The following is a 125,264-nucleotide window of genomic DNA, read 5'->3' as shown; positions in this document are numbered from 1 at the left end:
GGATTTTATCACTATTCAGTTTCGTTTCTAAGCAATTTATGTTCGGGTTTTTGAATAAGAAAACTACTATAAATTTATTCAACTTGAATAATTTTATTTTTCCAACAAATGTATAATTTGACAAATAGAAAGTATTGTGGGGAGTGAGAACTGTTCTCTTCTTCCGAACTGATTTATGTGTGGAGCAGCTTATCACCATTAGAAGTTCCGAACTGAAAGAGAGTGTTTGAATGCTAAAAAATGTCTATTACTGCTTGAGAGCCCAAAAATCTCTGATCCCCTCAAAGACTCTCCCCCTTACATATTTATACAGACCAATTAATTACCCAATTAATACGTAATTAATTTTACATGATTCTCGCGTCCTAATTAATCCACTTGAATGCTGGAATCTTTGACCGAGCTCGAGCTGCGAGCTGACTAATATGACGCCTCTTTGTTCTCTCTTCCTCTCTCTGGGCCTGATGGGCCGACCAGTGCTACACCCTTGGCCCGTTTAGCGTTCCCGGCCCAGGCCCTCTGCCTGTTATCCGAGATGACGAATCGTGGGTACAACAGTTGCCCCCCAAGTCTTTCGAGCTGAGCAGTTCGGGGGATTTTTGATCTCCAAGCGATCGATTTTGGGAAACTGAATATTCCCCATATCCCTATGATTTGATCGTGGTGATGATGAGATTTGCCTTCCCGAACAAGCCTTGTGGCCCACCGGGTAGCATGTAAGCTATAAGAGAGAGGAAAAGCGGTCCGAGACCTTTCGCTTCCCCAGGTAATCATTACTCGCTAGTTCCGGGTATAAAGGTAAACTCACCAAACTTCTCCCTCCTACTCTTAATTCTCAGTTTGCTTTCGTTTTGTCCTGCTTTTCTCTCTTTTCTTCTGTTAGTTTCTTTGTTTTCGCCGGAAAGTTCTTCGACCCCCCTATATTTCTCACTACTTTTACCCGGAAAACATGTCTCCTCCGAAATCCTCATCGGGTAAAACCGTGAAACCTTTGATTCCGGGCGTTTATGGTCCCCATCAACCGTCAATTCTCTCTGCAGAGAATATACTGAGTTTAGAGGATCCACCGGAATTCCGCCTGAGATCGAGATCAGGTTCCTGGAAGCTCATGAGTCCCCGTAGAATCCTCCTCCGGGCTACTATTGCGCGTTCGAGATATTTTTCTCCGCGTGCGGACTATCGTTCCCCCTTCCCAAACTCATCGTAAAGATGATGTTTGAACTGGGCTTCGCTCTCCCCCAGATGTGCCCGAACTTCGTTCGAATCATAATGTGTCTCTAGACTCTGGGGGAGGAGTTCGATTACAAGCTATCCCTGGCCGACTTTCTTCAGGTTTACACGGTGAAAACAGGTCGTACCAAGGGCACGCTTTACGTAAGTCCGCTCTCCGGGCTGAAGGTTTTTGATGACCTTCCCGAAAAGGACAAGAAATGGCGGAAGTCTTACTTCTTTTTCCCGGTTAACGAACTCACCTTTGGTCACCTCTCGAGTTCGCACGTGTCGAAGTGGACTTCGAAAATTGGTAGATTGGTGTTCCTTGTTAGGTACAACCTCAATATATATATATTTTTTGCTTCTTACCCTTTATTGTTTCTATCTTAGATTACTTCGAGCGTGGGTTGATTTGCCCTACATTTTGCGAGATTTTCTCGAGGTTCTGCAGCCAGGGCCAGATCGCGTGGGATTCCTTTTCGTGTGAAAGGATTAGGGAAGAACTTTAGAGATGAACTATAGAGAAGAAAGGGATTCCATTTGCTCCGACCCCATAAGCACTTCGGAGATGAACTATAGAGAAGAAAGGGCTTGCCGACTTGCTGAGGAGGAGGCGAAGCTAAACATGGCGGCGGCTCTTGCCGAGGGCAAAGCTCGCCTTCCTACCAAGAAGTCCAGCTCTTCCAACCCTGAGGTAGGCGGGACTCCCGCGTCCCCTGCTGGCCCTTCCGAGCTCCTCGCAGGTGCCTTCGGACCTTCGATCGATCCGTCCGAACCCCCTGTGATTGTCATAGCTGATTCTAGTGACGAGCTACGGGAGATCGCAGCTCCCCCCCCCCCCCCGTCAGCAAGGAAGCCTTCTGGTGAAGTCAGCTCCCAGCGAACTGACTCATCCAAAAAGAGGAAGGAACCCGAGACTTCCTCATCTTTCCGCGAGAAGAGCCGAGCCCGGACTAGTTCGTCGGGGGACGACCGGATTAGGTCCGGCTTGAAAGATAGGGGTCCCTCCTTGGAGAGGAGATCTAGGGAAGTGCCCCCTTCAAAAGAATCTGGAGGCTCCTCCGGGAGGTTACCTTTGAAGGAACTGCGTTCTTCCCCCCGAGGTAACGATAGCCTGAAGTGTTTCAATTTTGTTTTTCAGATGGGTACTGAGTAATATAACATCGCTCAAATATTTCAGTTCCCCCTGCGTCCCCAGCTGACCTGATGAGGAGCTATACTCGGCCTGGAGTTCGGATTCCGGTGTTTGCCGACATGTCCGAACTAAACCGCGCAAACTTCCTCCGCTTCGCGGACAAAATTGGCGAGGTTAGTGATGCATATACCCTTTCGTTTTTTTTTTTACTTTACCACCTTCTCCGCTTAACAAGCTGTGATTTTCCCAGTTGATGATCGAGTTTAACTCCTCGGTGGCATCTTTAGAGGATCAACTGTTCGCTTCCCCCTCATCTTCCGAGGTGAGCCTTCTTAAAGAGAGAATCGCCGACCTGGAAGCCCAGGTGGCAGAATACTCCAAGCTGGAAGCCGAAAATGCTGACACCGTGGCGAAGGCCGAACAGATCCGGGCTCGGATGAAGAGAGCTGAGGTAGAGGTGCTTGACCTCAGGGTTGCCAATGAGGGCCTCCGGGACAAATTGAAGAAGGCGGGGGACCTTTACTTTGAGGCTGCCAAAGATGCGAAGGCGGCGAAGAACAGGCTGCACGAAATCGAGCTCTGTAATCAACTTCTGGAGGCTAGCAACAGCTGCGAAATTGAAAGGGTACGGAGGGAGGAGAGACAGACAATGAGGCGAGCTCTTCGCCCCCTGGTTGAGGAAGTGAGGATCACTTTCGAGGAGAGGGAGAAGCTAGCTCCGGCCAATATCCGAGCCGCTGAGATAAGGGCTAACCGGATGCTGGTCGAGGATATCTCTAGGGGAGAGATCCAAGATATGGAAGCTGAGCTCAGACTTCTGAGAGCTGATGAGGAGGAGGCTGACAGAAAGGTCTCGCAGGTAACTCCCCGTGACCTCGACCTTTTTGCATTTTCAGACCTTTTGACGGATACACCCGAGCTTTTGTGCGACGAACATCCTTTGAGCGTCACAATCGACGAGTCCGGCACTAATCTCGGACAAATGTCGAAGCAAGGGATGGACGATTTCTTGGCGAATACCAGGTCGGAGGCAGAGCTTGCAGAGATGGGCTTGGTCCTTTCTGAAGCGGCATCGGATCCTCCTCACCCTACTCAATAGTTTTTATCCCGGGGTTTTTTTGGCACAAGTTGCCCCCCATTTGTTGTTTTTCTTTTTGAATTTATTTCGGAGTTTATTGGTCGTGGTGACCACTCCATACTCGCGTATTTTGGGTCAAAGAATTTTTACCTTCTGCAAACTTTGGTTTTAACGAATACGAGCAAAATAAGTACGAAGTGAGGACTTAGGTTTTGATTAGAGTTCGTGAAATTTAACCTCAGTTTCTAATGATAAATAAAACTAAGTACGAAGTGTGAACTTCGGTTCTAATTAGAATTCACGAAATCAAACCTCAACTTTAAAACTGAGTACGAAATGAATACTTCGGTTTAGGCTTGAGGTCGCGAAATTAAACCTTAGCTTTAATTTGATAAGTAAAGCTGGGTACGAAGTGTGAGTACTTCGGTTTAGACTAGAGTTCGCGAAATTAAACCTCAACTTTAATTTGATAAGTAAAGCTGGGTACGAAGTGTGAGTACTTCGGTTTAGACTAGAGTTCGCGAAATTAAACCTCAGCTTTAATTTGATAACTAAAGCTGAATACTTCGGTTCGGAATTCGCGAAGTTGAACCTCGGCTTTAATCGATTTCGATTTGCGAAGTCAGACCTCGACTTTTTTTTTTTTTTTTTTGTGAACCATTGTTCATAAAAAGTTTCGGAAACTTTAGATTTTATTAATATGGACAACAGGACCCGAAGCGGACTGCCTATGTACCCTTACCGGGATCAAGCTAAACGTAGTTCGATACAATGAAATTAACTGTAAAAGAGTTTAAGATGTAAAGAGTTCCAGGATCTCGGAACTGGTTTTCCCTTCGAATCCTCGAGCTGATAAACTCCATTTCGGACTTCGCGAGTAATTTTGTACGGTCCTTCCCAGTTGATTCCCAGCTTCCCTGCATTGAGCTCCTCGATGTTCTCGTAGACCTTTCGAAGGACTAGGTCGCCAACCGCCAAGGGCCTGCCTCGGATTTTGGAATTATAATACTGGGCTACTGCGTTCTGGAAGTTCTAGATCCAAACTGAGGCCTGATCCCGACGCTCATTGATTGTATCGAGGGTATCCTGTAAAAATTCCTCATTCTCCTCCGCTCGGGGTGGGTTTAGCGAGGTACGGACTCCAGGAACCTCTATGTCGGTTGGGACTACGGCATCGACTCCATAAACGAGAGAAAAAGATGTTTCATTAGTTGCCCAGCGGGGTGTTGTTCGGATTGCCCAAAGAACGCCCTGCAGCTCGTCCGGCCAGCGCTCTTTGCGAGAATCGAGCCGTTTCTTCAAGTTAGCTAGTATGACCTTATTCATCGCCTCGGCTTGTCCATTACCTGGCGGGTAACGAGGAGTTGACTTATTGAGTCGAATCTTCCATTTCGCGCAAAACCCTTCGAACCATTGTCGGTGACAATTTCGTGAGGGACGCCGTAGCGATAGATTATACTTTTTAGCACGAACTGCTCTACTTCTTCACTCGTTACTTTCTCGTAGGCTGCTGCTTCTACCCACTTAGAGAAATAGTCAGTAAGAGCGAACACGTACTGAACTCCTCCTGGTCCCCGATGTAAAGGGCCAATGATGTCCATGGACCACCTCATGAACGGGTAAGGTGCGGACACCGACGATAGGAGCTCGGTAGGTTGATGGATTGACGGGGCATGCTTTTAACATTTCTCACAAGTTCGAGAATAGTTTTCGCAGTCTGTAACCATAATAGGCCAGAAATAGCCTTGCCTTTTGATTTTGAAGGCCATAGTCCGTCCTCCGGAGTGATTCCCATTGGGACCGTCGTGAACAGCTCGCATCAGCATCGCGGGCTCTTTACCAGCAACACATGTTAGATAGGGACCAGCTACACTTCGGCGTAGGAGTACTCCGTTCTGGATGCAATACCATGCACTGACAATTTTGAGTTTCCTGGCTGGGAGTTCCCCTTTTTCCAAGTAAGCCCAGATCGGGCTCCGCCAGTCTCCTGCCCCCCCAATTGTTAGTGCTCGTACTGCTCAAAGTGGAGTGCGGGATAACATCTTGGTCGTCGACTGGTGAGCTCGATGATCCCGGAGTTTTATTTGCTTCTTGCTCGACCGGAGGCATGACGGGAGCTGAGTCCTTCTGTGGCAAAGAATCTGAAACTGTCTTGCGATCTGCCTCCTCAGCAGCCAATTGTTTTTTTGTTGCCCGGGTGACTACGTTCGAGCTCTCTAGTCGAATACTAGGAAACACGATGACTTCGACGGGGATAATTTTTGTCATTGCAGGAGCCGAAGTTGACGCCAGAGCTGCTAAGGCGTCCGCAGCAGAATTTTCACTTTGTGGGATCTTAGTGATTTCAAAATCCTCGAACTTAGTTACTAATTCCCGAGCTGTGGACAAATAAGCCTCCTACGCCCATCCTTAGTCTCGTACGCTCCTAGGAACTGGTTGGTGACCAGCTGCGAATCGCAAAAAGCCAGCGAGGCGTAAGCCAGCGAGGAAGGACTCATATTCGGCTTCATTGTTTGATGCACTGAAAGCCAAGCGAAATGACTGCTCCATTACTTCTCCAGTAGGAGAAGTGAGACGGACCCCAATTCCTGCTCCCAATCTGGAAGATGCTCCATCTACATGCAATGTCCATGGGACCTCGATATTGTCATTAATCGTAGAGGCTAGTGGGAGTTCCATCAGGAAGTCTGCCAGCACTTGCGCCTTAGCACAGGTTTGAGTCCTGAACTCGATGTCATATTCACTCAGCTCGACAGACCATTTAGCTAATCTCCCAGACTGGCTTGGACTATGCAACACCGTCCGAAGTGGTTGCGTCGTTAGGATTATGATTGTATGGGACTGAAAGTAAGGTCGCAGTTTTCTTGCCGAAGTAACTACTGCTAAGGCCAATTTTTCCATCATATGATACCTGGACACTGCCCCAGTAAATGACTTACTGACATAGAAACTTGGTCGCTGCTCCCCCCTTTCTTCCCGAACCAAGACTCCACTTACTGCACTGTCCGAAACAGCTACGTAAAGGAAAAGTGGCTCTCCTAATTCAGGTTTAGCCAAGACCGGAGGTTCAGACAGGTAAGCTTTCAGCTGAGAGAATGCTTCTTCGCACTTCGTATCCCATAAGAAGTTCTTCCCCCCCTTTCCTCAACAACTAGTAGAACGGGAGGCACTTGTCTGTAGACCGGGATATGAAGCGGTTGAGGGCGGCGATCCGTCCGTTAAGACGTTGCACTTCGCGTAAAGTCCTAGGAGAACTCATTGACAAGAAAGCGTTAATTTGCCTCGGGTTTACTTCAATTCCTCGTTCTGTAACGATGTATCCCAGAAACTCTCCTGATGGGACTGCAAAGGTGCACTTCGTGGGGTTAAGCTTCATCCCGAACTGGTTCAAGATGTCGAAGCAAACTTTCAAATCTGCGAGATGCGAGCTAACTTCCATAGACTTTACCAACATGTCGTCAATGTAGACTTCCATGGTTTTTCCGAGCTGGTGCTTGAACATTTGGTTTACTAGCCTCTGGTAGGTTGCTCTGGCGTTCTTTAACCCAAAAGGCATCACCTTGTAACAGTAAATCCCACGGTCCGTAATGAATGCGGTCTTTTCCTGGTCATCCGGATTCATAAGGATTTGATTGTAACCGGAGAAGGCATCTATTAAAGACATCAGCTCGTGGCCTGAAGTGGACTCGACTAGCCTGTCGATATGCGGAAGGGGAAAGCTGTCCTTAGGGCACGCCTTATTCAAGTCGGTAAAATCGACGCAAACTCATGATTTTCCATTCTTCTTCTTGACTACCACTGTGTTCGCGAGCCATTCAGGATACTTTACTTCGCGTATCTGCCTCGCTTTTAGTAAATGTTCAACCTCCTTGTTAACGATTTCAGCTCGCTCAGGACCCAGTTTTCTTCGCTTCTGCTTTATAGGTCTGAATGTCGGGTCAACAGTTAGCTCGTGCGAGATTACCTCCGGACTGATACCGAGCATTTCATCTACGGACCACGCAAAGGTGGCCATATTTTCTTTCAGAAAGGTTATTCAACTGGCGCGGAGCTCGTCATCCAACCCAGCTCCGATCTTGATTTCCTGATCTGGAAACTTATCATTGATGAAAATGGGCTCAGTGAGGTCGCCTTTTAATTGCTTCCGAACTGGGTTCTTCGGGACCTCGAGATGTGGTTGCTATTGAACCAGGAGCTTGTGACTCGCGAGGTAGCAGCTCCTTGCCGTCCTTTGGCTCCCTAGAATCTCTCGAACTCCTTGCGGGGTTGGAAATTTGACGCACTGATGGTACGTCGAGGCTATTGCCTTCATCTGATAGAGCCAAGGTGTTCCCATAATAATGTTATAGGCCGCAGGTCGGTCAAAGACCGTTAATTCCACCATTTTTACCACTCCTTGAGTGGACACCGGTAGTGTTATTGTGTCCAATGACATCAATGTCTCGCTCGTGAACGAAACCAAAGGTGAGGGTGGTCCCACGATGTGCTCTCCCCCGATACCCATTCTAGCAAGCGTCTCATGGAATATCAAATTTACCGAACTCCCAGTATCTATTAGGATCCGGCACACTTCGTGGTTCGCCACGTCTAGTGATATGACGAGTGCATCGTCGTGCGGAGTGTCTAGTTCCTCGGTTTCCTTCTCGGAGAAAGTGACTTCAAGTAGGTCACTTGTTGTGACCTTAGCTCACTTCGGCTGAGGGCTAGTGAGCTTCCGCTGATGGTCTTTGATTGCAGTGATGGAGTTTCGAAAAAGGCGCAACCCCCCCCATTATGATGTCTATTCTTTTCTTGGGGGCTTCGCTCCCATCTGATTGTTTTGGTTTCTTCGAAGGTGGAGCGTCTTCGTCCACCTCGGGGGTTGTCATCTGCTCCAACTCCTCGATTGTTACATTCGGCATCTCTCCTGCCACGTACTTTTCTGCGAGAAAGTGCATCAGTTTCTTGCAGTCACGAGTGGAGTGGCTATTGGTTTTGTGACCTCACAGTATGTGTCCTCATCTCGGACCCATTTGTTACTTAGGAGTACTCCACTTTTGGAACGTGGTGAAAACGGAGGTTTGGATGGCGAGCTTTTTGGAGAATTCTTCTTGGGAGATTGATTGACTGCGAATGTGCCAGGTCCGGACTTCGGAGTCGTAGGTGGAGTCTTTTTAGCGGGTGCTTCAAATCGAGGTTTGCCTGCAGGTGGAACTTTATGTTTCAGTGCGGCGGCGGCCTTGTCTTCCTCTGCAATTATCCAGTTCAAAGCCCTGTGTAAGGCGTCCTGAATGGTTGGGAACCAATTTACGGTTAGCTCTTCGCAGAAACGAGATTCGTGCCAGAGGCCATTTTTTAGCGCAGACAGAGCAGTCGAGTCCGAGAGTCCTGGGATCTGAACTTAGATTTCCTTGAACTTTGTTATATAAGACCGGAGAGACTCTCCGGCATTTTGGCGCAAGTTCCAAAGCTGATCGTCTGTTACCGCGGTTTCGATTAAGCTAGAATACTGCTTAATGGAAGAGGTCGACAGCTCCGTGAAGTTGTTTATGGAGCCGGCTGATAGAGATGCGAACCAAAGTAAAGCCGGCCCGCAAAACATCTCTGCGAACAACTTGTAGTACCCATCGTCTGCTTCGTGAGGTTTGAGGTCTATGCGGCTAGCTGTTAACAAGAAAGTCTTAATATGACTGGTCGGATCTCCCTTTCCCTCGTAGCTCGAGAACTTAATTTTGCCAGTATCTTTGATGCGGACTCGGGCTACTTGGTCGGAGAAAGGAGTTCGCTTTGACTCCTCGATCACTCGGAAAATATCCGGAGCTGAAGTGGTTGCACTGTGCATCACAGACCGCATGTCCCGGATTTCGCTCTGCATGCAAAAGATCTCGGGATTGGTGACGTAACCAGGAGTCGAAGTGTTTCCGCCCACAGGGGGAGGGAGACGAACTGGGACTTTGGAGGATCCAACAATATCGAGCTGAACCGGAGTGTGGCTATCGCCGACCAGCGGTGGCGCTGCTTGAGTACTTAGCTGGGGTGGGAAAGTATTTCCCGGAGTGGAGTTTGCTGCTGCAGGCTGCATGGTGAGAGGCGGAATGACGCCAGTGAAGTCCAGAGCACATCAGCGAGGGTTTTGATCGGAAGACAAGAGATCGACCCGATCGGCGTATGCGCGGTGAGAGGCTGAGAGGTCGGCTACTGACGTAGTGATTGCCTCCAAACGGGTGGAGACCTGTCTCTCCAAGCTGTCAAAACGCTCGGTGAGAGCAGCCGAGGCTGCTTGCTGGCGGTCGGACTTCTCAGACAAGTCCTGCAAAAGTTTCTGGATAGCCTCCAGAGTTACCTGATTGGAAGAGTCGGTAGCCATAGCGGTGTTTGGATGAAGTGGGTTCGGATATGAGGTCGGAACTAGTAAGAGTATAGGTGATAACTCCCCTCCTTCTAGCGCTAAATGTGGGGAGTGAGAAGTGTTCTCTCCTTCCGAACTGATTTATGTGTGGAGGAGCTTATCACCGTTAGGAGTTCCGAACTGAAAGGGAGTGTTTGAATGCTAAAAAATGTCTATTACTGCTTGAGAGCCCAAAAATCTATGATCCCCTCAAAGACTCCCCCCCTTACATATTTATACAGACCAATTAATTACCCAATTAATACGTAATTAATTTTACACGATTCTCGCGTCCTAATTAATCCACTTGAATGCTGGAATCTTTGACCAAGCTCAAACTGCGAGCTAACTAATATGACACCTCTCCGTTCTCTCTTCCTCTCTCTGGGCCTGATGGGCCGACGAGTGCTACACCCTTGGCCTGTTTAGCGTTCCCGGCCCAGGTTCTTTGCCTGGTATCCGAGATGACGAATCGTGGGTACAACAAGTATGATATTAAATGTGTAAACAAAGTTACAAAACTTTATTACCTAAGAAGCTAAGACTTTTAATTTTGTTTATAATAAGTCACCAAAAATAATCAGGGTAAAATACCAAAAATCAATATCCTAAGCAATCAGATTAAATTGATTTAGGAGTTTTTGTTGTTTAGTAAATCTCAGCATTCAATTCTCACAGCTCCACTCTCGGAGGAAATGAATTTTGGTTTCCTAATGACTGGCTCCATGCACTGAATCACATCGCCGACTCTAAAATCATTCCACTCTCCCATCACAAGCCCACACTCGTTCCCTTTCCCAACCTGTTCCACGTCTTGTTTCTCCCGTTTCAGCGACGCGCACGGCCCTTCAAACACCACTTCTCCGCTCCGTAACAGCCTCATCAGTCCGCTTCTACATACCCGACCATCCATCACTTTGCAACCCGCGATGCTCACTCCATCTTCTTCTGTTCTTCTCTTTCCCAAGATCTTGAATATGCTAAGCACCTCCGCTTCACCAGCCACCTCCATCTCCGATACTCCCGGTGCTTTCTCCACGATCAAGTTCCCGACGTCTTCAAGCAAATGGTATATCACACGGTGATGGAATACCTAAAGAGTTTACCATTGGTTACAATGCTAAATGTGAAAGGAAACGTAGAAGTTGGCATTGGAAATTATTAAAACGATGATTTGGAACAGAACGGGGTACCTTGACGCTGGCTTGAGCCGCAGAAAGATTAGCACAACTTCCACCCTTAACGTTAAACCCAACGATACACGCACCACAAGCTTGTGCCAAGTCCAAATCAGAGTGAGAAATAGCTCCCACTCCACTATGAACAATGTTCACAAATACCTAGCCAATATAAACCAATAGGCAAATTCACAAAAAAAAGAAAGCCAATAAGGCACAATCACCTTTATATCAACATTTTTGTTTCACGCACCTGTGGGCTATTTAATGTTTTTAACGCATCAGCAACAGCTTGTGCAGTTCCTTGCACGTCTGATTTCACTACTATAGGTAATTCAACCCGAACAAAACCTTCCTCAGACTCTGTTTCAGTTCTAGCTGCTTCCTCTGTTCTGGCTTCTTCTGCTTTCAACAACCGATCTTTTTCATATTTCCTTTTACGCCCTTCACTCAACATCCTTGCACGTTCCTCTGTTTCCACCACAATGACATCGTCACCAGCCATTGGAAGACCTTTAAGCCCTTCAATCTCGACGGGCATCGCTGGTGTTGCTCGGTCAGTTGTCTTACCAATCATGTCCCGAATAGCCCTGAGTCTTCCCCACTGAGACCCGATGACTACGTGCTGACCTCTCACCAAAGTTCCGGCTTTTACAATAATGGTGGCTAATGGTCCACGGCCTTTGTCAAGCCGAGCTTCTACCACATATGCTTGAGCTGGTCCATCCACACGTGCTTTAAGGTCCATATCCACAGCTTGGAGAAGCAGAGCTTCTTCTAATTTGTCTAGCCCTGTACTCTTCATTGCAGATACCTCAACAGCCTGAAACAACAAGTCAATTCAATTCACCATGGTTAAAGTAACCATCATGGATAAAACTCAAAACTCAAAACAAAACAAAAAAAAAGCTGAATCCAGGATGCGTCACTGGACTAAAAACCAAACCAATGACCAAATAAACCAAATAAAACTCTCAAGTCTCACCTGAACATTTCCTCCAATATCCTCAAGCTCTATCCCCTCAGACGTGAGCTGGTACTTAACTTTCTCCGGATTAGCTCCCGGTTTATCGCATTTATTGATAGCAACCACAATCGGAACATTCGCTGATCTAGCGTGCTTAATAGCCTCAAGTGTCTGCGGCATTACCCCATCATCAGCAGCAACCACCAAAACGACTATATCAGTCACAGCGGCTCCCCGAGCTCGCATCTCACTGAAAGCAGCATGGCCAGGTGTGTCGAGGAATGTGATTGAAGTGCCTGAATCAGGCATGCCAACCACGAAAGCACCAACGTGCTGAGTGATTCCACCAGCTTCTCTAGCAGCAACAGAGGTGTTTCTTAAAGCATCCAACAACGAGGTTTTCCCATGGTCGACATGGCCCATTACGGTTACAACTGGAGGGCGTGGACGAATGTCAGATCCTTCTGTTGAATGTTGCCTCCTTACATTGATCCCAATTTCCTGCAAAGGATGAGAAAACACAAACAGAATTATACTAATATAAGGTTATGTTCTTCCAGTATCTGATAAACTGAAACCAAACCTTAACACCTTTGAAATTAAAGATATATATCCAATTAAAAACCAAGTTACTGGAACTAGACTTAAAAATCACCTTACCATTGCAAGAAGCTCGGCGACATCAACACTGATTGTGTCGAATTCTGAACTAACAGTTTCACCAACATTGATGAGAATGCTCTGCAAAACCCCCACTGACTCACCAGTACGCCTTGAGAGCTCAAGTAGTGACATCCCTTCGAATATATCGACCGTTTTCTCAGGTAATCCTTTTGCCAATCTTTTCAGCCTAGGAGGCACATAAGGAGCTTCAACAGGTGGCTTATCCGGTTTTTTCTCCCGTTTTGAAAACTTGCCTTTTGTTTTCACAGTCTGTTTCTTGCGTTCACGATGACTCAGCAGCCGATCGGCATCCTCTTTTCTTTTCGCCAATGTTTCTCGGCTCGCGTGAAAATACCTGTTCAAATAGATACTCCAGTACTCTGAGGAGCATATCTAAGAGAGAATTGACAACAACAAAAAAAAGCCTAGGTGAACGGTTTACCTTATGGATGATTCGGTAGGGAAAGTTTCATGACTACGAGACCAATTTGATAGCGTACTAAAACCAAACCCTAAACATGAATAAAAGGGTGAGATACTCATTATTCAAATTCACTTTCTAACAAGGTATAAGAAAGATGATAATCGCCTGTCAGTGAACACTCTTTTAACACTTACCATTTAGGTACCGAGCGAATGAAAAAGAGACACTTTCAGAAGCTCTTTTAAAAGCCGTAGAGGAAATCTGCCTCTCTGTAGATGCTACTACTCGTGGAAGAACCAAACCTATTCTAAAAGAGGCTTGAATACCCTGAAAATATGTACAAAGTTACTTGAGACATGAGACATCCATAAACATATGTGAAATGCTTATAAAAATGAGACTGAAATGCTGGTATAGATATGCAAAGCAATTTGAACATTGAGTAACTTACTCATCAAACCAAACTAACGATTCATAATAATTCACTTCATTTCCATCCTAGAGTTCGAAAGACGACTGAAATGCTGATAACTGATAAGTATGCAAAACAATCCAAAAAAAATGTGCAACTACTAACCAAACCAAACAAACTGGACAAAATTGTAGACTTAAACATGCCGAAACGAATGCTTTATAATATACATTTATACTCAACAATTTAAAATACGACTAGCTTAGACAACGAAGTGATAAACACATATTCGTACGTCTAGTCAAATTCATGCATATGCAGATTTGCTTCCCTAATAAAATGACAGATAGACTCTGAAATCCAAGCTAAAGGCCTAGAACCAAGAATCGAACATTTAATAATTATCCATATAACTTCTAACCAAACAAACAAACATAACTGCAATATTTCCCAAGGAGAAAACAAGAACTTCCACTAAAGGTAATGCAAATATTGGGAAAATGCACGGAATTAGTATAAAATGGAAGCTAAAACTAAAAGCTTTTTACTCGAATTCATCAGGAAAGTACGAAAAAGGTACCTTCTTGCCCAAGTGCCTGGACGCCATTCATATGTCAAATCAGTCTCTGCATCAAAACCAAAAACCCTCAAGTTGATAAGCATCAAACTGAAAACTGAAAAACTGAGAAAAAAAAAATCAAAACTTGAGAGAATAAAACGCATGTCCTAAATGATTCTTATCAAACCCAAAACCCTAAAGAGAAGCTTCTAGTCACTGCACATTGGATTCTGCGTATTCTCCACACATTCACAAAATTATTTGAACAAGGAGTAAAATCAAACAGATCCCATGGTTCAGAGCCGGATTGCACCAGAGATTAAGTTACAAAAGCTAGAGTAGATGAATGACAAGCATAACGAAATCAAAATATACAAAATTAGGTAGCAACTTGGTCAAGACAAATGAACAAACACCTTGCGGGCATACAAAAAGAACACAAATCAGATTAGGCGCAAGTACATCTATCTAACCTTGAAATGGTATGGAAAGTATTATCGAACGGTGAATCTCTCCGGTCTTGTGAACTCTTGTCTTGTCTTCAGACAATCGTGGGAGATTAGTCTGAAGAAAATCTTGTAAAGGGAAGGATGAAGATTAAAACCGCAAAAACCTCATTTTTTTACTTCCATGTTTTTTTTTATACCTAAAAATGTATTTGGGCTCAAACCCAAGTCCATAGCATTCTTAGCCCATACAAAAAGAAGATATTTGAGTTAATTTGTATTTGGTTTAATTTTTAATCTTACCAATCTTGAGAGGGTTTAGAGTTTGATTTACGAATAAACATGGGTTAAAAGTCGAAAGCTTGTGACAAAGATTCAAGACTCTATTGAGAGGGTGATACTATTTGAGGAATGTTATAGAAGTACATGTTAAGAACGAAAAAAATGTCTTTCATTTTATTTATCTTTTATAGCCATGATAATAACACACTCGAGAAGGAGGAAAAAAAAAAGAAATGCAAAAACGAAGAGTTCGATGGGTTTGGCATCAACGTAAAAGTTTGTAAGATACAAAGAATCACAACAAAGAGAAATCTCTCCCAAAATGGGTAATAACCAAACACAAACCGGTTTGTATCATCATCTCTCTCAATCTCCCTTTTCTTTCATTAGGCCGTAACTTGGCCGAACAACGACTTACGGATCTGCGAAAGAATAAAGTGAATCAGAGAACCAAAGTGAAACAAGACAACGGACCTATGATGAATCACAGAACGCAATCTATGCGGGCAAAGAATTTGTTTTCATACCACTGGGAGTTTCATGCGGAATGCCACATCAAGACGTGCATCAAGAGTGTTCTCGCACACGATTTTACCATCACGAGAAGCTAGCACAACACCTCCAGAGCTATAACAAGTTCCACATACATATAGCTATATCAAAGCAGGATCTAAACACCGATATTGGCCTTTTCTACAAATCTAAGATAATTACTACAGTATTGCAATGTAAAGTAATGATGAGAAACATGAATTTTACCAGTGGAGACCATGAGGGTCACTAGATTTAGGAGGAGGGGGAAGGAATATTTTTGTGTCCACAGCAACCTCTGGGGCATGAACCTTTGCTTTACCAGCATATGTCTCCTTTGCATTTTCAAGCACAGCTTCAACTAAACCCAAGTCCTCTTCACGACAACGCAACAACACAGAAGGTTCTTTCAACCGAAGCAAACACTGCAACATTAACAAAGCAGAAGGGGTCAGATCACAAAAGAATAGATTGCCATCCGACGAAAAGAAAGCAATTACATAATCAATCAGATGCTTAAAAATTAAGCCACTAGGATATCCAAAACAAAGTTCCAATATCAAATATAATCTGAATGTATCACGTATGAATGAGGGAGTACCTGAACAATCAGATCCTTGAGAAGCATTTTGTAGGCACTCTCATCGGCACTCACGTTGAGAAGATCCTTAGCTGCTTGATCTTTCATGGCATTGACAATATCGTCCTGCGCTTGAAGAACTTTGATCCTTGATGCATTTAGCTGCATAGAGTAATCACTGAAAAAAATGACATAGTTAGTTTCTGTCAAAGTAATACACACTTACACAGTCATGAGTTCCTCACATTGTTACTATACATGAACAAGTATAACCACAGTTTTCACAGAGAATTAAAAAATCTCAGTCTCTTCCAAAACTAGATCAACCTAGTAAATCATACATTTCTAAGTTCCAGAACAAAACGCGATCCAACTATCGATCAAATCAAGATGATTCCAAATTAGTGCAATCAAATTGAAATCGAACTTACATCTTCTTACGGACGTCAGCTTGCTTCTCCTTCTTCTCATAATCTTGCCTGATCTTCTTCTTCTCCGCCTCAACTAGTTGAAGTTTCTCAATGTTGAATTCCTACACACAAAAAATATCCAGATCGAAACGCTAATCAGAAAAAAAAAACGATTACGAGATTGAATCGAGAAACAGAAAATTGAATTCTAGAATTCAAAATCAGAAAGATCTGGGAAATGGAAAGAGAAAACAGTAAAGAAGATCAATTACTTCTTCAGCAGAAACTGAGATCTCGTTGGCCTTCTCCTCGGCTTCTTGGCGGATGAATCTCACCATCTGCTGGATCTGCCTAGATACATCTCCATCGTTCATCTTTTACCGGGAAAATCGGCGGTCGCCGTTAACGATCGGAGATTTTTTTTTTGGTAAATCGAGGATTCTGTGGCGTAGAGAGATTGGAGAGAGAGAGAGAGACGTAGATCGGGGGGTGTTGGCAAACGTGGTGATGAGTAATTTGAAGTTGTCTGTTTGTATGACTACGAAACAAAAAAAAAAAACGGGATACAGTGTTTTAGATGATAAGAGAAACGACAAGGCGTCTAAAATAAGAACGAGTTTGTTTCTGGGCTACTTCATGGGCCTTAAAATACCCATTGCATAAATATATTGTGTTACTTTTTTAGGGATAATATACGAAGGGAGCCATTTTGGTTTTTGTATGTGTTTGTAGATGCATTACTTGGTATTCAAGACCTTTCTTTAAAAACTCATCCAGCAGAGCTACACTCAAATAAAAATAATATCATGTAGAGTATTGCAAAATGTATTAACGATGGTGATAAGCAAGTGAGAAAAGATTTTATAACCTATGTAAAACTCCGATCTATTCATTTGACTGAATCTATGTTCCAAGTATTATTTGCTTCAATGTTGGTAATCACTTATGTCTTAGGACTTAACTGTTAAGAGAGCCTGTTCGTTTTGTAGCCACAAGTACCTACGGCAGTCGCATGTATCGTTGTTCGTTTGGTTGTCGCAGGTGTCTGCGGCAAGATGCTGCGGCGAACGCTGTTTCTGATTTTGGACGTCGATTAGATGCGGCTAGGCTCGGCCCATAGCACAGGTGGACTAAGCCTGGGCTTAGGGCCACCGATTTTTTTGAGTTTTCAAGGCCACATATTATTTTTTTAATTGGATAATTAAGACCATATAATTTATTTGTAGTGTTATTTAATTAGAAAATACATACATTCTTTTTAAAATAGTACTATTATTTATTTAATTTTTTTTTTATGACCACATATTTTTATTTTATTTTAGTTGTATATTTGTATTTTAGGTTTTTTTGTTACTTGTTTTTTCTTTTTTTGTTACTTGTTTCTTTCACTCATTTGTTTATAAAATGTAGAATATTATTTTTTTTTAAAATATAGAAAAAATATTACTACAACAAATAATAAAAAAAAGCCACATTATTTTTTTTTCCGCTTCGGACCACCAATTTTATTGGACCGGCCATGGATGCGGCGATCAAAAAGGTTGCGTTTGCGGCAGCCACCTGAGTAGCAAATTGATCTCTTAATCTCCTCGTGGCACGTTCTTATCACAATCAAGATGAAGAAGAAAAAGAAAATTAGTCTTCACATATAATTTACAATAGTTTGGTTGTCATTGTTAAGTCTTACATACCAAAAAAAAAAAACTAATGTAAAAAGGGAAAAAAAAAACAAATTGCATACTAAAATCTTTAATCTCTCCCTTTGCAACCATCTTGTCGATGCGACAATGCCACCAACAATGTAAATGGATTGTTTGGGAGGATCGCCATACTTATACCATCGAGCAAACCATGAAACAAACATTTTCGTAGAAGCTGTTTTAATGCTGGCTCATTATAAATTAGAATTAAAGTGGTCAAGAATTATAATGAAGGATCACAAAAACTTAGAACTGTATGATTACATTTTGTCCAAATGATCACATCATTTTTACAGTAGAAAGGATGTTTATATTGTAACCAATATCAATTGTACACATTCTTTTATCAAGTAAATAACTTATGGCGAACAAAAAAGAGTAAATAATTAGCGTAAAATATTTCGTACTGGTGATAATCAAAGTTTGCCGACAAATGAAATCAGAATCAGTATTTAATTAAAAGGGTCAATTATAAAAGCTGAGAGGATTTGATATGCAAGAAAAAAAATTTATACGAGCCACTACGACCCATACCTTCATCTTCTTTTATCATAGTTGTAAGTTTTGTAGTACTAACGTTAACTTTTTAGAAAGTATATTAAAATACAAAGACATTTCAGTTTTAAAATAAACTATTGCCACAAGTATATTTTTCAAACATTGTTTGGGTTAAATTAAAATTAAATTAGGATCTTAACTACAACTTTATACAGTATCATGCACGTGTAAACCAAAAGTGGTGTGTATTATTCAATCGAATTATAAGAAATCAACCGGCAATAAGGTCGTGAGAAAGTGTTGGAAAGGACCCTAAAATTAAGCATCCCCTAATTAACTTTTAAAAATGGGTACTTAATGAGATTTGTCTAGATATATAATATATCAGTACAAGACAACGAGTGAAAATCACCTGCTGGCTCACCATCCCACACGTCCACCCCACTTTAAAAATTACTAACCCAAATGGAATAAATCATAACTGCTATCAAATTTTTATTCTATACTATAATACTACGTACGTACAAGGGTCAAGGGACCATGACTTTTATTTTATATCTCCGGTGCTTACGATCGAGTAGATAAATGTGGTTTGATACTAGTTTTGTTGTATGCATTAATGTCAATATGTCATGAATCATGATAGCAGTATTCAACATCTAACTATATATTTTCCTTTTTTTCTATTCACATCAAAGTATGATAAATTCCCTTTTAGTCTAGACTCTGGTCAATTGTATATTTGTTATAAAAATATGTAAACAATCAAATGTTTACATAGACTACTAATCCGACTTCATCTATGAAGCCGAGGGAAAAAAAAATGTTAGCTTTATATTTAAAAAGAAAAAATCTTAGCAAAATGTGGAATGTATTATCTAAATCAGATATCTTAGCTAAGGGTCATATATGTTTTATGTTTAAAAGATAACATATAGTGTCATATTTTAAGGGTAATGTCGTAAACTAATATTTAATAGCAAAAGCATAACTCGTGAGTGTACGAGCACCATATAGGTTTCGTTCTTTGGTGTGGCCCTTGTCGGGTCGCCACATAGATATGATTAAAACCTTTCAAGTTAAAAGTCGAATTATTCAGGGGTCAAATATACGAACTTGAAATCAATGATTTCATAATCATTAGCTTTTATTAATTAGTAGTAATATTCTTTCTTACGATCTTCATCTATCTAATCATATATGCTCTGTTTAACATAAACTCATTTTCAGTAGGCCCTATATTATGTGGGTTGCATTTGCATGTTCCCAAAAAAGCAGAAAAACATGTTAAAATTATCGACGGGTACCTTATTCACTTAACTTAGCACCGTGCCCATATAATTTTATTCAAACATCTTAACCCGAAAATAGTCAAAATTGTAGCTCAACCAGTTATACAAGTGTTACTTATTTTCATTTCAAAAATGAAAACATGACTAATATTATATAGGAGTATAAAGGATATTATTGCTTTCTCAATTTCATTGTGAGCATTCTAATATTTTTAATATATGAATTAGAAAAGCAAACCATTTTGGCAGACCAAGAAAATAATATATACCATAACATAAGTTCCCTGACCATGCCCATATTTTCAGCGTGGTTGAAGCACTTTTCAAGTACACCATTGCTAGATTATAATTGGCCATTTGGCCTAATTGGTTTCATTATTGGAATCGCTTTGGTCTATCGATATTTTATTATATACTTTCGTTCACTTTGTTGAAAAGAAAACAAAGGCCTCGTTATGTTTCTTCTAATAATTAAAATAAAGAAAAATCACAGGGTAGCAAGTGCACATGTAAAAAACAAGTTATTGATGAATATAATATATATATATATATTAATTATAGTAGCTAGCTACATTAATATAACTCCGAACCGGTGAATGAGAAATTCCTAATATTTTTGTTATTAAAAAGGGTTGAACGTTTTATTATATAAAGTTTAGTTCTCAAAGTTAGTAACTCACCAGATCGTGGCACATATTAATTTTAATAATCATAGATCAAAGTTAAAAATTCATTATATCGTAACGTGTGTGAGTTTTAACGAATAAATATTCAAGTTAGTAACTCATCAAATCTTGACACGTATCAGTTTTAACGATCAGAAATTATATATCAAAGTTAGTAACTTATTAGATCATGACACCTATCAATTTTAACGATCAGAAATCATAGTTTTTAAGTTTGGTAAAACGATGCATAAGATAATTGTAATGTTATTATATTCAAAAAAACTTTGTTAATTCTAAAAATAAAAAGATTGTAAATATATCCCTCTCTATAGCCAGAGCGAGCCTCTTAACTAATCAACTTCGCGAGGATTGAGATTGCCTAAGGCCCAAACTTGTCAGCTATGTCTATCAGCCACCAAGGCCTTTTCCGTGCCGAACGCTCCATCCCTTCATCCGTGAGAGTAGTATCATCATACAAAATAGCTTTACCATTCTCCTGCAGAATCAAGGAGGATAAAATGATATTTTTCATCATACTTCTCAATTTTGAATTGTCTCGTACCATATAACCTAAAAATAAAACTATTGATCAAACCAATTAAAACCAAAAAAGTTTTCGAAGTAAAAATTGAAACCAAATTAATTTATGATAGACTAAATTAAAAATATAGAATATGTTGTAATATATTTAAAATCATATTGTATTCAATAATCATATATATTGTATCAAAGAAAAAACTCAAATAAATTTAATTTTGTATTTAATATTCTATAAGTTACAGTTTGACTTTCATTAAAACATATGTACTAAAAGAAAAGAAAAATGACATAATGGTATCATAAATAATTGCTAAATCATCCCATGAAATAACAGAAAATAATAGTTTTAAAAATAATTTAATGGTAATTATACTATTTATTTTAAAATGATCAGAAAAGAGATCATATATCAAATATAAAAATTAAAAAAAAAAAAAAAAAAAAAAAAAAAAAAAAAAAAAATTCAGACTTTGTATGTCAATGCGACACTTGGTGCTCTATATTTGTGACAAACCTTTCTTATTAATCTTAAATTAAACATTTTTTATATACTCAATTTTATTTATATCTTATACGGTGTATAATTTGCTTTTATGAAAAAAATTTACATTGTTACAAAAATATATTTTGTCCAACTTTTAGTTTAACATATAATATATGTCCTAATGAAACCATATTCCATGTAGCCTAAAAATAAAACTATTGATCAAACCAATCAAACCAATTAAAATATAAAGTACAAATTTGAAACCAAATTAATTTATGAAAGACTAATTTAAACATATGTCTTAATATAGTTAAAAATCACATTTTACTCAATAATCATATATATTGTACTAAAGACAAAACTCAGATAAATCATAATGCTATGGTACTTTACAATCAATGCAAAAGAGTCCCGAACATTTGGCACATGATGCGTCATTCGATTGATCAGATCGAGAAATCGCTGTTTTGGAATCCGCTTTCATCTTTTGTTTCCACATCTGAATCACCTTAGGTTTCAAAATCTTGCTACAGTATTTAAGACTCAGCTCTAACTTGCATTCATTATCAAGACATGTGTGCACAGTTCTGTTTTGCAGTTTCAGTTCCACAAACTGATTAACACAAGGAAAACAATAACGGTGAAGGCACTTACCAAAAAAGAACATGTGATCGACCGTGGTTTCTTCTAGACAAATGACACAAACTTCTCCCTTAACAAATATAAAAACATTAAATTTGACACACTTTTCTTTTTATAAATTTTATTCAAATTTAATGTGAGATATATTATAAGATATTTCATAAGTTTTTACGACATGCACCATATTTTAGTATGCATTATTCCAAAAAGAAATTATTAAGGGTGATTACGAGATTAGAGAGTAAACTCTAGAGGATATGATAATTCGGGAATACACTTATTAATTATTCAAGATAATCATTGGTGATTCCTTTGTTACGTTGTAAAACATATTGTCTAGATTCATAATCTCATTAGTATAATACAAGATTCAGGTTTCATAAGTTTAGTTTATTGATTGGATGAATTTGAGTCGATCTGATTTCTTTCTTCTCAGATATCATATTTTAAAATCATGAAAATCATCAAAATCTGATGGAAAAATCAACATATAGATATAATAATTTCAAATATAGTTAATTAAAAAATACTATTAATTTAGTTGTAAGTTAAAATAAATTAAAATGTAGTTATGTCAGAAAATTGATTTGAATGTATTTATTGTTGATATCAATTTTCTGATTTTGTCTTCCCTTCCATCTACACCAATTGACATGTTGGAAAGTTTTTTTTTTTTTATAATTGAAAGTACATAATGAATAAGAATAGACACAAGGATCGAGAAACAACCAATCATCAATAGAAGTATAACACATGTAAGCATTACATAGAGTTTCTAATTCACAAGAAATTTGTTAGAAGACTAATTGAAGAAAATCAAATCATAGCAACATATCGCGGAGTCAAGAAGAAAATCAAATATTAAGATTGAGTTAAAGATTACATAAAGTTGTAAAACCACTCGCAGAAAGATATTTCTCAAATATATTTTTTTTATGATTGAGACTGAAATGTAATTTTTATTTATTTATTTCATAGTTACTGAGTTTTGATAATAGTTTTTTGGTTATAGAGATATAGCGGATCATCATATATGTCTTGATCTCATCCATATATTAAAGCTTTGGAAAAGATATAGGGAAAGATGAGATTTATCGGGTAATATTTGTAAACTGTTTTCAATATTCAATTTTCATTTTGAATGCTGATATATGGTCTCTACACAAACCTTCCGTGTGCTAAAACTATCTCCAATATATATTCTATCTTTTACTCTAAAACAATGCATAGTTTTTTTATTTTAATGTATCACTCTATTTTTTATTCTAAATTAGATTTAGTGTAAAAAATAAAGTTGAAGATAGAGTAAAATATTAAGTAGGGTTAGAGCAAATATTACTCTATAAATTATAGACTATAATAGGGTACTGATTTTAAAATAGAGTGGGACTGAAAATGATATAAGAACCTAACAATTTATCAAAAAAACAATAAAATCCAAAAAAAGAAAACTTTGAATGATTTAATTACTTTGATTAAAAATAAATCTGATATGTTTTGTTTATTTTATTTTGCGTCAAAACATTAAGAACTATATGTATAAAAGACCATATATTAAATATTTTTTAAAAAAACATTTCATATTAACAAAAACCATTTAATAAATATAATCCTAAATTTAAGATATATCATAATTCATAAAAATAGAATTAAATATATCTCGAGCCTATTTCTAATTCTAGTATATGATAAATAAAAATGAATCTGAATTTTTAATAATTTTTAGTGTTTGTTTCGTCTTCGGGATAATTCAATTAAAAATATATATATACGAGAATAGACCTTTATCATCAACGTCATCGACCGCCTTAAACAAATAAACACCACCTTATTATTTTCGTTTTTCATTTTCCTAAGCACCTGAATCAATGTACTGTACACAATAACTAATGAAGATGTCACTTTCCTAGGTCCAACTCTTATTGATATTTCTGAATTTTCATATCATATTTGGAAAGAATGTTTAAGCTCTATATATTAGTTTCATGGCATAACCGTTGTTTCAAACATAAATACATAATATTATTAGTAGTTCCATCACATACTTTTTATGTTTTTATATCGATATATATATAATATATTACATTCACGGTTGTATAAACTACTATAACATAGCTTAGTTACGTAAAAAGGCTCATTTCTGGTATCCGGTTCATGAACTCTGTGGTCAATCAAAAAACAAAAAGAACTTCATCTTTGGAGTTACATGAACATGCTGCCAAAAGAGATGTAATTAAGCAGACAAATGGGTAACACGCGAAAGAGAAGAGTCAAGAGTTTTGCCTCGAGACGACGAAGTCACATACTTGAAAGTTGAAACAATCAAGTGGGATGATGGCTCGAAACGAGAGAACGGCGCCGTTTGCGGGACTAAAACGGTGCGAGCGGTGAGTGGGCTCGCTTCCTACTTTGCTACCGTCCAAGTCTTGTCCTTTAGTCCTTATTTTCTTCGACATTTATCCGTACGGTCTCTCTTTATTTTACTTAAAACTTTCACTAAACACCCAACTACGTCCCAAGTCCCAATGAGTCTATTTGGTTAGGGATATGAAATTATTAGTATGTGAAAGTTCACGTATGCTAATTTTACCACACTCTAGTCTCTATCATTGTGTTATGATGATATTACATTAACCAAGATTCATCATTACTTTCAATGTTTCATATACTAGTAAATATTCTTATAAACGAAGTTTAATTTGTTTGAGAAAAAACTTCTTGAAACTATTTTTATTGGATTCATAAGTGATTACGTGGCTCAACATGTTTTTATGTACAGTGTGTAGGTCTGATGTTTATTTAACTTGTCTTCCACAGTTTTCACTATTATTATTGATTTAAAATGTTGTAGAGATTGTAGAAATATATAAAGATTACCGCGCACCTGTTTAATTAATGCCAAAACATTTTTAATATCATTTTAATTGATCACTAGATTTTAACATGCATATAATTTTTATTATTATTTATATTTATATTGTATTTTTTTGTTAAATATTTGATGTTTGCAAATAGAGGAATAACTAAACTTTTCGACCGTTTGTTTAGCTAAAGATTTATATTCATTTTTAATCCGTAATATATTTCATGACTATTTGTTTGTTATATTTAGTTTGTTTTGTTAGTGTGAGACTTTATTTTGTTTTTTAATTCTTATAACAAAAAAATAAGGGATCTAAATACATAATAAGTCATTTATACGCTATGATTAAGTCACATTATTCATAATGATTTAATTATTTTACACAATCTTAGTTAAATAAACTTAATTTTATATGTCAAATATTCTAGTTATAATATTGTTGACAAATAAGAAAATAAGAATTTAACCCGTGTTAGCACAAATTTAATGATAGTTTATTAATTCCAACATGTCGTCTTTATAACCCATCTATTATATAGTATTTTGAACTTTTTAATTTTACATATTCGTAATATTTTAAAATTTTATTAAGTTTATATATATTAATTATAATATTTAAATAAATGTGAATCGAAGTTCTCCTTACGTTAAGAATCAAAACTCACAGGTTTTTTAAAACAAAATAGGAATCAAATTATTATTTTCTTGGTTTGCAAAAGATTCATAGATAGAATATTTTCAATACACAATAGAAGTTGTAGTTAAATATATCATATTTTGTGTTTCCATATTGATTTTGCTGTAATATTTTAGTTGAGATGGAATGTAAAATATTTAGGAAAGAAAATCTGAAGTAATGTTATTTTTGGAAACTTTTGAAGGGTTAATGTTGTAAATAAACATTTAAATAAGAAAAACTAAAAAGGCATAACACAAAATGTACTTCAAAAATGTTAATATAGATTTTGTGTATATATATATATATATATATATTTGTGTGTGTGTGTGTGTCAAATGAAGCATTTTGTAATCATCCAAATATTTTCCAAATTTCTCTTTTTAACCACCAGGGTTCGATTTGGGTGAGGCTATCAGGCTAACTTAACAACTTTTCTTTCTAGAGAAAAATAGTACTAAAATTGTATTCTATGTATTGGATTTACGAGGAATCGGTCCATGAAAATAGGGCCAAAATCTATAAGACTGCATAATATAATATCAATATGTTATATGAATAACTAGGTATGGTCGCATGGGCAAAATACCCAAATCCGAAAATCCGACCCGAACTCGTATCCGAAATTTTAAAATATCCGAATGGGTCTAGAATTTATTGAGATCGGATATTCGAATTAACCCGAGCATGTATAAACATAGTGCTAAATAGTTACTAGTGATATTCAAACCTATCACCTAAAACATTTAATGGGTGCAATTTAGCCATTTTAATATCTTTGACTAAATTTAAAACTTCCTGTATTTATATATTACTATGTACAATTTTCATTTTGTTTAAAAAGAATCTAGATATGAGAGATATTATTTATTTTGTAGAGACTTAATTGCATTTTTTACTCTATATTCATGAACTCTAGATACCAAAATATTATTTTTACATATGAAAAAACACAAAGAAGAAGATATACTTCCTGAAACAGATATCAGATCATTCATTACAATTTACAAGTTTAGAACCAAAGCAATTTAAAATGGTATTTATTTTCTAGTATGTTGGAGACTTAGAGGGTTGTTTTGTTTTTTCATACTGATTATAAATTTGTATGCTAAACATGTGAATATGTAACTAATATTTCCATCGCGTCACACTACCTAGTAACTACCAACCAAATTGAACAGAAAAAAGAGTTCATCTAGTCGAGATACTAACTAATGTTTAGAAAAAGCAAAACACACATGTTTATATTAAAACATAAGTGAATAAGTGCTACATGTGCATATCGGTGATTCAAGGTTTTACGTGAATTAGCAGATTTGTGTGTACCTCGTGAAGGTGGAGAGAATAACAAAGATTAGCTTTTGCCGCTCAACTCAACATCGTTGTAATAATTTTATACTGTATTAAATCATTTTCCAGGGCTTTTGACAACATAAAGAAGTAAATTAGAAATAAAGAAAAAATTACAAAAAAAAAGTAAAAACATAAAGAAGTAAATTAGAAATAAAGAAAAAATTACAAAAAAAAGTAAATTTTTGTTTTCTCAATCAGCAATGAATAATAGAACTTGTGATGTAGAACAAAATAAACAATATTTTTTTTGGCCAACTGTCAACAAATGGCATGAATAAAGTGTATCACCCAATGTCAACAATAGTTTAAAATTTTCATTGGTTTAACAATTTCATAAAAGGAATGAGACGTCATATCTGTAGACCAACCATAATCCAACAAAACACAATAAATTTTAAACAAGTTCTGATTAGTAACATTTTTTTTAGCTAACTATGAGCTACATCCATACCTCTTTACATCAATCATAACACATTTTACCAATCCCACCACCCAAAGCAGTCTCTAAATACTCTTCATTCTCATAAAACAAGCACTCCTAATAAAAAGGAGACAACTTAGTGTATATATATATATATTGTTACTCCACTAATTTCTATATTACAGTTTTTGATTTGATTAGAGATTATTAAATCACGGTATATTTGCAAATAAATCACAGTTTTTTTTTCCAATTAAATAGTGGGCAGGATTTTTACTTTATTTTATACTATAGTAACTTTGCTTCTGAACGATATTGGTGGCTTGTCGGATTCACAATTTCGTTTCATATAAAGATACATTTTGAATCTATGTTTTTCAGCATTATATTTTGTTTGTAGAGAAAATGTAATCACAGTTTTATTTTTTCTTGAAAAAAGCCAAACACTCTCCACGTTAAAAGAACCAAAAAAAATTAAAGGCACTTTGTTTTTCTCTGGTTTAACACTCACGTGAAAATATGCAGCGAAAAAAGAGAGTTTTTTTTTTCTATAATAAATGTTTTAAAAAGGACAAATATAAACTTTAATAATAAAGAAATTTTTTTAAAATTAATGTCCATGTCGAAAACAAGAGAAATTCAATTAATACCATGATACAACAAAACAAAAACAAAAGGTGAAAAAAAGACACACAAGTCGAATGGGAGATTATGTTTTTGTTTTTTTTGACGTAACATCATCCTATGTTGTCGTCTCTCTGCCACGTCAGGACCCTGCTGTAGAAAAAGACTTGAGACTGCTACAGTCTACACACCGCAACGGTCTAATATTTGATTAGCAAATGACCAAAAGACCATTTTGAGGAAGGTTTTAAGAAATTTTTAATTTACAGCAATTAACAACCCCTTAATTAGTGCTAAGCTAATAAATTTTGAGTAACACAACTACTGATATTGAATTGTTAAGGTCAAAGATAAGACTAGAAACCGTCTTTTCCCGTGTTCTTTAATGTTTTTAATTTTTTTTCAACTTTTTAAAACAATTTTTTTTCTCACTAATGACGAAAAAAAAAAAAAAAAAAAAAACAGGATAGTAAAACGCCGCAACCGCCGTTTCAAGATCCTATAAAAGACTCTGTTCTCTTCAGAGTCTTTCTCTCTTTTCTCACTTGTTACATGTGCTCTGCTTCTTCTTCCTCTTCTTCATCTTTTGTCACTCGCTCTCCATAAAACTTTTTCTTTTCTCTGCATAAATTTTTTCCCAGGAATATTTCTTTACAAAAAAAAAAAACATTCATCCCTAAACAAGAAAAAAGCATCTCCCTCTTTTGCTTAAATCACCAAACTCTGATTCCATAAGCATATCTCCAAAACAAAAAAAAGCTCTCTTCTTTTTCAACTTTCCCGGGAAAATTTTCTTGTGTTTACAAAGCATCAATCTCTTTCTTTATTCCTTTTTTTGTTTTCTCTTTACTTTTCCTGAATTGTATTTTTATATATAAATAAGCACACGAACAAAGAAACACCTAAGTTAATACAATACTCTTATTACAAGAAAGAGAGAAAGAGAGTGAGTTTTTAAAAATGGAGACAGAGAAGAAACTCAAGAACATCGTAACACAACCGAGAATCTTACGTATCTCTGTAACTGATCCTTACGCTACAGACTCATCAAGCGACGAAGACGAAGAACAAGGTTTTCAAGCGAAACGGCGTCGTGTCAAGAAGTACGTGAACGAAGTGGTTCTTGAATCTGCTTCTTCTGATGATAAAGACAAGCTGATGACGACGAAGAAGAAGAGAAAGAGGACAGTTGCTACTGCTACTCCGGCGGTGGTTGTTACTCCGGCGGCGAGAAAGTTTCGTGGAGTGAGACAAAGACCGTGGGGGAAATGGGCGGCGGAGATTAGAGATCCGAGTCGACGTGTTCGGGTTTGGTTAGGTACTTTCAACACCGCGGAGGAAGCCGCCGTTGTGTACGATAACGCAGCTATTCAGCTACGTGGTCCTGACGCGCTTCTCAACTTCCCTCCTCCTCCTCCTGTTCCGGTGATGGAGAACACTGAAGAAGCTTCGACGGTGGCTGAAGAAACGTCGGGTTCTATCAGTGGCGACGGAGGAGAATGTCTTGATTCTCCGGTTTCTGTTTTACGGTCTCCGTTCTCCGGCGAGTCTACGGCGGTTAAGAAAGAGTTTTCCGGTGTATCGGCGACGGTTGGGGTGAAAGAAGAACCGTCGGGTGCTCTTTTTACGGATTTATCGGAATCTTTATTTTCAAACGACGACGTTTTTGGTTTTCCGATGTCGATGACTGATTGTTACGGCGGAGATTTATTCGGAGGTGATCTTTTCGCGGATATGAGTTTCGGTTTCGGGTTTGGATCCGGTTCAGGGTATGGGTCTGGGTCTGGATTCTCTAGCTGGCACGTGGAGGACCATTTTCAAGATATTGGGGATTTATTCGGGTCGGATCCTCTCTTAGCTGTTTAAATAAATAACAGACGTTAAAAAAAAACACCGGCCGTTAAACGGCGTTTGGTGAAGTTTTGTTACCGGCGGAAGATTTGTCTTTTTTTTTATAATGAGAATTTGTTATATACTATATAAATTCAAATTTTTAACTTTAATTAATGGTGAATTTAAGGTTAAATAATAAACGTCTGTGAGTTAACGGCGTGAAGCCACGCACGCACGCATGAGTCAAATCTCACGCCTTTACTTACTTTACTTTCTTCTTTTGGTCTTTTTAACGAATCACGTGTTGTCTCTCACGTGACGAGGAATCAGTGAAAAGCTTTGGTTAATTTTTTGTTATACTTAAAACGTTATATAGTATGATTAGTATGTGTTAAGTTGGCAAATAGCAAACCGATAATATTGTTCTACATTTGGAGATATAGAGAATTACACGTGAGGGAGAATCGAATCTTGGCAAGTGTCTACACAAAACAATGAATTTGATTTATACCATGTGTTACTTCAAAAAAAAAAAATAGAACTTGCTTCTTTTTTAACTCTTACGTAACTTTATTTCTTTCCGTTTTTGTCTATATACTGTATACATGTGAAATGTCGTATAGAGTGTGTATATAGGTAACTTTTTTCCATTGACAGCTTTCAGTATTCTCTCTCATACAGAACTAAAAGTAAGAATTATAACAATATATTTTTAATTATCGTAATATTATGAATACCAACGAGGTAGACCTTTGTCCGAACCAAACAAAACTAGATTTTTTGGTTTTTTAGTTCAAAATGGGTAATTGGGTATAACAATTAATAAGTTCAATTCGGCAAGATTTTGAATCATTTTTGGTTTAAGATTCAGTTGTTAAAATAAACAGGAAACTGAACCTATTATTTATTCAGTTAATTTTGATAGTTTTTTCTAAAACCGGAAAACTAAGATCAGTCAAAACTGATTCGTTTCGGTTTTGGTTTCGGTTAATCGAACTTGCAGGGTTATGCATGAGTAATACACAAGTCAGAGTCAAGTAAAACAGACCTGCACAAAAGAAAAAGAAAAAAAAGCGGGCCAAATCAAGATCGAACCGTTCAAGTCCGTGGACAATTTCTAAGGTTGGGCCGGGGTATTCCTAGTAGGGAGTCGAGCCATCTTTCTTTCTTGATCATAAGCACCACACCACAATAGTCCAAATAAATTACTAATGATGGGGTAGAAATCATAAACGTAAAAAACTGGTAAACAAGACATGCGTACTGTGTATAGGATGACTCGGACAATATAGGTTTCATGAAATATTGCAGGGCTTAATAAATACTACTCCACTCACAAATTTATCACTCTTCACGTACATTTCTCGTGTCATTCCCATGCACTTCAATTGTTTTCTTTGTCTTTTCATTTATGTTAGTTTTTTTTTTGGTTTAATTTATGTTAGTTATATCCCTTATACATAGTTTTAGACTTTTAAAAACCTTGCAAGAATAATGATCACTATTACTTTCCGAAATGCCAACCAAAATATCTCATCGTATCATTGTGCTTTATCATACAGATATTGGATAAAAGTTATTGAGATTTACATCATTGTCAGTGTTAATTTCAGAAAGGGAAAAAAAGGTTCTAGTTGAAGTTCAGCGTCTCTTTCAAGTGTGATACGAGAGCTACAAAACCCACACAAATGCTAAGGTCCATAAGAGAGCACGACATTCGTTTTTATGGGATTGTGTTGCCACGTTGGTGGTAGTGATGTGGACCAGCTAGGACCGTTTAGTCTAGTTTTTATAGTTGAGAAAGACCATATATAAAATTGACTCTAGTATTTGGTATGTTTGATTATGGTTTGACTTCTTATTCTAGTCAAGTATTAACTCCATGTTATGTAAAAAGAGGAAGACAATAACCCATTTGATCTTTACGGCATCTCCATTAGTGATATTTAATTAATGTGATAATGTCTCTGCACAAACACATTAAGACACTTATTTGTTAGATTTTTATTTTTGAGTGGTTCACATTTTTAAATAAGTCAATTATATTAAAATATGAACATTGTTAAAATTTGAATCCATTTAAAGACTTTACGGATGGAGATGTTCTTAGACTATTCATACACAGCGAAGAATCTTTGTATGACGTAGGGGTCAACTGATCCCCTTAAATTACTAAAACAATATTTTTTGATGTAAATCAATGAAGTATAAGTAACAAAGTTGGTTTGTCTCCCTAGGTAGACCCCCAATAACCCGAGTTTGATTCTCCCCTATTACACCAATAGAATTTTCTTGTCCATACATCATCATGACCTTACAAGAAACATATGTCACATGATCTATATATGATATATTTTACAAAATTGTGCCTCTACAAAAGCAGATTCCACAATGTCGTATAAATTAATTCATACTTATCTTGATCACTATGAATTTTCCTTTACATATATTATTTGTATGATGAGCATGAAACACTTCTGGAACTGATTTTTGTCCAACCACCAAAACTGATTTTTGTCTCTCACATAAGATTTCGAAGAAAGCTTTTCATTAGTTGATATATATAGTAACTTGGTTATTATTTTATAGCTTCTGCTACATATAGTTGCCTGTTTAAATTCTACTATCAATTTCGGTTTATATTTTTGGTTTAGTATGAGAGAATTAATATTTTGTCTTACTTAACCACTTATCAAATTAAAAAGTAGAAAAAAAAAATCATTAATCAAAAATATTTTAAGAAATATCATCAGTTTTTATATATACGAGTCGTCATACGATTTATGTGGTATTTGCACTAGAGATTTTTTCTAGTAACATAATATTCTTGATTTTTGTCTATGTTACCTTTCACAATATCTTATAAAATATATTTACGTAACTAGGTACAGATTCTGCGCGTCGCGCTGACGTATATATAACTCTAAATTTTGACATATATTTTGAGTTTATAATTTTATTTATTTGACATATACGTATTCTATCTTACAATTATTCTTAACTTTTGAATAGGTCAGAATTGTATTATCTCTAATGTTGCTTGTATTTTTAATATAGATATTTTAATCACGAATGAATAATCAGAAATGAATTGCTAAATATTTAACAATATATAACTATATCTTTGTATTTTAATATTAATATTCAACAATTATGTAATAGGTTTGAAAAACCTTTTAATAAAATGAATTCAATTTGTTGTTTTATTAAGAAGTATAATACACATTCAAAGAGAATTTAATCATTTTTGTATTTTAAAGAATGTATGTTTGATATTTTAATGTAAAAATATGAATACTACAATTTTTACTAATTAAATTAAACATGGATTTTATATGTTAGTTTTGAAATGTTTATAAAAGTATGTTAGGAAAAGAGTTGCACATCATTAAATTTAGAAAATAAAAAACTGTTTTAATTTATTTTTAATGAAATATCTAATTGCATGAAATGTAATTAACATTAGCTAAATGAATAATGAGGATAATTAGCTAAGCGGTGTAATTAACTAATGAATAATGAGGATAATTAGCTAATGAGGATTATTAACATTAACATCAGCATAATTTTTTAAGAATGTTTCTCTATTAATATATAGGAGATATATAGAATTATAGACAACAATTACATTAACTATGTCACTCACAGTACATTAATAACTAATAAGCATGAATTATAGACAATAATTACATTAACTAGTTACATATTTTGGGTATGGTAGATGACCGGTGGAAGTGCAACTGTAGTTACGAACTAATCAACATATTTTCACATAATAACAAACAACATGGTTAATTACAAGAGAAAGGTAAAGAAAAAATAAGGGAATTTAGTCTAATCTACCACATTCAATATAAAACTTTTCAATTCTACCACAATCATAAACTCTTTTTCCATTCTACCTTTGTGTTACTTGACATAACAAAAGAAAAATCATGTTTGATTTTTTATGGGTAGACAAATTCCAATTTGTTGAGGTTGTAGACAAATTATGTTCTGTAGACAAGTTGAGCATATAGATAATTTAAGCTGTGGACAATATTTATTCTGCAAACAATAATTATATTGACATAAGTTTGTCTACCTTCACTAAATTAGTGTGTCGTAAACTAATAAACGATAGACATTACTTATAAATTTTCCATTACAAATATTACGGTAGACAAATATTTCTGTAGACAAGATTCTGGATAGTAGACAAAAATATTACATTAGACAACAAAATGTTGTAGACCAAAAAAAATATGTGTAACATGATGGACAAAAAAACATCATGGCCCATTTTCAGAAAATCTAATGTCCTTTTGCAACAATCTCATGGCATAGTGTGGCGGCTACACAGCAATGAGCGGATGATCAGAGTTGAGGGACTCATTACCGGAGAGGAAGGGGACAGCGTAGACATGCTGCAAAGAGACTTCAAGGGAGCTTCAGCAGAAATTTGAATTGATGCAGATCTGAAGACTTGAGGTAGATCTAGGGGTAAAAGCTTCATCAAATGAGATGTAGATAGAACTTGGGTCTGTAAGAGTGTCGCTGGACTACATGGTAAACAGAAAAGAGATTGCAAAAAAAGTTAACATGGAGAACGAGATCCGAAAAATCAAATCGATGGTGTTTTTCTAAAGAGAGAACAGGAAAAAGAAGATGGTGGGGAGAGAGATTCCTTTTACTTTGGATTTTGCTATGGTTTGAATGATGGAGGTCAACTCTCATAACTTTGTTTCTCACGCTTAACTAGAAAAGAATAGAAGGAATGTGGTAAGTTTAGAAACTACAGTGATACTAATAATGTGGTAGAACTCTTAAAAAACTCAAAAAATAAACTCTTTTCGGTTTGGCCAAAAAAAAATCTCCAACTTTGCATTGATTCTACTGTGTAAAGTAATTGTCGCATTTGGGGTGTAAATTTCCGTTTTTCTTTTTGTATGTTTATTCAGTTATCAACATGTAGCAAAAGAAACAAAATTTTAAAAGCATAATTTTGGCATTTATTTATTTGCCTATCATCTTGTTCTTGTTTTTCCCCCATTTAGAATAAGATCAAGATGATGTTCTATTCAACAAAGCAGCTTATGTCTACTTTTGTATGCAGGTGAAAGAGTGTGGGAGATTTGTACTGTTAGCTTGTGCCATAATCTCACATTCGAAATAACAAAATGACACATAATATAATTAATTAGTCATTAGTCTTGGATAATTTTGAGTGACGCATATACAAGCGACGTTCTGTTATGGTCTCAATTGTCTTAATCTAGCAATTATACTAACAGCAACGAGTGATAGATAGATAGGGGATAGGGTAATCAAACGGATACAAGTCCATTTGTTTGGTCTTCACCGCTCTGACTCTGTGCATTTTCAGCCTTAATCTCTAGCAAAATGTCACCAACGATCCACGGAAAACTCAGGAATTTCAACTTCTCATCGACCTGGCTCGGGTTGTATGTTACGTAGTACCAAGCCGAGGCTAGCTTCTTCTTCTCTTGTTTCTCCTCGCAGCTTTTCTCGAACCATCCCAAGGCCTCTCTCTGCAAATCCTTCACAGACAAGGTGATTCTATCCTTCATATCACCATACCTCCGGTTATCTCTCGCCAGATACATCTCCTTAGTTTTCAAAATGCCTGTGAGGATCTCTTCTTCGTTTACAGCTCCGTAGTATATCATCAACGAGGTCAGTTTCTCAGCATACATGTCTCTGTGGGTTTTGGCTGTCTCTATAAAGCTCTCATAGCCAGCTTCTTCAAGTGTGGAATCATAAGCTATCGTGTCCTCGCTCTCAGCTTCTGGCTTCCTTTGTGCTAACGAGCTTTTCACAGCACGGTAAAGTTTCCCAAACACAGACTCAGAGATGTATGTTGGTTTCTCGAACCGTTCCAGGAAATCAGGGAACTCTCTGGGCTTTAAGGCGTAAGGCATCTCCGCTGGAGCTCCAGTTTTGGCAAAATCAACAGCCCTAGAGTGAAGATGCGCTAACTCTAGACATTTCTGGCTCCTGGCTTTTTCAGGGTCGCGGTCTGCATGAACCAAATGTGCAGTTGAGATCACTCCCAGCGTGTCGCTTATCATATAGTCCACAAAAAATTTGTGGATTTCCTAACAAAGCAGAGTGAAAGAAAGGGAATCAGCTTTTGTTCCAAAGACTAGGAATTTAGGAAACTTTCACATCATCATAGCCTTTCCAAGAAACTAACCTCTAGGGTGACATCATGATCCATTATACGAGGTCTGCTAGCAGCGTAGTCCATTGGAGGGTCCATTTGGCTTGGTATAAGCTTCTCATCCCAACTAACAAAAAACTGGTCTCCGTCGAGATCACCACCAGAACATTCATTGGGATGTGGCCTGTACAGTCAACAAAAACCAAAGTAGAAAGAAGTTATCAACTAAGCGGAGTCTAAGAATCAAAAGCATATGGTTTCTATGTTGTTGGTGCATAGCTTTAAAGGATTGATTTAACATATACCTTTCTCCCTTCTGAGGAAAGATGATGCAGTCGACAAATCCCTTTTCTTCGAAACTGACCTCATATATAGCGTCAAGAACTCTGATATCTCCAGGGTGAAGACATGGGTTTTTCGTAACGACTACTTTCCCAATCACCACAGATGTTTCCTCATTAACCTTGCGGAAGTAACTCTGTTCACGAGATTTCAGTTCCGCTTCAGTCAGGGTTACACGAACATACACTTGGCCATACTCCAGGATACCCATTTCATCCATGCAACCGATCAAGATCCGTCCTTTCGGTACAAGTATCCTGCACCTACTCTTTAGTTCAGAAAGCTGGCTCTCGTGGTGTACACGAAGCATCATTGAGAGGTACGGTTCTGAGCTCGGTGCGTATCCTTGTAGCAGCATCTTAACTAGCAGATTCTTGGAATTTTCTCCGCTCAATTTCTGCAGCACATTAAGTGCTGCATTGCGGTCTTCAAGCATGTTCCCCAGCATAGATAAATGCAACGCTTGCATCGCCTCAAACACTTCATCTTCTATTCCAAGAGTCGACAAAAGGCAAATGATCTCCCGGTTTAGGAAGCAAGGCATCGACTCTGTCCACCTGGTTACGTTAAGCATCCTGTTGTTTGAGTCAAACTTTAGCATACTATCACGCAGAGACATCTTTCTGAAGGAACTGCGGTCAACGGCGATCACACCTTTGTAGCCACCGTATCGAATTTGAAATGCAGAAGGGACATAATCAAGCCCACACTTCTGAGCAACTTGCCTAGCAAATGCCAATGAAATTTTCCCAATGCCATCCGAGAAGCAGTAATCAGCACCATCAGTAGTCACTTCAATGTCAGGAATCTGCTCCACATCTTGTGCACGGACAGTAACTGTCTGCCGTGAAGCACTGAACAACTGACCCATCCTAGCAGCACATTTGGAGATGCTTCGGATTTTACGGAAACAACCCATCCATTCTCTTATATCTTCTGCTTTAACTTTCTCGTTAGAAGCAAACATCCAGACTGAGTTTCCTCGCAGTTGGCTGGCTGAAAAAGCCAAGAACTCAAACCTCTTAGGCCCAACAGTGATCCCTTCTCCAAGGATTGACAACACCCTGTTATAAATGTTGGTTCTAAAGGGCTTCACAAAATAGCCTTCCTTGGAGTTCACAGAAAGAGCATTTGCTGGAATCTTGCTCCAATCTTCTTCCACAAAAGTAATTCTCATGAAATCTGAGACATGCTCTGCAAAGTTCTTCACAACATAGTTAGCTTTCTCAAGCTCTGGACCCAACAGATAAATCTTTGAGGGTGTAACGTAGGCTCTCTGACAACTCATGATATTCTGCTCGGTCAGTCTTGTATTAGCTGATGCAGGGGAATGCTTCATCTTCTTAACCGGGGATTGCATCTGAGTCTTGACAAAGGAGACAGGATCATAACATATAGAGCTTTGCTGGTGAAGTTTCTTGAGGATAACCAATGCGGTTTCCAATCTCAACCCACGAAGGATGTTGATCAGTTCCATATTTGATGCAGCAAAAAGACTGATTTTTTTATTGTGAACCAGCGAATTGAGTTGGAAAAGGATCTCATATGGAAACTCTAACCCCAGATTGGCAGCATTCAAGAGGGGAACAATTTGACATGAAGAGGCAAACGCTTTCCCATCCACAGTGGTTAGACTCAAAGTGCCTTCTCTGTAGTAAGGCAACCACGAGAAAATGTCTAACATCTTGGAGCCATTCTCTACCTCCAAAAAAAAGCAAGTTGATGTACCGATTGACTTTGAACCAGAGAAATCAGTTGTGCGAACCCACATGAAATCAAAATCATCCTTGCAGAAACGGTACCGATCAGATTTAAACTTTGCGGCTATGTGAGGTCCTGTTACTCTTTTAAATACCTTTGGTCCATATTTCAGCTGGAAACAAAACAACAGGTAAACAAAAGAAATCAGAAGAGAGACCAAGGTAAGACCAATCATGCAGGTTGATCAAACCATAAAGCTATCAAAGAAAGATTCAAAGAACCAATCATGCATCAACTGACCAACATTGTCAGTAATCTAACATCTGTGTGTGAAATTTATGCTGAAACTTCAAAAAACAACCTCCATAAGACCATAACGCATATGAGTAACCAAGTTTCTAAATATATCTCCAAAATTCCAATCTTGAATCCAATCCTATCTCATGCAGGTTGATCAAACCATAAAGCTGTCACAGAACCAAGCATCAACCTTGTAAGTGATCTAACATCTGTATGTGAAATCTAAGCTGAAACTTCAAACAACAACATCCATAACTCCTAAAATCCAAAAATCCAATCTTGAATCATTTTCACAGAACCTAACTCCTCAATGAATTCAACACATACTCACATTATCAAAATGAATAAGAAAATTTTAAGGGGAAAGAAACGTTTTTGTTACCCTCAGAAGAAACGCATTAATCTCAGAGGCGTCACCATTAACAACGCAGCCAAGAGTTTCAACAATATCCTCAAACCTAACTTCAATCTTATAACATTCACCACATTCCCAAACCCAAAACTCAAGTCTCCTCTTCTCTTCCAGAATCCAACACCTCACGCCTCCCCATTTTTCTAGGGCACAGAACCTCTCTTCACCAGACTCAGGAAACCCAACAGTCAAAACGACGTCTTCTAGCCTTCTCCGTGGATCTACAGGGCGAGGTATGATGTCGTCGTAAGCTTCGGAGAGTCTTAGGTTATGGGTTTTGAAAAGGAGCTTGCTTTGTGAAGAGAGAAGCTGGGCTCGAGATTTGACTTCGAGGGTACTGAATTGTACTCGAGCGAAGTCCCGTGGCTTCCAATTCTCGCGAGTTGTTGGGATTTCGAGAGCGAACACTGTGTCTTCGCCGAGGTGAAGCTCGAGGAAGCGGAGGAGTTCGTCGGCGACTATGGTTTGAGGAACATTGGAGACTTTAACCGTTGGAGACTTCTTCATCTCTGACACCATGATTGCAAGTGAACGGAGAGAGAGCGACGGAGTGAAGAAGAGTGATTCCGAGAGAATCAGAAAAGTTTTGCTTTTTCGAAAATCAAAAGGTAGAAGAAGAGAACTGGGTTTTATTAGGTGTTTTCTGATGTACTGTAATTCAGTACAGCTTCATAGTTTAAAGCGTACGATTAAAACTACATTGATCCTCACCGTTGATTTTGACAACCGGTAAGGCTAACCGTACTGGGTTTTATTAGGTGTTTTCTGATGTACGTGTTGATTTTGACAACCGGTTTTTCTTATAACCGGTTTCAATCTTTGGTAACCGTACGTGTATAGGACAAAATGGATAATAAGATTGTGATCAAAGACTCAAAGTTTGACATAAATTAACAAAAACTAAAGAATTTTTGTAGAATTTTTTGCTCAAAAATTATTTTTTTGGAAATTTTTTACATTTAATGCATTGATTTTGATATTAGTTACCAAAACTTCAAAGTTAATTATAGATAAGATTTTAAAAAATAAGAAAATCTTTTTACCTCGTTCAAACATAAATATATGATTTCTTTCCTTTTTATTTGAATTTATATTTAAATTATTCTATAATACATTTAGCTGATAAAAATTGTAATACAAAATTTTAAAAACGGACATATATTACTCAATAGATGAATTAATAAAAAATACGGTTACAATATCCCACATCATCTAAAAAAATTGGGCAATGGTTTAGAGTCATACTAGAAAAGAAATCAAAATGATTATGAATACAAATGAGTAGAAACCTTGATTATCAGGCATTCAAACTTCAAAAACTTTTATTTGATTTATTTCGGTTATTTATTTTAAAGATTTTTAAAAGGTTAAATATAAAAAAATTTTAAAAAGTTAAATATGATAAATATTATACCGTAGATACACAATAAATATTAAAAATTGAGATGATATAGTGTGAGTTAAAATATCTCGGGACGGAGTTATATAGCGGGACGGGTTTTATTGATATTTATATAAATTAAAAAATATCATTAATTCGGTGTTATACGGCTAAACATCATTTCATTATTTTGTTAACACTGTCAGTATCAAAGAGTAGATATATCTAATTAAATTGATTAAATAAATTAAATTGATTAAATAAATATTATGTAAAAAAATAAATTATATTGCGGTTCTATATGGTTTATTTAACAATTATTATATAATTATAACATATTTAACCAACAAATACATCTTGTAATTTAAATATTTTAGTTATAAATAATTTTGCCCCGCGGGTCCTAATCTAGTTATAAATTATAACTTCAACAAATACACCTTATTTTATTATTCTTTACCTAAACATAATTTTGTTTTATTTTTTTCCAAATTTTTTGACAAACATGTAAACATATCCGCCAAATTGTGACTACATATATTTACATGGTCCATGTGTGAGACATCATCAAATTAAGTATGAGATCCATCGTTAGTTTGTTTGTAATTAATCCATATAAATTTGTCTCTGATGAGGCATTAAAATTTGGACACAACGATAGAGAGTGTGATGTCAAAATTGTTTTTAATTATTTCAATATTGAATATTTATAATACAAAATAAGATGAAATTAAATAGGAAAGTGTTTGGAATATAGGTAGAAAGTGTTTGGGTCATTACACAAAAAGTTGTGTATGTTGTATTTGATTTTGTAAAAATGATTTAAGTGCTAAATTCTCTAATAAATATTATTGGCATGACCCACAGCCCATATATTATATCGCTTATACTGTTTTCAGCCTATTTACGGTTAACAAACGTGTTAAACGTAGAATAGTCTGTCACACTGCAACAATACAACATGTTATTGTTACACGGAAAAAACTCAAAGCAAGTGTGTGGCCGGCTGTTATCATCCATCATCAAGCTATCTTTGATCTCATATTTATATGCTTCATAAAAAAAAAAAACTAAAGAAGTGAAAATAGACGATGAGCAGCGGAGACCGAATCAATCAACTACTACCAAAGTAAAATAACCCCACTACTCTGCTACACATTACTCGGTGGTTACCAAAGTAAAATAACCACACTACTATACTACACATTACTCGGTCGTTACTAAAGTAAAGTAACCATACTACTCTACTACACATTACTCGGTGGTATTTTCTAATTATGTTTTGTAAACGTACTAAAATTCAAAGAAACCCTTTTTATCTGTCACTTGTGGATTTCAGTGCTCTAAAAATATGTTCCTCGTCTAATATGGTTTCAAGCAATTATGTTTCGAAAATAAAAATCTTGTAAACTATATATTTGGGTAGGTGAATTAAGACTTCATTCAGTGTTTATTAGTGAATCAGTTGATGTAGACTTAAAAAGTTTTATTGTGTGTTTTCTGATATAATGCAAGTAAGTATAGCTTCATAATATCACCGTAAGATTGAAACTACATTAATCGTGACTGTTGATTTGGATAGTCGATAACACTAACTGGTTTTGTCTTTAAACTTGAACAAATAAAATTTATTTTATTTTTTTTCCAAACATTTTAATAACCATCTAAGCATATCCAGCAAATTGTGACAACATAGATTTTGTTGGTCAATGTGTTTAGGTACATCTGTGAGACTTTAATAAAGTGATTGTTCTTAATATAGTGCTAGGTACGGACGATTGATTTCAAAAACTATGTTTACTATAAGGTTTGTAATATATTATGTACACATAGAGTTATATTTATAGATATAATTATTTGTTAAATCATTTACAGTTCAAACTTATATTAGTTTGGTTTCATTCAGTTTGTGGTTTTTGAAATAATAAAGGTTTCAACATACAATTCAGATTCACAAAACAACATATCTGAATCTAACGTTTACTGAATTAGTGATTAATCAGAATTGTATAAAATTTGTAGATTATGAAACGGATAAAAGCCATGAAAAATATTAAAACTTCTCAAAACGAATGACCTAAATTCTTAAGCGGGTCAAATCCGTCCCGATAGCCATACTCCATAAGGGGTATAATATTTTTTCATCTATAAAAACCCATTCATCGAAATCTTTAAGAAATAATATTAAAATATATAATATTTTATATTTTTAATATGTTAAATTTGAAATTAAGGAATCTTTAATATACTATTATATATAAGAAATTTTCTATACGGAAAACTGAAAATTAGGATTTGCATAAGTTTAAATATTTTATACTTTAAAATAAATTTAAGATTCCGTCAAATTGTCTTTTAAAGATTTTCCAATATCTGTTATTCAAAATTAATTTCAATTTTTTTGGTCAAAACATTTTAAAAAATAAGAAATAATATTATTTATATTTTTGAAAATATTAATAGAGAAACACTCTTTTGAAAAAGCTGATGTGTCACCGCCAGATAGCTCGAGACACATTTAGCAAAAAACCGTTAAATTTTCTATTTAATTACATCAACATGCCATTATATTTAAATTAAAACAATTAACTGAATAATATTAGATATGTCATCAATTTTCACAAAAATTTAAATATCACATATTAAAACTAATTAAATAATTACATACTATTTTAAGTTAAAATTTCACTAAATTTACTTACAAATATACAAGTCAAAGTTATATTATTTTTAAGAAATAACTTAAAAAGGCTATAAAAACATATAATGTTAATAAAAATAAAGAACATATAACTTATTAACAAAATCATATAAAAAATATTATTTTTATGTTAGTATTATTACCATAATAATTTAAATAACAAGCTTTCAGTAGTTATTATAATTGATTATAAAAAGAAAAATATATTACCCCTGAATTATCTCCAACTCATTAAAGGAAACTTAATTCCCAATAAATATAGATTTATATATATTCATAAATAAATATAAAAATGACAACAAATTAGGGGATATCATGATGTGTGATTATTTATATATATCTAAGTATGTAAACTAATTAATCTCAACATTTAGTGTGATTATTCATTCAAAAATGAAAATATTGATAACCGAATAAGAATATACATTCTAATTCTACATTAATCTACGTGCTATTAATAAGGAATGAGACAATAACCCTTATCATTATAAATAAACTTAGTACCCAAAAAAATCATAATATATTTAAAATGAGTGATTATTAGATTATGAAAAATTGGTATAGTTACTCGATTAACCATAAATATAAAATTTGATTTTTAAAACCCACAAAAATATATATTTCCATAAATTGTAACATTTTATAAATGTTTTCTTTACCACTTTCACATAATTCTACGGGTGAAATGTATTCTTTTACACATTAAAGATTTCACGGGTGAAACATTTTTACACGAAAAAACACAGCTTTGAATAAATAAATAAAAAACTTCAGCTACAGATTATGTTTGACACAAACAAATATTGGTTCTAGAATAATAATTTTACTTATAATAATTTTCTTTAAATCGATTTATCCCGCGCAAATTTTCTTAATATGTTAAATTTGAAATTAAGGAATCTTTAATATACGTTAGTCTTATATATCAGAAATTTTCTATATGGAAAACTGAAAATTAGGATTTGCATAAGTTTAAATATTTTATACTTTAAAATAAATTTAAGATGCCGTCAAATTGTCTTTTAAAGATTTTCCAATATTTGTTATTCAAAATTAATTTCAAAATTTTTTGGTCAAAACATTTTAAACAATAAGAAATAATATTATTTATATTTTTGAAAATATAATTTAAATAAATATTTTTTACATCTCATGTTATAATTTTTTATTCTATTATAATACATAGGTTTTGAAAATAATTTTGAAAACATGTAGGGGATAATATTTATTAATATTTGAATAATATTTACCAATTTTAGAATTTATAGAAACATAATATTGTGTATATAAATAAATTGAATAATCCCCATTTTTTGTGTAAAAATAAATAAATAAATAAATTGAACAGCAATGACTGTTTTGTGTAATATTATAGAATATTAAGGGGAAATAACAAATTGGGCACAAAACTCTTTGGCGACGACAAGTCAGCTTTTTTTAAAAAATGCTTCTCTTTTAATATATAGGGGATTCAATGAACATTTTGTTTACTGGCCTTTTAAACATCGCTCTTTTTACACTAAAGCCGTCAACCATAGAGACAAACAAAGCTAAATTAGAAGTAAATAAACTGTTTGGAAATAGTTTTAAGGTGAGGCATTATCAAACTTAATATGAGATCCATCCTTTGTCCTTCCAGGTGATCGCTAAAACCAAAAAAAAACAATGTATTCATGTAAGAACCAAAAAGCTATGCATGTACCAAGAAAGTGTTTGGGGCATTACAAAATAAGTTGTGTATGTGTCATTAGATTTTGTAAAAGTGTGAAAAAGTGATATATTCTCTAATAAATATCATTGGCATGAGCCACGATCCATTTATTCTACCGTTTATACTATTTTCAGCCCATTTATTATATTGTGCATACTGCTTTCAGTGTGTACACTGTTTTCAGCCCATTTATTATATCATTTATACTGTTTTCAGCCCATTTGCGGCTAACAAACGTGTTAAGCGTAGAGTGGTCTGTCACACTATAACGACACAACCTATTACAGTTAAACGAAAATAAAAACTTAAAGCAAGTGTGTGGCTGGCTATTATCATTCCTCATCAAGCCACTTTCAATCTCATATCTATATGCTTTATCGAAAAAACTAAAGAAGTGAGGATGGACGACGAGCAGGGGAGACCCAATCAATCAACCACTACCAAGGTAAAATAACCACACTACTCTACTACACATTACTCTGTGGTTTTTTTCTCTGTCACCACTTGTGGATTTCAGTGTTCTAAAACTATGTTCCTCGTCTAATGTGGTTTCAAGCAATTCCGTTTCAAATATAAAAATCTTGTGAACTATATACTTGGGTAGGTGGATTAAGACCTTATTAGTGAATCATTTGATGTAGACTTAAAAGGTATAAAACATTTTTTTTTTGGATGTGCCAGATCTTGGCTGATTGATTAAGTTAATTATATGTAATCAACATTAATGTTGGATTAGTTACACAAATGCCCTTCTTGACTGAGATTCAAAATTTCTTGTGCAGACAAGATCTGGTACTCCTAAGGGGTTGATTGATACGTTTGCTGTACAGTGTGGAAAGTGCTTCAAATGGAGAAAAATTCATACTCGGGAAGCATTTGAGGAGATTAGAATGAGAGTAAAAGAAGAAGAGTTTGTGTGCCAGACGATTGAAGATGTATCATGTCTTGATGATGCAGAGCTAGAATATGACTCCACTAGAATATGGGTCGGGGACAAGCCTGGCGTGGCAAAGACACCAACAGGGTTTGAAAGGAAGATAGTTTTGAGGAAGGACAACTCGAGAGTGGATGTGTACTATGTCACTCCGGCAGGGAAGAGGATGAGGACTCTCAATGAACTTGCAGTCTTCATCGATGCAAATCCGGATTTCAAGGATACACGGCTTGAAGATTTCACTTTCACAGCCCCAAAAATAATGGAAGAAACTATATCGGGTGGTAAACGTAAGAGGATCTCCAGGCCATCCAAGGAACATGAGTAATTTGAGCTACCAAGCTTTTTCGAGTCTCCAAACTTGATTAGCCTTTGGACTTCTTAATTTGATATGCTTTTTAAACCTCTCTCTGACTCTGGCTGGATCTTTATTTTTCTTGTGAAAGATGACATTTCTCCTCTTTTCATTGGCAAGTGCAACATGTGTATTTGCACAAGGACCCATAATTTAATATCCAATTTTTATAAGATTTACATATAAAAATATTTAATTATGCTGAAATTCTATAGAGATATATATCTAAAAGGGTCTAAAATTATATTTGTAAGTTTTATTTTAAGGCCCAAAATTAAGAAACAAATAAATAGGCCCAAATAATGGTGATGCAAGATGAGTTCCTTTTTTTGGTCTATTGTTTGGTAAAAAATAGGATTTTTTTGTTGTTGTTATTGCACCGGGTCATGCCCTTGATTGAGCCTGGCCTGGTCATACCTACATGAATCACTCTTACAATACAACAATCAGAGGTGAACCCACCTCCTTGGACAAATTATCCACCAGTGTATGTGGAATAGGAACTCAAAAGTTCCATTAAACAAGCGATGGCAAGAAATGCAGAGATAATCATGCGGCAAAACTTGGTGTTATAATTAGCTAAATCTACATACCTTAATGTTTATAGCATCGTTCACAATAAACTTTTGCTCCATTAATTAGAGCAACTTCTTTAAAATATTTATGGAGACTTGCCTGTACTTTCTCCGTGCCATATACCACATTTGACAATTGGAGATGGTCTTACACTAGTTCACATTTTACCCATTGGAGATGGTTTACGACATTAATTCACATTTTTACGAAAAATAATTTTTGAATTCAAGTGAAACATCTTATTTTATTATACAAAAATCCAACGGCTGTAACTAGCTAGACTAAGCAGTGTATCCTCTCTGAAGTTGTCTCCTTCGGTTTCTCCTAGCCACTTGAATCTGGCGTAGCCTCCAATAGGGAGAATCGTTCCTCATGGCTCTTTGGACTCTATGGCTCCTTGGGAATCTCGAGAACAAGCTCGCAAGATCTTCAATATCTGCTACACTCAGCCAAAACGCCTCCACGTTTGTGATACACGTAACATCTCTGTTGCTAATTACCAATCCCTTTGGTGGCATCTTTATCGTCGTCCCACCTGAAGGCATGCATCAAAACATATTAAGTGTCGTCATCTGAGTTTTTATGATTCTTTTAAGTTTATAACCCAAAATTTTGAGATTTATGAACATGTAATAGGTTCAAAATTATGGGATATATGTACCGGAGCGTTTGGTGCACAAGGTGAGGAGTTCTTCACCACAAACATCGCCTTCCGATAATTCCAGAACAGAACTGTCCTCATTAATGCTCTGCATCTCACCTCTCACTATGAATACCATTTTCTTAACTGGACCTTTTTTGCGTAACACTATGCTATTCTTTATGTATGTCCTCAATTTCAGCCTCTCATGGATAGCATCTATGATTGATTCATCCAGTGAAGAAAATATTTTCACCTGCAAACCCCATTAACATTTTAATAAATCTACCTCGGCCCCTTTTAGCTTGGTTAGTCTGTGATATCATAACTATATATTACTTTGGTTTTACCAGCATTCTCTATATATACAGTTAAATTGTAGAAGTAGCTAGCTCTTTGAAACACTACGTACAGAATTGGGGTCTGATGTTTACCTTCTCGAGAAATTGGAAGAGGTGTCGTCTTATATCTGTTTGAAGGTCATCAGGCATATTCTCAAAGAGCAATTCTTCGTTAACGCCTCTAGTAGCAGCCCAGTTGAACTGCTCAGCTTCTCGCACCCTCCTGAAAATGTTGAACAAACTCTATTCACTTAGTTATAGCTAGTGACACTACAAAGATTGATCAATATAAAAGGGATATAGTCCACGTACTTTCTTATATTACCTGGCAACCGTCTATGGCTCATCCATTGCTCCACATCACGCTGTCTTAGTGTCATTTCCAAATTCCTTAGATGCACAAATCAAAATCACCAGAGTATATACTTAGAAGACCAACCATGCAATTATATCTTGAAATATCAACTTATGTATAAATAAGCAATATTTAATTGTCTACCTTTTACCAAGAGCTTGGAGAAAATTTTGCATGTTACCAATAAGAAGTGCGAAAAGCAATAGTCCTAATCCGATGATACCCATAGTAAAGAGGACCTCCGGTAGATAGTAGGTTGGGACTTGGTTACCAGCAAGAGTGCTGATTTGCTTTGAGAATGATTAGTAATTAAAAAATGACATTAATGAAGAGTTCCAAATACGTCAATCAATGAAAAATACTACTAACTGATATTTCTTGTTTTTGTTTTGCTACTCCAAAATTAACAATTCTAATTACCTGAAAACCCCAGAAGAGAGAGTAAGTGTATCTTGTGAAGATACTAGAATGATAGGTAAGATTGGCTACTTTTGAATAGATTCCATAAGGAAAACCATCTTCTTGGAAACAAGCATCAAAACCAGGACTTTCTCTCCAGGGCACAATCAATGCATTACTTCTATGAGCACAATCGATAAAAAATTTAGGGTCATGAACCCAAGTAATATTCTTAACTACACCCTGCATGCATCTCTTAATGCTCTGAAAAGAGCAAAACAACAAGAACAAATCTTTATTTCACTTTTTTTTGGTATCAATCTTTGTTTCACTTGATAGATAGAATATTCAAAGAGAATCTTAAAAAACAATCTGACTTATATATATACCTGCAGACCAAAAAGATACCAGCAAGAGCCAACAAAATGTCCAGCAAGCATGAAGGTGAGAATATTAATGACAAAAGTAGCCCAAGTTGACTCAAATATGAATCCGGTTGGTGATTGTCCAGCAAGGAATGGTAGAAGTCTACATAACTTTGGAATGTATTGCAAAAGAGCTGCAGCTCGTAGAAGGAGTTTGATCACATAATTACCGTTGATTGAGCTCACCAAGTATTTTGGTATTATATATAATATCATTATCTGTAAACAAAGGAAGAAAAAGGGAGGTGTTAAATGAACAATCTTCAAATAATAACCATTAGTTCAACGATAACCACAGGTAACATTCATTATGATACCTGTGGAACTGGCATCAGTATGAACAAATCAAGGAAAAACTTCCCTCGGACATAATGAAGGGCAATTTTTTTCGGATCAGTAACTAACTTGCCAAAACCAACCACACGAGACTCAGGAGCTACATAGGCCATTCGAAACTGCAATATAGTAAAACCTCTGTTAATTAATAATGTTGGGACTATGACATTTTAATAATTTATAATGATAGTAATTTATATGTATTATCTTATAGATATATTTTTTAATTGTTCAAATTTTTGAAAATTATGAATTTAGCCAATTTTACAAAAATAAGATTATACTTTTAGATGATTTAGGAATTGAAATTTTAATATAGACAAATATTAAATTAAAAAAATACTATAGATAAATTTATTTATACACATGACATACAAAACTTCAAATTTATGAATAATAATCTTAGATTATCATATTTTAATAGCCTATAAAACTATCAATTGTCATATTTTATAACATGATAGTTTGAAAATACAACATAACAATTGTTTTATAGATGATCTCCAAGAGAAAATTCAATTTTTGAAAATTATACATAATATATATAATTTATATGATTATTAATTTACAATATTAATGGGACCATATACTTATATATAAATTTTTTAAAAATATTATCTTATTATTTTATCATATTTTGCTAATTTTTACACTTGACATGAAAAAGAATTATTATTCTATTAGTGTTTACTAGTTTATACTCCCTCCGTTTCAAAATATAAGATGTTTGGAGTGAAAGCACGCAGATTAAGAAATAACCACTTTAAAAAAGTTCAACCAATCATAAACAAGACTGCATAAAATAAATAATAAAAAAATAGGAAAAAAATATAAAAGTTATTAAAAAAAGTTGAAAACATCTTATATTATGAAATAAAGAAAAACCTCTAAAACATCGTATATTATGAAACGGATGGAGTATTTTATAGAGATGGAAATGGAAGAAGTGAGAGCATTAAAGCCAACAGATGGAGAAATGTAAGCAAACCAAATATACCTGAAGTAGAATGTTTATAAAAAACATAAAATCTGCTAAGACTTCTAACAACTACAAATACGACTGCCATCGGCCAGTCAATCATAATGCATTTGTGTTCCTACAGTAAGAAAAGGTACGTAGATATGGTCAAAAAGGAAAGATAACAACATAGGAGAAGCAAAATATAAGAGAGAGAGATATCTCTCAAGGCAAAAACATACCTCGTGGACTTTTACGAGGAAGAAGAAGAGAGGATCTATAAAAATGGCTAACAAGCATGAAAGGGCAAAACATTTGCTCCATATTTTAACATTTTCGTTATGAGGATTCACGATTACAGATAAGTTTCCATTAACAGAGGAAGCAAATCGCCTAGCCCAAGCTTTAGCACCATCACACAGAGAGTGAGGAGTGTTATGGACCTAGCAAGAAAACAAAAAAGACTCTGTATTAGTAAACATTACTTGAGCCTGAAGCTATTTTATTTTGTTAATGTGAAGTAAACAAAAAATCAAAAACTTCACCGTGGAATCAACATCGGGAGAAACTCTGGCTTGTGGAACTTGAGCTGCCTTATGGTTGTAATTAGAAGGGCAAATGATACAGTAAGGGTCATTGCACATTCCTAATTTTGCGTGTTTCAAAACTTTTTCATTGTCTGAGGAGTTTTTCTGTTCGAGAACGTCAGAAGGATATCTCTCAACCTGAGAAGAGACACCAGGAGAAGAATTAGAAGGATGAGGAAAAAAGAGAGGTTCAGGGTTGCGAGAAGAGGTATACAAGGACCACTTACCTGAACTAAAGGAAGATGTCTCTGATGAGTTCGAAGAGGACCCGTGTAGCCTAAAACCACAGTTGAGTTGTCAAAGGAGGAAGTAGGGGTTAAGAGGGAAACGCTACGAGCTCTGGTACGAGATGATGAGTCTGAAATTGGAAGCATGGGAATATCATCTTTCTCGTTGGGCGAAGCCATTTTTTAAGGGTTCAAGAAGAAAGAAACAAAATAATCTGAGAGTTTGAGAGTTTTTGTAAATTGGTAAAGAATAAATAGGGAAAGGAGACGTTGACCAAGTCGTCAGGGTCTTCGTCTTCGTCTTCGTAGCCCAAGTCAAGTAAGTGAATCATTGTAAATAAATTAAAATGTGTGAATAAGAAAACCTTGTGAAGATAAGAACTTGGATGCTTCTTGGACGACAAAGAAGTTGCAGCTGGCATGGAAAGGATATTTTGTCTACTTGTGTCTGCTGACAAAGAAGTTGGGTTTGTTTGTCCGACCGCAATCAATATTAAGGGAGCAACACTGGCCTTTGGCAACAGAACACAAGTCTTAATTAGGTGAAGTACTGAAAGAACTAGCTAACAGATCAGTACGTAAACAAGAACAAAGTTACCGTACGGGATCGAAAGATCCTAACCGGATGTATCGCTTTGTTAATACTGTGTACCGGGTGAACAAATGCTTGTGTGTGCTCCTCTTATTTGCTCTGTTTCTGTGATTTGGTCTTGATGACAGAAACAGCTTAGAAGCTTGAGCCTTTGAGAGGTTAAGCTTGACTTTTATTAAGACTCAAGTTTGACATAAACTAACAAAAACTTAGCAAAACATAATTTTTGTAGAACTAACACACCTTATTTTATTATTGTTTACCTAAACATAATTTTGTTTTATTTTTGTTTCCAAACATTTTGACAAACATCTAAGCATATCCACCAAATAGTGAGAACATAGATTTATATGCTCAATGTCTTTAGTTAAGCCATACATTTGTGAAACTTAAATAAAGTGATTGTTTTTCATATTTTAGTATTCGGCCGGACATTTTGTTTACCCGGCCTTTTAAACGTTGCTCTTGTTACAGTAAAGTCTCACCCACACACACCAACAAAACTAAATTAGAAGTAAAGAATCTGTTTGAAAATAGTTTTCAGGTGAGACATCATCAAAATAAATATGTGATCCATCATTTGTCTACTTGTCCAAGTGACCGTTACAACCAAAAAACAATGTATTCATGTTTAAACCAAAAAAACTATGTATGTAATTATATAAATTTGTGTTTGATGAGACATAACAATTTTGGACACAATGAGAGAAGTGAGGGAGAAGAAATGTCAAAGTTCTTTTAGTATTATATATCTAGAATACAAAGTAAGATGGAATTAAATAGGAGGGTGCTTGGTATTTAGTTAGAAAGTGTACGGGCACAAAACGTTGTGTATGTGCTATTAGATGTGTCTATAAGTGTTAAATTCTCCGATAAATATAATTGGCATGAGCCAAAGCCCATTTATTTTATCTTTTATACTGTTTTCAGCCCATTTACGGCTAACAAGTGTGTTTATCGTAGAATGATCTGTCACACTGTAACGTTACAACCTGTTATTGTTAAATGAAAAAAATACCAAAGCAAGTGTGTGACTGGCTGTTATCATCGATCATCAAGCCACTCCAATCTCATATCTATATGTTTCATAGAAAAAACTAAAGAAGTATGCTTCATCGAAAAAAAAACTAAAGAAGTGAGAATTGACGATGAGCAGGGAAGACCCAATTAATCAACCACTACGAAACTAAAGTAACCACACTACTCTACTACACATTTCTTGGTGGTCTTTTCATCTGTCACCACTTGTGGATTTCAAAGTTCTAAAAATATGTTCTTTGTCTAATGTGGTTTCAAGCAATTCCGTTTTGAATATAAGAATCTTGTGAACAATATACTTGGGTAGGTGGATTAAGACCTTATTCAATGTTTATTAATTAGTGAATCAGTTGATGTAGATTTAAAAATATTGTTTTTTTTTTTTTGGATGTGTCTTGTGAACTACTTACTTGGGTAGGTGAATTAAGACATTATTCAGTGTTTATTAGTGAATAAGTTGATGTAGACCTTAGTCGTTGTTTATTAGTGAATTAGTTGATGCAGACTTCAAAAGTTTTATCGTGTGTTTTCTGATTTACTGTAAGTCAGTATAGCTTCATAATATCAACCATAAGATGGAAACTACATTGATCGTGACCGTTGATATGGATAGTTGGTAAGGCTAACCAGTTTTTCTTTAAACTTTTTTTTTTCTTTAAACTTGAACAAATAAACTTTATTTTAATAATTTTCTTTTATTTTTTTTCTTTAATAAAGTGATTTTTTAATTATTTGAGTACTCAGCGGACATTTTGTTTACCGGCCTTTTAAAAATCGCTCTTGTTACACTAAAGTCGTCGCCCATAAAGACAAACAAAGCTAAATTAGAAGTAAATAAACTGTTTGGAAATAGTTTTAAGGTGAGACATTATCAAACTTAATATGAGATCCATCGTTTGTCCGTGCAAGTGACCGCTAAACTAAAACCTTAAAAACCAATGTATTCATGTAAGAACCAAAAAACTATGCATGTACCTAGAAAGTGTTTGGGTCATTACACAAAAAAATTGTGTTTGTTCTATTAGATTTTGTAAAAGTGTGTATAAGTGCTAAATTCTCTAATAAATATCATTGGTATGAGCCACGGTCCATTTATTATATCGATTATACTGTTTTCAGCCCATTTATTATATATGTGTATACTGTTTCAGCCCATTTGTTATATCGTTTATAATGTTTTCAGTCCATTTGTGGCTAACAAACGTGTTAATCGTGGAGTGGTCTGTCACACTGTAACGACACAACCTGTTACTCTTAAACGAAGAAAAAAACCAAAGCAAGTGTGTGGCTGTCTATTATCATCTATCATCAAGCCACCTTCAATCTCATATCTATATGCTTCATCGAAAAAACTAAACAAGTGAGAATGGAAGAGGAGCAGGGAAGGCCCAATCAATCAACCACTACCAAGGTAAAGTAACCACACTACTCTAATACACATTACTCGGTGTTTTTTCCTCTATCACCACTTGTGGAATTCAGTGTTCTAAAAATATGTTCCTCGTCTAATGTGGTATCAAGCAATTCCGTTTCGCATATAAAAATCTTGTGAACTATATACTTGGGTAGGTGGATTAAGACCTTATTGAATGTTTATCGGTGAATCAATAGACTTAAAAGGTATAAAATTTTGTTTTGATGTGTCTTTGGATGATTGATTAAGTTAAATAATATGTAATCAACATTTATGTTGGATTAGTTTCACAAATGCCCTTTTGACTGAGATTCAAAATTTCTTGTGCAGACAAGATCTGGTACTCCTAAGGGGTTGATTGATATGTTTGCTGTACAGTGTGGAAAGTGCTTCAAATGGAGAAAAATTCATACTCGGGAAGCTTTTGAGGAGATTAGAATGAGAGTAAAAGAAGAAGAGTTTGTGTGCCAGACGATTGAAGGTGTATCATGTCTTGATGATGCAGAGCTTGAATATGACTCCACTAGAATATGGGTCGGGGACAAGCCTGGCGTGGCAAAGACACCAACAGGGTTTGAAAGGAAGGTAGTTTTGAGGAAGGACAACTCGAGAGTGGATGTGTACTATGTCACTCCGACAGGGAAGAGGATGAGGACTCTCAATGAACTTGCAGTCTTCATCGATGCAAATCCGGATTTCAAGGATACACCGCTTGAAGATTTCACTTTCACAGCCCCAAAAATAATGGAAGAAACTATACCGGGTGGTAAACGTAAGAGGATCTCCAGGTCATCCAAGGAACATGGGTAATTTGAGCTACCAAGCTTTTCCGAGTCTCCAAACTTGATTAGCCTTTGGACTTCTTAATTTGATATGCTTTTTAAACCTCTCTCTGACTCTGGCTGGATCTTTATTTTTCTTGTGAAAGATGACATTTCTCCTCTTATTATTATGTCATACCTACATGAATCACTCTTACAAGACAACAATCAACTAAAAGACGATGAGAAGAAAAAGAATTATAAAAAAATCCCTCAGCATCGTAGTCTAGCTCTGTACACTTAAGCAGCGTGTAACTGTGTAAGCACAGTCCATAAGGTAAGTGGACAGATCAAGAAGTGAAGGTTTATTTTTTTATTTTTTTGTATAATGATCTTAGTAGGAGAACACAAACAATGGGAATTGTCATAGCTTCCTAACGTACAATCACAAGATTGATCTTATTGCCATATTGTGTGGCAAAACTGACGGTTTTTATAACAACAAAATTATGGGAAAGATTCTGTAATCTCAAGATGGCACTGAAGCCATGAATTCTAAAGCACCCAAAGAAGGAAAGTGGTCTGTAAATCTAACACATGTCCTTGATCCATGTCTTCTTCAAGCAGTTTGAGCAAGAGGTTCATCAGATGCTTCAAGCCTTCAAAAAACAAAATATACACCACATTCATAAGTTACTGATCTTACAACAATGATTAGTCGTACTGGACATATACGGGTCACAGTTACATTTACCTTTCGATTCCTTCTCCAACCTCAACTCTCAGAAAATTGGAAACCTTCACAGGTGAACCCACCTCCTTGGACAAATTATCCACCAGTGTCTGTGGAATAGGACTCAAAAGCTCCATTAAACAAGCGATGACAAGCAATGCAGAGATAATCATAAGGCAAAACTTGGTGTTATAAGCTAAATCTACATACCTTTATGTTTATAGCATCGTTCACAATAAACTTTTGCTCCATTAGAGCAACTTCTTCAAAATATTTACGGAGACGCCCTTCCACAATCTTCTCTATAGCCATCTGAGACTTGCCTGTACTTTCTGCCTGTCATATACCACACATTTTGATAAGCAAACTTTTCCCCACTCGGGTTGTGTCTGTTTACAATTTACAGCTAAGTTTCATAAACAATGAGGTGACGCTGACCTGAGACTTCAGAATCTCGCGTTCATTTGCTATTGCTTCTGAAGAAACTAGGTCTTTGCTTAAAAATAAAGGCTTTGCTGCTACAACATGCATAGCCAGTTCTGAGCCTACACGCTGAATAGCCTCAAGTTGAGTATTTTCACCTTCTACTTCGAGAGATACAATCCCAGCTATACGACCCAACCCTATTCCCATAAAAATAATAGTTAGAAAGGCACATAAGGTTACCATAAAAATGAGATTAGAGACAAAGGGAAGGGAACAACTAGTACCTGGTTGAGGACTTGTGTGAAGATATGCAGAAAGGACACCTGCTGAAGATTTTGACAACAAGAAACCTCTCCTAAATTTCACGTTCTCTCCCATTATCGCAGCTACTTCAGTAACAGCATTTGAAACCGTTGTTTCACCACTCACTTTTGGATGGTCCAGATTAAGCTTAAACTCCTGGATAGCATCCGTAAGAGTGATTAGAAATCAAAACTGGATATCAATATCTCAGATAGTGCAAACATCAACCCACCACGATGTTAAAGAAATGAAAGGAAACAAGAGAGTACATCAAAAAACCTACCTCAAAAAGCTCAGGTCCGAAAGGGAAGACACCAGAAACTTGCTGAGAACTAGTTTCAACCAGCAAAGCATGTTTTGCCATCGCTAAAGCCTGCAAGACATGTCAAATCTTGATAAGAAAAGGAACAAAAAGCTCATCATTCAGCAATAATAAATAAAGCATCCTATTTGAAACTGTTATGGGCACTAACCAAGTACTGGAAAATCTCATTTCTAGCAACAAAGTCTGTCTCACAGTTAAGTTCAATAACAGCAACTTTTCCCTCATTTTGAGCAACCGCAAGCATTCCTTCAGCAGCTGTCCGTGACGATTTCTTCGAAGCCAATACTTTCCCCCTCTTTCTTAAATCCTTCTGAGCAGCCTCTGTGTCAAATCCAAAAAAACTCCCACTTAAAAACACACACACAAACAAAAAAAAAAGATCCAGCAGCAAAATAAAAAGCCACAAAACCCAATTAACTTACCAAGGTCCCAATTGCATTCAACAAGAGAAGCCTTGACATCTTTAATAGGAGCACTAGTTCTTTCCCTAAGTTGCTTAATAAGACTCATTTGGTCAGATACAGCAGGAGCTCCCGAACTAAAACTCCGTAAGAAGTTCCCAAAACCACGAACAGGGCTTGCTGTGTATCCAGACAATAAAACAGAGCTCTTGTTGTGTGACAAATTTTCCAATTTGCTTGCCACAGTAGAATACTCATTTCCAGAACTACTAAACCTACCAGTAGCACTATAATAAAAGACTCCAATTGGTCTTCTCACTGCCCTAGCAAACGCCATTTTTATATGTCCAAAATCACTTCTCTGCATCCAAAACAAAAACCCTCAAATTCATTAGTATAAAAATCATTCCTTTAGATCATTAAGAAACAAAATCAGAACTTTAGAGAATCAAACGCATGTCTTAACTGATTCTCTTCTACCCAAAAACCCTGAAGTATAGACTAGCTTGACTAGAAGTAGAAATAGATCGACATGAAACGAGATCGAAATTAGCTTAGAAATGGAAGCTGACCCGGCGATGGAAGAGTTGTTTGGTTACTGGAATTACGGCGGCGATGGTTTTGTCAAAAAAGGGGTTTAAGATAATAAGTTCAGGCCCATTAATGGCCCATTAAGAGTTGTAATGTCCCTCTTTTTTTGCAGAGTCTGGTTATATTTATTCTCTTACTGAGTCAGAACGAGTAAATTTGTTGTCTCAGAAAGTAAAAATAATTTCGATACCAAGTGAAGAGTGAAGAGTGAAGAGTGAAGAGTGAAGAGTGAAGAGTGAAGAGTGAAGACCATAACCAAGATGGAGCAAGAGACCTTGGTATCGTTTATTATATGCTTGATCAATCCTATACTATTTGCAAAACTCTAAAAGTATTTAAAGGTTGCTTTTGTCAATAACAAACGATGTATTTGAAGAATTCACAACTCATTTGAGAAACTTGTTGAACTGAAACTCTTTGAGTAAAAAATTTTGTGGAACCAAAAAATTTAAACAATTACAAAATCCAAAACAAATATATTTTAGAAACAAACAAAAGTTTTGTGGAGATTCATCTGTAGGACTAAAGCTCATATTAACTATATATATACATCAGGATATGGTATTTTACCTTAGAAACTATAAGAGCAAATTTACATCACAAAGCGGGATCTTATTAAGAAGCCAACAAAAAAAATGAAAAATAAAAAACTTTAGAACACCACCAAAAAGTAGTTCTTTTACCTTACTACGTATACCCATCAGCGGTATAATAACCCCCTAACCGCTGATCAAACCAGAACTATATAGACCAACGCAAGTATAGCTCTTCTCTCTCATTCCCATTACCCCTTTTTGAGGTCAAACTCAATCAGGATATAGATAAACTATCTTATAATCATTCCAACACTGTACGGTTAGATTGAAGTCCTGATCATATTTATTGGCCTGGGTGTTGAAGCTTGTTGTTCATACATACTCAACACCGTTATAAGATATTGGGTTGATACCTGAGCTTCTTCTGTATGTATATATGGATTCAGACTAACTGTAGAACTTTGATGGACCCATTTGAGCTAGCTGAAACAACCATATTCGATCTTTTTCTCCAACAAACACTTGAAACAAATAGGTTGTTGTCCTCCTCAATCTCCTTACCTGATATAGGATCAATAGAACCAAACTTGTACGAGGTAATGGGCATCGGAAGAGACCGGTGATAGGCATACACCTGAGCAAAAAAAAAAGGAACACCATTTTTCTCAATCAAAGAGATCACTACACAAAAATATAAGAATTCATTCACCATGGTTTTTCTATCATCGGGCTCTTATGACCTGCTAGTTATATATTACTGTTTTTAGTAGCAATAGATTAGTTCCACCGTTGTGTAGAAGTAGACAGAATTATGGAACTGTAAATTTGTGCATCGAAGAAGTAACTGTGGAGCTACTAATTAAGTTGAGAATCAAACTTTCAGTCGGTGGCAATGCTTGTTGAGGGATAATAGAAAGGGAGATTTAGACCACAAAGTTCATAGGAATATCAATGTGTACCCAAGTACGTAGAAGCATACCTCATTTGTCTCAGAGCCACAAGCTATGTATCCATCCGAAGTAGACAAACCAACAAAGTTCTGAAAAAAGGTAGGGAAAGACAAATCAACCACGATGAAAAAGAGAAACATTACAAGGGTTAACTTAGGTTTGAGTTTTAGCATTAGCTACCTTCTCGTTGGTATGGCCACCAAAAGTTAAGCTGCAAGCATTTGTGGAGAGGCCACCGTGAGTGGTTTTCTTAAGATCCCAAAGCTTTAACGTGTTGTCAGTTGATGCTGTGACAAGGGTTTCATTATCCAAGAATTTTGCGTAGCTAACTGCTTTGTTATGTCCTGACAATATACACCAAGGAGTTCTTAAATTTCGTAGATCGTAGCAGTACGTTCTGAAATCTGATGATCCAAAGGCTAGCAAATGAGACGACTGTGGAGAAAATTGGACACAGCACACGTTTGCAATGTTCCTGATTGTTCCTAAGCAGTTCCTCTGCACAGTCATGCAAGAAGATTGTCGATTAGTAACAAGGCTGAAATACAAGCGTAACAACATAACAGTATAACCCAAAGTGCTATTAATTCATGTGTATATATGCCAGATGTCTCAGTAGGAGTAGCTATTAGACGACAGAATCCAGCATATTGTGCCTATGCATATAAAGATAGAGAAAAGCATGCCTCATTGATGTTCCATAGCTTCACAGAACAATCATCGCTTCCACTGGCTAATTTTGTCGGACAAGCTTCAGAGAAGTCAACAGACCAAGCCCTCTTCTCATGCTCTATGAAATGTGAAATGGCCTGTCCTGTTGTCACATCCCATAACTAAATCCATCATAAAACATTTGTATTCATTAGAGAAAAGAAAATAAAGGACCCATCAAGTGATAACCAATCTATATACATCTTCAGGTTCATATACCTTGACAATACCATCATAATCAGAGGAAGCTAGGTAGTTCCTAATGTAGTTGTTCCAGCAAACGCCGCTGAGCTTTGATCTATTTGGCATTTCTACGGCTGGATAATGAATGTCGACAGATTCGTTGAATAGGGAATTGAACTCAAATATCTTAATTTTCTTAGACACACCAGCAGTAGCAAAATAATCCTCGTCGCGATCGAATCCCAGAGAACAAATCACATTTGAAGTGCTGTTCAACTCGCTGGTCCTCAGCACAGCCCGGGTTTCAAACTTTCTATGTCGAGCATATTTGCATAATCCATCAAAGAACGCCCCAACACGATCATCTGAGCTCCAAGTCTCGCTGTTTTCTACTTCTGCTACAGTTTTATCACAATCTCTTAGGAGTTCTCTATCCGGGCGTAACCTATAACGTGCTTCAGGGAGATGGGCATCTATCCTTGCTGCGAAATAAGCGCTTTCGAGCTGATTAATGTTCCTGATCAGTCTCATTTCAGGTACACTAGAAGCAGGAGATGAGCTAGAAGCTTCTTCCAGAGACAGAGGCCTTATGGCACAACGTCTCTTGACAATTTCCTCAATATCTGCTTCTAAGGACCCAATTTCTTCCATTAACTTCCCAGCATGCTTCTGCCTTTTCTCTTGGGATATAAAAAGGAAATGCTGCAACAGTTCAGACTCCGCGTCCTCTTGTTCAATGGATAAAGATAAGCCTTCAGCATACAAATCCGGGATTCCATTGACTACTTCAGATTGTAAGATGTCCCTGATACATAACAACATCAAACTTATTTAGAGATAAAGCCTACTCATAATCTCGACGAATAAAACATGTCAGGAAGGAGACTACTAAAACATAAGGTGAGCTCGGTTATTACAAAGACTATATTTTTCAAAGTAGAACCTAACTATTGAAACTGTTACCGAGGCGATCTTCCCTAGCTTACATCTAGGAGAACAACACCTCCACATTTGGTGCATATGTACATTTCATGTGTGATATATATTAAGGTTATCTTCCAATAGCCTCACTAGGGAATTATAGCCTAAACCGTCAACAGAAACAAGCATACAAAAGTTTGATAACGTGCTTTCTATCATTTGAAGATTATTGTAGCTAAAGAGCTTGCATTGCCTGGTTGATGGCCGGCATGAAGATTCTGGATGAAGTAACCAAAGGCAAAATCCAGCTTCCTTTGGATTCTCTGACAGAAATTTGGGAGAAAGAATTCGGTGTCGGATGTCAGACATTGCAGCCTCACGAGCTCTTTCACATTGAAATTGACTAAGCAGCTGACAGAAAAACCCCAAATTAGAATATCAATGAGATCAAGATATACATTAACCTAAAAGCCAGCCATGCAGCCAACTGTACTGTCAACAAGAAACTTCACTGTTAGCATAACATTACGAACATGCTACACTATCTAATTCTATACGATGAAGCCTAATTATGCACTTGTTATTCAGACCACATTGCCTATCAACATAAGTCAAATGCAAACTGGAGCCGTGACACGTATGCCAAAATTTTACGATTGATATATTAGTTAGTGTAAAACCAGAGAAGCCAAGCATGACCCAAACATGCTATGGCCCAGTTTACAAAGCTACATTAGTTTAACACATTAGCTGTAGGTTCCATATTTGATATTTCAACTCATGGATATGTTCACAATTGCAGGCAAAAAAAGCTACAATAAAGATGTCATACCACAAGTGCTATTAATAAAAGTTAATCCATACCTCATAAAGAAGAATACCCAAACTATAGATGTTTGAAGAGGCTGAGCGAGTGTCACCTCTGAGCTCCTCAGGACTCGCATACCATTTCTCTTCCAACTGCTCATTCATTGAAGTAAAAGGACCGCTAGGTGTACTACAATGAGGTTGACTAGATCTGAACTGAGCCTCCTGTAATGCGCCATCACCATTTTCAGTTTGGATATTTACACCACCAGCTCGTTGAAACATTGGCCACTGTCTAGAGCTTGGTCCACTTGACTTCTGCTTCTTTGCAGGGACACAAGGACTAGAAGTATCTCCTGACCGCCTTCTAACCAGAGGGTTTTCGAGTTGACTTAAAGTCTCTTTGTTCAAGTCGCTGTCAAAAGACTCTTGTTGAGAACCTGAACCCACATACTTGACAGCATTTTCCTTGAAAATTTTGAATACAGATGGCCGTAGGTCACATAAAACAACTCCTCGAGAATGAAAACAATCCACTTGATCCATGATCTGCCTAAAGATATACATACATTCTGCTTTATTAATTTCCTGCCGCTCCGACTTCAACCATTCTCTCAGACTTAAACCTTCACCTCCACAACCTCTATGTATATCTGAAGGGTTAGCACAAGAAGATGGTTTACTAGCTTTGGAAGGCAAGCACGGCAAACCATCACAAGCCGCCAAAGGGATGCTGCTAGAAACATTTGCTGAAGTATTCGATACTACTAAAGGGCTAACAGAACTAGCTACAGTTTGCTGATCCACATTGCCAGCTTCAGATTTCTTATGTGGCGGGCCTCTGAATGTGACTCCCTTGCCTTTCAATGTTTTTCTAACAAAAAACCGAGAGAACCCAGACTGCGATATAATCTTTGTCTTGATGCCATCGTGGGCCAATGCCTCTACTGGTACAGGATTCCGTTCAGCATTTGTCAAATGTTCATTAGCTTCACCATTAACAGTAATGGCCAGTTGACCAGTCGAAGTCTCAGGCAAAGACGTTTTGCCTGAAATTCTCCAGATACTTGGAGTTCCCCTGCCAATTTCCTTCTTACTCATAGAACTGCTACCAGGTAAATCACCATCTAGAGGAAAACGTTGCAGAAACTGACTACGATTCATCTCTAATCTAGCTCTACTACTTGGTCTACCAACTATGGCCATGCTCGATCCCTCACAAGTTTTAACAGTCAACTCCTCAACAACATCATCACCCACATCATTAGTATTCAGCCGGCTAGAACATGGTGCGGTTTCTATCTGGTCTACACCAAGGTCACCACCATTCTTACCATCTAAAAACTCTGCTATGACACCATACGAACAATCAGGAGAAGCCTCATCTCTTTCAACCTGAACTTCTTTGATTTCCAGAATTTCGCAGGTCTCCGGTTTAAAAGATTGGTCAACATTCTTGAACTGGAGGTGAGCAACATCAGCTTCATCAATCCTACTCACATCCCCTACTGAGCCTTCATCCATCATTCCCTGTATCATCAAATATTCACACCACGTTACATAAGAAAAACACACAAAAACAAAAAAAAAATGAAACACAAATAATTCATAGCATCGAAAAAGTAACCACTAAGATCATCCAAGGTAGTAAGTACACACCACACTAGTAGAAAGTAGCATATCACTGATTAAACAAAGACCATAACACTAAATCAATTAAGCAAACCAACAGGAACAAGAATAGATCCCCATTTAATGAAAAAACATTCACACAATCCCATTTGTAAAACAAAGAAAGAAAAAAAACAAATTCGTAAGAACCAATTCCAAGAAATTGAAATATAGCAACGCTTAAGTGCTTCCGTCAATTCCAGAAACATAAAAGGACTATTTCATCACCCCCAAATTAGGCAGACAAGTGTGAAAACTTTCTAAATCCATCCGTATTTGATATTTACAGAAAAAAAAAAAGTTTCTATTCTCTACCTGAGAGGAGATGATTTAAGAAGAAGAGCCGCGAAAAACGAATCGCGGGAGGAAGCCAATCATTGACGAAATCTATCAAGCAAAACAACAAAGATCCACCGACGTAATAATCAATCGAAGGAGGAAAGAGGAAGAAGAAGAAGAAGATAAGTAAAAAAAAACAAGGCGGTGGTGCGGTTGGAGAAGAAGCGAGCAGAAGAAATCTGAAAAGCAAAACGACGATTCTTTGAGTTTTTTTTTTTAAATGTGAAAAAAAAAAAAAAAAAAAAAACGCCGATTCCGATAAAAGAAAGTTTTCTAAGGCAGAAAATTAATTATAGACTGTTTTTAAGTAAGCGACAGAGCATACGAACACGATACTTAGTCTTTGAATGGTTGTCCAGTATGCTCCAGAGCAGACTAAAATTGGATTAGTCTGCATTTAATTTACCATTCACTATTGCATAGCAGTATGCATTGTTGCATACTAAAAATCTCCATACTAGTATGCATTTGAGCGTACAACTCCATACCATTGTAAATTCACTATTGGTCTGCATTTTTCATTCTGCTCCTCAAAAGCTCCGTACTAATATAAATTCCATACTAATCTGCTCCATACCACAGTCCAATGTTTTGCATACCAAAATATTGGTATGCATTGTCCGGTTTACACCATACCGTACAACCATTCAAAGCCTTAGATAGAGAGATGATACAATACAATTATCCCAATTAGTTCTTTTAGTTTATCAATGTTTACATAAATGTACCAATACTTTTAAATTTGATTTTGTGGTATCCGTATATATATTTTTACATTTCAAAATTATGCATAATTATTTTGCTAATTAAAAACTCAAGAGATTGCTTTTTACACATGTGAGTTTTGTTTTTAAACGCTTAATCTCTTCTATCTAAGATGGTAATAACTTCATAATCAATTATATTCTCATCATATTTATTGCCACCACGTTTATGTTAATTTCGAATCTAGTTAATTTATCCTTTTTCTCTTAAGCAATTTTGTCATAAAAATATAACATACACTCATGAATGACTATTATGCGGATGATTCAAAAATTAAACTGACCCTGAATGTTCTTATTACTCAAGACGTATTGTATGGTTGAACCATGTACTATGGATTTCAAGAATTCTGTAGCAAAGCTTAACAATATGTAAAGAAGACATTTATACAATGCTATATAATGCCATCTTTAAGGATTCAAATGTCATGGCAATTTGAGGTATACATGGTGTTTAACTTTTGCAAGATAGAAACTGTTAGCTATTATTTATTATTACTCACGAAATTTAGACTTGTTTGTTTCTAGTTTCTCAAAAGAGATTTTGATATAATCTCCTAGACAAAACAAAAGCATTAAGATGTCTATATATGTAAGAAGATTGCCATAATTCTACTATAGCTTAACTTAATGAGTGCAGCTTCTAAATTCACTTCTTCTTCTGGCTCTTTAGTTCTCTGCATCTGAAAATGTTCTAAGACTTGTTGGAACTGCTCCCGGGACCTTTAGGGATTGCCCACTCGGGCCAGTTACGCGGCAGCTTAACCACAACTTCATAGCCGTCAGAAGATGATGATGATGATGATGTTGATGACGAAGACGATGATGAAGGAGAACTCGGTGGTGGGTTATTATTAGTTCTCGGGGTGGAGGTTTCTCCCAAAGCTCGGTTCTCTTTTGGTGAGTTTTCTCTGTTCCTGCATTCTTCTTCTTGGTTTCTTCCCACAGACTGATGAGAGCTTGTGTTACTCTCTCTTGGAGTTGGAGGTTTATCATGTTCAGCATCGCTTTCGTTATTGATCATCATCGCATCTACACACAAAGAGAGACATAAACAAAAAGGTCATCACTTTATTACTCAAGATCAAGATTTTGCATATCTTTAACTTATTGGTCACATAAATGCCTATGCATATACCTGTTCCAGCGTTGTTTGCATTATGATTCACCTCATTCTCGCCTTGACCAACAACATTATCAGTCTCACCAATCTCTGACACAACAGCACTCTGAGTAACCGAAGCTGCTACCACTTCCGCATCATAGAGCGAGTCCAAGAGTTCACATTCCTCTTCAACAGCAGCAAACTTCTCAGCTAACTCCACATACTTATTCTCCAATTCAACAAAATCTTCTTCCACTTTCCTTTTCACCAACAAAAGCTCATTGTTTTTAGTCATCAGTTCATCAACCATAGCATCTCTCTCAATCTCCACAGTCTTCTTCATCTCCTCAAACGTCTTCTTAACTTTCTCCTTCTCAATTCTCTCTTTCACACATTCATCAAACAAGCGTTTGTTACTCTCCTCAAGCTCCTTAGCTTTCTTCTGAAGATACAACTTAAAGGCCTCATAAGTCTCCTCAGCGTGCTTAATCCTTTCCTGAAGACATTCGTAATCTTTCACCAAAGTCTCGTGATTCTCCTTCAAGATCTCATGCTCCACTGCAATCGATTTCTCTAGACCAAACATGTTTTCTGTTCTTCTCTGAAATTGTACAAAACAAAATCCTGAAACAACAACATCAAAAAGCTTAATCCAAACTCAAACATAACCAAAAAAAATCTACAAAACCCCTAAAACCCCCAAAGTTCTGTTTTTTTTTTAGGCTAAAAATCCAATCTTTATCGATCATCAACAAAATAATATGAAGACGAGAGCTTTAAACAGACAATGCTTAAAGCTCAAACCAGTTCTGAGCTGAGAGCTCAGATTGTGAAAGAAACCAAAATGAGTCTCGGAGGATTCGGAGAGAGTAAACACGAAGAGAGTGTGGTTAAACCCCAGATTATTTCAAGCAAAAAGGCAGGTTCTTTCAAGCATACAAGAATGTATATACACAACGAAACAGATAAAAAGGGGATTTTTCTTGAAGAAATACTTACGGAAACTTGAAGAGAAACCTAAAGATGGAAGAAAGGGAGAAGAAGAGAAGCCCCCTGCCTAAAACGTTGATTGTAAATGCAGGTGATGAGATAATGTTTGTAATTAACTAATATTATTCAAATTAATTAATTGTTAAATTCGTATGGTAACTTTTAGTATCTTTTGTGCTGTATCTATACAGGGATGAACTTTCCATCTTATAATCGTTTTTTTATAAGAAATAATCGGTATCGGTTAGTGAAAATATATTTTTATTTAAGCGATATGAGATAATTTAAATAAGAGAGGTACCAGAATTTAATTTTGTATGGATATTTTAGTTTTTATAAAATTAATAAAAAAAATAATCCAAAATTTTCTTTATAACTTTTTTATCAATGTGTTCGACAAAGTTATTCTCCTCTCATTCAGAGTTTGAAGTACTGATATGGGCCATTGAGAGTATTTTTTTCTGGCGGACTTGTTTGTAAGAGTTATGAGACGGATTATACAGACCCCTAGTTGTATTGGTGTAAAATCCTGAAGAATGATCGGCGTTTTCTAGATGAATTCAGCTTGTTTCGAACTTTCTTTACACTTTTTTTCTTATTTAGGATCCCACGATGGCTAAATGTAAAGGTAGATTGCCCTGATCAGTTTTCTAGATCGGTTATCTTTGAAACTATCTTTGTAAACTCTTATCTTCCGGTTTAAGCAACCAATCATGGAGTTCTAACTAATTAACGATTGATTGACAAAAAAAAAAATTTATGAATTTTAGAAATATCAGTTCTAAAGTGGAACATTTGTTGATTTATTCATCTTTATCCAAATTGATGAGACTATGATAATTAAATTTAACTATATAAATTTGTCAATCATGTCATGTTACCTAAAACTTTCATGATATAATTGTATTTTATGAAAATTAGTTTGACTTATGGGTTGTTAACAAAATTATATATTTCAGTCTTATACCCTCTTTATTATTTTATAATATTCCAAAACTTTCAGAAATATGTTTTGAATTGGACATTTATCCAACCTGAAATCACTTTTATCCAAATTTGTTAGTTGAATTGAATTAAATTACAAAAAATGTTCAATCATGTCATGTTAAATGACACTTAATTATTTGAAATATATGTTTTCGTTCATCTCTAATATTTTTTTAAACTCTGAATTTTAGAAATATCCATTTTGAAGAGGACTTTTACAAAACAATTTTTCTAGTCTTATTTTGTTACCCATACTTTCTTTCACATATAATCAAAGTTATTTGTTTTTAGGTTTTAAACAAATCCAAATTAGTTTAAATTATGGTTGTCATCATCCAAATTATTTGTTTTACACTTATAGACGAATTCAGGGCATAAAGAAATATGAGATTGTATTCGAACCTGTTTCTTCCCACTAGACTCTCACGAAAAAAATCACATTTACAATTTTATTTTTAATTTTAATTATAACTCTCTTGGTTCTTATAAATCCATTTTTAGGGGAAAATTTATTTGAAAAAGATGTACTCCCTCTTTCCAAATTATATAAGACATTTTTAGATTTTTATGCATTATTTATGTTTATTAGTATGTTATGAACATTTGTATATACAATCTTTTCTATTAGTTAAAAAAAAATGTTTAATAGTAATATATTTTATGTAAAAACAAAAATGAAACATTGATAATTTCGTAAAACATTATATTTTTTTGGTAGTAAATTTAATAAAATAAAATAAAATGAATACTTTGAAGGAGGTGTATTGAAACCATGATTTAGGAGAATTTGATGTGATTTAGAAAATTTGAAATTTTAATAGATTTTAGTGAAGTTGATATGATTCCACTAAAACCATGAGATTTGGATTTCTGTATTTTTAACTAAACAAATCCTCTCAAATCCTCCAGCATCCCTAAAAGTCATTAAAATCTAAATCCACAAACTGTTTTGAATAACAATGAATTTTAAAATAGTTTTTTAAATCATCAGTTTAATAATAGTGAATTTTAATAGACTTTCTAAAATCAACGATTGTATAACATAAGATAGATTGTAAATTTTTAAAAAGAGAAATTTTTTTTTTTGGTAGTGGATTTATAATCAAAATTGTGTTAGGTGTTAAAAAGGTAATGCATTTATAATCAAAGTTTAATAAGTATACTTTTTTTAATATGTATGAAAGCTTTAAAAAAAAAGAAAAATTAGTGAGAGTAGCATCACCGACGCCACAAAGCATTAATTAAGAAGCTTTAAATTCACATTAAATCATTAATCATTTTTGGAATTTGTTAATTCATTAATTTATCGCTTTATTAAACCACATAGTCAACTTTCCAAATTCCCTTTGCTGCCAGAAAAAAAAAAAAAAAAAAAAAAAAAAAAAAAAAAACCGTAACATCATATATCATCTCTCTACTTCTTCAAATCCCAAAACGAGATTGAAGAAGAAGAAGAAGATGAAGCTAAAATGGGAATCAATGTCTAACGTTCAGCAAAACACATTTCTCATAAAACTCGTCTCTGCTACTCTCATCACTTGTCTCGCTTTTCGTTTCTTCGTCTTCCAATTCGGCCAATTTCACCCAGTTCATGTGTCGGTGAACGGAGACTCCGTTCCTCAGATTTCTCCGCCGTCGGTTATCTTATCGGATAACGAGGATCAGATTCCTGGAGGTAATAATTAGATTTTCTAGCACAATCAAAACTACGATTTCGCTGTGTGTTTTTTGCTAATCTTGTATTTGCGGAAACTTCTGAGATCTAGGGATTTTAAAATTCACCAAGTTTTGGGAGAGCATGATCTTTTGTAATCTGTAGTGTCTCTGATTCATGAGCTTCTAATCAAAGATTTGTTTATAGTGTTTAGTTAGAGTAGTTGTGTTCGTACTTACTAAGTGAAACCTTTAGGTTTAGGTGGTGCTAAGAAGGTATGTGCTTTGTTGTTATCAGATATTGAGGTGGAGAAGTGTGATTTATTCAATGGGAAATGGATCAGAGATCCTTTGGGACCAATTTATACAAACGGGTCTTGTGGTATCGTTGTAGACAGTCACCAGAATTGCATCACCAATGGCCGGCCTGACTCTGGTTTCCTCTACTGGAGATGGAAGCCTAACGACTGCTCTTTGCCACGTTTCGATCCTCGGAGATTTCTTCAACTTATGAGGAATAAATCTTGGGCTATCATTGGTGACTCCATTGCTCGTAATCATGTTGAGTCTTTGCTTTGCCTGTTATCTACAGTAAGTTTTTTTTTTTTACTGTTACTTTGCTATCTATTTGCAGACTTTTAAAAAAGGAAAAATTTGTAATTGAAGAGTGTTGTTGGTCTTTTTCTATGTTTCAGGTTGAAAAGCCGGTAGAGGTGTATCACGATGAGAACTATAGATCAAAGCGTTGGAATTTCCCTTTGTACAACTTCACAGTATCCAACATTTGGTCACCTTTTCTTGTGCAAGCTGCCATCTTCGAAGATTCGAACGGTGTTTCATCAGCTGCAGTCCAGCTTCACCTTGACAAACTCGACAATACATGGACTGATCTATTACCGAGCCTTGACTATGCGATCATCTCTTCCGGGGAGTGGTTCTTGAAAACCGCAGTCTACCACGAGAATGCAAATCCCGTTGGGTGTCATGGCTGCCCGGAAAGTTCTAACATGACGGATTTAGGATTTGACTATGCTTACAATACATCGTTGCGTCATGTTATGGACTTCATAGCAAAATCTAACACTAAAGGCATGGTCTTCTTCGGCACTTCGATACCCGATCACTTTAAAAATGGGGAGTGGCATAACGGAGGGACCTGTAAGAAAACAGAACCAGTGAGTGAGGACGAGGTCGAGATGAAGGTCTTGAACAAGATACTGAGAGATGTGGAGATCAATCAATTCGAGAGAGTGGTTACAGAGATGGGTCAGGACAGTGGGAAACTAAAGCTTCTGGACTTTGCTGCAATGTTGCTGACTCGACCCGATGGGCATCCAGGTCCATACCGAGAGTTCAGGCCGTTTGATAAAGATAAGAACGCAAAGGTACAGAACGATTGTCTGCACTGGTGCTTACCTGGTCCCATTGATCACTTGAACGATGTTATATTGGAGATCATAATGGATGGTCGAACCGGGAAATAACCGATTTGATAGTATCTTTTAGTCAAAGCCTGGATTGAATTGGTATATAGGTCAGGTCATGTAAATTGGTAAAGCTGAAGAGATTTGGTTTACAGTTATGGACCGTAAAGAGAGCCGCTTAGATGAATTGAAAACCGGTTCGGTTAACAAAAGCAGTTTTTATAGATAAATTATGTAAAACAGTTTGAGAATTTTTCTAGATTTGGTTTTGTCGTGTAGTCGAAAATTCGAATGGTCCGTCTCACATTAAAAAATAAAAATAAAAGTAAACGATTAAAAAGTCTTCAAATAAATTGTGATTTAAACCGGTTGAGTCAGTTGGTATAGTGGGCAATTGAAACGGTCAAAATTCAAAAGACAAAAATACATATCCGCAAAAGGAACAGTTTTGAATTTCAAAAGTTTTTGACCGTTCAGCCTTCTTCTTCTTTCTATATAAAACCCAGAGGAGAGGCTCCACTAAATCGTTACCCCTAAATCCCATAAATCTCAATTCTTCTCTAACCTCTTTTATACAAACGCTCTCGTTCAATCTCTCTTTTTGCGATGGCGACAGTTTCAGATCCAGCTCCGGCGAAGAAATCGAGAAACAGTAGAAAGGCGTTGAAGGAGAAGAATGAGATCGTCGAGTCACCGTCGTTGTCGTCATCGGTCTCAGCAGCCGCTAAGGGGAAAGAAGAAGCGAAATCGTTTGAGAAAGATCTGATGGAGATGCAAGCGATGTTGGAGAAGATGAAGATCGAGAAGGAGAAGACGGAGGATCTGCTGAAGGAGAAGGACGAGATCCTGAGGAAGAAGGAAGAAGAACTTGAGACTAAGGACGTTGAGCAGGAGAAACTTAAGACGGAGCTGAAGAAGTTGCAGAAGATGAAGGAGTTTAAACCTAACATGGTACGATCTATAGATCTAGCTCTGGTTCAATGATCTCTGTGATAATTTCAGAAAAATCTGGTAAAATCGTTTGTGTTATGGAGCTAGTTGATGGTTGAATCGCTTGATGGAAGTTTCAGTTTAGATCTAGCACTGAGGTTAGATTAGTATGATTGATTCGTTGAATCTTTTGTGGCTTTGTTACAGCTCTGTAGTTTGATGAAGCTGTATGAGAATTTGATTGATTTCAACGCTTGTGTTTAAGATATAGATGTTAATTTGGTGCCAAATTAGCTGAGATAGATTAGCTTTGGTTGAAGTTGAATGTTCAATGACGTGATTTGGTGATTGATTTGGGGAATGTTTATGTTGTGCTTCCACAGACATTTGCATTTAGTCAATCTTTGGCACAAACTGAAGAGGAGAAGAAGGGAAAGAAGAAGAAGGAGTGTGGTGAAACCAAGAAACCATTGACACCGTACATTTTGTGGTGTAAGGAGAAGTGGAACGAAGTCAAGAAGCAGAATCCAGATGCTGATTTCAAAGAGACTTCGAACATTCTGGGTGCTAAGTGGAAGACTCTGAGTGCAGAAGAGAAGAAGCCTTATGAGGAGACATACCAAGCGGATAAGGAAGCTTACCTTCAGGTTATTGCTAAGGAGAAGCGCGAAAAGGAAGCTATGAAGCTTCTTGATGATGAGCAGAAGCAGAAAACTGCAATGGAACTGCTTGATCAGTATCTCCATTTTGTTCAGGAAGCTGAACAGGACAACAAGAAAAAGGCCAAGTAATGATACTGATCCCACTATTTCACTCAACAAATAATTTCATATGGACTATATAAGTAAGAAAACTGACTGCATTTTCTCGTTTTGCAGGAAGATTAAGGATCCTCTGAAGCCAAAACATCCCGTATCTGCTTACTTGATCTATGCAAACGAGAGGAGAGCTGCTTTAAAAGGAGAAAACAAAAGCGTTGTCGAGGTAAAAGTCAAGAATTAGGAGTTGTCTTTTCTCAATTGTCATTTGAAACTGTTGAAGCTTAAGTTGTGTGGATGAATGATGATTATAGATCGCTAAGATGACTGGAAAAGAGTGGAAGAGCTTGTCAGAAGAGCAAAAGGCTCCCTACGATCAGGTCTAGTTCATCATAGACATTGCTGTGTTAAGAAGTGAAGATAATAAAGGGATGGTTTTAACGTATGTGTGCATATACTGGAACTTTTGTAACAGATGGCAAAGAAGAACAAGGAGATATATCTTCAAGAAATGGAAGGATATAAAAGAACAAAGGAAGAAGAAGCCATGAGCCAGAAGAAAGAAGAAGAGGAACTCATGAAGCTCCATAAACAAGAAGCTCTCCAACTTCTCAAGAAGAAGGAAAAAAACGACAATATCATAAAGGTTAGTCAAGAGGAACTCACAATGCATTTAGCTATCCTGGGCTCAAGCCAGTCACTAACAGAACATATGTATCGTGCAGAAAACGAAAGAAATGACCAAGACCAAGAAGAAGAACGAGGATGTTGATCCAAACAAACCAAAAAAGCCTGCTTCTTCATACTTACTCTTTTGGTATACTCAAAACCCTGAATCCACAAAACAATCAGATCCAATCTCAGTTCTTTTCTTACTGGTTTTTTGTAAACATTGTTGTTTTTACAGCAAAGATGCAAGGAAGAGTGTGGCAGAAGAGCATCATGGGATCAACAACTCAACTCTTACTGCTCACATTTCATTGAAATGGAAGGTATTATAATTTACACAACCCGAATCTGAGTATGAGTTTTATAATCATTAATAATGAAATTGATTGGGAAATGTATCTTCGTTTTGTAGGAACTTGGTGAAGAGGAGAAACAAGTTTATAATCAAAAAGCTGCTGAGTTAATGGAAGCTTACAAGAAAGAAGTGGAAGAGTACAATAAGACCAAGACTGTCTCGTAGAGGAAAAAAAACTAACTGAGCAGTAGAAAAAAAAGAAGAAGAGAATGTTCAAGTTTGCTCACATTAAACATCTCTCTCCCTTATGCAAAAATAACTCTGCTTTTTAAGATTTCAATTAAGGTGAAACTAGTTTTATTTTTCTTTGGTTGCTCACTATATTTATAGTTAATCTCAAGAATAATAATCAAATCTCTAATGAAAGTAACAAATAATTAAATCGAATCGTGTAAAAACGTGGGGAAGTCAGTGGTGTCAATCTCAGCCGTTGGATCAAAATGGAAATCAACGTCGAATATTGGAGAACTTCCTGTGGAGGTATTAGTGGAGATCAGTCCGGTGAAATCTGACGGACCAGAGCTACCCACGTGGCAAAACGTTTCGTAAGAGTAAAAAGGCGGCGGCGTAACGGGGAACGAGAAACCGTGGCCTTCAACCCCGTCGGTACGTATGGTGAGATTGGTCCTGAGATTGTCGAGGAGGTTGTTTTGGTAATTTACGACTTCTTCTATGTGGTTTTGGTTTTGTTTAGTTTCCGCTCGTTTATGTGGAGTTGTGTTCCCCTGTTGTGAGCAAGTGTGTGTTCCTCTGTATGTTACTTCGAAGATCGTTGGATCACCGTCCGATCTTTGGACTTGTTTTGTAGCCCAACAGCACTGTGTGTTACGAAATGTGCATCTGTAATAACTCCTGCAATAACAAAAAAACCAACAAATTTGTCTATTAATTTCATAAACATCATCTCTATAAAATTAAGAACAAATTAGTATGATAATTAAATTACCTAGGATATTTGGCGCCCAAAATATCTTTTTGGCCATATTTTCTCCAGCTATAAACATCATCATGAGGTCCTTCTAAGCCTCTCTCTGGACTAATCCTCACTTGCTCTGTCCACTTTGGCAACATCTTCCTGCACAATTTTAAGATCACTAATCAAAAAAACTCTATAATTTTGTTTTCACATTATTATAAGTGCTACAAAATAATCTCCTCCTTAGTTACAACTCTCAACATTTTTTTTTACCTCTTTTTGCAACTGTAATCTTTGCACCCCACATCGAGAAACTCTTCGCTTTTGGGACTTTCATTAATCGACGCTGGAGATTCCGGAACTTTACCGGAATTAACTACCGGATCCATCACCCTCTCGGTCGTTGGATTGCGTGATCCGTTCAGCATCATTATAGCTTTTTCGTAGGAAGAAACTACCTTTTGTAAGAGAGTCTCCTTCATCTCGTACGTCAAACATGAAGAAGAAGATGACGACGATGGCGAAGGAGAAGCTTGGAGTTGCTTTGCAGCTCTTAGTCCATGAATCAGCTCGTTTAGCAAATTCCTTTGTTCCCAATTCATCATTTCCATGTTAGTAGTTACCTCACCAAAAGAGTAGTTCCGTCACTTTTAGTGTCCCGGTTATAAGGTTTAGGACATCAGATTGAAAACATGTGATTGAGAGGCTTAAGAGAAAGATGTGAAGTTATTTTTTTGGTATTTGATGATGAGAATGTTTTGGTTGTGGAGGGGGATGGTTTTTAAAACAAAAGCGTGTTCTTTTGGAATTTAAATGGGTTTTAAAAAAGTTTGATGTGAGCGAAGATGTGTTTGAAAATTTGACCAAGTGATCAAAACTATTATATAAAGATTCAAAGTTGAGAAAAGTCTTTGGTCTTCAATTTTATTAAGAAATCTATAGTTCCAGAGTGTATATAAGTGGTGGCGTTTACTGAAGGGTCTAATGCTGACCAATTCAAATTTGGATTTATTTTAGTTTAACTTAGCTGATTAGTTTATTTAAATCCAGTGGTTTTTCTTAATTATCATATAAAAATAACTGTACCCTTTCAGTGTCCAACTGTAGCTTTCTGGATGTAGTTACGGTCTCTTTTTCAATATTTTCAATATTTTTTTTGCAAAAAGTATTTTATACATGATTTCTATTTTTAGCAACAACCGCTTGTTATATAACCTTTTTAGTTTTTCTTTAATTTTGGTACTCCTATATTTCTTTTGTGTGTGTGCAACTTCTTCATATGTTCTATCGAATTAAATAGGACGAAGTAGTATAGGACAAACTCTTATTAAACCAAATCTCAGTTATACATTATATAGCCTTATCTTAATTCTTTTCGTATTTTCTAACAAAGCTGATTAACTAATTCAAAATAAGTTCATAAGTATTTTTACACTTTGACTTCTAACATTAAAGGGATGTATTCCATAACATTTGTTTATTACATCCTTATAACATTTATAATTTGTGTTTAAAAAAAACATTTATAATTTAATAAAAAAATAAAGATCGTAGAAGAAGGTTTCTGCTGACCAAGTCCATCGTCAAAGTGCAATCTCAAATTAAAAGAAAGTTCCATCGTAAATTCCATATCTCATGATTGATACGTATAACTTTATTGCCATCAACTGAATTTTGTTTTAATGCATTTGAAATATTATTTTATTCATTTTTTTGGACAAACTAGATGTCCTTATCATAAAATCAAAAATTGGTACCGAGCAGACCAAGGGCCTTCTTTGCCAAAACATCGGTTTGGCGATTCAGGGTGCCAGAGATAAAATTGAAAGACACGAAATTGAAAGTTGCAGATAGAGAAAGGATATCGTGGAGAGTCCCGTGAAATTCCATGATCTGGATCTTCTTATTCAAAGATGGAGGTGATGTTCGATTCGATTGCAACTCTAATCGCAAAAAGAGTTGCTACCGCTTCAGCCATCAGGGGAGAGTTGATGTGATTTGAAGAGTCAGAACCTCGGATCTTGACCTGGCCTTCTGGATTTTTGATGATCCAGCCAAATCATGCAGATCCGTCATCTTTTCACGAGGCGTCAGTGAAACATTGAAACGTACCAGGGGGTTCCGGAGGTTTAATGACGGGTTTGGGGATTTGATTCGAGTTTTGGGAGAGAATTTTTGCGTTCTGCCATTCTCTAGCTCTGTTTAAGGCTAATTGCAAGGTTTCCTCAGTCGGGAGTCGCTTCTTATTGAAGATTAGTTGGTTGCGGGAAATCCAGATCGACCAGAGGATCCATGGGGAAAGAGGACCTGAGTCAATGCCTGTTGGAGGTAAGCATATAAGTTTATTTACCTTTTCGATTCTCTGTCCCACATCGGTAAAAGAATCCAGAGGAGGTTTTGAGTGGAAGGGTGCGATTGACCATATGAGTTTTGCATAGGAACAATGGAAGAAAAGATGGAGGATTGATTCCTCCTCACTATAGTGGGGACAAACCGCAAAGTCTGTGATGTTTCTATGCTTAAGATTCAGACCAACCAGGAGGGCGCTTTGCGCAGCCTTCCAAAGGAGAAGCTTCGTTTTTGGGGATGTTTTGAGATTCCAGATATTTCTTTGCCAGTTGAAGGTTATTGGTACTGCTCTAGGCGAATGTTCATTCGCTGGGGAAGGTAGATCCAGTTTTGTTGCTTCAAAATAACCTGACTTTGCTGAGTACTGTCCGTCCCTTGTTGGTAACCATGCCCAGGTATCTTTTGCTCCATGTGCACTTGGTTTCAACTTTTGAATCGTATCCGCATACATTGGAAGGATATTTCTAATGAGTTTCGTATTCCAATTGTTTGATCCCGGGATAATGAGGTCTGCGACCGTGAGGTTCTATGTGGCTTCGGTCGGTGGTCCCATCGGGGCTAATGGTGAAGATAAGGATAATCATGGGGATCTCCACAACTGTATACTTTCTCCCGTACCCACTAATACGCCAAGATTGGAATTGAGGAGATCTCTACCAATATAAATGCTTTTCCAGCCGTGAGAGGCAGAATTTGGAGCAGAGGATTCAAGAAAAGGTGAGGACTTACAATATTTTCCTAATAAAACTCTACCCATTAAGCTTTGTGGTTGGGTGAGGATTCGCCAGCCTAGTTTTGCCAGAAGAGTCTTATTGAAAAGTTTAATATCTCTGAGTCCTAAACCTCTCACTTTTGTCGGTTTTGCTAACCTTTTCCAAGCGATCCATGACATCTTTTTCTTTCTGTTTTTGAATCCCACCAGAAACGTGTAAGAGCTGATTGAATCCGCTTACAAAGCGATGCAGGAAGATGGAAACAGGACATGGTATAGGTTGGCATGGCTGTTAGGACAGATTTGAGCATTGTTAACTTCCCAGCTGTGGAGAGGAAACGTGAGAACCAGCTGAGTGCTCTCTGTTTGATCCGGTCCACGATGGAGGAGAAGAGATCCTTCTTCTTTCTACCATACAATTTCGGTAGTCCGAGGTATTTTCCTTGTCCTCCTTCCTTGTGGATTTCAAGTACTATTTTAGCTATCTCCTTCGTATTGGCGGGGGTTTTGTTTGAAAATGTGATGGATGACTTGGCTTGATTGATATTTTGTCCTGAGGCAGATTCATACTTTTGGAGGATGCGACGAAGTGTCAGGCAGCTGTGATAATCAGATTGTATGAAGAACATTATACCATCCGCAAATAGGAGATGATTCACTCTTGGACTTCCTTTTGCCACTCGTAGACCTAGTAGGTTTCCTTGACGCTGAGCTTTTAGACACAGTCCCAATAAGACTTCACTACAAATAATGAAAATATAGGGTGACAATGGGTCGCCTTGACGGATACCACACTGAGGGTTCACTAGGCCTTTGGTTTGGCCATTGATGAAAAAGGAATATGAGACGGTGGAGAATGAATCCAGGTATTGTGGAACCCCATTTGTACTAAATCAGCCTTAATGAAATCCCATTCCAAACGATCATATGCTTTACTCATGTCTGTTTTAACAACCATAAATCATCTCTTTTATGCTCCTGATGTCTTCAGGTAGTGGAGCGATTCATGTGTGATGAGGACATTATCCGAAATGGCTCTTTGTGGAACAAAAGCAGATTGATTCTCCGAGATACAAGAGTGTAGGACCGGTTGCAGTCTTTTTGCTAGTTAGCTTTGCAATGATCTTGTAATAAACTAAACAGAGAGCTATAGGTCTATAATCTGCTAATTTTTGGGCCACTGTGGTTTTTGGAATAAGTATAACATGAGTATGATTGATCTTTTTTGGCAGGGATCCCAAGATGAAGAAGGATTGAACCTCTGCAATAATCGCCTCACCCACTGAAAGCCAGTTAGAATGAAAAAAGCTGGCTGAAAAGCCATCGGGTCCTGGGGCTTTATCAGGGTGGATCGAGAAACAAGCTTGTTTGATTTCGAGGAGGGTTGGCATGGAGATCAGCATCTCATTCATTTCGAGGGTGACACAGGGAGAGAGTGCTTCTTGAGCCACATAGCTCCTATCTCCATCCTGGGAGGAAAAGATATCTTGAAAATAATTAGAGATAACTTTCACTATCTCTTTTTCCTTGTAAACCTTTTCTCTCGAGTTTGATTCTAAGACAGAAATGTTATTAATAGCTCTTCTTTTTTTTGTAGCCGCATGTAAATAGCCCGAGTTTTTATCTCCTAAGTTAAGCCAAAGTTGCCTGTTGCGCTGTTTCCAATACTCTTCTTCCTTCTTGTAGGCTAACAAAAAATTCTGATTAATAGAGTCAATGGTGATTTGGCTGGCAGTATCATCGCACATAGCTTCTTCCAGTTGGTCCTGGAGGGAGGAAATTTCTCGTTGGTCTCTACTCCATTGAATGATACCTCGTCTACATAAATGTAGTCGATGGTCTATGGGGGCCGTAGGTTTGAGATTCCATGCCTCTGCTACAATATTGCTAACTTCGGTGTTATCTCTGAATCTTTTGTCGTATCTGAAGAGGCTCTTGTGGTGTCTTTTAACATGGTCGAAAGAGGATACTACGGGACGATGATTGGATCCTTCAAAACGCAGATATTCACTTCTCCCAGATAGGATCCAGTCACTATTTTCCATTGCTCTATCCAGACGGCACCTAACTAGATGCGAATGTTTCTGTCCCCTCCACGAGAGGAAATTCCCAGAGTGCTTCAGAGCATATAGATCACATGCAGACATGAAGGGTCGAAGGTCCGTGAAGGAGCTTTCTGATCTCATGGGACCTCCCATTTTTTCATCATTGCCAATAATGTCATTGAAATCACCTGTCATAAACCAGGGACCAGTTCTATTCAGGGCATACTCTTGGAGTTGGTTTCAAGCTTGGAATCTTTTGGATCTATCCGGTTCTCCATACAGGAAGGTAGCAAAGAACTCTCGACCTTTTGCCTTAACCTTGGTGTCTATAAAATGGTTGTTGGAATTAATGACCTCCAGTTCTATGTTGTCTTTCCAGAAAAGTGCAAGACCACCCGCGGCTGGGGAATCAGGGGGAACCAGATGGTGGTGTGGGTGGTCAAGCCATTGTAATGTTTTTAGAACTGATTCAGGTGAGTTTTTTGTTTCCATGAGAAACAAAACATCCGGAAAAATCTTTTTCCTGATTTTCCAGAGTCTTCGAACTGTTATGGGGTTCTCCAGTCCACAACAGTTCCAACTCACTAATCTTAAAAAAGAGGGATTGGCGGATTCTGAAAATCTGCCTTCTTCTTCTTGCTGGCAGGGATCAGGGAAATTCTAGGTGGACTAAAGGAGGAGGGGAGGTTCATTGATTGTTTCCCTGGTGTTTGTTCCCTGCTCTTGGTATTTCCAACAGATTGTTTGAGATTTTTCTTCTGATTTGGTTTCAAGGGACCCGATTTTGAAGACAAGGTGCGATTGGGAGACTTCTGAAGGCTTACTATAAATTATTCGTTTCCGTAACAACTAAGTCCATCAACGCGATGTGTAAATTGTCTACTTACTATAAATACACTGTGGCTTTGTGATGCATGAATTGTCTATTTACTATAAAGTAAATATTCAGAATCAAAGTCAGGAGGCCCAAAAACTAGTCTCTAATCAACTAGTCTGTATTGTTTCTAGTGATCGAAGTGCTACATTAGGTTTACCACAAAGTCACAAACTTACATTTTAAGATTTGCACACGCACACAAAAAGGTTACATCTACTTTGTACCGATCGATTTTATAGTTTAACTAATAGATAAATAATATGATTTGACGTTGTTATAATATCCATATTGATTATCTTTTCAACTAAGTTAGAATTTGAGGATCGTTGTTATTTTGGATAAATAATTCGATTCTAATTTTTTTTGTTGAAGACGATCCACACATTTTTAGGTGAGATTGGCAATCAAAATCACATAATCAGGTCAAACCCAAAGTTGAAACTAATCATTTGAGGTGTTTCCATGTTTGTTATTGTACGTTATTGAAGGTGTCTTATGTGTTCTCTATCCAAAATTCCAAATGCGAGAAAAGACAAACTTAAAATTTTATTTATTTTCTGTATAAGTGACTATTAGTAATATAAGATTAAATGCAGATGTCATCACTCGTCAACAACATGAATAATAATAATATATACTAATATAAGTAACATAAACTTAAAATAATTTGCCAATGATTGATTTGAACCTAAGCAAATGTTTTTAAGGGAAAACATAAATTAGAAAATTTGAGTCAAGGGATTTGACCGGAGACTTTTTCAAACCTCACTCCACGTGGATCTGGCCTTTTCATTTTTCATTCACTTATTTATGATGTCACAAGTTGCCGTCATCTTTTAAAATAATAAACTCTTTGTCTTCTGCAAATTAATAACTCATTACTAAAAAAAAAAATTGGAGTAAAAAAAAGAAGAAGCATTTTTTTATAAATAAAAATTTATACTCAACTAACGAAAAATAGTAAACTACAAATTGTTTGACAACAAAAAAAGAAGTACAAATTAAAACCTATTTAACTTTCTCGAGCAACACCCATTTATTTGATATAAGAAAATTGATGATTTAGATGTACTATAATATTTTAGGAATTTCACTGGTTGGTTGAGACTACATATATATATGTTTCCTCAATATCGGGTTATGGGGAAACAGATTGAGTATTATTCAAAAAAAAAAAATTATTCTGAATATTATTGATTTGAAGCTAATTTGGAGTGGAATCATCCTAAATACTATTTCTGTTATTTGATGATGTAGGTTAATATCTTATATTATTATATAAAGTTTTAGTTTTTAAAATTAGTAACTCGATTGATCATACTATCTGTAATATTTATCAATTAGATTTTGACACTTACAAAAAGAAAAATTATATAATAAATTATGAGTCCTAAAAGAAAACAGATTATATTATTTATTTGATAAGCTATATAAAAAGAAAATTATAAATTTTGAGGACTTCCATAACAAAAAAACTGTAAATTAATATTTTTAACTATATATATGGAAAATCTGCATTGACTATGCAATTTTGGACTGGTATAAATATGCGTTTATATCCTCTTTGACTTGGAGTTCATAGACATAAGTCGTGAAGCCCTGCTTAGCACATTGCCCATAACCCATCCATGCTGGAGAGTTTATGTTCAAACTGGTTCCTCCCCCTACCACATTTATTTGATTGAATAAGGTTGTAAACGTCTAGGCAGGCCAATAGCCGACTGACACTACATTGTGTCATATTCTTCTAACCACCAATTCCAAGAAATTCGATCGTGCATCAACAACGGATCTAGAACAAAATTTTATTTATATGCAAAAATCGATAAATACTAATAAATTGAACCCTATATATAATAAGAAAATAAAATTAGTTTAAAATAAATGAAGATAGAAACATATATCCTTTTTGATAAGATTATGTATTTAAATTTTGATCATAAAAACAAGAGAATTGTAAAAAGTTAAATAATAAGTATTATGCAAATATGAAGCAAAACTTATGCAAAAATTATGCAAAAGAGTATATTTATTTTGCATTAAAAATACAATACAATTGACATAAATTTTTTGATCCAAATTTTAGGATAGCATACAAATTCGAAAAAAATAATAAAGTTATATGCATTTTTGATTAATTTATGATAATATTAGTATAGTTTTATTTAAAATTATTATGTATGAGTCTACAAAATATGGAACAAATATATTTAAGATAATTTAGTTTTTCCAGTATGAGATAGTATTAGTTTTCATTTTTTTCTTTGAGAATTATATTATTAATTTTTAAATTAGTTTTAATTTTTCTCAAAATATAAATATGATATAATGCACATATTTTTTTGACCTGAAAAATTATAAGTTTCTCCTTTAGAATTGAGTGTACATAATTACAAAATTATTATGATATAATATGCAATTAAATTGTATTGCGAGTGGAGTGTGTCAACTAAATCCGGTTTGAAATATTATTTAAAATTCAAATATATTAATTAGAAAAAATCAAATAAATATAAAATTAACATTTGGAATACTTAACTTCCTATATATTTTTGATACTCGCGTAAATACGCATACCTAATTTATTACTATTATAAATATTTCAAAAATCTACATCTTCAACCAATTTTTTTTCAAAAATTTTACTGTTGTTTTTGAGTATGAAATTTTAAATAATAAATAATAATTGATTTGTTTAGAATATTTATAGTTTTTATTATGTCGCTATAATTGAAAAGTAATAATATTATAACAAACTTCTACACTTTTTTACTTTTGTTACCAGTCGAACTTTTAGAAATATTTCAAATCACGACTAGTACATGTTTTTGTTACTAATCAGTAATCACTAATCAGACATTTTAAAGTAAAACTATTTACTAATTGGGTCCCTCAGTAACATGAGTTCTCTTTTTTCTTGTCTTGTAATTTGTAATTTGCAAAAATCCATTTCTTCTCGTTTTTATTCAAAAAAAAAAAAAAAAAGACTAAGGGTAATTTGGTAATTTCACGGTGAGGGTTCCCGACCCGTCGTCCTCTACCTCGGCAAGGTTTTTCCCGTTCACCAGCCATTTTTGTTTTCCTATTCTAAACCCTAAAAAACCCTCACCGCAGGGTTTAACGAATCAGAGCCCTTCGACATCGTTTTGGTCTTCTTCTTCTTCATCATCTCTGTGTTGCGTTATTCTTCTTCTCAAACTCACTGGTACGCCATTTCCCTCTTTACATCAAATCCTGCTTTCGCATTTCTCAGCTTAGTCGTGGTTGATTGGTCTAATTCAAAATTGTTCCATCGCTGTGACGTAGAAACCCTAATTTAAAGGGATCACTGCAATTTGCAGATTAACTCCAGAAGTCAGAACCATTCCTGCTTTAAAATGAACTCACTCGCCATCAGAGCCTCGAAGCTTCTGAGATCTTCTTTAATATCTCCTCTTGGTAATATCCCTCTTCAGTGTTTTACTTAGAAATGCTTTTAATCGTAATCTGTTTCTTATTGGGGTTTGCGAATGTAGCAGCAATAAGTACTGAGAGAGGCTCCAAGGCTTGGTTCTCAACTGGTCCTATTGATGAAGGTGTGGAAGAAGATTTTGAAGAAAACGTATCAGAAAGACCTGAGCTTCAACCTCATGGAGTTGATCCCCGTAAAGGTTGGGGATTTCGCGGTGTTCATAGGGTAAAAAGATTCAATCTTGGAACACTTTTACACTTTTGAGAGCATTAGTAGTAGCTGAAGAATATGATAATCAAATTAGGCTTATCTAAAGACTTCAATTGTATGTTTCTGTAGTAAAGGAGATTGTAAAGGAACGATCTTTTCGTGTATGCTGAATGACTTGAGTTATCTTGATTTAACATCATTTCATTTTGTTATCTTCTTTGGAGTGGGGTGATTGTGTTCTTGTTGTTTCATTTCATTGTTGTTTTTTTCTTTGATTCACACAGGCGATCATCTGTGGGAAAGTAGGGCAAGCACCGGTACAGAAGATCTTAAGGAACGGGCGGACAGTAACGATCTTCACAGTAGGAACAGGTGGGATGTTTGATCAGAGGCTTGTAGGAGCTATCAATCAGCCGAAACCAGCTCAGTGGCATAGAATCGCAGTGCACAACGAAGTGCTTGGCTCTTACGCTGTCCAGAAGCTTGCTAAAAAGTAAGCTTTGGCACATGTTTAACTATCTTAAAACAAGGAATTGTATTAGTTTAGCTCTTTGTTTCCAATCTCTTGTTCTTGTTTCTTCTTTATTCGCTTGATCTATGATGGTATCAGTAAATATATATAGGAGGTGAAAGGTGTAGGTATTCAACTGAACTTTGTTTCTGGTGCTTTGTTTCACAGCTCATCGGTTTATGTGGAAGGTGATATTGAGACGAGAGTGTATAATGATAGTATCAGCAGTGAAATTAAGAGTATCCCTGAGATTTGCATCCGTCGTGATGGTATGTATGGTTTCATAATGTTGTTGATCTGGACCATCAGTTTATTGCTATGTTACGATTCTTTTTGTGTTTTTGCAGGGAAGATTCGGCTGATCAAATATGGTGAAAGCATTAGCAAAATCTCTTTCGATGAGCTAAGTAAGTTATATCATTTTTTCATTCAGCTAAATATTCTCAATTAAAGAAGAGATATTTTGCTTCTGTGTTTGAATCTTTGTTCCACATTTGGCAGAAGAAGGATTGATTTAGTCGGAGCAAGAATATCCCGGTGGCCGTAAGGAGAGCAAACTGAATCAAAGCTTTTCAGAGTAAAATCAACAAAACAGTTTCTTTGTTTTTTTTGGTCTGTCCATTGTGACTTTGTGAGCACTGAGTTCCTTTTTATGGATAATAGGGGCATTTATGTAGTTTCTGGTAAAAATAAGTTAGTCATGCCGTGGATTAGTGGAGTTTTACTGATTCTTCCGGTGTACCAAAACTACGGTTCTTCAGTGGAAGTTATATTATGGCAGAACAAAGGAAGAGCAAAGAAGAAAAATAAATAATGATCACAATACGAATTGGGCTAAAAAGGCCCACAAAATGAGAGAGACACACCAAGGTTTTTACCGTGGTTTCGTATGTTGAAGTTGTTTTATTAGGTTTTCAATGGTTGCTTAGTGGTGAACCAGCAGACCAAATGGACCAAGATAGACCATGGTTTTTGTCAAAAACTTTTGAACACGAATGAAGTTGGACTTGGTTTTGAGTGGTGAAAAGTAGACGAAACCAATTTTAACATGTCTGTTGAAGCTTGTTCGGTCATATCGACTCCAATACACAGCTTGATATTCAAGCTTGAATTAAACATAGCTACATTCTTCTCCACACTAACATGCAATTTATGTAAATTACTAAACCGTTCCTCATGACTCACTTATTGCAGAATAATATGGAGCTTTTTTGAATTTTGCCGATAATCATGGAAACGCCGACTATCCGACTCAAACCCATTAAAACTTGCAAAACATACGCGCATATCAATTAGAAAAGTTCTTCACAATTATCACATTGAAAAACATGTTAAAGTTAAAAAAAATGATAAAATACAATAATTGAGTAATTTTTGTAATGATTTTTCTTATATAAAAAAATTTTAGTCATTCATATGTGTGTAAACTGTAAACATGTTAACACATGTGATATGAGACTGAGACAATTTACAAGATGACAATTTCATAGAATGTTCTTCTTTCTCCTATCTCTTATCTTCGAAAATCAAACCATGCGTTCATAGAAATTGCGATAAATTTATCACAATAGCTATTTTGAGGAATCAATTCCCCCCCTCTCCCCCCATTTATTAGAGTAAGAGTTTTTGACATTTTAGTGTGATTAACTATCATGTCAACAACATTAATGTTCTTTTTTATGTGTTATAATATATGGAAAATTATATTAATTATCAGTAAAAAATACTTAGTCAGTATACATGCGTGCATCTTTCCATAAATCAACATGCATACATCTTCCTATAAATCAGAGACTGTCATAGTACTATCCAACATACCCAAAAACGAGTTAAGGACGAAAAGTAGGAAACCAATGATTTTTCCAAATCCGAATATTGTGACAAAACTCTTAGACTTTGGTCAGGTTTAACGACCTTTTTTTCAATCGATCTACAACCATATGAAGTCATATTTCAACTTACAATAAGAATAAGAACTTATTATGGTAATATATACCTTTATATAATCGAGCAAGGAGGCTGTGAGGATTTTTCAGAATTCACCAAGTTATTTTGCTAGGAGAAATCATGTAAGCCTTTAAATATGTGTTTGCTATTATTTATAGATTTTAATGAATCAAATGAATAGTGCATTTTTGGTCCGTAATTCCTTTCATATTTTTTGTTCGGAGTGCATGACAACATATATGTGAATGATGACAAAATGATTTTTAATAAAGTAGATAATTTGGCATATCTTTGTGCATCTAAACTTCTCTTAATGATTTTGGTAATGTAAAAATGAAATCCGACAATACTCTCTTATATACAAATATACAATATAGACTATGTAATCTTTTTCTTTTGAATATTGATTTTTGACAAAATTTAGATTTATCCTTTGGGATTACAGTGTTTAGTTCTTACAAACAAATAAAATCGATGGACTCAATCTTGTAGGATTCTTGTAAAATCGTATGGACTTCATTGTGGCAATATTTTATATGTTTGTTGGCTTCATTACCATATAGATAAAACTTCGATTCGGTTGAGATATTTTAGAAAATGAGAAATTTTTAATGATTTGATTTTAAAAATGAGAAATTTTAAAATAAAAAAACGTTAATTAAAAAGAAAAAATTTAATTGTAAACTTTTAATGTCATATTTAATATTTTTTTTTATAGAATAATTTAATTATTGTTACTTTTATTTTAACAATTGATGATTAGAAATAAGCAACTTCATGTGGGTACTTTATTCGAGTTTCTGTATGCTTCCAATCGGATAATTCGGGTTTGGAGATTTGTGATTCGTTGAGGAAGCGAATGGTTTACATATCAGATTGGTTTGACTTCTATTCGGATATCTATCACGTTCCATATTGTGGAATAACTTACACTCATATTTTCTTATGTTTTGATTCAAATGATTAGAAAATCAGAAAACAATTACGTATATATGTTTATACTTACAATAATATTTTTTTTTTGGTAAAATACTTAAAATAATAAATTTCGTTTTGTTTTGTTTTGTTTTGTTTTGTGACTGCAAATCAGTTAAGAATCTCAAAACTCCCAAAACAATAGTCTTACAAATGTATAAAAGAAACTTCCATTGTGTCTCGTAGGAAATCCTGATGTATGTTCTTATTTCTTGGACCTCTTGAAATTCAAAGTTTGAAAGCTGTCAATAATAAAATAAAATGAAGGTTTTAAGTGAAGAAAGTATCACGTGAGTCCACGTGAGATGAAATGGACCGCTTCTTAGAAACAGCGGTTGGGTCTCTCCGTCACGCACGAAGAGATCAATCTCACAGTGTCGGTAGTCACATGCGTTCATGTGGCCATGAATGAACCCTCAATATATATATTTCGTGTTGTTGACAGCCTCAAAATAAAACTTTCTGATATTTGTTTTTCAATAATATTTTTGTCCATAATTAAAAAATAGACAAACTCAAACTTGTGATCTTCGAACGCTAAAATGAATCTTTTATACCTTTGTTAATTGTTATAAATGAATAGTAATATGATTTCCAGTTGTTTAAACTTTTATTATTTCAACTCAAGCTGATAGTTTAATTCGTTTTCTCACTTTACAATATATCATGCATATTTCTTTTGTCTGGAATTAAATTCTTTCTCTGTAATATTATTTTTTTGTAAAATATTATATATGTTTTTGGTTTTTATCAGTTCTAGCAAAAATATGATTCAGATTTATGTTATTTTTAGAGTAGACTTATGTTTTCTTTTTTTAATCAATAATATGCATTCTGGTATATTTAAATGGGATTCAAAACTATCAAACTATAATATGTCCCGATCGAAGTTACGTTTCTCTATCATATAAAATTGTAACGAGTGATCACCGTAAAATTATTATATTAGGCTATAAGCTAGCTACTCGGTTAGTGATTGCTGCCTGGTATAAGATTCTTGTGTCGAATGTGCAACTCACACTTGAAAACCATTAAAGAAATATTTAAATCGTACTATATAGACTATGATTTAAAATGAATTCAAATTACGTAAATAATACAATAAGAATTCCAATTCAAATTCTTTGTAATTCTCCCCTCTGTAATCTTACCCAATCAAACAGCTTTCATCAAGGATAGGCTCTTGATAGAGAATGTCCTCCTGGTTTCTGAAATTCTGAATGGGTATCATTTGTCTTCCCTTTCGCCAAAGATCACTCTGAAAGTGGACATCTCAAAAGCTTTCGACTTTGTTCGCTGGGACTTCGTTATTCATGCTTTGTCTTCTTACGGAATACCAGATCAATATTTGAAATGGATCAAAAGCTGTATTTATTCCCCCACCTTCTCAATGAGTATTAATGGTCTCACATCAGGTTACTTTAAGGGAAGGACAAGTCTTAGACAAGGGGATCCCTTATCGCCAATCCTCTTTGTTCTGATGATGAATGTACTCTCGATTATGCTCAATCAAGCGGCTCAAGACGGTATTTTCCATTATCACCGTGGGTGTGAAGAAATGGACCTCACTCATTTATGTTTCGCAGATGATTTACTCATCTTTTTAGATGGGTCTGAGGAGTCTCTAGCTGGTGTATTTACAGTTCTTTCTCAATTTGAAAAGTACTCCGGCCTCTCAGTAAATATCTCGAAATCCTCTATGTTTACATCAGGCGTCAGCGAAGACACCCTCTCCCGTATGCGATCAAAATTCCCTATCCACTAGCCGCACTGCCTGTAAGATACCTCGGTCTCCCTCTTTGCTCCAGAAAACTTTCAAAAAAGATTGTGACCCCCTTCTGTCCAAGATAAGGGCAAGAGTGAATTCTTGGCAGCATAGACATCTCTCTATCGCGGGAAGATTACAGTTGATTTTGACTGTTATAGCTGGGATCATGGGGTTTTGGTCCAATGCCTTTTTCCTGCCTAAGAAAGTTATCAAATGCATAAACAGTATATCCAGCTCTTTTTTGTGGCATGGTTGTCTGGACAAGCCTTCTGGTGCTAAAGTTGCTTGGTCTGACCTGGTGTTCCCCAAAAAGGAAGGAGGATTAGGTTTGCGTTCATGGTCCTCCTGGAATGAAACTTGTGCTTTGAAGCTTATTTGGATGATATATTTTAGGGCAGGATCAATCTGGGTGGCTTAGGTCCGATCAAGATATCTCTCTACCGCATCTTTTTGGGCCTTGAATGAGAAATCCCCCCAAGTCTCTTGGCTTTTCAGGAAACTTCTCAAGATGCGTCCCAAAGCCATCAAGTATCTCAATATCAAGTTGGGTAGAAGAGATGACACTTTTTTCTGGTGGGATCCTTGGACCCCTTTTGGATCTCTTCACCATTTCCTTGGTCCAGACGCTCCAAGTCGTATTGGGATTCCAGTATCCTCTCTAGTCTGTGACTACAAGGTTGGGGAAAATTGGATCCTCCCCCAAGCGGGATCAGATTCCTTCCTCCAAGTACTAAGATTTATCACCACCATCCCTCACTCCACAGTCAGTGACACTCCTCAATGGATCATTGATGGCAAGGTATGTAAATCTTATCACTCTAAGGAAATGTGGAACTCTTTGCGTTTGTCAAAACCGCAGGTCCCATGGTTCCCCCTTGTATGGCACAAAGCAGCTGTTCCAAAACACTCGTTGGCTGCTTGGTTGTTCATCTTAAATCGTAACCCAACTCTTGATCGTATGATCAGATGGGGCTTCGATGTGGAACCGTTATGTCTCCTTTGTGGTTTGGTAAATGAGACCAGAGATCATCTATTTTTTGAATGTGCTTACTCCTCAGCCATCTGGTCCGCTATAGTAAATAGGATGGAGCTTCTCCCACCTCCTTTGACTTGGGATCAAATTATCCTATGGCTTCCAAATGCATCTTCCTCTGCTATCACCTCATTGGCCCTGCTTCAAGCTTGGCAAGCTTGTATATATGAAATCTGGAAAGAGCGAAATCGGCGCTACCACGAAGGTATTATCCTCCTGCACAATGTTATCTTAAGCCGGGTCTCTATGGTGGTTAAGGATAAATCTTTAGCCTTGCGTAATAAGTCTACAAAGCTCGGTGAAGCTCTGAATGTCTTCTGGTCCTCACACTGACTGGCTTCTTCTCCATTTCTTACAAGCGTCTTTGGGTTGTCTTGTGTTTTGTCTCTTTTATTGTAAAGTGAGTTATGCTCACTATCCCTTCCCCCTTCATTCTCGGTTACGCTGCTGGTTCTGGTTTTTGCTTGATTCCTTGTAATCTCTAAACTTTTATTATATTTTATAAGAAGGCTCTTTAACAAAAAAAAAAAAAAAAATTCAAATTCTTGATCAAATATACTAACCAAAAATTGGGGTTTACGTAAGAGTAGGAAACAGACAGTTCTATAGTGTAGTAGCAAATTAAAACTTTGCACGTGCGGTGACATCTGTTCGAGAGCTTAATATAGCATATGTGCCAAATGACCTCATATTAAAAATGTTGCTTACGAATAGATTTTGTGGTTTCGACTTGCTAAAACATTTAGTAAGTCTCTAATAATTTTGGCCTCTGCCCATAGTTATATTCATCATATGCTTGCTCATTAATTGGTTTTGCTTCTTATATTTATGGCCGTGATACCATTTCTAAAAATTAATTTCTCTGCTTGGAGCAACTACACAAAAGAAATAAATACCGTAATGAGACGAATATCATCAACAGTTTTATTCAAGCAACTATGAGTGTGTGAGTTAGCTTAAATAATATATTTTAAAAAATATACACCAACTTTACATAAATCATCCAACTCTCACCAAAATATCAGAGGCACCGACCGTTATTTCAATAAATTACCAAGCCAGGCTTCCTCCCAATGAGTGCATATACACCCAATTTCCGCCCACACCTCATGGTGGTGTTTACATATTTTTGACCGATGTTATGTAGCTATTTACTTAGCAATCCCATATTGCCAATTTAATAACAAAAAAGAAAGATACAACTTATGGTTTTGGTAGACAATTGATTATGGTTGGGGACATCCAACTCAAACAAAATGACCCAACTTATGACTTTTCACCATTTATTTTCTCTTTATCCTCTTTTTTTTTTTGTTTTTCTCAAAAATATCTAACAAATTTTCTGTGACTATCTATGATCTATTTGACGGCATTGTATTGTTGATTATATTTTTTTTTGTGCAACTGTATTGTTGATTAAATATTAGAATTAATTTTGGTGCGTGTATTGTTTGTCTTGTGTGTCCCCAGTCTTAAGATTGTTAGGCGCATTTATTTTGTAAAACTTGTGTATTGAAGGTTTCTCAATTAGATTTTCCCAATTAAAACATAAAAAGTAACAAAAAAGTTTTTCAAAGTTTTTCACTTGAGAAACGTTGAGAAACTGTTTTGAAAACATAACTAATTCTAACTGGTTAGATTTTATTTTTCTGATTTATTATTTAAATAATTAATAATTTTATATAAAAATGATTAAAATAAAATATTTTGAGAAACCTACTAAATATTTACCGATGCAGATGCTGTAAGGTCGATCAAATCCCACCCAACGTTTTTTTGAAAAAGGGTGTTAACCCACCCAAATTTCATTCTTATCATATAGTTGTAATCCATCTGCTTTACTAAATTAGATTATATAAATCTCTCTTAAATTGGTCGTATCACTTTGTTTCTTTTTGTCGTATGTTACATTATCATCATGAATATGTTGATTTATCCTATCACACATGATGATCAATCTATCATATCTACTTACATATACATGATATACGTGATTATGATAAACAACTTCACGAACAACTCTATAACATACAACTTTTTCGTAATATTCAGATTTCCAGTTGAGGATTCTTACATGCACCAACGATAGACCCTCTTACTCCCTAGTACTTGACACTAAGATGGATGAATTTTCCTACAGCATCTCAGAATTTTTGTTTAGTTTTACACCATTTATCTAAAAAGTGCATTCTAGCTCTAAGAATCAAACCCTATATATACTTATTGTAGATATGTTTAAATCCTTGACCATTGGATAATGCAACTTGCACAACTGAAGAGTCGATTTAGAATTACGATCTGAATTAGGAAAAAAAAAGATGTATATATATTCGGGTTTTGACTTTGTATATGATAAAAAAGTAATGATATTATTCTATGGCATTTAAACAAATTTGTTTAGATGCATGGAAGATTCGGAGCTTCCGTAACGGGTGGAAGGACAACTGTTATTTCCCATTGACTAGATTTTAATTCGCGGTACACCGCAGGACTATATTTTTAAAAGATTTTAAATTTTAAATTTATGTTATAATTGTTTGTTATTTTGTGGTTGTTTATTAATTTTTTACTTTGTATAGTTATAAATAGTTATTGAGTTTATCCAATATTTTACCATGAAAGAAAAATTTCCTTTCATAACTAATATTAATGATTTTTAATAAAATGATTAAGTTCTTTGATTTTTAATATAAATGTTATAATGTTATTTAGGTCTTGACCCATAGTCCTATCACATTTGTATATTTTATATATATAGAATAGTATTGGTTTGATGTATATATCTTTTTTTTTGTTTTCAAATAGAACCAAAATGGAAATGTTTGAACAGAGGAAAAGAAAAAACACAGAAACAGAGAAACAGAAACAGAGAAACAACAATATTATAACGCCTCACCCCTCACTTGGTCATGAAGCCAAGAAGGCCCTCCAAGTGAAAGATAAGACTGGAACCGACCATCTCTCGCCATTGCTACCTTGTTGGCAGTAGTTGCAACCGAGTAACATCTCCAGGCAGAGAACTTAGACAACGCCATATGTATTTCATTCAATATCAGATGAAACCGAGGCCAAACCGACGGATTATTAACAGCCTCACTGACCATAGAATTATCCATGACAAACTCTACCTTAGGTATTTGCAGAATTGAGACCGCTTCACTTGCCCACAGGAAGGTTCTCAAAGCCGCAAGGAACTGTGAGTCTGGAGCTGTAAGTGCATCTCTAGCATGATAGAGTACCTGTCCTTGAGAATCTCTCATGATCCAAGATCCACCCGACAACCTGGATCCTGTTCTCCATGAAGAACCAATATTGCACTTGACAAAACCCATTGGAGGCTTACACCACTTGATCTCCAATTTGCTCTGCCTTACACTTTGGGGATGATCTGCATAAGAAGGTAGAGCCTGAACCACAAACCATTGAGAAGATTTGTCCTGCGCAGTGAGCACCATATGTCGAAGATTACCATGTTTCCCTTGAAAGACCAAAGTGTTGCGATGTTTCCAAATTCCCCAAAGCAACCAAGGTATAACATAACGTATCTCCTCTGGGATTGTATCATTTTGTATCAGAGACCATAGGTGTTCCCAGTTTTTATCCACATCTACCGGGGAGAAACCACCATTTGGAAGTGGGACATTCGCCAGAGCGAAGGCTTGACGAGCTACCGGACAGTCAAAGAACAGGTGACATATAGTTTCTGCTTGAAAACCACAGCTCGGGCACCAAATATCTCCTCCACAACCTCGCGATGCTAGACGTTCAGTTACCGCAAGAGCACCTGAGAGCAGTCGCCACAAGAAAGTTTTAATTTTGGGAGTTGTCTTTATCTTCCATACATTCGCTTTGAGCTCATTCGTATGATTCACAACTGCATCAGTAGGTTCGTATATTGATGGAAGTGTTTGTTTCAACCAATAACCACTCTTAACAGAGTAGGAGCCCGACTTAGAATATGGCCATATATGACGATCCCGGCTTCCAACCTTGATAGGCATTGCTAAGATTTGATTTCCATCATCCGGGGGGAATAAAACCTTCACTTTCTACCTATCCCACTGAGACTGATTAGATATCCGAAGCTCAGACACACGCAGATTGACTTGAAAAAAGGTTTGCGATCTAAAGGGTGCTCTGGGATGCTTGTCAAAAACCCACTTGTCCAGCCAAACCATGGTATCACATCCATCCCCAATGGTCTTCATTAAACCTTGTTTAAGTAACTCACGCCCATGTAATATGCTTCTCCACGCGTACGACGGTCTCGAACCAGAGCCACATTCAAGAAATTAAGATTTACGAAAGTATCTGCTTTTATAGAATCTCCCAATCAGAGACTCAGGGTTATTCAGAATCCTCCATGCTTGTTTAGCTAACAAGGCCTGGTTAAAATCCCCAAGATCCCTAAACCCTAAACCACCTTCTGATTTGGATTTACACATTTTCTTCCACGCAACCCACGCAATCTTCCTCTTCCCCTGACAATTGCTCCACCAAAACTCACACATGGCACTTGTGAGCTTCATGCAAAGGTTCTTACTCAATCTAAAACACGACATGGCATAAACCGGAAGTGCCATCGCCACCGCCTTCAAAAGGACTTCTTTTCCTCCCAAGGACAAAGATTTCGCAAACCATCCTTGAAAACGAGATTGTAACTTATCACCGATGAACCCCAGAAGTGCATGCTTTGATCCACTGAAACATTCCGGTAACCCCAAATATGAACTTGTGCCACCTTCTTCAAAAATATTCAACGTTTGCTTGACAATCACCTTAACCTCCTCAGGTGTCTTCTTCCCAAAAGTGACTGCAGATTTGGTGAAATTGATTACTTGCCCAGACGCCTTCCCATACAGGTGAAGACAGTGCATAATCTCCTCACACTCCTCTTTACTGGCTCGACTAATGAAGAAACTATCATCAGCAAAAAGTAAGTGTTGTATCACTGGACAAGAATCATTGAAACTGAACCCCGTTAAGCGTCCCTGAATCTGACTGCGGTGCATCACATGGACTAGAGCCTCCACGCACAAGATGAAAATGAAAGGAGAAAGTGGGTCTCCCTATCGGATTCCACGACCCGGTTTGATGAATCCATAGTCACACCCATTGATGAACACAGAAAACGTAACAGATCGAACACAAACCATTATCCAACGAATCCATTGACTATGGAATCCCATCTTGATGAAAAGGTGCTCCAGGAAGTCCCACTCAACTCTATTGTACGCCTTCGACATATCTGTCTTGATGGCAATGAAACTCTCATTAAACTTTGCGTTCGTCTGGATAGCATGAACAATCTCGTGTGCGATCAGAATGTTGTCAGATATCAACCGCCCTGCTACAAAAGCGCCTTGTGTTTCTAAGACTAAACCCGGTAAGCATCGTTTGAGACGTGTGCAAAGGACTTTTGACACAATCTTATAAAGAACAGAGCACAAGCTTATTGGTCGCATATCCGACATAAGGTTGGCATTTGGCTTCTTGGGGATCAAACACAGCTAAGTGTGATTCCAGTCTTGCGGTAAAGAACCAGTGTTGAAAAACCCTTGAACCTCCTTGGTGATATCTTGGCCAACAATTGCCCAGTATTTACGGAAGAAAGCACCAGTCCAGCCATCAGCACCCGGAGCACTATCCCCTTTGATGTTAAAAGCCGCCTGTTTAATCTCCTGATCCATGATTGGAGCCACTAGTAAAGAGTTCATATCTTCAGTCACGCGTGGTTCCATACCTTCCAAGAGATCAGTATATCCAGATGGGTTAGAGGTTTTAAAAAGCTCAGAAAAATATTCTGCCGCCACAGTACCTTTAGAGCCCTCCTCAAAACGTTCAGCACCATTCTTATCAACCAGTGATATCAGTCGGTTCTTTAACCTCTTATACTTGACACTGCCATGGAAGTAGGCAGTATTCTTATCACCAGCCTGAAGCCAGGATTCTGGACTCTTAAGTCTCCAATACACCTCCTCCTCACAAAAGGCTACCGCTAAAGCCCATTTTATCTGGCTTAATTTCTGGAAATTAGGGTGCAGCTTAGTTGATTCCTCTTCCAAATCTTTCCTAAGCAACTGAATCTGCAGTGAAGAATTCATCAGATTACTGTATTTCCAACGTGACAAAGCACAACGACATTTGGCTAAGTTCCCTGTCACTGAGCTCCTGGAGCTCCGTTTCCCCACTCTCCACTGTTCTTTGATGATATCCTCAGTTTCCGGATTATTGATCAAGCGTTTATCAAAGATAAACCTCCCCTTGTAACTTGTGTCATCTCCAACCAATCGAGTGAAAATTGGTCTATGATCAGAACCCAAGAGATCCAAGTATTCAGTATTCACCCGAGGGAACAGAGTAAACCACTCACTATTACCAAAACTCCTTTCCAACCTACACTGAACCCAGACGTTGTCTCTTCTACCACCCCATGACAACCGATTCCCAAAGCTTGGAATCTCTTTAACTCTGCATGTTCTTGCCATCATACGGAATGGATAAAAGGAGCTCTCTGGTCTCCTAGGACCTCCCAGCTTTTCAGAATTGTCCATAATCTCATTTAAGTCACCAGTGAGCATCTAAGCTTCATCTCGTTGAATCCCTATCCGCATTAGTCTCTCCCAGACCTCCTGTCTTAGATGGCGAGCAGGGTCTCCATATACAAATGTGATGAAGAAAATAAGATCTCCCTTAATGATTTTAGTATCAATCATTCTCGAATCAGAATGCAAAACCTCGACCACATACAAGTCTTTCCAAAATAAAGCTAGTCCTCCACTAAGCCCTTTTGGATCGACGATATGCGCTTGGTCATACCCCAACCACTCCTTAACTCCTACTACGTGATCACTGGAGTTTTTAGTTTCCAGGAGGAACAAAAAGTCAGGAAAATGCTCACGACGCATTTCCTTCAGACGTCGAACTGTCGAGGAGCTCCTCATTCCTTGACAGTTCCAACATGTTACACTCATTGAGAATTGGGTGGTTTCTGGAAAACCACCAAACCCCTTTGTTTGTCAGACATATGTAGACTACTCGCTCCTTCCCTCAAGACCTCATTGTCAGCATTGGTTGCACCTACAATCGAAGTTTCATCGTCATTCAGTGCTGGATCTCTCTTCATTAGCTTGGGGAGAACCTCATGTTCACCCTCTGCTTTCTTTTAGACATTGCATTCCTATGTATCTCTGCTTCCGTTGCCTCCAAAACCAAACCATGTGCTTCCTGATTTCCGTTGTTGGTAGTGTTGGCTTTCCTACTCCATGATCCAAACTTCTTCTGGCCCTGATTCCTTGTCGGTGTCACATTATCCCCAACGGTATCTGTAACCCCTGTACTGAAACCATCCGCAGCCGCTGCTTCCAGTTCACATATACCTTGCCTAGGCAGTACGTCATGCTTCAATCTAGGCTCCTCCTCCATACGACTCTGCAAGTATTTCTCGTGATCTCCGCTTGCCGCATTTGGTGTATTAAGGTTGTTGACAGCATGGTTATCAGTAATCAGGTTAGCCCTATCATTCTGAAGAAACTCAAAAACTGGACGTTGCTCTTTATGCAGACTGTGAGTGAGCACAAGGGGAGGCTCAAGCCGTAGCAGTGAATTTTGAGCTCTTGTGTCCTTAGCAATAGACTCCAGAGTCATGCGCAAGACCTGCTCACGCTGGCTCATGAGGCCTGGATCACCCGAGTACAAGTATTTTTTCATCTCTGATAAAACATCTGGAGCCACAACGTTTGATTTCTGAGAGACACCTGGGGGTGCTGGCTGAGAGAGGAGAGGGATTACTGCTCCTGCCAGATCCTCTGGAAATCGGTGATCTCGTGTAGAACTTCGGCTCCCCACTTCAGGGAAAGTAGCTTGAGTAGCATTCGAGTTTTGCTCCAAGGTATCCTTCCAGAGGTAATGGCAAATATGCTTTTCATGTGTGAGGCGTAAACAGTGGAAACAACTTTTCCGAACCCTCTCATATTCAATACCAACCATAGCTAAAACACCCTTAGGAAGTTGGACAGATTTGGATTTAACCAGGGGGTTGGCAACATCAAAAATTACCTTTGCTCGTACGAAAGCATTGTATTGAGATCTCTCTTGGTCAAAAGCTATCTCCTTAACTTGTCCTATTCTACCAGCGATGGCCTCAATAGTCTTAGTTGAAAGGAACTTCGGTGGGATATTGCTTATTCTGATCCACACGGGGACTGTGGAGAGATAAGACTCTGGTGGGTTCTCCATCCAACGCTCCATAATCATCCCCCATTCATCAAAAGTCCAAAAGCCGGTTTTCAAAACTCTTTCCAGATCGCTTTCCAGTTGAAAGATGAACTGAAAAGTGTCTCTAGATAGTGCTATTCCCCTAACTCTTTCATACACTCCCCACACTCGAGGCATCTTCATAATCATCTTCCCCATTTTCTGACAAGTACGGTTTAGTAATCTTCCCAGGACACTCAAACGACATTCCACCGCTGCTCCAAAATCACCCTCTTCCGTAAGTATGATAGGACTCTCATCTGCAATTGACATCGTCTCCATAGCTTTCCCCAAAATCGCTTCCATTAGCAGTAGAAAAATACCAAGATCTGTTCCGAATACCCTCGTTCGAAAAAAGACGAAGCACCAGTTTGATGTATATATCAATTAATTGTTTTCATTTGGAAGTTGATAAATTAAATTAGTTGTTCTTGTGCACCGCATTAGTGTGTTTTTAAACAGATCATGTTACTCTGTACAACACTTACATTATATATGTAGTGCACATATAACTGTGGATAGAATATGCAAGTGAATAATTTCCAAACATATATTCGGATATGCTAATTATTATTTATAAAATTAGTTAATATATAATTTATTCCTTTATATTGGAAGGCTTTATTTCTATAATTTACTCCCCAGGATAATTTGTATAATATGTACATTTTTAACATAAAAAGAGAGAGAGATATAAACATATGGAAATAATTAATATTAATAAAATTCAAAGACATGAATAAGAAAGGAAAATTGGATTCCCTTAAAAACATCCGCCGACTGTAAAAAAAAAAAGTCAGAGAGGAAATCAACGATTTCTTTCATTGTTCGATTCATCCAAATTTTGTAGATTAATAACTGTGAATCTCCTTTCGAAATCAAAACAGTATGTTGGCTCATCTTGTACGTTATAAAGCTAATAATATTATGTTTGCTTTGTAAATGATCGGAGGCTGATAAAAATGCACTTCATTGTATCATACTTTTAACATAAACAATTAAAAGGTACAGTAAGAAACTACATGTGGAATGCAAAATAAATAAACCTATCTGTCATCTTTAGTTGCACTACAAATAAACATTAGAAGTGAGAATGAGAGTTAACCAAAAACATCTTTTATAAAAAAACATAATAGCCATTAAAAAGAAGCTCTTTAGCGTTATATCATCTTCTTGACAGTCTTTTCCTTTGGAGCCTGTAAATAAAATCAAGAGACAAATTATAATAGTTTAAATGGAGATAAGAATTAGTCAAATCTTTAGTGTAGATGCTTACATTGTTGACTTGTTGTGACATGACCATGACAATACTTTTGGATCTTGAATCTGATACAGTTATAAACAAAGATAAATGAGTACAGATTGTATAAGAAACACAACACTTGATATTAATTAAAGTTTTTCTGTATAAGTTTATCACTTTTGGTTTTGGTGTTGTTATGAGCTGCCGTGAAAAAGAACTATTTATAGTTTCAATGAGAGTAGGGTGTTATGTGAGTGCTTAAAAATAGGCTTGGTGAGCAAGCATGTAATATCTTTGGAAATCTCACAATTTCGGAAGGTGAGTAGATTTTTGTTAGGAGTCTATGGAATATGCTAGTGTAGAATTATAGTTTAATAAGATATTATTGCTTTTGTTATAGTGTATTAGTGAATGCGATTTTCTTTGATTGTAGAAAAACTTAAGAAAAAAAATTTGAAAAAAAAGCTGCAAAATCAATTTAGTATAAATCAATAAGATATTTTGTTTCTGTTTCCGAAATTAACTTAATGCTGTTTTATTTGTTTGCAGAAGAATCTAATCTCAAACAAATTGAAAAGGAAACTCGTAATTAAGTGGAGAGAATCTAGAAAGAATATCCGATATTTAAAACTAAGGAATATTATTTATAAATTTAATTGTAAATGTGAATGGTTGTAAATAAGTTGGAACTTCAGGAATTTTTTCATAAATGTTTCTGAAAATGTATATATAGATAGATATATAGATTCAAATTCTGTTCTACTACAAGAAGACAAAGTAATGATCACATGTATAAGATATCATTGCACTTACAAAGTTTTAAACTTCGAGAACATGTTTTAATTTTAGTTTTGGTTCAAATTTTCTTCATGTTAATTGACCAATTTAGATATATATATATATATATATATATATATATATATATATATAAATGGACTTCTCTCTTAGATTTTGAGAATAATCTATATAAAAAAGAGAAGAGATAGGAGGGTGTAACAGATTTTTTTTTAAAAAAAAAGAGAAAAAGCTCCCAGGGGAATCGAAACCCCTTTCTCAACCATGCCTTCCGGCGTCGGTGAGACCTCTGTTCGCCGGCGTCGAGGGGGGGAGGGGGTGACAAATCTATTTAACCCTTTTGCTATTTACCTAAGCTTTGCTCTGTTCTTTTTCTCTATCTCTAATCTCTCTCCCCCAAAAAATCCAAGCAAAACTCTCCAAGAACTCTTCTGTTCCAAATACTTTACCGACGGAAGAGTTAATCGGTACTCTACAAGCTCCGATCTGAACCAGATCTCGGATGCATATCCGATCGTGAACCCTACTTCAGAAGTCTCAAAACAGTCCAGCCGCTTCACATCTCATACATCTGAGCAAGGTCTCATCACTACATCTTTTGGCTCTAGACCTGGACTAGCTCCGGCACCACCATTGTCTCCATCCCACCGGACTTCGTTGATGGCAAGAGCTTCTCTTGGATCATCAGATGTGCTTTCTCCAGTGGGAACGCCGACGACACACGGCGAGCTTATAAGCTGGCAGATGGTCCAACAAGGTGCCTCATCGCCGTACGCCACTCGGATCCTTCAGAACGGCGGCGAATCTTGCTCTCTCCTCCCAACTGTACCAACGCTAGGGTTTACTAGGATGGGCCTCGATTATCCTTGTGGCCCATTAACCCCTCTGTGGCACATATCCAGGTCTGAACTTTCAACTGCTCTGCTTAGTTTTTCTCAGATTCGTATTTACTTGATAATGGAGAGAAATGTCTCCCATTCGGTCATAGGAACTCTGTTTCTAGGGAAGACTAGCTTAATCAATCCTCAAAACCACATGGATATTGCACTCTATTTGTCACCGGATATAAGTCTAAGGCTGCAGCTTTGTGGAGTCTTGTTTAATATCTGTTATGATGCGTATCAAGCCACTGCCCCTTTTCCCGACCTTGAACCGAGTATGAACCCACCCAGATCCGAGGTCGATAAGTTTATATCAAGCTCACCCTCTTTAGCACCCATTACTTCTGTTTGGTCAAGTCGAGGGCTCCTCGGTAACAGAACATTGGCGTATTTAGAATGGTTTGATAGATTTATGCATCGAGGAATCTTTTTTAGCTCTGGTCGGATGTTTGCAATGTGTAGCTATACGTATGAACCTGAACTGACTGAATTGTTGAACCCGCTGCTTATACCCTTTGAACCCAATCCCCACCTATCACCACTAGATCTTAAGCTTGGGTCTGTTGTTAACTCTCAAGGCCAAACTGACTACAAGCTTTGTGTGGATTTCCTTAACCTCCACGACGTTAAGCTTCATGTGAGGGAGGACCCACCTGCTCTGTTACAGTTTGATACCCATTATCTGCAAAACCCGATTGTAGCTTCATCTAGTAACATGAGGTCTGTTTGTAAAAGTTTGAAGGACTATGTATCTATGCTCATGAACCCTCTCCTGTTGGCAAGAAGCCCTCCAACTGTTTCCCATGGGGAACACCTTTCTACAAGCTCGAATGCGTTGTACGCTAGAGCCATTTATGACCAATCTTTGGTTGAGGATCTCGTGAAGCATGTTTTCAATGACGAATCCACATTGGTTCCAATAGACTTTTCAAATATTGTGAAACTTGTTCAAGTTGAAAATCCCTTTGATAAGCTTATGGAGCTCTTATTCTTATGTTGCTTTGTTTATATTAAATTTTGTTGTAAAAACTCACCTCATTTTGAGGATCCAGCTTAATTGACAAAAAAAAAATCTATATAAAAAAGAGAAGCTATTGTATTTCAGTCTAAATTTGAACTGAACATTGCCCTGCCGACACATTGTTGCATTCATAAAAGTGTACGTACATTCTACATAACTTCAAAAAAAAAAAAAAACATTAAATCTCTGCCGTTTTCTCTCCTCCTGGTACCTTCCTTCACTTTCTTCCATATAAACCTCACTTTTTCTCAACTTCATTCACCAAACCATAGCTCTATCTCCTTCTCACTCTATTTACGAAGGATCAAAGTCTCAAGCTTTTGATGGAGAAACCCATATATTAAAATTTAACAAAGTCCGAGAAGGACCAACTACTAATCTTTTGAGTCTAGTTGTTTGATAAGAATCCAACTTGCTTCTTTTTTTTTCATAATTTTTCACAAAAAGACATATATTAATATATTACTAATGGGTTCTACTATCACCATTTCGATCCTTGTTCTTGTTCTTCTTCTTGGGTTGGTTCAGCTTGCAGTTTCAGGACACGACTATAAACAAGCTCTGAGCAAAAGCATTCTATTCTTTGAAGCTCAGAGGTCAGGACACCTTCCTCCCAACCAGAGAGTTTCATGGCGATCTCACTCCGGTCTTTACGACGGCAAATCAAGCGGCGTAAGCTCCACTTTTTTTTTTTGTTTTTTTCATTAAAGTTGAAATTCGTAAATTATGCTAAGTTCTACTTATATCCAAAACTCTGTTAATCAGATTTTTTCCATTATTATTTTAATTTTTATAAAATAAAGTTATATATACAATAACAATTTATAATTGTATTAACCGCTGTCTAGATCAAAAAAATAATTTGACTTTCAGTTGACCCTATTATTTAACTAATATGATCAAAATCTAAGCGTTTGGATGGTTTTGGCCACCTAAAACGTCACATAAGCAGCTGATTATCAATACTACATTATAGTTGTTAATTTGAATCACATTTTTTAAATATTGAGCAGGTGGATCTAGTTGGAGGATACTATGACGCCGGAGACAATGTGAAGTTCGGGCTTCCGATGGCATTCACGGTTACCACAATGTGTTGGAGCATCATAGAATACGGTGGCCAGCTAGAATCTAACGGCGAACTTGGCCATGCCCTTGACGCCGTTAAGTGGGGAACTGATTATTTCATTAAAGCCCACCCTGAACCTAACGTCCTCTATGGAGAGGTAACATTAATAATTAGTAACACTCTAATCACTTATCACTTTCTTTATTAATTAGACTAATTTGAATTTGGTTATGATAATTTTTTTTGTTGTAACCGTGTAGGTGGGAGATGGTAAATCGGACCATTATTGTTGGCAAAGGCCAGAGGAAATGACCACTGATCGTAAGGCTTACAAGATTGATAGGAACAATCCTGGTTCGGATCTTGCCGGAGAAACAGCTGCCGCAATGGCTGCCGCTTCCATAGTTTTTCGCCGCTCTAATCCAGCATACTCAGCCGAGCTAATTTGTCACGCCCGTCAGGTTCTAAAATCTCAAACCAAAACGTTTACAATTTTGAACTCCTTTAGTGATGCTTGATTGCAATAGAAGGAGCTCTAAATAACATTTTGAAATTAGTTTTTTTTGTCAGAACCGGAATTAAAAGGTGCAAAAACGTAAAAACGTAGATAGTAGAAATCACCTTCTAAATTCATAATATTTACGAGTTTTGCCACTGATCCTAACCCAATTCTTATGTTGCCAGCTATTTGAATTTGCGGACAAATACAGAGGCAAATACGACAGCAGCATTACCGTGGCACAAAAATACTACCGATCAGTCAGCGGTTACAATGTACTAAACGCGGCTTTATAGTCTAAATGCAAACACTCTTATACATATAAGTCATTGAGTTTGAGTATATATACATTCCATTAATTCTCATTATAACCGTAATTTTGTATAACCAGGATGAGTTACTCTGGGCTGCTGCGTGGCTATACCAAGCAACCAATGATAAATATTATGTAGATTACCTCGGCAAAAACGGCGACTCGATGGGCGGTACGGGCTGGTCGATAACGGAATTCAGTTGGGACGTTAAGTATGCGGGCGTTCAAACCCTTGTCGCCAAGGTAATTATTCACTTCAATTTAAACGAGTTTATTCGGTTTAATTTGGTTTTACTAAACCGAGAAATTTTGCTTGGTTTATAGGTTTTGATGCAAGGGAAAGCAGGAGAACACACTGCCGTCTTCGAGAGGTACCAAGAGAAAGCAGAACAATATATGTGTTCGTTGTTAGGTAAAGGCACCAAAAACATAAAGAAAACTCCCGGCGGTTTGATTTTCCGGCAAAGCTGGAACAATATGCAGTTTGTCACGAGCGCTTCTTTCTTATCCGCCGTGTACTCCGACTATCTCTCCTCCTCCAAAAGAGATCTACGTTGTTCTCAAGGAAACATTTCTCCATCCAAACTCCTTGATTTTTCTAAGTCACAGGTTTGCCCCAAAAACTTTCCTGATTTTTGCTTATTCACCCCCATAATATGGAACCAAAACGAAACTATAATAAACATATAACTGAAAATTTTAACCTTTTACCAAAAAATAAAAACAAACATATAATTGAATTTGAAACTGTATTCGTGTACTTGAAAGTAGTAGTACTATTATAAAACACTTATTACTACAACTAGTACTATTTTGGGCCAAATTTTGAATCCGGGATATATTTCGGATATTTTTGAATATTCAAAATTTTATATTCTAAATGGATAATTTGATTATTCGTTCTATATAATACACTACTTGTTCCCATATCCACTTAAGAAATTAAATTATAACGTTAGATCTATGCAAATTATATAATTTGATAAATAAATTGAAATTAACTAGGTGGATTACATCCTCGGAGACAACCCAAGAGCGACGAGTTACATGGTTGGATATGGAGTGAACTATCCACGACAAGTTCATCACCGTGGTTCGTCGATTGTCTCCTTCAATGTTGATAAAAAGTTTGTGACTTGCCGTGGTGGTTACGCCACGTGGTATAGTCGAAAAGGAAGCGATCCAAATGTTTTGACCGGAGCTATAGTGGGTGGACCCGATGCCTACGATAACTTCGCTGACCAACGGGACAATTACGAGCAAACCGAACCAGCAACTTACAACAATGCACCTCTTCTTGGTGTACTAGCCCGGTTAATTTCCGGTCCAAGGGGATCTGACCAGCTGCTCCCCGGTAAGATTTAGCACATTGTATTGTCTAATCAAAAATATTATGCTACTACTAGTTATAATTAACTTCTGGACTTCCCAATTTTATAGTAGACTTGGTTAACCGGGTTTCTGATTTTAGGTGGTAGTCCAACTCCAAGTCCGGTTGTCATAAAACCAGCACCGTTACCAAAAAAGAAACCCACAACACCTCCTGGTTTGTCATCTTATACCAACTCATCGTGAAAAACCAATTCGATTTGGTATAAGAACTTAACCAATTTGCTTAATTTTTGTTTTGTATAGCAGCTTCATCTCCTAGTCCAATTACCATATCGCAGAAGATGACAAACTCATGGAAGGACGAAGGAAAGGTTTACTATCGATATTCAACGAGGTTAACCAATAGATCTACAAAAACATTGACAAATTTGAAGATATCATTCACCAAACTCTATGGTCCAATATGGGGTGTAACCAAAACCGGTAACTCGTATGGTTTCCCTTCATGGATCCAATCGTTACCGGCAGGCAAAAGCATGGAGTTTGTCTATATCCACTCAGCTCCACAGGCAAATGTCTTGGTTTCTAACTATTCTTTGGAATGAGTAGAAGAGTTTTGGTGTGTGAGACCGGTTTACTTGCTTGTAAACTTGTTCAGCTGCTTTTGAAAATATTCGGGTTAGTTTTACCGATCGGTTAGGATTTTGGGAGGATGAGAAAGACGAATTCTCTAGTTTGTACTTTGTACACATAGAGAGAGTTTTGAGACTGTAAAACTAGGCATAATTCTGTTTCTTGTAATTCAAAAGCTTTTTCTCCTTTTTTAGTTTATATATTTAAATTTCTTCAATTAATATGTACAGAAATTAGGTGTTATGACTTATGATGCTGGACATATTCGGTTTGGTAACTGACTTGGTTATGGTAAGTCTAAATGACTATATTGGTCCAAACTATTTATGTTCCAATGGTTTGTTAGTTTGTGTGTTATTTAATTGCAGCTTGGTCCTCTAATTATGCAGTCGGATAGACATTTTAGCTGTTAAATACAAAGCAAACCATCTAGTGTGGCGCGGTCTTACTGAAGTTACTTTGTTTCTGCTAGCAGAACTTAATTATATAATTTAATCTCAACTTTTTTAAAAGTATTATTTGAATATGAATTTGTATAAATAAATATGAAATTTCGACCAATTGCATAAGACTTGTTTAGGGGGGGGGGGGGGGGGGGGTTAATACTGAAATTACGAAATCTAACAAATTTTCAGTAATAAAATCGGTTTGGTTTGAAATCAATATTTCTATAATTCGGTCTTTGGCACGTACATATAACATTTATAAAAGATATGCATAAACCAGCAAGAAGTACTTAGCGTGACATTATGTGCATCATGCTGAAATATCAAATACAAAACCGTAAGAAATCAAGTTTATAGATGGACCCTTAAGGCCCTAAAACAGAAAGAAGTGTGTGTTTTTTTTTTGTCAACAGTTCGATTAAATAACCGCCAACAATTGCTGAACCGCCGCAACAATATTCATGACAAGCTCACTCTCTGAGCTGCAAAAGGATTTGAAAAAAAACACAAAAAATGATTAATGGGACGAATAACTGTTAAACATAACCATGTGCCTAGTTAATGGTTTATCAAATCACCTGCCGCGACTTGCATCATACTTAATGCCCATCCTTGCACTGACTGACCGTAGAGCCGCATCCCATGCTAGGATTGTGTCTTTGTCAGTGTTTCCTGAATGCTTACCGAACACTCCCGTTTCTTTTATCCTCATGTCGCGTGGCTCCACCATGTAGAAGATGGGAATGACTCTGAGCATTCCCTCATCCATGTATTTTTTTATCACCATCAGCTCCTGCAAGCACCATTTGGACTCTAGGTAGTTTTGAGTGAAGACTACCAAAGCAATACTCGAACCTTTTATCATTCGGGAAATGGATTCAAAAGGTGACTGCCCTCTGACAGTTTCATGGATGTCTAACGCAACATTGATCCCATACATTTGCAAGGCACGTATCAAATGTGAGACAAAGTTGGAGCGCACATCTTGGCCGCGGAAGCTGATGAACACTTGGTTATTCACTGTGGGAGATTTCTGCAATCGAGAAACAAAAAAGATAGCTTGGCCAGTTTAGCTGGAACTGCTCAATCTTGACAGGTTTAAGAAAACACTGGAACTGCTAAACTGATTTGGAATATTCTATTTCATTATACAACAACGGTAGCAAGAAAAAATGAGCAATAGTAAACAACCAAGTTATACATATGTATATCACATGTTAAATATTAAAAATGTAAAAATGTAAATTTTTCATAACTTTAATACTAAATAAGAAAACCTTAAAAATATAATTCTATTTTATGTAGAATAAAAAATGGTCTCGTGGTGTGTCACGGCTTAATCAGAAAAAATGAGCAACAGGGAGAAATACCTCAAACACTGGTATTGGGTTGGCACCTTCCTTCTTTTTAGTTTCCTCAGATAGCAACTTGCTCAATTGTTCCTCACATTGCTTGGAGAGTTTATCTATGGGATATGTCTCCCAGCTGCAGCCAAATGAAGTGAAAGTTGAGTGAAAAACTTTAATGAAGGCAGCAATTAGTGTTGCTGTAAACAAGAGCAAATCACCTAAAGTTTCCTTCAAACCCCAAACCCATACTTCTCATAAGAGACAGCAAATCTTCTTTACGTTTCTTGATCGTGATCTGTCTCAACGAAATTGGATTTATAAATAACACTTCAAATTATGTTAGACTTTTATAAGATAAAAACTGTTATCAGATTTCCACGGCCGATCTAACATAGATTCAATAATGACTTAGTCAAGACAAAGGCAAACCTGAGACAATTGGTTCATAGTGGCGGGATCATCTTTTGTAAAAGCCTTATTAACCTGTTTGGTTAGTTTTTCAATGAAGCTGGCAGAGACCAATATAGACCAATATTATGACTATGAGACCTTTGGATTGGATAAAATCTTGTCATCATAAATGCAGCTAAACAAAACTTACTCATCTTCTTCTCGGTACATGAAGTCCCTTGTCGTCGTGACAGACTTCAAAGCTTCTCTCCAGTTTTTGATCCTCACCTCCGATCTCAGCAAAGCCTCCATATTATTCCTCATCGCGGTTTTATGTTCTTCCTCCTCGCGCCTTAGGAGATTTTTACCGAACAAACCCTGGACCCGGATCACGTCCTCTGGCTCCAACTTGTAGTAGATTGGAATCGTACGCAGCTTTCCTATGTCCATCCGTTTCTTCACCAGCACAAGCTCGTCAAGACACTCGCGTGACTTGGCGAAACCGACAGAGAAGATCACCAGCACGAAACTCGATTCCCGGATCTTGTTCAGTACCGTTCGAAGGTCTTCTGACACTTTGTTATCCCGTCTCAACACGCTGACTCCGCTGCGTTCCAGGCCAGATTTCAGGTAGCTTGGGACCCCGTCCGGCACATCCTCCCCGTATAAACTGAGGAACACAACTTGCTTCTCCGCCGCCATGGACTCGCCAATTCAAATATTAAGCAGTTTCGAAAGTACAAAATTCAAGAAGTGTAGAACCAAAAAAGTGAAAAACTGTAAGATCTTGAGGTCTGAGATAAACCATCTATCCTACTACAAACACATCGTTGACTCCATAAATCATAAACAACACTTTTATTTTATCGGCGTGTTTAAATAGTATTCAAGTACACTCCAAATGCTAAATTGACTATTAAAAAAAAGTTACCTACAACCTACTATTTTGAGATACGGTAAATCTTCTATAAATTAAAAAAAGTTATATGTCTTTTTGTTTTTACAAATTTAGTTGGTTTTACTGTAATCTATGTAAATACTATGTTGAAGTTTAATCCAACTAATCATTAATTTAGGCATAAAATGTTAGGATTGGAAATCTCAAAAATATGTTATTGATGATTTATTAAAATAATAATAAGAAAATATATTAAAAATAGTAAAGATAAGTCAAATCATAGTAATGTATGAGATGAAGTTTTCAAAATATGATCTTGATACATTTTTTTTTGGTATGCAATATGATCTTAATACATGAAAATAAAGAAAATAATCACAATTACTCATGTCAAAAAACCACAATTACTCCATATAATCTAGGATGAAATTAATATATGGTATCCGCTAAGGACATAATCCGAAAATAAATAATCTGGAACTATATGATAATAAGATCATGGTACCAAATACGTAATTTTGATAAAATGATTTTTTTTTCTATTCTTTTTAGTGTTTTTTTAAAAATAAACGTTTTTTGAAAAAAAAAAAATGATCGGATAGAATTTGGGTGCATATTCTGAAAAAAAATACAAAAAAAAAAAACGTTTTTGGATATTTTTCTCTTGATGTTTATTGATACGATCTCTAAACGGAATAAATCAAAAACCAAGTTAATCAAATTGAGCTGATCCAAGCAAAACTCGAAACCAGGTTGACCAAATCAAGCCGAACCAATCAAAACTCAAGTTGAGCAATGAAAGCTAATAAAGAAGGTGAGAGAAGATTTATATAGTAGGCACTAGGCACCTTAATTATATCGTTTGATTTCAAAAGATAGAATCGACGATGAGAAATCAAGAAATTAAAACAGCCACCACATGTTCTGAATTTATTCCCACTTCATTTAAGTATGTCATCTTAACATTTATTTAGATCAAGGCCAATTACAGAACATAACTTGACTAAATCCATTGAGATCTTGTTTTGTAATTTGTTCTCTTCCTCACCGTTGAGAACTACTATCGAGAGGCTGAAGCATTACCGGTAAGCCGTATTGCGGAAAGAGATTGAAGTTATCAACTGGCGTGTGCTTATACTCCGGGGAGAGGCTAAGATGGAACCGCTGAAGGATCATAGTGACCACAGTCTTAGCTTCGAGCATGGCATAGTTTCTTGCAATGCAAGCTCTTGGCCCAACTGAGAACGCGAGGAGAGCGTTTGGGTTAATGGCGGCTTGAGAAACGCCGTTTTCGAATCGCAAGGGGTTGAATTGTTCGGCGTCTTCTCCCCATATGGCCTTGTCGCTGTGCATCTTCAGAAACGGAACAATAATGCTCGTGCCCTTTGGGATCTCTAAGTGTCCTACCTTCATATCTTGTGTTGCGTCTCGGGTCATTTTAATCACGGGTCCGTACAGACGAAGCGACTCCATCAACACCATGTTCAACTGCAAGATAAATAGGTTTCCCCAATCACACATAGATCCATTAGCTTCAACCACAAGAAACTTAAACAATTTTTCCCAATTGGCTTCAACCGCAAGGAACTCTTTGGGAAAATCAACATTACCAGTTTGAGTTTGGATAAGGTGTCTGAATCTGGGATCTTATCTTTACCACATTCATTGAAAACCTCTTCTCTAAGTTTCTCTTGCCAATCTTGGTGTAAGCTCAGTAACATCGTAGTCCATGTCAACAGAAGCGAAGTAGTTCCTTGCCCTGAATAGTAGAAGTTCTTGCATTCCTCTATGATCTCATCATTTCTCATTTTTCTATCAGACTCTTGAGATTTTGCAGCTTTCAACATGAGCCCTAGAAGATCGTCTCCATAGTTCTTACATTCTGAATTTAGCCTTGTGTCTATGATTCTTTTGATCGAGTCCTTTAATTTCTTATCGAGCTTCCATAGTCCAAGGTTGGTAGGCGTAGGAAGGTATCTTGAAACACAAGAAAAAACAAGTTTAAGAATATCTTTGTCTGAAAGTTTCAGAGTAGTGAGTATTATTATACTTACTGAGTTCCAGGGATGAAGATTTTAGTGAGAGAAGTAACATAATAATCTTCAAGCTCTTTCTGTGCTCTAGAGAACTCGATGCCTTCCCCGTAACTGCTTCCAAACGCAGTGGTGGCTATAATGTCGGAGGCCAATCTATAAAACTCTTTGTCCATCTCCAACTTCATCACCACTTCACCATTACTCTGTTTGCTCCACTCGTCGAACATCCTCAAGGTGCAATCCACCATCGGTTTCGTCATAGCCTGACAGTTTTAGCAAGCAGATTAATTAGATTTTGTTTCAGATCCGTCCGTGCTGAGAAGTTGAATAAAAAAAGAAGAAAAGACCTTGAGATGGTCTATGGAGAAAGCAGGGTTCAAGATTCGTCTATGGCGAGCCCAATCATCACCGTCTATAAAGGTTAGTCCTTTACCAAAAAGTAGGAAGACCTCAGGTCTTTTTACTGGTATAACAGAGAAACCGAACTTGCTCGACAGGATCTGTTTTGCTATTTCAGAATCTGAGATGTATAGCGTAGGTTTTGTCCCATTCCAGTATAGAAATGTTTCTCCTAATTAAAGCATAGACACAACTTGTGTTTGTGTTAATCAATCCTCATCTATGAAAAGTTAGGCCTGGGCAAAATAACCGAATCCGTAAATACAACCCGAGAAACTGGTATCCAAAATTTTAAAATTACCGAATGGGTTTAGGATTTATTGAGATCGGATATTTGAACCCGATCGGGTATTATCTGATATCCGAATGGATACCTGAATTAACCCGAACAAATATAAACAAAGTATACCCGAATCCAAAAATCCAACCCGAAAAACTCATATCCAAAATTTTAAAATAACCGAATGGGTTTAGGATTTATTGAGATTGGATACCTGAACCCGAACGGGTATTATCTGATATCCGACTGGATACCTGAATTAACCCGAACAAATATAAACCTAGTGCAAAATAGTCATAAGTAGGATTTGAACTGATTTCCTAAAGCATTTAAGGGATGCATTGAAACCATTTTGCCACTTTAATCTATTTGACTAATTTTAAAACCTCCAGTATTTATGTATTACTATGTACAGCTTCCTTTAAAAAAAAAAAAAAAAATTAGTTACGAAATTTTTTTGCTTATTTTGTAGAGACTTAATTGTATTTTTTTATTCCATAACTCTAAATATCAAAATATTGTTTTATATTAAAAAACACAAAAAGAAGAAATGCAAAATAAATAGAACATTTTCAACAATAAACATGTTTGTCATATCTTTTCTCCACCTTTAATATTAGAGATAAAGAGATTTGAATTCGAGTACTTTGTTAAGCTTAAGATATAAATAATCAAAAACTGAACCCTTTGTCCAAAAAAAAGAAAAAAAAAATCAAAAACTGAAACCAAATCTGAAATATATTTTGTTTATTGGCTAAAACCCGAACCGACTCGAATCCGATTAATGTTTATCCGAAATCCGATCCGAATACTAGAAATACACGAATGGGTCTATGACCCTTTTATCGAAATATCCGAAGATCTAAAATATCCGATCCGAACCCAAACGTCCAGGCCTAATTGAAAAGAAGAAAATAACAAAAACAATTAGGAGATGGGATAGAAAGGGCACCGTATTGAGACATCCATTGGTGATAGTGAGGAAGCACACGAGGGAAGATGTCGTTGGACTTGGGATCAAGAACCCAAAGGTTTGTTTCTTTCTTCATCTTCTTCATCTCACTGAGGTTTCCGTACAAGATTTTGTACTTTGGTCCTGAGATTCCTTGTCTCTTAAATCTCCTTGACAGCATCAATGGCCGCCAAAGGAGGATCAAACAAGCTTCCCATACCTTGGGAACAACGAAGAGCAGAAGAACGAGCACTAAGATATTGGTCGTGCTTATGCGTTCCATTAAAAGAAACACAAGTATTATCTCCTTTTTTTTCTTTCTGGGAAGCAAGATCACAAGGGATAGAGGATACGACTTGTGATTTCCGATATGGATCACATGATTCACATATATGTTTGTTTATACAAATGTAGATCAGGGTCAATAATTTAGTAAGGAATAAAATATTTATCCTTTATAAATGTCACTACAAAGTTTCTTTTTCTAATTAACTACATAAGGACCCATGATTTTAAAATTGTTAAAGAAAATAAATCCTAAACACTATATAATTTCTTTAAAATATAAAAACAAATTATTTTCTGAATTAAAGATATTAATAATTTTAGTTTAAAAAATCATATTTGTATTTACCTTCATATACTTATTTATAATATTATATTTTTAATATATTCTAACAATTATTACAATAATCTAAAGTTAAATTATATCCCACCAAAAGTTTTGCCAAATACTCATCATTACAAATATTATTATTGTCAAATTTCAAAAACATTTCACAACTTATTACAAAATATTTCACATGAAAATAGTTCATCAAAACAACATATAATTAATAACTATGTACAATTTTACTGTATGTTTTACCATTAAAAATATGCTCTTACACCCAAAATTATTTTATTGTTAAAGTATGCTTTTTTCACCACCTAAAATGTCTTTTAAACAAATTTTATGTTGCTTTACTTTTATTTTGGCATAATTACTAAAATTGTTTTGTGACATAATTTTTTTAACCATGAAACTTTTTTACTCCAAAGATAGTTTGGATAAACAACTGGTGAAAATTATCTACTCAAGTACAATGATTTTATGACCAACCCAATAAAAGTTTTTTATTGAGACATTGAAAGAAAGTTAATATAACATAATAGAAATAAAAATTTGAAAATAATAATTATGATGGTATATATGTTTTAGATAATTCAGATATACAAAATAAAAACTTTATAAACAATCCAAAACATGACATATGTCATAATCACATTAAAGGATTGATGACCTGTTTACTCCTTAGAAGTATCACATTGTACCAAAATTACTTAAAACTATGACGTCGTCTCAAATATTCTCGAATCGTAAGTTCTCAAATTATTTCTACCCGAATAAAATGATCTCATATATTTCTATATATACCTGGGTTTAAACGGTTTACGAACCAAATCCGATAAAAAACAACATAAATCCGGTTTGAAACCAATTTTAAAATGGTTTACCGTTCTAACTTCCCAAATTTCAAAATCGCTTCTCAATTACTCGATCAAGTAGCTTCCATTGAAGAACCTGCATGAATAAAAATTATATCAGAAAAAAATCAAAGATCAAAAGCTTTCGATATAAACATGTAAATTTATGTAGATATAATGTTATTTTCTTAATTAGCTGTCCTATTACGTTTCAAAAATAATAATTCTTTTGACATAACTTATGTTATTCTTTTTAGATTTGTTATTCCCTATTTATTGATTAATAATAATATACATGTTTAATGAATTATTTTTTTTTGTTTACACATGTCAAAATCTAATTGAGAAAACACATATAATATAAGTAGCGTACAATGAAAATATATTACTTTGTTAACTTTCCTTTTTGATTTAGAAAAATTATTTTTAGATATAAACATGTAAATTTTACGTAGATCTAATGCTATTATCTTAATAAACTGTTTTGAAAAATAATAATTTTGGACACATGTCAACATCTCATCAATATACTTGACACGTGTCATAATCATGTTAATGACTAACTTTCAAAACCCAACTTTATATAATAAGATTAGTTCAAATTACAGAGATAAAAAAGAATTTAATCTTAAAAACTGCGTTGAAAACATAAAATGATATTTTTTGTAACAAAGGAAAAGTGTCAAAATGACACTCTTTATGAAACTATTAAACAATGATTTGTTATATTTTTACGTGTGAGTTTGTGACTAATATAAGTAAGTTTTTTATACTTTTGTTTAAGATTTAAAGAGAATTTTAATGATTTTAAATAAAATCATAGAAAGTATAAAATGATGGATGATTGGATTCTAATAGATTGTTAGATTTTTTTTTTAAAATGTTGGTGATTTGTTTTTCCTAAAAAATCTTGCTGATTTGTAGCATGAATTCAAAAGGTTGGAGGTGCTTATTCCAAATGGTCTTGTCGAGCAGTTTTCCAAGTTTAAGTGCAGGGATTGGGTCTTCTCCATGCGGCCATGCCTATGGTTGTTACGCTCTTGCCATAGTGAATACGCTGTTGCCTGAAATGAGTATCTCTTAAACAAACGAGGGATCTTGTCGAGTGTGGAGTCTAAAATGAATGTTCTGATTTTATCCCATTCTGATGTTGAGTGGATTCCATGGAACCCATTCGTTAGCTTACTCAAAATCTGTTGCGAGAAGCGACACTAGAAGAATAGATGATTTTGTGTTACCAGTGGTGCTTGACAAAAGGAACATGAGGAATCAACAATCATGTTCCACTTCAACATACGATCACCCGTTTAAAGTCTATTTTGCATTCCAAGCCATGTTATGAAGGCAAACTTTGGAGTAGCCTCGGAAAACCAAATGCCCTTTGCCCATGCACACACGTGTTTCTCTGTACGCAGCTGTAACCAAGTATCACAAGTCGAGAACTTTGGCTTGAAACCTGTTCTCCATTTCCAAAGGTGCCCATTGATGTCTGGCTTCCTTTTCGCTTTTGCGACTGCAATTTCTGCTTCCACATTATTTTAAACATCCACTCGGTGCCTTCTAGCTATGTGGGTTAACATGACTGATTTAACGGTCTCATGTTTAGTAATCCCAAGCTTGATACTTCCCCTGTCGCCTAATTGATCATGTAGCGTTCCCATGGAAGACCATCTGTCATACCAAATGGAGTTTTCTTACCACTGTGTACTTTTTTGTGATGAAATTTTTTTTTTCTAGATCCCAGAATTTAAATAATTTTGGGCACATCCAGGAACCATGAGAGGATGATTCGGCAATCTCCCAGAAGGAACTGTGACGGATGAGGTAGGTGTGAACCCATTGTCCCCATAATGATGTCTTAGATAGCAATCTCCAAATGAGCTTTAAACCACAAATGATGTTTGTCTCTTTCAATGGCCGTAGACCTAGCCCACCCTCACAGTGAGGTAAGCAAACATCTTGCCAAGAGACCTTTGCATTATGAGTTTTCAGGTCAGGACAACTCCATAAGAAAGCAGAACATAGCTTCTCAATCTCCTTCATGCATTATCCTCGCAGCCGAAAAGCAGAGGACCAGAAAATTGTGATGCTCATATGGACCGACTTAATGAGTTGTCGAATCTTTTCTAACAGTGGCGAGTAGTCGTGACTTGTCATTGCCTTGGTCAGAAGCAGTAAGCCAAGGTAATGAACCAGCAATGTACCAACCTCAAAGGGGAAAGTTACTTGGATCACCTCTTGTATAGTTGGGGAGATTCCAGCCATATACAAGGTAGATTTCTTGAGACTTATTTTTAGACCCGAGTTGTTAGCAAAGTCATCAAAAATTTGGATTACTCCTTCAACTGATCACTGAGTTCCCTTAGCAAAGACCATGCGATCTTCAGCGAAACAAAGGTCCGTGACGAGGAGGTTGAGACAGCAAAGGTGATAACCAAACCTATTTATTGCAGCCGCTTTATTGATCAAGTGTGAGAGGGAATTCATACAGATGACGAACAAGTACGGAGAAAGAGAGCACCCCTGCCTCAATCCTCGTGCACTACAAAAAAATCTTGCTAGCTCACCAATAATCTGTACCAAGAAAGTTGTTGTTGATATACATAACCGAATCCAGTGGAGAGAAGTGTGCATGTAGCGTATTGAGCAGAAAAAACCACTGAACCGAATCAAAAGGTTTAGATATGTCTATCTTCATAGCACACCGAGGAGAGATGTCATCCTTCTGATGGTCCTTGACCAGTTCTGAAGCTAAGAGAACATTCTCCATGAGTAATCTGTCCTTCACAAGGCTGACTGGTTCGAGGGGATAATCTCTGTGAGCATTTGTTTAAGTCGGTTAGCAAGTATTTTCGAAATCACTATATAAATGAATTTACAGCAGGAGATAGACATGTTGTAACGCCCTAACTACCATCTTTCAATAGGCCCCATGTTTATGGATCTACCTTTCTTAATGGACCTTATGTCATCTCAATAGGTCTGTGAGCCCATTCATATCAGACGGTCAGTTTGCTACGTCCGGGAGGGTTTTAAAGATTTGTTACCATCACTACAAATCACCACATGATCTTTCCCTGTGTTTTGTCCTCACTCGCACATTTCTGACAGTCTCTTCCCAGAAGGTCACCCATGCTCAGACTACTCCAGCATAAACACACTTAAATGGGGAGTTCTCACAAGACCTTTGACCAAAAAGATAAGTGCACTTTGGTGACATACGTGGACAAATCAATTCTTTTAAAGCTCTCTACAAGGCTCTCAAACTGGGGTGTCACAATTCACCAACGCTAACAGATCGCAACGTCTTTGTTGCACACCATGATCGTCACCCCGACGGTGTGAGCCTACTTAACTCCACACTCATCTAGGTTCGCCTCTGATATCACTTGTTACAACCCGACCGTCATCTCGCAGTGGGCCCCATGTCCACACTTTCTTAATGGGCCTCACGTCCTCTCACTAGGTCCGAGAGGTTTTAAAGACTTGTTACCATCCATACAAATCACCATATGATCTTTCCCTGTGTTTTGTCTTCACTCGCACAGTTCCGACAATCACATCCCGAAAGATCACCCATGACTATCCAGCATAAGCACGCTTAACTATAGAGTTTTCTCAAGACTTTTGACCAAAAAAAATTGCACTTTGGTGACATAAATGGCCAAATAAATTCTTTTAAACCTCTCCCCAAAAAAATCCAAGAAAAAACTAGCCGTCTCATGTTTAATGGTTCCTTGTGTAGTAGCTACTAAGCTGTCAACACCGTTTATCTCTCTGATTTAATTATGAGCTGCTCTGATCTATTGCAATGTGAAACACACGGTTAATTTTAATCCCGCCAGTGGAGTTTGGACCTCTGTTTCGAGAAATCCTCTTCAAGCCCAACGACATGCTGCCACTCTCAAAATCTTATGCCTCTTTTTGCAATGCATCAACAGTCTGGCTTCATCGTTTCCCGTGTGCCTACTATGTCTCTGAGGTAGTAGGATGATGTGATCATCTTCGCAGGCGACTACAGTTAGTTAGACGTGGGGAAGGCGTTTAAAAAACCTTTGAAGTTTGTGAACTTAGTAGCTACCTTGCCGATTTTTTTGCTTCTTGTGAAAACTTATCGGGATGATACCGAGTCCTTATTTCACTCCACCTCTGGGATGTACAGGTTTATGTAGAAATTAAAGGAACTGAAGCAGGGTATACGAACTTTTACTAGAAATCGCCTGGGAAATCTGGTTAAAAGAACTCGTGATGTTCACGCTGAGTTGTGTGCCAAGCAAGCAAAGACTTTAGCACATCCAAATAAACAAAGTTAATGATACTTGAAGAAGTTGGTTGCACGATTGAAGAATATGAAGAAAAGGTTGAAAAAACAATCTTTTGAAAACCATCAACCATTATATATATATAAAATACATGAGACAATACTTCGGGATAAAATAGTTACAATTTTAATACTTCGGCATAAAATAACTACAATTTTAATATTTCTACATGAGCCCCTTAAAATGAAGGGACTCCAAATAGATATTTTCCAGGGTTAAACTTAAAACTTAAAAGTCCAAGCACCCGTTTGAAACGATACAAACAAATACAAACTTTCGTAGGCCATAGAAAGTAAATTGCCTTGCCGCTCCACATAATAGCCACATAATTTGGTGAGTTTGGTGAAAATATTTTTATTTATAAGGCAACAAGAAAGGCTCATTAACTCATCGGTCCATCCCATCAATTTTAGTTCATAACTCATCGGTCTGTCCTAGCTACTTAGATTTTTAAAAATCATAAAAAGAATTAGAAAAAAAAAAAATAGAAAGTGAGAAAGTCACTTGGGACCTCTCTCGTATGGCGTCGCTAGATTCTCATGTGTTGAAGAAGCTGGTTTGCCTTTCTTTTTCTACTCTTTTTATTATGATCACTATGGTAAACTCGGAATCACAATGCCAGAATTTCGAGTATATCATCAGTTTCGGTGATTCGATTGCTGACACGGGAAACTTGCTCTGTCTCTCGGATCGTAACAATCTTTCTTTGAACGGTTTTCCACCGTACGGAGAAACTTTTTTCCACCACCCAACCGGTCGGTCCTCTGACGGCCGTCTCATCATTGACTTCATTGGTACTTCTCTTTCTTTATATGTAAAATGAGACTTTGACTTTGTGTTTTAACTCTTCACTGAATTCTTTATGTAAAATCTTTCTCTGTTTTTTTTTTGTTTTCTTGAACTGCAAGTTAGCAATTTGTAACCTTAAGTGATAGATGCTACAATTTTTTTTTTACAGCTGAATTTTTGGGGCTTCCATACGTAACACCTTACTTCGGATCTAAAAATGGAAACTTTCAAAAAGGAGTTAATTTTGCCGTAGGCTCAGCAACGGCATTGGAAGCTTCTTTTCTCGAGGAGAGAGGATACCATTGTCCTCACAACATTAGTTTAGGGGTTCAAGTTAAGGTCTTCAAGGAGAGTTTACCAAATCTATGTGGCTTGCCATCAGGTAGTAAAGATCAGCTTTAATGGTATAATTATAATGTTTTTTTTTACGTAGTTTGAACTTTGAACTCAATCATATTTGTTTTTAGACTGTAAAAATATGATTGGAAATGCTTTGATTCTCATGGGAGAGATCGGAGGGAATGATCATAATGGCCCATTCTTCCAACGCAGACCCATTGACGAGGTCAAAGAGCTCGTTCCGTTGGTGATTAGTACTATTTCTTCTGCAATTACGGTAATTTTACTACTCACATTAACGAGTAAAACAAATTGATCAGTTTGTCAGAAACCATAATCTATTTGTTGCTTTGGGACTGTCTTGAATCCAGGAGTTGATTAGTATGGGGGGAAGAACATTTCTGGTGCCTGGAGAGTTCCCTATAGGATGCTCAGTAGCATATTTGACATTATATCAAACATCAAACATGGAAGAATACGATCCTTTTGGATGTCTGAAATGGCTGAACAAGTTTGGAGAATATCACGACGAACAGCTTGAAGCAGAACTCAAGAGACTCAGGAAGCTCAACCATCATGTCAACATCATATATGCTGACTATTACAATGCTTTGTTGGGCCTTAACCAAGAACCAACCAAATACGGTAGCCTTCTTGATATATACCTCCACTGAATCTTTACAACCAATTTTACCGATTTCGTAATAATCACGAGTTTCCAAAACAATGCTATTGTCAGGATTCATAAACAAACCCTTGTCCGCTTGTTGCGGTGTAGGAGAACCGTACAACTTCAACTTTAGTACATGTTGTGGGAGTTTTGGAGTGGACTCTTGTAATGACCCTTCAAAGTATGTCGCCTGGGATGGCATTCATATGACTGAGGCTGCATACAAATTTATGGCAGATGGAATACTCAAAGGACCATACACGAGTCCTCCTTTCAATTGGACATGCCTCAGCTCCAAGATTAAGAACAAGAATTCATTAGACACACAATCTTCATTGATGAACAGCTGATAGTATAAATGACGAAAGAAAAATAATTGTCGTATAAATGTAACTCAATTTGAATTGATTTCTCATAATTATGTTCAAAATCTGATATTATGTGTTATGTATGTAGTTATGTTTTGATTTTATTCTTGGAAAATAATCATGCATTTCTTTGATAGTTATGTAACTACAAAAAATTAATTTTCAAAGGTGAGCAAAGTATTGTTATATCTCTATTAATTTCTGTGTTTATGTTAACAAATAGAACAAATAAGTTCAATCATGCTATGGTTTTTATCGACATTAGGAGGTCTCCGAGTTAAAAATATGCCACAGATTTGTTGTTGTAGCTAACTTCTAGCAAATGCTTTTTTGTTTTTTGTTTTTACATAGTTACGGAGTATAAAAAATATGCAACTAATCAACGAGAGGGGCGTATATATTCATTTGTTGGACTTGGACAACATGAAAAGGAAAAAAAAATGCAAGTAATAAACGGGAGAGTCATATAAAAATTGAAAACATATTTCCATATCAGCCAGTTGGATTTAAACTAAGCAGAGACTGATGTTGTAGTTGGATACCACAAACAACAATCAATAAAACAAACAAGCATTATATAAAGCATTACATCATCCATCGCAATTAAAGAAGGGTGTTGACCGACACCAGATGGTGTCAATCAATACTGGCAATCTGGTGTCGATGACACCATACAAGTGTCGACCGACACCATGCTCGACATCACAAAAACTGTAGTTTATATCGACTGACACCTCCACATGGTGTCGATCGACACTCCCACACGTTATCGAATCGTCCTCGTATTGGTGTAGACCGACACCCTAACTGGTGTCGACCGACACCGATGCCGAGCATCGATTTCCTTCGATCAAAAACTCCGAATCTCGCCTCCAAGCTTCTCCAATCTGCTCCATGCATCCTCAGGAGCAAAACCTCAGCCATAACAGCCACGAAAAACCATAGAGAACTCAAAAGAAAACAATCACATAAGCACCAAATCACTTAAAGAACTAGAGATCTTAGCTTAGATAAGCCATGGTCATGCACTCACCTCTTTGCAGGAAGTTTCTGACCAACAATGACGAATCCCACACTCCCAGCAAGTTTCTAACTCCTTCCTAGCTTTAGATCCCTCAAGAACAACCAAGAAATCTCACCAATCTTCCCAAAAACTCAAGAACGCTTCTTTTCTCTCAAAAACAAGGAAACGACGACAAAAGAACTTTTCCAAAACCCTTTCTGTCGACCTTTCACTTAAATAGTCTGGTTAAATGGTTTTCCTTAAACGAAACCGATCCAAATTGATAATTAAATCGAACTGGCTGAACCAGAAATTATTGGTGTCAACCGACACCACCCTTGGTGTAGATCGACACCTATGTTACAATTCTCCCCCACCAATATAGATTCGTCCCTGAATCTCGAACAACCATCAGCCAAGGATGCCTGCGCAACCGTCTCCACAGCCCGCACTCCTCCGACCGATCTACGGAAGGTAACCTCTAGAAGATAGACTCACGTTTCAAACATTATTTGCTCTCGACTTTTGGACTTTCCTTTACTCATAGGCCTTAACCTTCAGTTTTTCTTGGCTCCTCATCAGGCTGAAGCCTACATGCCATGATATTGGCTCCTCACCAAGCCTAAGCCCGCATGCCATAATGTATAAGGAAGTCCAATACTCGTCTCTCGGGTTGCCACCCTACAGCGCGCCCCATGATCGTCATTTGAAGTCGATGTACCAACCATATTCACAGGCCACAAAGTGTCAGAACATGGCGGTACTAGAAGAACCGAAGTCCCCCAAGAGCCATTCATGGCCAACTGTCTTTAGCGCAAAACAATTCTGAACACGTCTCAGTCCTATCCCTAACCAGGTTTCCTTCCCATGGCTCGCGTAGAACAACATAATGCCCTACCAACCACATATTCCCTCACTGGAATACCTCATGACCACACAAGGATCATCACAATGCCACTAGGGCCGCCACGAAGACCAACATATGTCCTAAACAGGACCGCCACAAAGGCCAAACAAATGTCCTAAACAGGACCGCCACCAAGGCCAAACAAATGTCCTCAACAAGACTGCCACAATGGCCACTCGTCCCGAAGGACCGTCACAAAGACCACTTGTCCCGAAGGACCGCCTAAACATGCAACATTGGCTAAGCAGCCCGCCACAAAGGCCTCACAATGACTCAACAGTCCGCCACAAAGGCCACACAAGCCCCTCCAAGGCTCACAACCAATAAAAATGGACAAATTCTAACTCACATAAAACTTTTCATTTTTAGAACTTTCCACTTTTAGAAACTTTCCACTTCTGGAAATTTCCAGTTCAGGAAACTTTCCTTTTCCGATACCAGCTTTGCGAAACTTCATATCCCGAACAACACCTTATCTTGTTATTTAGTCGCACAACCAACCACCCCTAAGCGACCAAGTAAACAAGCGATATGGGCTGGAATACTCCATTCCCGCTCTAGCCACGGACTACAACTGGGACCAGGCTAGACAAGTTCAACTCGCGACCTGCTTCTCGAACCACTTCTTGAACCTTGCCTTCATCTTCGCCTATGGCTCCCAAGTCTGCTCCTTAACACCATCATAGTCTCAAAGGACTCTCATCAAAGGAATCTTCTTCTTCCGAAGTTCCTTTATCCTCCTCCCGACAACCTTCATTGGTCTGGCCTCCAAAGTCATGTTAGGTTGTATATCCTCAGGATTCTTAGCCAACAACTGATCATCCTCGCGGAGACACTTCCGCAACATAGACACATGTAAAACCTTGTGGAATGCACGCATAACCTCAGGTAACTCCAGCCTATATGCTACCGGTCCCACCCGCTCAATCATTCTGTACGGACCCATATACCTCATACTCAACTTAGTCTCTGTCAATGACATGTTCAGAGCCCACAACATGGCCATCTTGATGTGCACTCTATCTCCCACCTGAAATTCAAGATCTCTCCTTCTCCTATCGGCATAACTCCTCTGCCGATCCTGAGCTTCCTTCATGTTCAGCTTGAGAACCCAAATCTTGTCAAAGGTCTCTAGAACAAAATCTGCCCCGTACATGCTCCTCTCCCCCACCTGAGTCCAGCATAACGATGTACGACACGACCTCCCATACAAAGTCTCATAAAGAGCCATCCTGCTCGCCTGGTAACTGTTGTTATAAGCAAAATCTACCAAGCTCAGGTGATCTGCCCAATGGCCACCCCAATCTAGCACACACATTCTCAGCGTATCCTCCAACGTCTAGATCGTCCTCTCTGACTGTCCATCTGTCTGGGAATGATAAGTTGTACTCAGATGCACCTTAGTGCCCATCTCTGCCTGAAATGCCCTCTAAAACCCCGAAGTGAACTTGGAATCTCTATCAGACACAATGCTCACTGGCACCCCATGCAACCTGACTATCTTCTTAATGGCCAGAAAATATGCTCACTTAGTCAACCGGTCCACAATGACCCATATAGCATCGAAAGCCCGAGACACTGGCAACCCTACCACGAAGTCCATAATGATCATATCCCACTTCCACTCTGGAATGAGAAGACTCTTCAGTAACTCGCCTGGGACCTGATGCTCAGCCTTCACTAGCTGACACACATCACACCTCGCAACCCAACTAGCCACATCCTTCTTCATCCCGACCCAATGATAGTACCTCTTGAGATCACAGTACATCTTTGTCGCTCCTGGATGGATAGAGAACATGCTCGTGTGAGCCTCTCTCAGGATCTCCTGCCTCAACTGCTCATCCTTAGGCATACAAATTCGCCCATGCACCAAGATGGTACCGTTAGCCGAGACCAGATACTCAGAATCAACAGCCTTAGAGGCATTCACCAGCCCCAAATCATTCTTCTGAGCCAACCGCACCCTGCTAAGAAGGTCTGCTCTATCAGCTGCCTCCAAACCTAACGGCTCCCGAGAAACAACACACAAAATCAACGCACCAATCTCACCTACTAGAGACTCCATATCATGCAGCCCTCTTCTGTCTCAGAGCATCTGCAACCAAGTTAGCCTTACCAGGGTGATAGGCTTTCTCCAAATTATAATCCTCCACCAGCTTCATCCACCGCCTTTGCCTTAAGTTCAGCTTGAGCTGAGTGAATATGTACTCCAGGCTCTTAATATCTGTAAACACCTGTACCTTTTACACCAATAAGATGAGATCTCCAACTCTTCAGGGCAAAAACTACAACAGCCATCTCCAATTCATGAGTATGATAGTTTTCCTCATGCTTCCGAAACTGCCGCGAAGCGTAGGCAATCACCTTCCCATGCTGCATCAACACACAACCCAAACCAACTCTGGATGCATTAGTATAAACCATATAGGTTTCTCCCTGCTCTGACAATGCCAACACTGGCGTAGTAGTCAACATCTCCTTTAGGCTTGCAAAGCCGTCCTCACACTCCTGTGACCAAACAAAAGGAACATCCTTCCCTGTAAACTTAGTCATAGGACGTGCTCTGCTCGCAAAGCCTTGCACAAATATCCTGTAATAACCTGCCAATCCAAGGAAACTCCTAATCTATGTGGCATTCTGCGGTCTAAGCCAATCCCTGATAGCCTGAATCTTTTTTGGATCTACAGAAACCCCATCTACAGAAACAATATGATCCAAAAAACCCATCTCACGCTGCCAGAAACTACACTTGCTCAACTTGGCAAACAACTTCTGCTCACGCAGCTTC

General features: G+C 36.6%; 19 protein-coding genes and 2 pseudogenes across 31 annotated transcripts; 9 read left to right on the top strand and 12 right to left on the bottom strand.

The window, feature by feature from the left end:
* Window positions 1-14,870: 14,870 nt before the first annotated feature.
* Window positions 14,871-16,826, bottom strand: LOC104737112 (V-type proton ATPase subunit E1). The gene is made up of 6 exons (XM_010457218.2): window positions 16,517-16,826; window positions 16,266-16,366; window positions 15,856-16,012; window positions 15,483-15,679; window positions 15,251-15,350; window positions 14,871-15,145 (listed from the first exon to the last, which is right to left on the bottom strand). The coding sequence occupies exons 1-6, from the start codon at window positions 16,616-16,618 to the stop codon at window positions 15,110-15,112; spliced, it is 693 nt and encodes a 230-aa protein (XP_010455520.2). The 5' UTR covers window positions 16,619-16,826; the 3' UTR covers window positions 14,871-15,109.
* Window positions 16,827-28,539: 11,713 nt separating this feature from the next.
* Window positions 28,540-30,041, top strand: LOC104737111 (ethylene-responsive transcription factor CRF1 pseudogene; annotated as a pseudogene). The gene has a single exon (XR_015577611.1). The product of XR_015577611.1 is annotated as an ethylene-responsive transcription factor CRF1 pseudogene (transcript).
* Window positions 30,042-34,993: 4,952 nt separating this feature from the next.
* On the bottom strand, window positions 34,994-39,479 carry LOC104737110 (RNA-dependent RNA polymerase 2). Of its 2 annotated transcripts, XM_087482308.1 has the most exons (5): window positions 38,730-39,356; window positions 38,022-38,219; window positions 36,310-37,421; window positions 36,038-36,188; window positions 34,994-35,939 (listed from the first exon to the last, which is right to left on the bottom strand). In XM_087482308.1, the coding sequence occupies exons 1-5, from the start codon at window positions 39,276-39,278 to the stop codon at window positions 35,148-35,150; spliced, it is 2,802 nt and encodes a 933-aa protein (XP_087338434.1). In that variant the 5' UTR covers window positions 39,279-39,356; the 3' UTR covers window positions 34,994-35,147. The 2 variants fall into 2 exon arrangements, with proteins under 2 accessions (XP_087338434.1, XP_010455516.1); XM_010457214.3 differs by having other exon boundaries at window positions 36,310-38,219; window positions 38,730-39,479.
* A 5,386-nt stretch (window positions 39,480-44,865) lies between these two features.
* On the top strand, window positions 44,866-45,953 carry LOC104737109 (methyl-CpG-binding domain-containing protein 1). The gene is made up of 2 exons (XM_010457213.3): window positions 44,866-44,997; window positions 45,335-45,953. The coding sequence occupies exons 1-2, from the start codon at window positions 44,953-44,955 to the stop codon at window positions 45,812-45,814; spliced, it is 525 nt and encodes a 174-aa protein (XP_010455515.1). The 5' UTR covers window positions 44,866-44,952; the 3' UTR covers window positions 45,815-45,953.
* A 664-nt stretch (window positions 45,954-46,617) lies between these two features.
* LOC104737108 (putative cyclic nucleotide-gated ion channel 20, chloroplastic) lies at window positions 46,618-50,994 on the bottom strand (annotated as a pseudogene). Its single transcript, XR_015578919.1, has 12 exons — window positions 50,686-50,994; window positions 50,417-50,596; window positions 50,114-50,314; window positions 49,911-50,010; window positions 48,895-49,032; window positions 48,542-48,796; window positions 48,174-48,416; window positions 47,898-48,043; window positions 47,711-47,788; window positions 47,492-47,621; window positions 47,079-47,313; window positions 46,618-46,952 (listed from the first exon to the last, which is right to left on the bottom strand). The product of XR_015578919.1 is annotated as a putative cyclic nucleotide-gated ion channel 20, chloroplastic (transcript).
* A 2,511-nt stretch (window positions 50,995-53,505) lies between these two features.
* LOC104737107 (methyl-CpG-binding domain-containing protein 1-like) lies at window positions 53,506-54,675 on the top strand. 2 transcript variants are annotated; one of them, XM_010457212.2, is made up of 2 exons: window positions 53,506-53,726; window positions 54,060-54,675. In XM_010457212.2, the coding sequence occupies exons 1-2, from the start codon at window positions 53,682-53,684 to the stop codon at window positions 54,537-54,539; spliced, it is 525 nt and encodes a 174-aa protein (XP_010455514.1). In that variant the 5' UTR covers window positions 53,506-53,681; the 3' UTR covers window positions 54,540-54,675. The 2 variants fall into 2 exon arrangements, with proteins under 2 accessions (XP_010455514.1, XP_087338979.1); XM_087482853.1 differs by having other exon boundaries at window positions 53,572-53,726; window positions 54,108-54,675.
* Window positions 54,676-54,845: 170 nt separating this feature from the next.
* LOC104737106 (elongation factor Ts, mitochondrial) lies at window positions 54,846-57,361 on the bottom strand. Of its 4 annotated transcripts, none has more exons than XM_087482852.1 (10): window positions 57,251-57,361; window positions 56,958-57,039; window positions 56,700-56,858; window positions 56,426-56,598; window positions 56,236-56,325; window positions 55,934-56,108; window positions 55,662-55,846; window positions 55,434-55,559; window positions 55,245-55,333; window positions 54,846-55,149 (listed from the first exon to the last, which is right to left on the bottom strand). In XM_087482852.1, the coding sequence occupies exons 2-10, from the start codon at window positions 57,013-57,015 to the stop codon at window positions 55,110-55,112; spliced, it is 1,095 nt and encodes a 364-aa protein (XP_087338978.1). In that variant the 5' UTR covers window positions 57,016-57,039; window positions 57,251-57,361; the 3' UTR covers window positions 54,846-55,109. The 4 variants fall into 4 exon arrangements, with proteins under 4 accessions (XP_087338978.1, XP_087338977.1, XP_087338976.1 ...); XM_087482851.1 differs by having other exon boundaries at window positions 57,145-57,292; XM_087482850.1 differs by having other exon boundaries at window positions 56,700-57,039.
* A 423-nt stretch (window positions 57,362-57,784) lies between these two features.
* On the bottom strand, window positions 57,785-63,759 carry LOC104737105 (protein SPA1-RELATED 2). Of its 2 annotated transcripts, none has more exons than XR_015578918.1 (8): window positions 63,364-63,759; window positions 61,435-62,907; window positions 60,824-60,981; window positions 59,686-60,454; window positions 59,442-59,569; window positions 58,936-59,253; window positions 58,785-58,844; window positions 57,785-58,439 (listed from the first exon to the last, which is right to left on the bottom strand). XR_015578918.1 is itself a non-coding variant. In XM_087482848.1 (8 exons), exons 2-8 carry the CDS (start codon window positions 62,902-62,904, stop codon window positions 58,248-58,250), a joined length of 3,114 nt encoding a protein of 1,037 aa, XP_087338974.1. In that variant the 5' UTR covers window positions 62,905-62,907; window positions 63,364-63,759; the 3' UTR covers window positions 57,785-58,247. The 2 variants fall into 2 exon arrangements, 1 of the variants encoding a protein (XP_087338974.1); XM_087482848.1 differs by having other exon boundaries at window positions 59,442-59,588.
* Window positions 63,760-64,610: 851 nt separating this feature from the next.
* LOC104737104 (uncharacterized) lies at window positions 64,611-66,370 on the bottom strand. Its single transcript, XM_010457207.3, has 3 exons — window positions 66,256-66,370; window positions 65,290-65,880; window positions 64,611-65,183 (listed from the first exon to the last, which is right to left on the bottom strand). The coding sequence occupies exons 2-3, from the start codon at window positions 65,840-65,842 to the stop codon at window positions 64,846-64,848; spliced, it is 891 nt and encodes a 296-aa protein (XP_010455509.1). The 5' UTR covers window positions 65,843-65,880; window positions 66,256-66,370; the 3' UTR covers window positions 64,611-64,845.
* A 2,053-nt stretch (window positions 66,371-68,423) lies between these two features.
* On the top strand, window positions 68,424-70,596 carry LOC104737103 (protein trichome birefringence-like 23). Its single transcript, XM_010457206.2, has 3 exons — window positions 68,424-68,908; window positions 69,185-69,477; window positions 69,582-70,596. The coding sequence occupies exons 1-3, from the start codon at window positions 68,692-68,694 to the stop codon at window positions 70,368-70,370; spliced, it is 1,299 nt and encodes a 432-aa protein (XP_010455508.2). The 5' UTR covers window positions 68,424-68,691; the 3' UTR covers window positions 70,371-70,596.
* A 94-nt stretch (window positions 70,597-70,690) lies between these two features.
* On the top strand, window positions 70,691-73,324 carry LOC104737102 (high mobility group B protein 13-like). The gene is made up of 8 exons (XM_010457205.3): window positions 70,691-71,261; window positions 71,624-72,027; window positions 72,119-72,224; window positions 72,313-72,378; window positions 72,474-72,644; window positions 72,724-72,815; window positions 72,906-72,990; window positions 73,080-73,324. The coding sequence occupies exons 1-8, from the start codon at window positions 70,917-70,919 to the stop codon at window positions 73,185-73,187; spliced, it is 1,377 nt and encodes a 458-aa protein (XP_010455507.1). The 5' UTR covers window positions 70,691-70,916; the 3' UTR covers window positions 73,188-73,324.
* On the bottom strand, window positions 73,303-74,791 carry LOC104737100 (putative WRKY transcription factor 41). The gene is made up of 3 exons (XM_010457204.2): window positions 74,212-74,791; window positions 73,969-74,097; window positions 73,303-73,874 (listed from the first exon to the last, which is right to left on the bottom strand). Exons 1-3 carry the CDS (start codon window positions 74,547-74,549, stop codon window positions 73,400-73,402), a joined length of 942 nt encoding a protein of 313 aa, XP_010455506.1. The 5' UTR covers window positions 74,550-74,791; the 3' UTR covers window positions 73,303-73,399.
* Window positions 74,792-82,910: 8,119 nt separating this feature from the next.
* Window positions 82,911-84,880, top strand: LOC104737099 (single-stranded DNA-binding protein, mitochondrial). 4 transcript variants are annotated; one of them, XM_010457203.3, is made up of 7 exons: window positions 82,911-83,126; window positions 83,263-83,359; window positions 83,440-83,597; window positions 83,867-84,075; window positions 84,262-84,362; window positions 84,441-84,500; window positions 84,595-84,880. In XM_010457203.3, the coding sequence occupies exons 2-7, from the start codon at window positions 83,299-83,301 to the stop codon at window positions 84,609-84,611; spliced, it is 606 nt and encodes a 201-aa protein (XP_010455505.1). In that variant the 5' UTR covers window positions 82,911-83,126; window positions 83,263-83,298; the 3' UTR covers window positions 84,612-84,880. The 4 variants fall into 4 exon arrangements, with proteins under 4 accessions (XP_010455505.1, XP_010455504.1, XP_010455502.1 ...); XM_010457202.3 differs by having other exon boundaries at window positions 82,913-83,126; window positions 83,228-83,359; XM_010457200.3 differs by having other exon boundaries at window positions 82,985-83,126; window positions 83,228-83,359; window positions 83,437-83,597.
* A 4,411-nt stretch (window positions 84,881-89,291) lies between these two features.
* Window positions 89,292-90,149, top strand: LOC147929826 (uncharacterized). Its single transcript, XM_087480738.1, has 2 exons — window positions 89,292-89,582; window positions 89,643-90,149. Exons 1-2 carry the CDS (start codon window positions 89,292-89,294, stop codon window positions 90,147-90,149), a joined length of 798 nt encoding a protein of 265 aa, XP_087336864.1.
* A 3,959-nt stretch (window positions 90,150-94,108) lies between these two features.
* On the bottom strand, window positions 94,109-94,828 carry LOC147929825 (uncharacterized). The gene has a single exon (XM_087480737.1). It carries the CDS (start codon window positions 94,826-94,828, stop codon window positions 94,109-94,111), a length of 720 nt encoding a protein of 239 aa, XP_087336863.1.
* A 498-nt stretch (window positions 94,829-95,326) lies between these two features.
* On the bottom strand, window positions 95,327-96,370 carry LOC147929824 (uncharacterized). The gene has a single exon (XM_087480736.1). The coding sequence runs from the start codon at window positions 96,368-96,370 to the stop codon at window positions 95,327-95,329; it is 1,044 nt and encodes a 347-aa protein (XP_087336862.1).
* Window positions 96,371-96,941: 571 nt separating this feature from the next.
* LOC147929823 (uncharacterized) lies at window positions 96,942-98,378 on the bottom strand. Its single transcript, XM_087480735.1, has one exon. The coding sequence runs from the start codon at window positions 98,376-98,378 to the stop codon at window positions 96,942-96,944; it is 1,437 nt and encodes a 478-aa protein (XP_087336861.1).
* A 3,721-nt stretch (window positions 98,379-102,099) lies between these two features.
* LOC104737098 (endoglucanase 19-like) lies at window positions 102,100-106,075 on the top strand. 2 transcript variants are annotated; one of them, XM_010457199.3, is made up of 9 exons: window positions 102,100-102,684; window positions 103,026-103,238; window positions 103,342-103,542; window positions 103,766-103,855; window positions 103,972-104,136; window positions 104,218-104,502; window positions 104,899-105,247; window positions 105,365-105,439; window positions 105,532-106,075. In XM_010457199.3, exons 1-9 carry the CDS (start codon window positions 102,481-102,483, stop codon window positions 105,828-105,830), a joined length of 1,881 nt encoding a protein of 626 aa, XP_010455501.1. In that variant the 5' UTR covers window positions 102,100-102,480; the 3' UTR covers window positions 105,831-106,075. The 2 variants fall into 2 exon arrangements, with proteins under 2 accessions (XP_010455501.1, XP_010455500.1); XM_010457198.3 differs by having other exon boundaries at window positions 102,106-102,684; window positions 105,529-106,075.
* A 430-nt stretch (window positions 106,076-106,505) lies between these two features.
* On the bottom strand, window positions 106,506-108,894 carry LOC104737097 (uncharacterized). Its single transcript, XM_010457197.2, has 6 exons — window positions 108,255-108,894; window positions 108,083-108,161; window positions 107,872-107,948; window positions 107,675-107,789; window positions 106,883-107,337; window positions 106,506-106,786 (listed from the first exon to the last, which is right to left on the bottom strand). Exons 1-6 carry the CDS (start codon window positions 108,743-108,745, stop codon window positions 106,723-106,725), a joined length of 1,281 nt encoding a protein of 426 aa, XP_010455499.1. The 5' UTR covers window positions 108,746-108,894; the 3' UTR covers window positions 106,506-106,722.
* Window positions 108,895-109,842: 948 nt separating this feature from the next.
* On the bottom strand, window positions 109,843-113,102 carry LOC104737096 (cytochrome P450 709B3-like). Its single transcript, XM_010457196.3, has 5 exons — window positions 112,609-113,102; window positions 111,325-111,548; window positions 110,996-111,240; window positions 110,552-110,918; window positions 109,843-110,429 (listed from the first exon to the last, which is right to left on the bottom strand). Exons 1-5 carry the CDS (start codon window positions 112,889-112,891, stop codon window positions 109,986-109,988), a joined length of 1,563 nt encoding a protein of 520 aa, XP_010455498.1. The 5' UTR covers window positions 112,892-113,102; the 3' UTR covers window positions 109,843-109,985.
* A 5,684-nt stretch (window positions 113,103-118,786) lies between these two features.
* LOC104737095 (GDSL esterase/lipase At1g31550-like) lies at window positions 118,787-120,730 on the top strand. The gene is made up of 5 exons (XM_010457194.3): window positions 118,787-119,191; window positions 119,356-119,568; window positions 119,654-119,802; window positions 119,897-120,170; window positions 120,265-120,730. The coding sequence occupies exons 1-5, from the start codon at window positions 118,918-118,920 to the stop codon at window positions 120,543-120,545; spliced, it is 1,191 nt and encodes a 396-aa protein (XP_010455496.1). The 5' UTR covers window positions 118,787-118,917; the 3' UTR covers window positions 120,546-120,730.
* The last annotated feature ends 4,534 nt before the right edge of the window (window positions 120,731-125,264 follow it).

This window comes from Camelina sativa, chromosome 13, assembly GCF_030686135.1.
Source record: "Camelina sativa cultivar CO46 ecotype springtype chromosome 13, ASM3068613v1".
Lineage (NCBI taxonomy): Eukaryota > Viridiplantae > Streptophyta > Magnoliopsida > Brassicales > Brassicaceae > Camelina > Camelina sativa.
Note: the sequence above shows the minus strand (reverse complement) of the source record. Positions and strands in the feature narration are given on the sequence as shown.

Coding starts and splice junctions, on each gene's coding strand:
- LOC104737112 (XM_010457218.2), bottom strand. CDS start 16,618: ATGAACGATGGAGATGTATCTAGGCAGATCCAGCAGATGGTGAGATTC. Junction 15,680..15,855: donor TCAAGGATCTGATTGTTCAG/GTACTCCCTCAT, acceptor TTAATGTTGCAG/TGTTTGCTTCGGTTGAAAGA. Junction 15,146..15,250: donor TCCGCATGAAACTCCCAGTG/GTATGAAAACAA, acceptor ATTCTTTCGCAG/ATCCGTAAGTCGTTGTTCGG.
- LOC104737110 (XM_010457214.3), bottom strand. CDS start 39,278: ATGGTGTCAGAGATGAAGAAGTCTCCAACGGTTAAAGTCTCCAATGTT. Junction 38,220..38,729: donor TTAATGCGTTTCTTCTGAGG/GTAACAAAAACG, acceptor TTTTGTTTCCAG/CTGAAATATGGACCAAAGGT. Junction 36,189..36,309: donor TTTCCTCAGAAGGGAGAAAG/GTATATGTTAAA, acceptor TTGACTGTACAG/GCCACATCCCAATGAATGTT.
- LOC104737109 (XM_010457213.3), top strand. CDS start 44,953: ATGGACGACGAGCAGGGGAGACCCAATCAATCAACCACTACCAAG. Junction 44,998..45,334: donor ATCAATCAACCACTACCAAG/GTAAAATAACCA, acceptor TTTCTTGTGCAG/ACAAGATCTGGTACTCCTAA.
- LOC104737107 (XM_010457212.2), top strand. CDS start 53,682: ATGGAAGAGGAGCAGGGAAGGCCCAATCAATCAACCACTACCAAG. Junction 53,727..54,059: donor ATCAATCAACCACTACCAAG/GTAAAGTAACCA, acceptor TTTCTTGTGCAG/ACAAGATCTGGTACTCCTAA.
- LOC104737106 (XM_087482850.1), bottom strand. CDS start 57,015: ATGGCGTTTGCTAGGGCAGTGAGAAGACCAATTGGAGTCTTTTATTAT. Junction 55,560..55,661: donor GCGAGATTCTGAAGTCTCAG/GTCAGCGTCACC, acceptor GGTATATGACAG/GCAGAAAGTACAGGCAAGTC. Junction 55,334..55,433: donor ACGATGCTATAAACATAAAG/GTATGTAGATTT, acceptor CCTATTCCACAG/ACACTGGTGGATAATTTGTC.
- LOC104737105 (XM_087482848.1), bottom strand. CDS start 62,904: ATGATGGATGAAGGCTCAGTAGGGGATGTGAGTAGGATTGATGAAGCT. Junction 60,982..61,434: donor TGGGTATTCTTCTTTATGAG/GTATGGATTAAC, acceptor TTTTTCTGTCAG/CTGCTTAGTCAATTTCAATG. Junction 59,589..59,685: donor ATTATGATGGTATTGTCAAG/GTATATGAACCT, acceptor TGATGGATTTAG/TTATGGGATGTGACAACAGG.
- LOC104737104 (XM_010457207.3), bottom strand. CDS start 65,842: ATGTTTGGTCTAGAGAAATCGATTGCAGTGGAGCATGAGATCTTGAAG. Junction 65,184..65,289: donor TGCAAACAACGCTGGAACAG/GTATATGCATAG, acceptor CTTTGTGTGTAG/ATGCGATGATGATCAATAAC.
- LOC104737103 (XM_010457206.2), top strand. CDS start 68,692: ATGAAGCTAAAATGGGAATCAATGTCTAACGTTCAGCAAAACACATTT. Junction 68,909..69,184: donor CGAGGATCAGATTCCTGGAG/GTAATAATTAGA, acceptor TGTTGTTATCAG/ATATTGAGGTGGAGAAGTGT. Junction 69,478..69,581: donor TGCTTTGCCTGTTATCTACA/GTAAGTTTTTTT, acceptor TCTATGTTTCAG/GTTGAAAAGCCGGTAGAGGT.
- LOC104737102 (XM_010457205.3), top strand. CDS start 70,917: ATGGCGACAGTTTCAGATCCAGCTCCGGCGAAGAAATCGAGAAACAGT. Junction 72,379..72,473: donor AAAAGGCTCCCTACGATCAG/GTCTAGTTCATC, acceptor CTTTTGTAACAG/ATGGCAAAGAAGAACAAGGA. Junction 72,816..72,905: donor TCTTCATACTTACTCTTTTG/GTATACTCAAAA, acceptor TTGTTTTTACAG/CAAAGATGCAAGGAAGAGTG.
- LOC104737100 (XM_010457204.2), bottom strand. CDS start 74,549: ATGGAAATGATGAATTGGGAACAAAGGAATTTGCTAAACGAGCTGATT. Junction 74,098..74,211: donor GATTACAGTTGCAAAAAGAG/GTAAAAAAAAAT, acceptor AAAATTGTGCAG/GAAGATGTTGCCAAAGTGGA. Junction 73,875..73,968: donor TTGGGCGCCAAATATCCTAG/GTAATTTAATTA, acceptor TTGTTATTGCAG/GAGTTATTACAGATGCACAT.
- LOC104737099 (XM_010457200.3), top strand. CDS start 83,299: ATGAACTCACTCGCCATCAGAGCCTCGAAGCTTCTGAGATCTTCTTTA. Junction 83,598..83,866: donor GATTTCGCGGTGTTCATAGG/GTAAAAAGATTC, acceptor TGATTCACACAG/GCGATCATCTGTGGGAAAGT. Junction 84,076..84,261: donor GTCCAGAAGCTTGCTAAAAA/GTAAGCTTTGGC, acceptor TTTGTTTCACAG/CTCATCGGTTTATGTGGAAG.
- LOC147929826 (XM_087480738.1), top strand. CDS start 89,292: ATGCGTCCCAAAGCCATCAAGTATCTCAATATCAAGTTGGGTAGAAGA. Junction 89,583..89,642: donor AATGGATCATTGATGGCAAG/GTATGTAAATCT, acceptor TCAAAACCGCAG/GTCCCATGGTTCCCCCTTGT.
- LOC147929825 (XM_087480737.1), bottom strand. CDS start 94,828: ATGCACCGCAGTCAGATTCAGGGACGCTTAACGGGGTTCAGTTTCAAT.
- LOC147929824 (XM_087480736.1), bottom strand. CDS start 96,370: ATGGACAATTCTGAAAAGCTGGGAGGTCCTAGGAGACCAGAGAGCTCC.
- LOC147929823 (XM_087480735.1), bottom strand. CDS start 98,378: ATGGAAGCGATTTTGGGGAAAGCTATGGAGACGATGTCAATTGCAGAT.
- LOC104737098 (XM_010457198.3), top strand. CDS start 102,481: ATGGGTTCTACTATCACCATTTCGATCCTTGTTCTTGTTCTTCTTCTT. Junction 103,239..103,341: donor CTAACGTCCTCTATGGAGAG/GTAACATTAATA, acceptor GTAACCGTGTAG/GTGGGAGATGGTAAATCGGA. Junction 104,503..104,898: donor TTGATTTTTCTAAGTCACAG/GTTTGCCCCAAA, acceptor GAAATTAACTAG/GTGGATTACATCCTCGGAGA.
- LOC104737097 (XM_010457197.2), bottom strand. CDS start 108,745: ATGGCGGCGGAGAAGCAAGTTGTGTTCCTCAGTTTATACGGGGAGGAT. Junction 108,162..108,254: donor ATGTACCGAGAAGAAGATGA/GTAAGTTTTGTT, acceptor GGTCTCTGCCAG/CTTCATTGAAAAACTAACCA. Junction 107,790..107,871: donor GGGTTTGAAGGAAACTTTAG/GTGATTTGCTCT, acceptor ATTTGGCTGCAG/CTGGGAGACATATCCCATAG.
- LOC104737096 (XM_010457196.3), bottom strand. CDS start 112,891: ATGGAACGCATAAGCACGACCAATATCTTAGTGCTCGTTCTTCTGCTC. Junction 111,549..112,608: donor CCAATGGATGTCTCAATACG/GTGCCCTTTCTA, acceptor TGCTTTAATTAG/GAGAAACATTTCTATACTGG. Junction 110,430..110,551: donor CCTTATCCAAACTCAAACTG/GTAATGTTGATT, acceptor TTTATCTTGCAG/TTGAACATGGTGTTGATGGA.
- LOC104737095 (XM_010457194.3), top strand. CDS start 118,918: ATGGCGTCGCTAGATTCTCATGTGTTGAAGAAGCTGGTTTGCCTTTCT. Junction 119,569..119,653: donor TCTATGTGGCTTGCCATCAG/GTAGTAAAGATC, acceptor ATTTGTTTTTAG/ACTGTAAAAATATGATTGGA. Junction 120,171..120,264: donor CCAAGAACCAACCAAATACG/GTAGCCTTCTTG, acceptor TGCTATTGTCAG/GATTCATAAACAAACCCTTG.